The following is a 130022-nucleotide window of genomic DNA, read 5'->3' as shown; positions in this document are numbered from 1 at the left end:
ATAATCTGTACTTTCCATTCTTGCACAGCACCACTAAATTAAACATTAAAATTAAGAATGACTGACAGCACAAGTTCCCTTAGTTTAAATCTCAGTTGCCGACCACAGCCGGGACTGGAATCCAACCCGAACCAAAACCAGAGAAGCAATTATTTTCAGTGCCCGCTTCGGTTGTTTGACCTCATACATCAGCGTATCATGACTAATTCCGTAAACGAAATCGATTACAGGTTACGTGCATACGAGTGTATGAGTTGGCTTTCGGCGGTTGGACCACCCGAAGTTGCCGGGGACCGGACACCGCGAGAATCTGGACCCGAGCGGACGTCTGGTTTTTTTTCTTCTGGTAGAAAATTGGTTCCTATTCAGCTGTAACTAATTAACTATACGAATCACGGCTGACTGACTGATGGTGTGTAGAGCCGGTACGAATCGTCCAATCAACAAATGACCCTGAGGGCCGTTCTTCAGACGACGACGACGACGACGACGTTCTGTTCCGAGTAGTCAGCACTTTGCCAGGAACTGTCGAACGGGGGGAGGGAAATGATGCAATTTAGGAACGATTACTGGCATTGTTGGTCGTTGGATGGAATGAAGAGGCAAAGTTCTACCTTTCATAGACTTCATATTATGTAGGATAGTTCCCGGAATGATACGATGAGCATTAGAAAATAAATATGCTAGATTTAATAACACATTCAGGGCAGTAATGACCAAACAAATTAAAACCTAATCGACGCTGTAATCCTAGTATTAACGTTCATACAACGAATAATGTATCATTCGTATCAACTCTGATTCCTGATATGTACTGCATTATACTAGCGGCATTGATAGCCGACCGGTGCGAATCTAATTACAGCCGTGCACTGCTAAACGGAATCGGACGAACACGAATGTTTATGTTTAATCGAGTTGTTCGATGCTTCGCGCATCAGGGAACCGCCGATGATTCATATAGTAATTAATTTTAACACTAGGCATCGCGTTATTCGACGCTATTCCCAATGCGGGCTCCTCCAGTTATGATTCGGATCGACCAGTCCGAACACGTTACATATCCGCACCGAAGGGGAACCGAGAGGGGCCTCTCCCGTCTTACCACCCTGTACCGCCATGGCTGGGCTGGGACTGACCGCGCTGGCGAACCAGAGGAATAATAATCATCCAAAGCAAAGCTTCGAAGAACAGTTAGTCTACGGATTGATGGATCTGTGGGGCTCTGCCAGGGGGGGGCTCGGGGGTGTTCGGCGAAACATTTCCAGAACACTGTTGATCGTACAGCCAGAACTGCACTATTTCGCGATTTGCATTGCGCAAACAAACGGTAATACCATCACAATTAACCCGCAATCGTCGGTTCGGTGTGTGTTGGTCCAACAGCCGCCCGGTCTTTGTTCACCAAGCGGTCAGCTTGACAAACATTATGCGTGTTTCCCTCCGGGGACATTTGTGCGCAATTGGACGTGATTGAAATGCTTGAATTTTGGTGGTAAGAATGTGGGCGAATTTTCTTGTCAATTGTAGTGACAGTGATTTTAGTTTTGTTAGACATCGAGAATTACTAATTTATAATTGATGTTTCGAGCGCTATGCATTAAATTTTCTTCGCCTGACCAACTGTTTTACTTATTTCTGTTCATTTATTAGTTTGTAACTAAACCTATCGGACAAATGTCTACCAGCCGTGATTCTGGTAACCATAGAATAGTTACCTTCGTAAGCTATGCATTTTTTCCATCCTTCGCACGAATACCACTTGGATAGAACTGTCGGGAAGCCTTTTCCACAATTTTAATAACTAATAAAGTGCTGATAAGTAAGTGCGTAATAAAAACAAATTATATTTTAAAAAATTGTTGAAAATATTATTGTCTTTTAGGTAAGTTTATTTGAATTAGACCAAATTTTGCACGAATATTAAACAAATTTCAAACAAAAATTAATAAAATTCTTTAATGATGGGTTTGACATGAATTAGACAAAAAAAAGATATTACATGATTTTTTCGAAGACCTTAACAAATTTTACTTCAAACTTTTTCGATTTTTACAAGAAATTTTTCCGAATTTAATCTGATTTTTCCGGGAATTTTAACTCGATTGGTTGAACAAAATTTAGCTTCGACAAAAATTTCACGAGCCTTTTTTACACGAATTCATGAAATTTAATGCCAATCAAACTAGAGCTTTCTGAAAATATTTTCCGAGTGAGACTTTTTTGTATTTTTCCATCTATACTTGTTCAAATTCAGTGCTAGTTTTTACGAATTTTAACAAACTTCACACAAAGCTTGCACGGGTTTCAAACAAAATTTTTTTTTGTTTCGATTATAGAGGTTTTAACCTTAAGGTCATTCGCCTCTCCGGATCAGAAAAACTTTCTGACCCTATGTGCGGGGTTGGGAATCGAACCCAGGCGGGCTGCGTGAAAGGCATGGACTTACCCATCACACTATACCCGTCTCCCAAAAAAAACAAATTTAATACACATGATTTTACATGTATTTTTTGCAAATTTTACAAGTTTTACGCGAAACTCATGCGAATTGAATTCTATTTTTTCGTAACTTTAGAATTATATTTTTCAATTGAAACTGAACTTTAAACAAATTATACGCCAATTTTGAAAAGTTTTTCGTTTTAAATATTTTGTATTATTATTTTTAAGTTTTTCGTTTTAAATATTTTGTTCGAGTATTACGTGAAAATTGGTTGTTATTCGATAATTGTTGAAATTCGCACGAATTTAAGAATTTTGTACAATATTTTGACATATTTTATTCAAACTTAGCACAATAAATTTTGCGTGATTTGAAGAAAGATGTACATTTAATTTACAAAACTTCTGTGCGAGGTTTTCGCGAGTTTCACATTAATTCAACTAGAATTTAGTAGAAGAGAAGTAAACACAATTTTTGTTTGATTTTTCGCAAATTTAACTTTTATACCAATTTTGATTGAGTTTTACATGAAATTTACGCGAATTGAATTCGAATTTCTCACAATTTAGATACGAGATGTATAAGAGTTTTAAAAGAATTTTACTCCAATTTATAAAGTTTACCCAATTTATTTAAGCTTTAGCAAGGATATAAAAAAAAATTTATGAGTTTTTATCACAATTTTAAATTAAAATAAAAAAATTTCATTTATGTTTTGCATGAAATTAATGCGAATCAAATCACAATTTTCTACAATTTTTGTTACTAGATTTACAAAAAATTTTGAGTGATGGGAGAATTTCATAAGATTTTACTCGAATTTACGGGTTTCATTATAAATTTTTCTTGTGTTTGGCACGAATTTTGTTCAATTACAAAACATTATTTATTTTAATTTTTTGCAATCAATTTATGCGAATTAAATTACTTTTTTAAATTCCTTTTGAGTGTCAAAAAAATGTTGAGCTTCAGAAAGAGTTTCATTAGAATTTTACATTACTTTGCTTTGAGTTTAAGCTAAACTAAACACGAATTTTCCATGAATGTTGACTTATCTTGATTTTTAGAAAAATGCTTGAGTTTTACAAGAATGTCATAAAAAACATATTCGGATTTACACAATTTTTGTGGTTTGTTATATTCGAATTTTAATCAAATAATTATTTACAAATATTACAAGAATTTTGCCTAATTTTCACATAATTAAGAATTTTACTTTTGTTTAGAATTTCACAACAATTTATCTGTCTTACACAAATGTCATAAGACACGAGATTTCAAAATTTACTCAACTTTTTCTATTAGTTTCGCGTACCGTTTTTGAATTCAGTACATTTTTTCACGAATAATAAACGAAATTTGTGTCAAACTCAAAAAAAAGTTGTGAGAATTCGCGAGCTTTACTAAAATCTTGTGAAATCAATAACTCTTATAAAATTGAAAACAATCGTTAAAAATTCCAACTTAATTTGCATACAATTCAAGCAAACCTGAATCGAAAAATTTGCTCGACAGTTGTGAAACTGAAATGATTTTTTTTCAAACTCGCATAAAATACTAGTCAAATTTGTATCAAACCTAAATTTAGGAGTTTTGTAAATTTAGTAATAAATTTTTGTAAAATTCATATAAAATTCATATAGAAATCAAACAATTTTTTTTGTAAAATCTCTAATATTTAAATAACGAAACGTTCATATAAAATTTGATGCATTAATTTTTCGTTAAATTCTTGTAAAACTTTGCATAAAATTCTTGTAAATTTTGTGTCAATTTTGCATAAAAGTCATGTAAAATACGTGAAAAAAAAATTGAGTAAAATATGAAAAAAAATGTGCGAAACTCGTAAGCTTATGTGAAATCTTTATGAAGTTTTTGTAAAACTAAAAAAAAATCGCAAAATACAAAAAAGATCGTGGAAAATTAAATTTGCATACAATTTATGAGAAACTGAAATAGAAATTTGCCGAAAATTATAAAACTTGTATACTTGTGAAATTTTTATCAAAATTGATTGGAAATTTTGAACGAAATTTGTTTAAAACTCACGCATAATTCGTGAAAAATTTTGTTAAATTTGTAAAATTCAAAGAAATGTGTAAAATTCAAACAAATCTGTGAAATCGGTAAATAAATTTTATAAAAATCTTGTACCACTCAAAAGTTCCAGAAAAACTCGATGATTTAATATTAATTTCTATACATTTCAAGTAAAAATAAAGCGAAATTCTTGTAAAATTAATAATAAACATAAATTTGAAGAAAATTTTTTTAAATTGTGTGTATGAAATGTTTGTTAAATTTGTGTAAAATTCATGCAAACTAGACAATAAATTTTAATAATAGATTTGTAATTCGTTAGAAAATTGTGCTAAATATGGATAAAATTCTTTTACAAGAATTTCAAACAAATTAAGCAATTAATTCGTAGGAGCGAGTAAAACTATTGAAAAATTCAAAAATTGTACTAAATTATTATTAATACGCTTAAAACTCGCGCAAACTTCGTATGGAATTTTCGTAGATACCGTTTGCAGTTTGTTCACAGTTCATGTACAAGTCATAGGAAATTTGAGACTATTTCAAATGAAATTCTTAAAAAACTCAGAAATATTTGAGAATTTTTTAAAATTTGTGAAAAATACGAATAAAATTTTGTGAACCTCATAAATTCCTTTAGAACTCGAAATCAAAACTCTCAAAAAATTGAATTTAATTTGCATAAAATTCGTGTCAAATTGTAGCAAATGTCTTGCGAAATTTGAGTAAAACGAAGATCCAATGCGATTATTCACTATGAAACAGCAGAAATACGATCGATCAATGGAAACTAAAGACTGTCCCAGAAAGTATGGACGCACTTTGATTTCGCTGTAAATAATTCACAAGTGTTTGATATTCAAATTTTATTCGATATACTGATAATATTAGACTACAACAACAGAATATCATTCCCAACATTTGCTACTTAGCCATTGTAGACTAGCTCGCGCACCTTCTAGCGAAAGTTCCTCATTAAATTCCGTACATACTTCTTGGCGACAAGTTTTGACACTTTTTTCCAGTCTTTTTCGAACTGTTGAATGGTTTCGGCTGCCGAGACATGTTTCCTAAGATGTGCCTTCGTTAATGCCCAAAATTCCTCAATTGGTCGAAGCTGTGGGCAATTTGGTGGATTCATGTCTTTTGGGACGAAAGTGAGATTTTTGGTAGTATCCCATTCTACCGTTGATTTCGAGTAGAGGCAAGAAGCAAGATCTGGCCAGAAGACAACAGGGTCCTTGTGGCTTCGAATCATGGGTAGAAGTCGTTTTTGTAAACATTCCTTGATGTATATTTCGGTTTCGAAATCTTACCGCAGCTACAAATTGCTTGCCAGACCATAGCTTTCTTACCAAATTTTTCGACGTCAATCAATGTCTCAGACACGAATTCTGAACTTAAATTAAAGTTCTAAGTTCAGTTCCCAGATCTAGGCAAGAAACTATATTTCTAAAAATTTAGTTCCAGAATCTAGAATTAGCATTCAGTTCCAGAGTCTTAGTTAAATCTGTATTCTAGATCTAAATTCTTTAACTAAATTCCGAAGCTCTGAACTCCAAATCCGAATGGAGATGAGCAATCGTTCGCGAGCGGTTCAAAAGACTTAGTTCTTCAAAAAGAATGAGCGAACTGGAGTTTAAGAATAATAGTTCTCTACTCTTTCCAATAGAAATCGAAGTATTTGAATTCTTTGAAAGATTATACAAATTAACTGCATAAATCAGAACGGTCGTACGACTTAGAAATATGATAGAATTTGCACGCTTTCGCTTATTCTAAAAATCAGTATACAAATAGCTTCAACCAAACATACCATTATGTTAAATTAGATTTGATATGACTCAAAGAGAATTATAAGATTGAGTGGAATGACTCGCTCGGCGGATTGACACTGGCCCTATTTGAATATCAACCATGAAGGAAAAATTTGGACTAGGTAATGTCAGAGACATAAAAGCGAGATTGACATAGGCCCGCTGTCGACAAAGGGGCAGATCACTCTAAAAATGCACATTTATTTTGGTACATTGCTCTACTAATAAATCATCCATTTCAGGTAAAATCTCATTAGTTTATTTTGTAAAATGTTTTGGTTTCTGGAAAGAGCCAACTTTCAACACAGTTGATAATTCCACGAGTAAAATTCCGAAAAAATGGGTTGCTTCACGTATGGCGAACGGCGCACAAAATAAATTGCTTGTATGCCCTTCACCAGAGCTAATAAAAGTCTTTTTCATTGACTCAAAAGACGAAAATGACGAGAAATTACTCTCACTCTCAGTTTCGCTTGCAAACAATAACAACGAAATCCATGTCCAGTCAATGACATAAGCGGGAGAGTAGTTCCAAAATTGTGTTTTTTCTTTCATTTGCCCTTTCAGTCGTTTGCGGCTTTCAGTGAAAATTTATGCAGTATGCAGAACCGATATTCAACCGAAGCTGTGAGAATCGAAAATGACAGAAAAAGGTTTCACAATAACTTTTACCTGTTGGTGCTCGAATTTGTAGTAGTTTTGGTTTCCAAAGAGCTTCCGGGGTGTAATTACTTCGATTTGTCATATTTTAGTCACTATTTATAGCCAAGCGTCACAGATTTTCAATGCATCGATGAAAGAATGAGAATGGAAATTTTGCTGATGCTCCCTGAAGACGTTAGTTTGGTTTCGTCTTGTCATAGAGGAAAGAGTGACATTGGCAATTATTCTCTCTCATTTTTTCAATGAGAAACGAAAATGCTTCGTCACTCTTTGTTTGTTCTGGTGTCAGTCATTTACGAATGAGACAGTAAAATATTGAAAATGAGGCTGTTGGAATGGTTTCTTTCATTGAGAATAGGTGACAATTTTAAGCTCTGCCCTTCACTACAGCGCTAATTCAGATGACACCCATACTGAAGTAGAACGTTGTATGTATTAGTGATGATACTCATACAAAACCAAATGAATAAATATGAGGAAATCGAATTAACTGTTTGCCTGATTTGATGTGGAGACAAAGAGCTAAATGATTTGACCGTGATTGTGGATTATAGCATACTCATTTATGGTGTTTAGGAATGCCGATTTGTATATTCTTTTTGTTGTATTCATACTTTAATTTATTTTCCGCGATTGTTTGATGCAAATCCAACGGTATGAACGATGAACAAAGTAGATCAAAATCGTTCGTTTTTTTTCTGGCGCAGAACTTTTTCCGTCCGTTCTGCAGCAGAAATGCTCACAGTGCGCATTAATTCAATACTGAAGCAAATTTGTAAAGGAATTTATTTTCACGTGGTTTCCTTTGCAGCTTTTTTTCCAAAGGGGCAGTCCTAACGGCTCCAAAAATAGTAACATGCTGAATTTTGAGGTTGATTACTTCATTTAGGGTTTGCATTTATCGGTGAAACAAATTGTCATAATGCTACTCGGGATTCATTTCTGGGCCTTAGAAGTGATAAATTGTAGCATTTTCTTCACCATTGAACCCTGTTCGGTGCATTTTTTCTCGAATGCAAAGCAGCTATATATTGGAATTATTTTCACTTGTTTGGTGCGAAGTTCGCATTGTTAACGGTGTACTAAATTGATAATCATTTTACTTCTGAATTGCATACATATTTCAATGAAAGAATATCTGTTGTAGCTTTTTGGGAAAACTGTTGTGCTCCAGTAAGTTGATTTTTTTTCGTTGTCGTTCACTTTTCGGTGAATTTTATTCGAATACAATCGATCAGCAGCTGAATTGTGGTGTAATTGTCCTGAAGCGTAACTCGCTTCCCGAACACTGCACTAAACGAATTCAACGATACGAGCGATGAACAAAACAGGGGTGGCATTATGTATCTCGATTCGACTAGAATTTTATCGAATCGACCACGTTTCGTATTATGATTCTCGATTCGAAGTCGATCATCGTGCTTCGTTCGACTTCACTCGAAGAAGTATTAGATTATCGAGAAGTTTTGGCATTATGGAACCAAAACAAACGAGCTCGTAAACGACTGAACTTGATAAGAAATGGTCGAAAGCCTTATTACTATCGACTATGAGTTTTCGAATACGTTTCTTTTTTATTTAAAGGTAGATATCGATAACAGTTTAGATTTTCATAAACAAATTATAATTAAAAATATACATATTAGTATTTATTCTAATGCATTGTTTTGTATATCATTATATATTTTGTGTGTTTGGTGTATTATGTACAAATCGAACTGTTTAAAAAGCATATTAATTTAAAGTTGCGTGGTATTTATTTAAATTAACAAAAGTAAGTCGAAACTAACCTATCCCCAGTAACTGTAGTTTGTAATCAAATTTCTAAATCCTGTGGACAGAAAACGTCGTGAAAAAAAGCTTATTTGCTTAATAACAATGAGCGAATAATGTTTTTACCCATATATCTAACTCAAGTAAATTGAAAAAAAATTCCGAACACCTTGAAAATATTTAGAAAATGCCAAAAGCATCACAATCTCGTGCTATTAGCGTATATTTGACTGTTCAATAGTACCTTAATAGATTATGAATACTACAAAGAATGGGTTGCTTCTGGTATATTAAAACTAAAGCAATATCTCCTATATTAAATATGAGAAAATACTACAATGAAAGCTGCAGAACCTAAAAGCCTTTGATTAAAACTACACATATGGATGACGTAAATTGTATTAGACTTGCAACAATACATGAATTTTTTTTTATTGTAATTTTAAAAGTTCATCGATGAACTGTGTACGAGAACACGCTTGAAAAAATTCTTTACGTTTTCAAATGGAGTGGAAACGAATCTGCTTCTTGACTTAAAACCGCAGTATTACAAACATTTTCCTTCTTTTCAGTACTTGAACCGAATAAATGTAATCGAAAATACCCAAACAATAATTCAAAGTTTAATTTTTTTTCATGATTACAATGTATATGGGTTTGTTTACCTATGTTTGTTATGACAGTTCGAGCAGCATCAGTCGAAATCTAGTACCACATTGTTAGGATCTCGATCACGAGGTCGAAAGCGATACGTAATGCCACAGTTCAGTCGAATCGACTTTAAAAATAATCGTTTTGAGTAACTCGATTTGAGATGCATAATGTCAGCCCAGGTTACAAACTTTTTGTTTCATACTAACACAGTGAACGCAGTAGGCCAGGGAAGTGCTTGCAGTTCACTTTTCTCAAGCGCCCGGCAGCAAAACTGCTCACAGTGCGGATTGATTCAATACTGAAGCAATTTTTGTGAAGGGTTTTCTTTTTTCGTTTACAGGACGGTCCCAACGGCTGCAAAAATAGTAACGTACTAAATTTTGATGAACTAATTTTCGAATTTGCATTTTTCAGAATGCTTTAAATGAGCTTCCAAAATGTTCGGTTTGTGGATATCCCTACGATATTGAACACTGTCCGGTGCATTTTTCTGTAGCACAAAGCAGCTGAATGGTGATTTATTCTCGATGCGTAGTTCGCACTGCGAACGATGAACTAAAATGATGATTGTCTTACTTCCTATCAGCAAATTTTAACAGTTGAATAATTCTTATGATTCTTTTGAAAAAAATATTCTTTACAGTATGGTTCTCAACATTCATAGCTCTGACAAGGGCCTATTTGTGCAAATTTCTCCGTTGTTGTGCTCTTTACGATATACATATTTTGCTACAATGCAAACGACCAGCAGCTGAATGATGATTTAAGCGCTCCTGTTTGAAGCGAAACCCTAAATGCGAACGTCCCACAACATAACTGCTCACAAGAGAACCAATTGTTGTTAATGATTTGTTTTAGTCTTGTTAAGAGGTAGAGTCATCTTAAGCTAGTTTTAAATTTGATCAGTATTTAACGAGGAAAACAGTCTAGCGAAATGATATGCGAATGCAGCTATGTAATGAAAACCGCGAAAATGTTACCGCAGAGTCGGGACTCGAACCCGTAGCTAGTTCCTAACCGGTGAAATCGTTTATCCAATTAAACTACCCTGCATAAGAAAACACATGACGAGATAGCCGAATGATGACGCTGACGTATTCCATAGGCAGCAAAAGAAACAAAACCAAAGCTCAAAGCATTGAAGATAGACTTGTGATGCGGTGTGTGTTTGTTTTCTGTTGGACGAGTTTCCATAGAGATAGGACAATAATTGAATGCTGTGGTGGCCAAGTAAAGCGAAGCATGCTTAGTTTTTCTAGTCAATTAGGCTGTCTCTTCATGTGTTTTCATAAGCAGGGTAAGGAGTGTATCGAAAATAAGCTATCTACATACATTTGTGTTGTACGCATGTATTTGCGATGGTTTGTTATGCTCAGATCACAGCATGCTGTGCGTTTGGCTGTCAGCTTTCGTTTGTTTACTTGTTTGTGCGGTTGAAATTCTGCGTTTTCAAAATGTCGCGTATTGAAAAGGAAGTGAAAATTAAGGTTCTGGGCACAGGGCTAAGTTAGAAGGGTATTACAATGCGAAAATTGGCGAAGCGATCATGTCAGTGTTAAAACCATCATAATTAAGTTTGGGGAACACCATTATTTGGATGAGCTACCAGGGTTGGCGGTTCAATGCATAGGACGCTGGTCTTACAAGCCAGTTGTCGTATGTTCGAGCTCCGACCTGGAAGGATTCTTAGTGTCAGTAGGATCCATAGTACTAACCATGCAATGATTCTGTACACTAAGAATCGGCTGCGAAGTCTGTTGAAACAGAAAGGCCAAATTCCACAAAAGGAATGTAATGCCAGGACTTTGCTTTGACTACCAGGAAGAGGCAGAAAACCCAGTTCTTTCAACCCGAAACTGAACCAGAAAGTGGTATCTGTAATCACGAAGAACAAATCAATGTCAATACGTGATTTGGTAAAAAAACAGGAACGAGTTTCGGAATGATCCAGCGTATCAACGGCGAAATCACCTACAAGAATCAGAAAATCTCGAAACAAAGTGTAGAACAGAAGAAGCGAGCTGCAAAAAGGGCCCGGAAATTGTATTCGTGTCTTTTGCAGTGTCCGGATGCATGCGTTTTGATGGACGATGAGATTTGTGTAAAGGAGGACTCAAAAACCCTTCCCGGTGCACCGTACTTTACTGTCGTCGTTGGGGAGGATGTGAGTGATGCTGACAGGTCGATTCAAGTGGAGAAATTCGGTCGAAAAGTACTGGTATGGTAAGCAATATGTTCCTGTGGTTTGTAGTCAACCATTTTTTACACTACCGGAACTCTAAATGCAGAAATCTATCGATCTGAGTATCTCCAGAAGAGATTGCTGCCTCTATATAAGAAGCATAGTACACCTCCACTGTTTTGGCGGGATTTAGCGTCGGCTCACTACGCCAAAAACATTTTCAGTTGGCTTGTGGAAAAGGATATAAATTTCTTTGAGAAAAATTTTAATCCACCAAACTGCTCTCTGCTTCGACCCATCAAACGTTACTGGACAATCGTGAAGAGGGTCCTCAAGAAGACTGGCAAGTTCGAATAAAATATCGTTTTTAAATATAATGTGAAAGAAAATTTTGTAGATAGCTTATTTTCGATACACTCCTTAGTTTAATTGGCAGAACAATTTCCCTGGCTAGAAACTAGCTACGGGTTCGAGTCCCGTCTCTGCGGTAAAATTTTCATGGTTTTCATTACATAGTTGCACTCACATCCAAATCCCAAATGCTCCAAAACCTAATTCTTTTGTCGTTTCGTATTTGATTTGTCATAGATAAAGATGAAAACATTTTTCGTAAGATGTTTCTCGCATTCGACAGTTTAAAACACATTACTTACAGAAAAACTTGTTATTTAAAGTGTAAAAAATTCTATGCACAAAGCTCGAAAGTTATATGCAGAATGAAGAGTAGCTCATGAATCTTGCCGAAGGCTGATAGAAAACGTTAGAGTATTGAGAGCTGGAGATGTAGTGCGAATACCAGTGAAGTGAATATCCAATCTTATTCAGTCGATAACCTTGAAGAGGACGTCGATTACGAGACAGAACTGGCACTCTAGTAATCTACTGATCAGTAAATCAGCAGGTTTCAAAATTAAACATGGACAGTGAATTTTGTGTGGCAAATTATATTTGTTAAAAGAGAAAAGTAGAGAACTAAAGAAATTTTGGAGTAAAGAACTAAATAAATTTTGATGATTCGGATTCAGAACATTCCTTTGAAACAAAGAACAATCCAATTGCAAAAAAAACAATGACTTTCTTAAAACAGACATTTTCTAGACTAGCTGATTAGATTCAAAGTCATTCTTGGAATGGCCAATCTTAAAATAATGCTGAGAGATCTTTTAACCGACTATATCCCACACCAAGTGTAGGAAGAAAGTGGAAAGTTTTTTAACAGCTAAAGCAACCAGAATACGGTTATTTGTTTTTAATCACTTCAGCGGCGGTCTACGAGGACCCTAATTAGTTAACTTGCGTCTTCTCCCAAAATAGAAACATTTTATTCAAGTAAATCTCCGGTATAATGAGCTCTCATCAACTTTAAACTCTCTCCGGAACTTTTATTGGCAATCATGTAAACAAAATCATAAACTCACTAGTTATGCTTACTACCAACTACTTCACTGGAAAACACTTAAAATTTTCAACAATAATCGCAAACAACCGATGGAAAAAGCTTCATTACTGTAATTGATTGTTTTCGAGTGCGAAACAGTGGAAAATCTAGCACAACATCATTCTGCTAGATCTCATCTTATTCGAACCAACAATAACAACAACAACGGCGTATGATGGCGAATATGACAACCGTCGTGTTGGATATCTGGAATCACGGCAATGGCAACGGTACCTTAGTACTTCGTGTCTCTGTTCCAGGCGGGACCATCCTGGCAGCTGCCACGGTCTGTCATTATCCGGTCATTATTGCGCCAGACTGGTCAACGGTTCATTCTTTGTCATCAGCCTTCGGCGAACCCAAATCGACCCTAGGACTGTTTGGTGTCATCGTGATTTTCAAAGATTTATGAACATCATCGTTCCCGCCGACAGGCCACCGAGCTGGTGACGGGGAGGAGAAGGTGCAGAAGGATTTGCAACGTAAAAAAGTCGATTTAGCGATGGGACTGGCCGCTCATACGAGCGAATGTTATAATTATTGTTTCTCGGTATTGTGCTAATCGGAAGCGTGAGGAACTGCAGTGTCTGGCAGTATATTCTTGCTTATATTCGGCGTGGCATAAAAAAGACGACGGAATAAGGATGAAAAGTGAAAAAAAAAGTAAGAAAAGAGATAAACATTTGAACAAAATATTACTAATCCCGCTTCCTAATAATCATTCAAATAACATTTTCAACATTGAGCTTGTTTTTGAAAAACCAATTTTAGATGATCCAAAAATTTCAATCGGTTACGTCACTTAAGCGATTATATTGAGCAAATAATATTTCCGAAACCGAAAGTGTCAATCATTTGATCTTCACAGGGGCTACGATTTAAATTCAATTTTCCAGAAGTTCCATATATCCGCAACCATATGAAATCTATAAAGAAAACCAAAAAGAATGCCTGAAATAAGGAAAAAGAACAAAAGAAGATAAGTGAGTGGGAATATATAGAAAGTTAGAGAAAATTAAAATAATAAAATTGAAAATAAAGAAATTATAAAACAATTTTTGAAACACAAGAATAGTAGACAGAAGAGAAAAGTAAGAAAATAGCAACCGAATTGTGTACTGAACTGAAAGTTTTGAAAGATAATTTTTTTTTATTCAATAATGTAATATAATTTTAGGCACACTACTTAAGCTCTAAGATGCCAAGGGTATTTTCTAATCTTAATTAACGACTAACTTAAAACTAGAATAGTATCATTAGACTATGTCATCTCGGGTTCTCGTAAATCCAGCTTCCAGCAGGCGATCGGCAGTGGTCGATGAATTGAGTGTTGCATGAGTCTTCCAGATGGCGTTGGTCCGTGTGGGTCCTTGGCCCGGCGGGTGGCCCGCATGCTGGTTTTCGACTGGAGCGGTCTTTCCTGGGCTGTGATGATGATATTGCCGAAAAGAATGAAAGAGAAGTAAATATTGTGGAAAACGTGGTAAAAAATGGGATGTGGGAACAAAATGTCTGAAAACGACATAGATATAATTAGTTGCCATCGAGATGGTGAAGAGACAGGGAAGTGGGAACGAAAAGCCTATTTGAAAGATAATTGAAAGACGAGTTCTAGTTTTCATCAAGCTATGGAAAAAGAAAAAGAGTTTCGTGTCCTCATAAAAAATTGTAAAATAGAAATATTTGCGGTACGAATAGGTCCACCATCCCCCTTTTTCTCCAGACCTGGTTCCCAGTGACTATTATCTATTTCCTGAGGTAATTGCTGAAACGAAAGGCCATTTCAAAGGTCTTGACAAATTTTTATTCAAAGGCCATCAAAATATTGGAGGACCGATAGTTCAAGTGTATCGCTCTTAAAGGAGATTATACTGAAGAAAAAAAAGGTTTCTTGTTAAAAAAACTTGCTTTTTCTTTGTTAGGCTCGAGACTTCCCATTCCATATAGTATGTTGAATTTCCTAGTTGTACCAGTCGTTCAGCTTAAACAGTTCATGTACTAATGGCTCGAAAACAAAATGTTATAAAGCACTGGAGTTTGGAGAATGATAAACAGAAAGAAAACAGTAAGTAGAAAGGACACATGAAGTAGAAAGAAAACAGAAAGAATAAGGATTAAAAAATAAGAAAGAGAAAGAAAAGACAAGAAACATAGAATAGACGTAAAAGACTGCAAATACAGAGAGTTTCAAAAGACAGGCGATACAGAAAAACTGGATTACATGAAAACAGAAAAAACAGAATAATATAAAAACAAAAATAAACTGAAAATCAGAAAGAGTAACAGAAAAAAAAACGAAAAGCCAGATAAGCAGTAATACAGAATGGCAGAAAACAGAAAAATACAAACACAGAATGACAGAAAAAATCAAAAACTGAAAACAAAAAGAAAACAGAAAATCCTAAAAAGACAAAAAAAGAGAAGAACAGAAAAGCAGTGAAGCAAAATAACAGAACATAGAAGACAGATATATAGAAAAACAAATAAGTAGTGAAAAGAGACGAACAGAACAACAGAAGAGCATAGAAACAGGATAACAGAAAAACTGTAAAAGAGAACAACAAAAAACTCGATAAAAAAACAGAATAAATGAAAAACAGAAAAAAGAATAACAGAAAGCCAGAAAAATGGAACAGAAAAACAAACAAATTTGAGAACAATTAAAATGCCAGAAGAATAGAGAAACAGAGTGCAATAAACTGGAAAACAGCATAATAGTGAAACAGAAAAACAAGAAAAGAAAAACAAACAGGTACGGATAAAAACAAAGACAGTATAAAAAAACATGAATAGAAAGAAGAAGGGAAAAGCTTTGAAATAGAAAACACTAAAAACCGAAAAAAGAAAAACAGAAAAATAACAAAGAAAGTATAACAAAAAAGAACAGAAAAATAGAACATTGAAACAGATAACGTAACAACAAAAAGTCCTGGAGACAGAGTAGCAGCAACCTGTGAAATACAAAACCAGAAAACAGAAGACCAATAATACAGAAAAATTTAAAAAAGATCTGGAAAACAGAAAAATATTAAATGAGAAAACAAAATAAACAGAAGAAAATAAATGGGAAAAAAGAGAAAACTACAAAAACAAAAAAACAGAAAGAAAGAAAAGCAGCAAAAAATAAAAACAGAAAACAACGAAATTGAAAAACAAAGATAAGAAAAACAGAACGACAGAGAAATAGTGTGACAGAAATTTGGGGAAAAAAGGAACAGCGAAACAGGATAACAGCAAACAGAGAAACAGGATTTCATTACATCAGTAATAAGGATGAGATGAAAATAGAAAAATGAAAATCGAAAAAAACAAAAAAAACGTATAACAAAGATAACAAGAAAATAGAAAACGTAACAAAAACAAAATCAGGGACACGAAGTAACTGAAACCAGTGAAAAAGAAAAACAGAAAACGGAAGAACAAAACAAACAGAAAAATAGAAAAAAGAAGATCAGTTAAACAGAGAAAATGAAAAACAGAAGAACAAAAAAACACAAAAAAGAGAAAACGGATGAACGAAAAAAAACAACAAAAACAAAAATCAGAAAAACAGCAAAAAGCGAAACTAAAAACAAAACAAATTGAAAACAGAACAACAGAGAAACAGTGTCACAGTGTAATAGGTATTTGGAGTGACAGAGGAACATAAAAACAAAAAACATGAAAACAGAAAGCGTATAAACATAAAATGAGAAAAAAATGACAAGCAGAAATCCAGATGAACATAAAAAGGGAAAACAGAAAAACAGAAGACCAGGAGAGGGAAAACGAAAAAAACACCAAAACAAAAAAAGAGAAAACAGAAAAACGGAAAAATTGAATAACAGAAAAGCAGCAAAACAAAAAATAACAGATAAACAAAAAACCCAGGAAATGAGGAAAACAGAATAACAGATAAATATAATATCAGCAAAATCAAAAACAAAAAAAAACAGAAAATAGAAAAGCAGAAAGACAACGAAAGAGATAACAAAATGACTGAAAAGATTGAAAAGACGGAAAAGACGGAAAAGACGGAAAAGACGGAAAAGACGGAAAAGACGGAAAAGACGGAAAAGACGGAAAATACTGAAAAGACTGAAAAGACGGAAAAGACGGAAAAGACGGAAAAGACGGAAAAGACTGAAAAGACTGAAAAGACTGAAAAGACTGAAAAGACGGAAAAGACGGAAAAGACGGAAAAGACTGAAAAGACTGAAAAGACGGAAAAGACGGAAAAGACGGAAAAGACGGAAAAGACGGAAAAGACGGAAAAGACGGAAAAGACGGAAAAGACGGAAAAGACGGAAAAGACGGAAAAGACGGAAAAGACGGAAAAGACGGAAAAGACGGAAAAGACGGAAAAGACGGAAAAGACGGAAAAGACGGAAAAGACGGAAAAGACGGAAAAGACGGAAAAGACGGAAAAGACTGAAAAGACTGAAAAGACTGAAAGGACTAAAAGGACTGAAAAGACGGAAAAAACTGAAAAGACTGAAAAGACTGAAAAGACTAAAAAGACTGCAAAGAATGAAAAAAAAAGACAAGAGACAGAAAAAATCACTGAAAAGACAGAAAAAATAGAGAATATAGAAAAAACAGGAAAGAACAGACAAAAGAGAACAGAATTATGAACGACAGACGAAAGATGAGAGGCAGATGGTGGAGTCGTCAAGTTTTTCAATTAAATTCAATGACTCTGCGGAAAATTATTTACCCTATCTTTCTACAAACTATAATACGTTCAATTTAAGCAAACTTTTCTTTTTGCTGTTGTGAATTTTCTTGGCTGAACATCACCGAAGATAAGTTTCCTTTTCGTGCCAACTGTACCTTCACGAGCCCGTAGAATCAACTTCAGAACAAGTTATAAATAAATAAGAAACATTTCCCAAAGAAGAACTGCGACAACGTCCAGATGGCAATGCTGGCGATGATGGCACGAAACAAAGAAAGTTTGCTCATTTAGTTGACTATCATTCCCCGCGCTGCTGATGGGAAAGTTATTTTGAAAAAGTGTTTAAACTGCCACAGAAAGCTGGAACCGCGATTATGTCCGATAGCCAAACAGAGCGAAGGAAATATCTCGACTTGTATTCAGGCCATTCAGAAGCAGATGTTGTTTGGATTGTTTTCTTTACTCATTTGCAAACCCGCATTCTTAAAAAAAAATCATCTTCTATTCTACGATACTTCGTTGAACTATTCGAAGCTCAAAATATCGTTGGCTCGTGGAGGCTTCTCCGAGGCTTACGTCGTGCCGGTCAGGTTGAGAACCTCGGCTGTTGATTTAGTGCTAGGCTTCAACCAATGTAAATTACCATTTAAAATGAAATAAAAACGCCGCTTATCCGGCGATAGTTCGGCACAACTTGGTTCCAACGGCAACGACGGCACGGAACCGGAGCGAATGAAAATTTAAAAGTTGGTGTACGGTTTAATAACAACAATAAATATTACGTGTGTTCGCAGACGGCGGCGGGCCTATCTTCTGACCGCCCTGAACCACGAAACGCGCCAACGACGCTCTTCTGCGATGGATTTCATCGTGCCTGCAGTTGAGTTCCCAAAGTGGAGAACAGTGGAATTGAGCTGGAGACAGGGAAATTTTCATAACTTGAAAGTGAAACGTTTATAATTTCAAATTCCGAATCATATTCCTTCTTGTATATTCAATTAATTAGATTTACTAAAGTTTGAGGCGAAATTTGCCGCACTCGAGCCCACTGTGATCATCGACGCTTGTTGCCTGAATTGGGGGAGGAGGTGTGGGGGAGCAACAGCGGAATCGCATCGTGTTTTCAAAGTCAAGTTCATGGGAAACTTCAGTCTCCTGCTCTAGTCAGTTTCCCTCGGGGGGTGACGCGGAGTGTTGTTGATTGGGGCGGTCCACCATAAACGGCCAAGGACTGGGAACGAAACTTTTTCCTTTCGTACCATCTCTGTTGTTGTTGGATTCACCGTGGCAAGGGCTCGTGTTTTTTTTTGTTTGTTCGCCATATAGGTACCATCGCCAGTACAAACTCCTCCCGTTTCACCTGTCCTTCCACCACCGGCAACACCACCCTTTTTCATCGCTACATACTATTTTTTCAGCATCACTTTTATGCATGATTAACATGACTGGTTGGTCACGAGATGAAATTCCTGAGGGTATTTTTCTTCCTCCGACTGCTTTTCTTTGCTGTTGCATAAAATATGCTTTCTGTTGCATTACATGTTATTCAAATGGTTTCTGCATGAAATGGATAAGAAAAAGTACCGCCCGGGATTGTGTTTTTGCTGAAATAATAATAAAAAAATACTCCACCAAACAACATTCTTAATTCGATTGGTTGTCGTCGGAGAAAAATGACAGGATAACGCGTACTGATGAAGAGAAGCAGCACCAATTTGAAATTTCCATTGTTTCAGCACTTACCGTTGATTGCTCCGGAGTAATAAAATCTCTTAACAGTCTACTTTCAACATCGCTTGGATTACAACAGAAACGAAAGAGAAACTCTAGGATAACAAAGATGAAGAATGTTTATATGAGCCAGGGGTCTTTTGATGTTGAATATTAGGAATGATCATGATTGCATTTTCTGGGACATGAACATAAAGACACCAAAGCTCCTGCACTCTTCAAAGTCGTCAGGTTTTTCATATGATGCCTTGAACATGTAAAGTCAAGGTACTGCATTCCAAGGCGACCTTTTGACCTTCGGTTTCAAAAGATTCTCTGATGAAACCTTATCGAATGATCAGATCTCCAAAGCTATCATCAAGCATAACTGCAATAACTACATCTCGGAAACACAACACGGTTTCATGGGAAAACGATCAACTACAACAAACTTATTGTCTTATACATCTTTCAGAATTCAATCCCTACAAGCGCGCCTTCAAGTTGACGCTATCTATACGGATTTCTCCGCAGCTTTCGACAAGATAAACCACCAAATTGCAGTTGCTAAACTCGAATAACTTGGATTCAGTGGATCTTTACTCAACTGGCTTCAATCATATCTTATTGGTCGGGAAATGTTAGTGAAAATCGGTGAATGCACTACAACACCGTTCAACGTAGGTTCTGGAGTCCCTCAAGACAGTCGCTTGGGACCATTTTTATTCTTGCTCTACCTCAATGATCTCAACTTTCTATTGAATTGCCACATACTATCTTTCGCAGATGATTTTAAGCTATATCATCTAAAGACTGTCCCAGAAAGTATGGACGCACTTTGATTTCGCTGTAAATAATTTACAAGTATTAGATATTCAAATTTTATTCGATATACTGATAATATTAGACTACAACAACAGAATATTATTCTCAACATTTGCTACTTAGCCATTGTAGACTAGCTGGCGTACCTTCTTGCGAACGTTCCTCATTAAATTCCATATAGGCTTCTTGGCTACAAGTTTTGACACTTTTTTCCAATCTTTTTCGAACTGTTGAATGGTTTCAACTGCCGAGACATGTTTCCTAAGATGTGATTTCGTTAATGCCCAAAATTCCTCAATTGGTCGAAGTGTTGGGCAATTTGGTGGATTCATGTCTTTTGGGACGAAAGTTACATTTTTGGTAGTATACCATTCTACCGTTGATTTCGAGTAGTGGCAAGAAGCAAGATCTCGCCAGAAGACAACAGGATCCTTGTGGCTTCAAATCATGGGTAGAAGTCATTTTTGTAAACATTCCTTGAAGTATATATCGCTGTTCATTGAAGCAGTGGTGATGAAGGGTTTCGAAATCTTACCGCAGCTACAAATTGCTTGCCAGACCATAGCTTTCTTACCAAATTTTTCGACTTCAATCGATGTCTAGGACTAGTTTAACACGTGCCCTTCTCACACCGTATAATATTGTGGTCCCGGCAATGATTTGTAATCGAGTTTCACGTAGGGTTTGTCGTCCATGATTATGCAGCTCAAATTTCCAGCAAGAATCGTATTGTGCAGCTTTCGAACCCTGGGCCTGATCGATGCTTCTTGTTTCGGACAACGTTTTGGTTGTTTTTGCTTCCTATAGGTTCGAAGATTCAAACGTTCTTTAGCACGAAGAACATTTGACTTCGAAGTGCTCACTTTTTTGGCCACATCCCGAGCTGAAACCTTCTTCTTTAGCTCGAACGCCTTCAGTATACGTTTATCCAACTGAGGGTAAGCAGGACCTTTTTTTAACCCGTTTTCGGTTTATCCTCAAAGGTTTTCATTTCGCACGGCTTTTTCTCTTACTCATTCCATTTTTGCTATCTTTCTCAGTGACAGTCCGCGTTCTGTGCACCATTTGTACACAATTTATCGATGTTGTTCTGCTGAAAGTCCACACATTTCGAAACAAACTAATGAAAACGAATAAACAACTGCACAAGTGGTTAGAGAAGAGTCTAAACAACAGGACGCAGCCTTAAAAATTGACAGATTCTGAACCATTGCGAAATGGAAGCGGTTTTTGGTTGCGTCCACACTTTCTGGGACAGTCTTTAGTAAGATCGCCCGGCGACACTATATTTCTACAGTCACAGCTTGAATCATACGTGAACTGGTGTAACGACAATAGAATAATCTTAAATGCCTCGAAATGTTTCGTTACGTCGTTTACTCGCAAACACTCGCTATTTAGCTACGACTATAACATTTCGCAGATTGTACTGAAACGATTCTCTGATACTGAAACTACGCCCTTATAAAGCACGCTATCAACTCTTGCGTGCCGGATAGCCCCTTTTCAATGATGGAATTTTCCATAGCACTCATGTCTTGTAACAATAACGCTCCTGGGTTGGACAGAATTAAATTCAACTTGGCGAAGAATTTGCCCGACCTTGCAAAAAGATGCATGTTGGAATTGTTCAACAAGTTTCTTGAGCAAAATATTGTTCCACCTGACTGGAGGCAAGTGAAAGTTATCGCCATTCAAAAACCGGGGAAATCAGCTTCCAATCACAACTCATATGGACCCATTGCGATGTTGCCCTGCATCAGAAAATTGTTCGAAAAAATTATTCTACGACGTCTCGACACTTGGGTCGAGACGAACGGTTTGTTGTCAGATACTCAGTTTGGCTTCCGTAGAAATAAAGGGACGAATGACTGCCTTGCATTACTTTCGTCTGACATCCAAATTGCCTTCGCTCATAAGCAACAAATGGCATCTGTATTTTTAGACATTAAAGGAGCATTTGATACAGTTTCTATTGATGTTCTTTCAGACAAGCTCCACCAACATGGACTCCCAGCGGTTATAAATAATTATTTGCACAACCTTTTGTCAGAGAAACGCATGCATTTTTCACATGGCGATTTGGCAACATTCAGAATTAGCTACATGGGTCTCCCGCAAGGCTCATGCCTCAGTCCGCTCCTTTATAATTTTTACGTGAATGACATTGACAGCTGTCTTGTAACCCCATGTACACTAAGACAATTGGCAGATGATGGCGTGGTTTCAGTTACTGGATCCAAAGCTATTGATCTGCAAAAACCATTGCAAGATACCTTAGATAACTTGTCCGCTTGGGCTGTTCATCTGGGTATCGAATTCTCTGCGGAGAAAACAGAGCTGGTCGTCTTTTCAAGAAAGCATGATCCTGCGCAGCTTCAGCTCCATATGATGGGAAGAATGATCCAACAGGTTTTAACTTTTAAATACCTTGGGGTGTGGTTTGATTCCAAATGCACGTGCGGAGGACACATTAGGTATCTGATAACGAAATGCCAACAAAGAGTAAATTTTTTTCGAACGATAACAGGATCTTGGTGGGGTGCTCATCCGCAAGATCTAATAAAATTGTATCAGACAACGATACTTTCAGTGATGGAATATGGACGCGTTTGCTTTCGTTCCGCTGCAAACTCTCATATTATCAAACTTGAGCGAGTTCAGTATCGTTGTTTGCGAATTGCTTTAGGCAGCATGCATTCGACGCATACAATGAGTCTTGAAGTTCTGGCGGGAGTTCTTGCATTGAAAGATCGTTTTTGGGGGCTTTCATCGCGACTGCTAATAAGATGTGAGGTACTGAATCCCCTTGTTATTAATAACTTCGAAAGGCTAGTTGAGCTTCAATCACAAACAAGATTCATGACAGTATATTTCATCCACATGTCACAGGAAATCAACCCTTCAAGATATATTCCTATCCGTGTCAGCCTCCTAAATGTCCCTGACTCAACTTTATTTTTCGATACATCCATGCAGCGCGAAGTGCGTGATATCCCGGATCATCTACGCTCGACGGAAATCCCAAAAATATTTTCAAGTAAGTTCAGGCTTATTGACTCTGAGAAAATTTTTTACACGGACGGATCGCGAATTGAAGAAGCGACAGGGTTTGGTATGTTCAACAATAATGTTTCGGCTTCATTTAGGCTTCAAGAACCTGCATCTATTTATATAGCAGAGTTAGCAGCAGTTCATCATAGCTTGAGTGTAATTGTCACATTATCTCCAAACCATTGTTTCCTCTTCACAGATAGTCTGGGCGCAATTGAAGCCATTCGCTCAAACGCTGATGGCAAAAATGAATAGTTTTTCTTGGACAAAATAAAACAGTGTCTGAAGGACATAATGAATAATAATTATCAAATTACAATAGTTTGGGTCCCGGCTCATTGCTCCATTCCAGGCAATGAAAGAGCCGATATTTCAGCTAAACGTGGTGCTATTGAGGGTGAAATTTATGAGAGACCGATAAACGATATATATATATATATATATATATATATATATATGAGAGACCGATTGCTTTCAACGAATTCTATAGCTCGTCTCGCCAAAGAACACTTGCCAGCTGGCAAGCTTCTTGGGATAAAGATGATCTGGGTCTGTGGATGCACTCAATTATTCCTAAAATATCGACAAAGGCATGGTTCAGGGGACTAAATGTGAGTAGGAATTTCATTCGTGTGATGTCCAGATTCATGTCCAATCACTACACGTTAGATGCACATCTCCTTCGAATTGGACTTTCCGAGACTAATCATTGTGCTTGTGGCGAAGGTTGCCGCGATATTGACCATGTCGTTTGGACATGCGTGGAGTATCGTGATGTCAGATCTCAACTAATAAATTCTTTGCGTACCCAAGGTAGACTATCCAATGTCCCAGTTCGCGACATTCTTGCTTGTCGTGACGTTTCTTACATGAAACTTCTTTATTATAAGCTTGAGCGACCACCCCTGGTTGCTACTCCGTTACTGATCGGGATTAGCTGAAATTGTACAGGGAGTTTCTAGATGATCCGACCTGGGACTGGTAAATCATCCTTCAATGTACATCTTCTGGTAATCCCAGAATTCATTGATCAGTACCGTCGCCGGCCAGTCCTGAACGTAGATCGTCTAAGGAATGGAGAGGGATGTGAATCCAACACTTGTTGTTACTAGAGGCCGTATATACTACTGCGCACCATACAAGTGTCATGGGAGAAGGGTATTTGTTAGTAAAAATTTCAGTATTGGTATTAAGATTCAAGATGCTCGGATGCACCACTAAACTCACTGATTTCCCGAATGAACGTTTCAAAAATATCCTATATTGAAGTCCCGGGAAGTCTTGATTCACAGATCTTATTCGAGGAAACTGAAGAAAAATTTGCAATACTATCGCGTAAAGAATAAAAACTTTCCTATTTTTTTTTAAATGAAGATACAAAATAAACGAGTGAATAGGATTTAGACAAAACAGTTGATTCATTGCATCGACATATTCTAAGCAGTTGTTATAAAATCATTTTAAATCCCCAAACAAAAGTCAACAGACCTCACGCGCGTCCTGATCCTTTATTATTTCCACTTTATTATTTTAATTATTGCATAAATTAATAATTGATTATATTGGTTGATCTGGGCATTCCAAATAAAACTTTTCTCCGAAGGTAGACGGAAACTGATAGGTTGAATGAAGAGATAATTTAGTAAAATAGAGTCATCAGAAGTGAAACATTGAAAATATCTAATAACTGAAAGGAAAACGAAACTCCTGCAATTGTCGCCTTTTATGACGTGGAAACAAGAACCCAGTGGATTTATTCTTGGTTCATTTTTTCCGCCGGATTCCACACGGCATCTAGGCTAGTACTGTCCGGAGAGAATTAATAGGTACTATCAATCTCGTAGTGGACCCCGCCCCGTTAATAATAAAAATGTTAATAAAAATGTTACTTGGGTTACAGAAACTAACAGTGATTTTGACAATTGTTGTGTAGTCCTACGTCAACAGCTCAAGCCACCCAAAGCACTATTCCTTGTAGTGTTTCATGTACATTATGGTGCCAATATTTCGTAACGCGGTAGTGCTCAAAAGTTAGAACACTTATAAGTTCCCTTGCAAAATTTGAGCTAAATCGGATATGCCCGACGATTAAAGTTTAAAAATATTCGATCTTGAAAAACCACCATAAGGGGTGGAAGATATCTTTCCGATGCCAGATGTTTTAGAATTGTCGGAAACGTCGAGATCTAGTGTCATCTCGAAAAATTGATTTTTGAAAAAATCGACTAGATCTCGATGTTTCATGCAATTATATTATATTTGACATTCTAGACTTGAGTTAAAAAAAATACATATTTTTAAAATTTTGGATTTAGATTCAGGAAAAAAAATTGAAACTTTAGATCCCGAAGTTTTGAGATTTCCGAAACGAACTTTTTCTAAGACATAATCTTCAAATTTTTCTAGGTTGCAGAGTCGATTTAAAAAAATATTTTTGAATTTTGGATCTCGAAGTTTGAAGCATTTCTAAGACATTTGGCATCAACAATTTTTTTTTCGATTTCGGGAATGTCATGGACCCCCTCCTATGGTTTCATGACAGCTATAATCAATTCCTCTTTTTACAAGTAAATAATAGTTTTTAGGTCGTTTTGAAGTTTTCATGAAACCTTTTGCATGGTCTATAAACTTAGCAAGAACAACGCACCGAAAATAAAATAGCTAAAGCGAGAATTTAACAATTAAACATTGTTAATACAATTCTCTCAAAAACTACTTTCGTGTCAATGTGTGGTTTAAAGTTTTATGATATATTTGTTGTACGCTGTAGGATTTTTGACTTTTAAAGTTAGGTGTAATTTTTCGAATAAAGAAAATGTCATGTCCGCCATTTTGATGTTCTATCGTTGCATTTATTGACATCAAATAAATTTCAAAATACAAAAAAGAGGAAATACGTATACGATTCATTTTTATGTTTCACTTTCAGAACGCTTGCACTGGTTTTGATGCAACGTAGCTGGTTTATATCAAAATGACGTTCCTTACATGAAACTTCTTTATTATTTCATTAAGTCCATTGGAGTTCCAATTTAAATTTTGTTTTATGTTAGACTGTTTTCTCTTCCATGAGTTCAACCAATAGCCACCCATCTTATATTAAATAAAAGTGATGAACTGATACAAACAAACCTGAAATAGTTATAAGATCATGTACAAAATAAATGTATTTCATTTAATGTAATTTATAATAGCAACTCGCTTGATAAAAACAGTGTTTAGATTAACTAATGAATACCAACATACTAATATGATATTCGAAATGTATTAGGTTTAAAGTACTATGTATTGTGGATGCCACAGCGAAGAGAAACTCATGTATATTGCCTATGAAATAAACTTTTTTTGTGGAAAAAAAACCTGTTTTAATCTACCTAGTGGTGTAATGATGCCTTTCTCATGTATAATATTGTGGTATTCTATTCAAAAATTTTTACTTCGATTTTTGAAAGAAACCAAAAGATTGTTTGTGCATTAACTAGTATAACATACAGAATAAAACAGTGCTTTGATTGCGTGGGTCATCCTTAAGAAAACGAAGTGGGTTCACTATTATATGCACTTCCGGCACCGGAACCCGAGAACCGGTATAATCAAAGTCGGTTCGTACGACCACCAACTAACATGACATACAAACTCTACTAGTCCGCACTCTAAATTACGATTTAAATGTTTGTTGCATCCGAAAATTGGTAGGACCATAAAACCTTTCAATTGACCCTAAGATTGGGAATAAAGGTTTAGAGTCCAGTTTATAACATTTTGTACGGTTTTTGTTCCACCAGTTTAAGTGACGGTGTACAATATTGAACACACTTTACCCTATAACTCCGGAACCGGAAGTCGGATCCGGATGAAATTCAGGAATTCCGTATGGGACCACGAGACCTTTCATTTGAAATCCGTTCAGCCATCTCCGAGAAAACCTAGTGAGATTATTTGACACATACACACACACACATACATACACACACAGCCATTGCTCAACTCGATGAACTAAGTCGAATGGTATATGACACTTGGCCCACTGGGCCAATTTTCACTAGTCGGTTTTTCAAGTGATTGCATAACCTTTCTATATGAGAAAGGCAAAAACTCTTACGTACGAAAAATACGGGTTGGCATTTGGGCTGAATGAAAGACATATAGTTTTAATAATAATAAGACCAATGTAGCACAACGAAAATATAGGCTATGCTAGAAATAGTTATTTTTACATCAACGCATTCATTAACTCAAAATAATAAACTTTTGAACTAGAGTTGTTTTACAAATCAGTGAAAACATTATGTGTATAATATAATTCCTTGTGTTTAGAACCTAGAATTGTGACCTCCACCATTAATATGATTTCACTAATGCTTGTATTACTGCATTTTTAGGGTCATCGCAATCGGTCGTGTCTTGTATACAACTTTTTACTGTTTTTTTTTTAAATTTAGTTGTATCCATAACAACCGTGTTGACACCCGTTGATTTGTAACTCATGATACAGTGGAAGAATTATTTATTTTCTATGAAACCAGCAAATCCATCGAAAATTGATGGCACCTACCAACTGTCGGATAGCCGAAACAACTGATATAAATTTTATATTCTACGAGAATATCTTGCAACAATCACATTGATGATGAACTATTACAGCTCACATACGAGAAAGATGGCCCATAGAAAACACCGTCGTCCGTGGAATGGATAAATGTATGGTCCCTGCTGAGCGCACATTTATAAAGCGATTTCCACTTTATAAACTATTCATCGATTCCCGCTCGGGACACTTCTCCCCATCCGAGAATTGCCTCCAGGGCCCGTCAGACTAATCGCACCGCTCGGATCTCGGCTGAACCGGGGCTGCTCGTCTGAACCCCGCGCGGTGCGGTGATCCGATCGTGCGCCACGCAGCGGAACCTGAACGCAACGGAAGATAATGCATAATGTGACAGACCGGACGGGCAGCGGAAAAGAAAAATGCGATTCTCAACTGCGGATGGTTGGTCCTGCCGAGCATTTACCCGATAGCCATAAATTATCTACACATCGAGCCCGACACAGGCAGCGAGAGAGAAAGAGAGAGAGAGAGCCTGATAGGCTGATCGGAAAGGAGTCTACCGCGTCGCCGTTGTTGTCGGTCGTCTTCGGTGATGAGGTGAGCGATGGTTTGACTCGAACCTGGAAGATGATTTCATGCGTTCGGTCCTTCGTTTCGTGGTGCTGGCTTCGAAGGAGGGCGATTCCTTAGCAAGCGCGAATTTTAAAAATCATGTGAGAACCAGTTGAAAAGCCGTGCTTTCTTCACTGTTGTGCTGCTACCAGTGTTGCCACATTTTTTAGACTGGAATGTTGCTACTTTGCTAAACATAATCCGGCACTAGGACATTTTTAAACTTAAACTTTAAAGTTGCTGGTTATTTATTTTTTATATTTAATTTTTGGAATTTGGTTTGGTGTTTTTGGTGGTCAATTTTTAGTTTTTGGATTCTGGTTTTTTGTTTTGAATTTTCGGTTGTTATTTACTTGAATTTTAATTTTTGGTATTGCTATTGGTATTTGCATTGTCCGTTTTCCATTTTGAATTTAGCATTTAGCATTTAGCATTTAGCATTTAGCATTTAGCATTTAGCATTTAGCATTTAGCATTTAGCATTTAGCATTTTTGCAGTTTTGCATTTTGCACTCTTCAGACTCTTTAGACCCCTTAGACTCTTTAGACTCTTTAGACTCTTTAGACTCTTTAGACTCTTTAGACTCTTTAGACTCTTTAGACTCTTTAGACTCTTTAGACTCTTTAGACTCTTTAGACTTTTTAGACTCTTTAGACTCTTTAGACTCTTTAGACTCTTTAGACTCTTTAGACTCTTCAGACTCTTTAGACTCTTTAGACTCTTTAGACTCTTTAGACTCTTTAGACTCTTTAGACTCTTTAGACTCTTTAGACTCTTTAGACTCTTTAGACTCTTTAGACTCTTTAGACTCTTTAGACTCTTTAAACTCTTTAGACTCTTTAGACTCTTTAGACTATTTAGATTCTTTAGACTCTTTAGACTCTTTAGACTCTTTAGACTCTTTAGACTCTTTAGACTCTTTAGATTCTTTAGACTCTTTAGACTCTTTAGACTCTTTAGACTCTTTAGACTCTTTAGACTCTTTAGACTCTTTAGACTCTTCAGACTCTTTAGACTCTTTAGACTCTTTAGACTCTTTAGACTCTTTAAACTCTTTAGACTCTTTAGACTCTTTAGACTCTTTAGACTCTTTAGACTCTTTAGACTCTCTAGACTCTTTAGACTCTTTAGACTCTTTAGACTCTTTAGACTCTTTAGACTCTTTAGACTCTTTAGACTCTTTAGACTCTTTAGACTCTTTAGACTCTTTAGACTCTTTAGACTCTTTAGACTCTTTAGACTCTTTAGACTCTTTAGACTCTTTAGACTCTTTAGACTCTTTAGACTCTTTAGACTCTTTAGACTCGTTAGACTCTTTAGACTCTTTAGACTCTTTAGACTCTTTAGACTCTTTAGACTCTTTAGACTCTTTAGACTCTTTAGACTCTTTAGACTCTTTAGACTCTTTAGACTCTTTAGACTCTTTAGACTCTTTAGACTCTTTAGACTCTCTAGACTCTTTAGACTCTTTAGACTCTTTAGACTCTTTAGACTCTTTAGACTCTTTAGACTCTTTAGACTCTTTAGACTCTTTAGACTCTTTAGACTCTTTAGACTCTTTAGACTCTTTAGACTCTTTAGACTCTTTAGACTCTTTAGACTCTTTAGACTCTTTAGACTCTTTAGACTCGTTAGACTCTTTAGACTCTTTAGACTCTTTAGACTCTTTAGACTCTTTAGACTCTTTAGACTCTTTAGATTCTTTAGACTCTTTAGACTCTTTAGACTCTTTAGACTCTTTAGACTCTTTAGACTCTTTAGACTCTTTAGACTCTTTAGACTCTTTAGACTCTTTAGACTCTTTAGACTCTTTAGACTCTTTAGACTCTTTAGACTCTTTAGACTCTTTAGACTCTTTAGACTCGTTAGACTCTTTAGACTCTTTAGACTCTTTAGACTCTTTAGACTCTTTAGACTCTTTAGACTCTTTAGACTCTTTAGACTCTTTAGATTCTTTAGACTCTTTAGACTCTTTAGACTCTTTAGACTCTTTAGACTCTTTAGACTCTTTAGACTCTTTAGACTCTTTAGACTCTTTAGACTCTTTAGACTCTTTAGACTCTGCAGACTCTTTAGACTCTTTAGACTCTTTAGACTCTTTAGACTCTTTAGACTCTTTAGACTCTTTAGACTCTTTAGACTCTTTAGACTCTTTAGACTCTTTAGACTCTTTAGACTCTTTAGACTCTTTAGACTCTTTAGACTCTTTAGACTCTTTAGACTCTTTAGACTCTTTAGACTCTTTAGACTCTTTAGACTCTTTAGATTCGTTAGATTCGTTAGATTCGTTAGATTCGTTAGACTCGTTAGACTCTTTAGACTCATTAGACTCTTTAGACTCTTTAGACTCTTAAGACTCTTTAGACTCTTAAGACTCTTTAGACTCTTTAGACTCTTTAGACTCTTTAGACTCTTTAGACTCTTTAGACTCTTTAGACTCTTTAGACTCTTTAGACTCTTTAGACTCTTTAGACTCTTTAGACTCTTTAGACTCTTTAGACTCTTTAGACTCTTTAGACTCTTTAGACTCTTTAGACTCTTTAGACTCTTTAGACTCTTTAGACTCTTTAGACTCTTTAGACTCTTTAGACTCTTTAGACTCTGCAGACTCTTTAGACTCTTTAGACTCTTTAGACTCTTTAGACTCTTTAGACTCTTTAGACTCTTTAGACTCTTTAGACTCTTTAGACTCTTTAGACTCTTTAGACTCTTTAGACTCTTTAGACTCTTTAGACTCTTTAGACTCTTTAGACTCTTTAGACTCTTTAGACTCTTTAGACTCTTTAGACTCTTTAGACTCTTTAGACTCTTTAGACTCTGCAGACTCTTTAGACTCTTTAGACTCTTTAGACTCTTTAGACTCTTTAGACTCTTTAGACTCTTTAGACTCTTTAGACTCTTTAGACTCTTTAGACTCTTTAGACTCTTTAGACTCTTTAGACTCTTTAGACTCTTTAGACTCTTTAGACTCTTTAGACTCTTTAGACTCTTTAGACTCTTTAGACTCTTTAGATTCGTTAGATTCGTTAGATTCGTTAGATTCGTTAGACTCGTTAGACTCTTTAGACTCATTAGACTCTTTAGACTCTTTAGACTCTTAAGACTCTTTAGACTCTTAAGACTCTTTAGACTCTTTAGACTCTTTAGACTCTTTAGACTCTTTAGACTCTTTAGACTCTTTAGACTCTTTAGACTCTTTAGACTCTTTAGACTCTTTAGACTCTTTAGACTCTTTAGACTCTTTAGACTCTTTAGACTCTTTAGACTCTTTAGACTCTTTAGACTCTTTAGACTCTTTAGACTCTTTAGACTCTTTAGACTCTTTAGACTCTTTAGACTCTTTAGACTCTGCAGACTCTTTAGACTCTTTAGACTCTTTAGACTCTTTAGACTCTTTAGACTCTTTAGACTCTTTAGACTCTTTAGACTCTTTAGACTCTTTAGACTCTTTAGACTCTTTAGACTCTTTAGACTCTTTAGACTCTTTAGACTCTTTAGACTCTTTAGACTCTTTAGACTCTTTAGACTCTTTAGACTCTTTAGATTCGTTAGATTCGTTAGATTCGTTAGATTCGTTAGACTCGTTAGACTCTTTAGACTCATTAGACTCTTTAGACTCTTTAGACTCTTAAGACTCTTTAGACTCTTAAGACTCTTTAGACTCTTTAGACTCTTTAGACTCTTTAGACTCTTTAGACTCTTTAGACTCTTTAGACTCTTTAGACTCTTTAGACTCTTTAGACTCTTTAGACTCTTTAGACTCTTTAGACTCTTTAGACTCTTTAGATTCGTTAGATTCGTTAGATTCGTTAGATTCGTTAGACTCGTTAGACTCTTTAGACTCATTAGACTCTTTAGACTCTTTAGACTCTTAAGACTCTTTAGACTCTTAAGACTCTTTAGACTCTTTAGACTCTTTAGACTCTTTAGACTCTTTAGACTCTTTAGACTCTTTAGACTCTTTAGACTCTTTAGACTCTTTAGACTCTTTAGACTCTTTAGACTCTTTAGACTCTTTAGACTCTTTAGACTCTTTAGACTCTTTAGACTCTTTAGACTCTTTAGACTCTTTAGACTCTTTAGACTCTTTAGACTCTTTAGACTCTTTAGACTCTTTAGACTCTTTAGACTCTTTAGACTCTTTAGACTCTTTAGACTCTTTAGACTCGTTAGACTCTTTAGACTCTTTAGACTCTTTAGACTCTTTAGACTCTTTAGACTCTTTAGACTCTTTAGACTCTTTAGACTCTTTAGACTCTTTAGACTCTTTAGACTCTTTAGACTCTTTAGACTCTTTAGACTCTTTAGACTCTTTAGACTCTTTAGACTCTTTAGACTCTTTAGACTCTTTAGACTCTTTAGACTCTTTAGACTCTTTAGACTCTTTAGACTCTTTAGACTCTTTAGACTCTTTAGACTCTTTAGACTCTTTAGACTCTTTAGACTCTTTAGACTCGTTAGACTCTTTAGACTCTTTAGACTCTTTAGACTCTTTAGACTCTTTAGACTCTTTAGACTCTTTAGACTCTTTAGACTCTTTAGACTCTTTAGACTCTTTAGACTCTTTAGACTCTTTAGACTCTTTAGACTCTTTAGACTCTTTAGACTCTTTAGACTCTTTAGACTCTTTAGACTCTTTAGACTCTTTAGACTCTTTAGACTCTTTAGACTCTTTAGACTCTTTAGACTCTTTAGACTCTTTAGACTCTTTAGACTCTTTAGATTCGTTAGATTCGTTAGATTCGTTAGATTCGTTAGACTCGTTAGACTCTTTAGACTCATTAGACTCTTTAGACTCTTTAGACTCTTAAGACTCTTTAGACTCTTAAGACTCTTTAGACTCTTTAGACTCTTTAGACTCTTTAGACTCTTTAGACTCTTTAGACTCTTTAGACTCTTTAGACTCTTTAGACTCTTTAGACTCTTTAGACTCTTTAGACTCTTTAGACTCTTTAGACTCTTTAGACTCTTTAGACTCTTTAGACTCTTTAGACTCTTTAGACTCTTTAGACTCTTTAGACTCTTTAGACTCTTTAGACTCTTTAGACTCTTTAGACTCTTTAGACTCGTTAGACTCTTTAGACTCTTTAGACTCTTTAGACTCTTTAGACTCTTTAGACTCTTTAGACTCTTTAGACTCTTTAGACTCTTTAGACTCTTTAGACTCTTTAGACTCTTTAGACTCTTTAGACTCTTTAGACTCTTTAGACTCTTTAGACTCTTTAGACTCTTTAGACTCTTTAGACTCTTTAGACTCGTTAGACTCTATAGACTCTTTAGACTCTTTAGACTCTTTAGACTCTTTAGACTCTTTAGACTCTTTAGACTCTTTAGACTATTATATAATTTTCTTTTTCCTCGACTTACACAACCTTGAAAGAATTGCACGATTTGGTTTAGCAATCCATGATCACATTAGCTGAAAACACAAACAATTTATGAGTCATGCTAATAAAAAAACAAGTTTTGGTAACCTTTTGAAAAGCGCAGTGAATGACGGTTTCCTATTGTTTATTTTCTACTGCAAGTTCAAGTACCAACATGTTTTCATGCTGAGTTTCATGCATTGTAAATAAGGCTAATATAAACAAAAAGAATCTGTTACTTGCTGGAAAGGTGTTTGTCACCGATAATTTTATGAATATACTCACTGTATAGACTTTCTAAGGTATGAGGTAGAAAACCTGCCATTTTGTTCAAAACTTTTTTATTATATGTTTACTCTTAGTACTGCCGCAATTGTCAGGAAATATAAGGATTATTGACAAAACATATGTACAACAGTGACACTTCAAACTGACATGTAATGACATTGATTTATGTCATAAAGTTACACACTTTACTCGTATGCAGATATCAACATGTCTGCACTTAAGATTAAAATGTGATGATATCTGATTGAGCCATACTTTATTTTTATGCGTTTAAATTTTGAAGCACAAATAACGCGTACTTGAAATGTTAGTGAGAATAGAACTTGAAATTTATTTAGAGAAACACATTTTTAAAAGATGTCGATTTTTAGCAGTGTATAGCGTCTGCAAACGAGTTCAGTCAATTTCAATTTTCCTCATTATTTCACACTATGATATTCTACACAGTAGGCCTTGAACTTTTCCGAATGCTTCTAAAACCGGAATTCTGGAACCGGTGGTGCAAAATGTAGATTTTGATTGGCCAGTAAACTAAAGGAGCTCGCTGCCCAAATTTACACTCCTATTTACATCGTCATTCGAAACTCAAAATTTTGGGCACATGTCACCCTGTACTTTCGGAAGTGGAATTCTCGAAGCCAATTTTCCACAAATTTAATTTCAAGCGAAAGGTCCGCTAGTCGTATAGCAAGAGGTTCCGACGTGTGGTTCCGGTATGACTAACGCTCGTAAATTTTTTTACGAAAAACAGTACATTTGGCGTAAAATCAAGGAAATACATACGACTTTGAAAATACAGTACATTTTACAGAACGCTTTTTTCTAAAAATAGTGAATGAAAAACAAAAGCAAATGAATTTGATCAGCATCTTACGAGGAAAACAGATTGAAAAAATGACATGCGAATAGAACTATGTAATGAAAACCGCGAAAAAGCCATCGCAGAGATGGGACTCGAACCCGTAGCTAGCCAAATCCGGGTAGATCGTTTTGCCTATTAAACTATCCTGCATGTGAGACACACGTAGAAACAGCCTAACTGAACAAAAGAACCGAGCATGTTCAGCTGTGCTCGGGCCCTACGGCGTTCTATGGAAGTCATTTCTCAATAGCAATCCCTCCGCAAGGTGTTTCAGCCCTCAGTTAGTCCGTTTTTTTGTATGTTCCACATGCAGGGTAGCTTAATTGGCAAAACGATTGCGGAGGATAGGAGCTATTTTTGGGTTCGAGTACCATCTCTGCCGTAGCGTTTTTCGCGGTTTTCACCACACAGTTGTATTCGCATATCATGTAAAACTTACTTAATACGGTTCTAAGTCTTAACAAGACTAAACAAATCGTTCAAAACAAATTCATAAACTCAATTATTTTTTATTTCCCTTTTAGGGCACTTTGAAATTCGGCATACACTGAAAAATGTGCGAAAGTAATAATAACATTTTTTGAGAAGCGGAAGTTTATGATAATGATTTTAATTTAGAGTATATTTTCTGATTGGTTGAGACATTTTTCTTTTCTTTTTGAATCATCAAAGTTTCCCTTGATTGTTGTGACGCGCTCTGAACAAGAATTATTAATGAAAAAATTTGTGTGTGTGTGTGTTGTTGTGTTCTCATTCACATTCGCTACATGTTGTTACTGTTCTTGTACTGCTACAGATCGAAATTCGATGCGTTGGAGATTTAAAATTCTGTATTAAATTTTAGTGTGAAAAATACAGTATATTTCAGAGTAAAAATACCGTACAAATTAAAATACAGTAGATTTGAGGGTAAAAAACAGTACACAGTATCTGAGTCGACAATACAGTACAATACTGTAAAATACAGTACGGATACGAGCGTTAGGTATGACTGTGTTAAAAATGTAAATTTTGATAATTTCAGGCTTGGATCGAAGGAAGTACAGCATAATACAATAACAATAACATAAACAGTTACCAATTATTAACAACGGAAAGCTGAAAAACGAAAACCAAAAATCAAAAGGCCAAAACTAAGAACCGAAAACTAAAAATGAATAATTGGAAATTAATAACCTATAATCAAAAGTTGGAGAACCAAAAACCAAATATCAAATGCCAGACACCTTAAATCAGAACCAAAAATTAAAAACAAGAAACCAAAATCGAAAACTAATAACCAAAATTAAAAAAAAAACGAAACCAAAAATTAAACACTAGAAACTAAAAACGATAAACCAAGAATCAATAATTAACAACCGGAAAACCAAAATTAAAAATTAACAACCAAAACTCAAAACTTGAAAACCAAAACCCAAAAAACCAGAAATGCTAAAACCTTAAACTAAAAATCAAAGACCACATCAATAAACAAAAAAAAAATAACCATGACACCAGAACCAATAAACGTAAAACCAAAACCATAAATCAAATACCAAAACGCAAATCCAGAAATCTGAAAACAAAAACAAAATGAAAAAAACCCAAACCCTAATAACAGTTTAAAGAGTCTAGAGAGTTTAAAGAGTCTAAAGAGTCTAAAGAGTTTAAAGAGTCTAAAAAGTCTAAAGAGTCTAAAGAGTCTAAAGAGTCTAAAGAGTCTAAAGAGTCTAAAGAGTCTAAAGAGTCTAAAGAGTTTAAAGAGTCTAAAGAGTTAACTCCTATCATAGCTCCTATCCTCCGCAATCGTTTTGCCAATTTAGCTACCCTGCATGTGAAACATACAAAAAAAAACGTGTTTAATCCACCTAGCAGTGAGATGATACCTATTTTTATCAATCCGCATGTGTTTTTTGCATGAATATTCTTCGGTGTTTAAGTTTTCGTGACATTACGAGTATTTTAATGACCGTCGTTTTAAGCGACAATTTGAGATTTTAATCACTCATTACTCTGTAATGTCGAAACTGCAAATCGGATCGAATTTAAATCTAGAAGTGTGATAATCGATTAAACATGCCATGATATGTAAGATCCACTCTAGAGTTTACGGTAATTTAAGGTACTTCCAGAGCCGGTATTCAGGAACCAGCATAACCCAAACCGATTCGTATGGCCATATGACGAATAAATTTGAGTTTTGAGTCCAACTTTGAAGCTTTTCGGGATTGTCATCTTCTAAATCGGTTTGAATTTTAAAAATTCATCATCATGTAATTCGAGAACCGGAAGTCATAATTGGATAAAATTAATAAATTTTTGTATGTATGTATAAAATTAATCAATTTTGTATATAAGTTTGTTTTAATTTGAATTTTTGTTTCTGAAATTTGATTAGGCTTTTTTTGAGAAAACGATTGAACTTTGAGAAACGATTTTATACTGGAACCGGAATTCTAAAAGCGGTATGGCCGAAGCCAGATAAATTTACCTGAGTAGCTGTACAGTTTACATTTGTTTCAAAATATTTGAAAATCAGTTAAGACATCTTTAAGAGATCATAGCACGAATTAAATTTTTAGGTGCCTTCTGATCGACAACTGAATACCACTACAACTGAAAAAAGTTAATTTTTTTATCGACTATCCAAATCTGCTAACCCGATAAACCTGATAGACAGACATTTTTATACTAATCACCCTGTATCCCCGAAACTGGAAGTTGGATCTGACTGAAGAGCAAGATGTTTAAAAGAATCTTGAAACTTTTCATTTGCATCTAAGATGATTCTTAGATTTCATTTGAATCTATGAGAAGAATGAGTTACACAATTTTGATTTCGTTTCATATATCATCCTGTAGTTCCGGAACCAGAGGTCGGAACCAAACATAATTCAGGAACTTTGTTTGGGAGCATACGACTTTTCGTATGAATCTGAATTTGCAGAAAAGAAATTTTCCGAGAAAATTAAGTGAAATTATTTGTCACACACGCATTTGCTGATCTCGACAAACTGATTCGAATGGTATATGGATGTTATGTAGTTCCAGCATTTATTGCTGTAAGTAGTTTAAAACAAAATAATTAAAAAAAATTCTGCCATCATCTGGTTTATATATGTCATATTCGAACGATTATGTTGCCAAAAACGAGCCGTGTCAAAATCGGTCCGAGGCTAAATGTCATGAAAAAGGATGCTGTACACAATCCTTTTGGTACTTAGAAACAATTGTATGTAACAGTATAAAAATTCGTGTTTTTCGTTGCTCCCAAGCATTTCTTTGTCATACAGCGCTCAAAATTCCTACTGCTGGAATAGGGGGAAAAGTCGCTTACAGAAACATTTCGATATCTCCGTTAAAAATGGACGGATTTTAACAATCTATGGCTTGTTGTCTAGGTATTACCGTGCGGAATCTAAGTCTCAAAACATATTCTGTTTTCAAGGTCAATTGTGACAGATACTGTCAAAAAACTGAAAATTTTGACATAAAACTTTGTATAACTCAAAAAGTAAACATCCGATCTCAAAACCATTCAATAGCGTTTTGGGTGACGGGGAGACCTTTCATTTGCGACTAGTTTGATCAAAATCGGTTCAGCCATCTCTGAGATCTCGACCTCTTAGTTGACAACACACATACAGACACACACACATACACACACACACACACAGACATTTGCTCAGTTCGTCGAGCTGAATCGATTGGTATATGACATTCGGCCCTCCGGGCCTCGGAAAATTTTTCGAAAGTTTGAGCGAATTCTATACCTATTTTTTATATATATAAAAATAGGTAAAACGGACTAATTGAGGGCTGAAACACCTTGCGGAGGGATTGCTATTGAGAAATGACTTCCATAGAACGCCGTAGGGCCCGAGCACAGCTGAACATTACGAGTCGGATCTGCACTCTCGGATTCATTTCACGTTACTTCGGGTGTACCGCAAGGGAGCCATCTCGGACCACTTCTTTTCGAGTTATTCGTGAACGATCTTTACAGTGAATTGTCGTCATTTAAAGTAATGTATGCTGACGACCTCAAAATTTATCGCATCATTACAAGCCTTGTGGATTGCTGTGCTCTACAAATGGATATTGACCGAATCCTTGATTGGTGTGACAGAAACGGCATGACAGTAGACGTTAAGAAATGTAATGTGATCACTTTCTCACGAGCACAGTCTCCAATTATTTTCGAATACTCCATGATGATGGCTTCAGTTGAACGTGTTGCGTCTATTAAAGACTTGGGCATTATTCTCGATTGCAAGCTTCGTTTCATCGAACAGTTTTCATTCGTTACTGCGAAGGCCTATGCAGTTTTGGGACTAATCAAACGAAACACTCAAAACTTCAACGACGTATACTCTCAAGACAGTTTACATCGCTCTAGTACGCAGTATTCTGGAGTATGGAGAAGTGCTTCGTCCGATTCGCACTCCGAAGACTACCTTGGATATATCGTCCTCAACTACCTCGTTACGAGAATCTCTGTGCTCTCATCAACCTACCTACTTTACAAAACAGACGAATACTCAACAACTCTTCGTGTTCGACCTACTGAATGACAACATTGATTGCCCCATACTACTGGAAAGAATTAATTTTAACGTTCCGGGAAGATCATTGCGAAGAACGGATTTTCTTCGTCGCTCACTTCATCGCACACAGTATGGCCAAAACAACCCAATGGATGTCTGTTGTCATCGTTCCAATACCGTGTATCATTTATTTGATTTTAATATGAGCAAAGACACATTCAAATCGAAAATAATATTTTTAAGTTTACATAAGTGTGTAGCAATAAAGTAAAAGTCTGTGCGATAGGTCACCTCAAGTCGAAGACAATAAAGAAATAAATCTAAACATGCTCGGTTCTTTTGTTCAGTTAGGCTGTTTCTACGTGTGTCTCACATGCAAGATAGTTTAATAGGCAAAACGATTTACCCGGATTTGGCTAGCTACGGGTTCGAGTCCCATATCTGCGATGGCTTTTTCGCGGTTTTCATTACAAAGTTCTATTCGCATGTCATTTTTTCAATCTGTTATCCTCGTAAGATACTGATCAAATTTATTTGCTTTTGTTTTTCATTCACTATTTTTAGAAAAAAGCGTACTGTAAAATGTACTGTATTTTCAAAGTCGAAGTACTGTATTTCCTTGATTTTTACGCCAAATGTACTGTTTTTCGTAAAAAAAAATATACGAGCGTTAGTCATACCGGAACCACACGTCGGAACCTCTTGCTATACGACTAGCGGACCTTTCGCTTGAAATTAAATTTGTGGAAAATTGGCTTCGAGAATTCCACTTCCGAAAGTACAGGGTGACATGTGCCCAAAATTTTGAGTTTCGAATGACGATGTAAATAGGAGTGTAAATTTGGGCAGCGAGCTCCTTTAGTTTAATGAATTTATTAGTTAATGGCCAATCAAAATCTACATTTTGCACCACCGGTTCCAGAATTCCGGTTTTAGAAGCATTCGGAAAAGTTCAAGGCCTACTGTGTAGAATATCATAGTGTGAAATAATGAGGAAAATTGAAATTGACTGAACTCGTTTTCAGACGCTATACACTGCTAAAAATCGACATCTTTTAAAAATGTGTTTCTCTAAATAAATTTCAAGTTCTATACTCACTAACATTTCAAGTACGCGTTATTTGTGCTTCAAAATTTAAACGCATAAAAATAAAGTATGGCTCAATCAGATATCATCACATTTTAATCTTAAGTGCAGACATGTTGATATCTGCATACGAGTAAAGGGTGTAACTTTATGACATAAATCAATGTCATTACATGTCAGTTTGAAGTGTCACTGTTGTACATATGTTTTGTCAATAATCCTTATATTTCCTGACAATTGCGGCAGTACTAAGAGTAAACATATAATAAAAAAGTTTTGAACAAAATGGCAGGTTTTCTACCTCATACCTTAGAAAGTCTATACAGTGAGTATATTCATAAAATTATCGGTGACAAACACCTTTCCAACAAGTAACAGATTCTTTTTGTTTATATTAGCCTTATTTACAATGCATGAAACTCAGCATGAAAACATGTTGGTACTTGAACTTGCAGTAGAAAATAAACAATAAGAAACCGTCATTCACTGATGCGCTTTTCAAAAGGTTACCAAAACTTGTTTTTTTTATTAGCATGACTCATAAATTGTTTGTGTTTTCAGCTAATGTGATCATGGATTGCTAAACCAAATCGTGCAATTCTTTCAAGGTTGTGTAAGTCGAGGAAAAAGAAAATTATACATTTTTTTTTATTTAAAAGATATTTTTATTCACGCCTTTTTGCGTACAAGCTTTACGTGGCCGAGTTAGCCGATTTTTTAAATAAAGAATTTTTTGAAGTGGATCTCGTTGTCACTCTTTTTCTAGGAGGAAAAGGCACTTTGTTCGTGGCTCGTCTCGTCCTCCATTGCCGCATCGTCGGTTTTGTTGTTGATTTCCGTCTTCTTTTCGTTTTCCTTGTTGTTCGCAGTCTTGAGCTCGTTGCTAGTTGCTGTAGAAGCGCCTTGTTGTACATTGGTTGCTGTTGTTGGTTGGTTTGATGGTGAAACAGGAGTACTACGCTCACTAGTTTTCGTTATTGAACGGTTGACCTTGGTTTTGGTTGAAGATGTTCTTTTCGCAGTTTCAGAGCAAGGTTTACCGTAGTGTGCAGGTTGTTCACAAAACTGACATGTAACCAGCTGATTTTCATAGGTAATCAGCGTTTCACACGGATGTGTCCCACCTTGACCACAAATAATGTAAGATGGAATTGCCTTACGTAGATGCATACGTACCACTCGCACGCCATTCTGGATGCCGGGAAAAAATTCCGCCATACTTCCCTTTCGATGGAAAGGATTTCACCGTACCGCGACATATTCTCCCGAACGTACTGATCGGTGGCCTGCGGGGGAAGGTCATGCACGCGTGCACCTCGTTGTTAACCGAAGCGAATGAAATTGCATCGCTTTCACGTTTAAAAATAATGTACACACAGTTAGACGCCTTGTTGAATTGAATCTCAGTTACATTATTAGCACCTAGATGCATTCGTTCTTTAAGTAAAGTTTCAATTTCATTTGCTGCTGGTCTAACTTTGCAACGCTTGAAATCTATACAAATTGAATTTGGTCTTGTTGGCCAAGTTTCAGGCTTTGTTAAATCGTATTTGACCATTCCGTACACTCTATTGTTCACTGCACTGTATTGTCTTTGTTTCTTTTGCTTCGACCGCAAACGATTTTCGACTGTGTTGGGTGAGATGCGAGCACGAACTGGAAATTATACATTATATAACATATGTAAACATATAAACTTGAGTAAACTATGTTCAGCATATTTTTAAGAAACTTATATTTAAATGATGACATTTCAATTTCAAATTGCTATGCACTTCTTATGAAAACGAGAATTAGGCACAAATATGTTAAAATCTAAGCTTTTTCATCAGTTCATATGCGCTTGTGTGACAATTCGACTGTAAGTGTCCAGTGAAGTGAATACTACAAGTCATACATTTGTGATTTGGTGGATGGAATTTAAGTGAAAAGAATTCAACATAACTTCATTTGAATAAGATTTGAAGAGACTTACACTTGCAATTTAAGTGTAAAAAACTTCGGTCCAAAGTGTCGATTTTTATCAGTGTAGGTTCTGTCATAGGAAAACGAATTATATCTCGGTTGATTTTTCAATAGGGCGTATAAGCAAGTGACAGTTTCTCTTTGTTTACTTTCTCTTCTATTAATTACCAAGCGGTTCCCACGTTTATCCCTTAACTCTTTGCATGAAATGATACCCGAAACTTTCGACTTTCAAACAGAATAGTGATATCAAAGAAAATCTTTTTAATCACATCACAATAATCGAAAGAGAGACTGATTAAAGAGAAACTGTCACTTGCTTATACGCCCTATTGAAAAATCAACCCAGATATATGTTTGGTTTCGCCATTTATTGAAACAAAAGAAAGATTGGGTTTGCCTTCATTGTTATTGTATTGAAGAACGAATGGGCTAGTGTAGTGTATGTTTTAGCAAGTATTTTTATGATAGGATACAAACATGTTTTTTTTTTCAGCACAAAATCAAACCGAGATTATCGGTTCAGCGGTTATATAGGATGGTTTTTAAACAGTTGCCTATCGTTTTGAGTAAAATCTTGTACATTCCAGATAAATCTGGTATAACAGCAACACTGCTGGTTTCGTTGGGCCGCACCTCGCGAAGAGCTGGTAACTTAAGGAAGAAACAAAGACCTCTGAAAAACGGAAAAGCTTCAAGAGATCCTCTCTCCGTGTGTGACGATGGTTGCCACTAGCGATCACCACGGAAGGTGGAAGGAAGAACGGAGAAATGCGCCAAAACTAGAGAATAAAGAAGTGGCGTAGAAGAATGTGCGATTAAAAGTTTGAATCAGATTTGCGTTGAGCTTGCTTAAGGTTGGCTTATCAAAAAAAGGTTGGTCAATCAGGATCAATTTATATTTTACTTTTGACTCGATCTAATCCAGATGCTTCGAAATGTTCAGGAAAATAACTAAAATTTTTAAGCATGTGTGTGTGTTAAATCAGGGTAAGTCATCACCTGAGCCTGCTGCCCCCCTTCACGCTACCCCTTTTCATTTTGAGGAAACCAGTGTCAGGATAAATCTTGTCTGTGTGTTCGATCGACTGGATAATGTCTATACGGCTGCGGATGGGCCGTTTATGCTTACGGGTACGGTTTACGTTGAAGACGGTGACGGTTGAAAAAAAAACTAGAAATAAGAAATGGAAAGAAGTCGGAACCCGCGGAAGAAAGCCAAAGCCAGCTACGATCGACGATGGACGATGCTATGGTGGAAAGAATGGAGTATGAAAGAAGATTTCCACCGCTTGATGATGATGATGATGATGATGATGATGATGATGGCGATGATGGCGATGATGATGATGGTGCAGTTGAATCCAGAAAGGAAAGAACGAACAGAGGTAAACTCACCACCACCACACGTATGTTCACCACCTGAACGGAACGGGTGTGAACGAGACAGCGGCGGCCCGCAAACTCGGGCGGGTTGGTGGTGGGTTTGTTGGCCGGATCGGCTGGAGGTTCCCTTGGGTTCGGGTTTTGCGCAAAGAAGATCCGGACGAGGAAAGTTAATCGTTGCTAGCAGCCCAGGTCGTCGATCAGTTGTGCAGGATCGCTCGAAGAAATATGTTGGATTTGGTCTAGCTGCTGATTTGCGCAGAGTGGGTTCATTAGTTTTTGTTTCTAACAGCGCCTGTCAGGTACTTTGTGAGTTTGGATTTTTGTTTTTTTTTATTATTCGCACGGCACGTGAAAAAAAATCCGGTGGTTTCGGTGAAGTTTCTCGGCAACAACCCAAAAGCTCGAATGAACATAGGTTAGGATTCAGTGATCGATTGGCCGCCTGTGATTCAAAGTAGGAAAAAGAAGAGGGTTTGGTAAACAGAGTTGTGATATTCGAGGCAAGTTGATCCCAAACCGAGGAATAAGTGCTGACACGACAGTGTTAGAGAAATACAATTTACAAAGTTACAAAAAAAAAAGAAGATTCCAAGGAAGCAAATTAGGAGGGAGCGGAACAAAAAGGGCGAAAGAGAGAGAGAGAAAAAAAGCAGCATCAGTTAATAATGAAGTCGATAATATTTTGTGTTTCGTTCGTGTTGGCGTGTGTTGCAGGTATGTTTTTTTTATGTTTGATGGTGTATTTAAAAAAATTGTGAAGAGGAGGGTTTGACTGCGGGTCCTAAGTAAATATTTGATCGATGCACTCGATGCCGATATAATACCTTGAAGATGTATCTTTGTAATGGAGATAGGCTTCGCTGGTGCTCAAAACGGTTTTGTGCACTCGCGCTGTCATGGAGTCACTAAAAATGTGGGAGTTTCAAATGCTTAATCACTTCATTGAATTTACCTGATTTTACTTTGACAATAAACCCAAAACTGTAGGGCGTTGCTGGAAATATCATGAAATTATTTTATTTCGTTAATATGACTCAAAAACCTTTATTTCAACATGTCATGGACAATCATAACATATTGATCAACATTAAACTATGTTAAAGATAAAGACATTTTTAAAATAAGTCTTGTTCAAATATAGTTTTAAAATCTTTACCTAATGGACTAAGTTTCAAGTATATGCTTTGTAAATCATCGTTTCTTTTTTCAAGACAAGCTACTGTCAATAGCTGTAAATTTTGTGTTTTCATTGATAAATTGACAATATGTAGGTTAAAGCCTATAAAATGAACGATATAAAAAAACTCTTCTTAATCCACCTAGCTGTGTAATGATACCTCATATTGCTCAAATTTACCAAAATACAACTAGAAGATTCTGTGAAGAAAAGTGTTGTTTAAAATTTAAACTAAAATTAGAAACATTCTTTAGGTATAAACTAACATAATCTTGTAAATTTGTAAACAATTATGTCAAGTTAATAAGAAATTTCGTCGCACTAAATGACGGTTTTAATTTTTTAAAATACCCTATAATCCCCGATCCAACAGCAATTGAGAAAATTGAGTGAGTTTCGTTTTAGATTTTTAACCACTATTTCCGGTATAGCCGAAGTCGGTTCGTTTAGTAAGTAACTAATATAGCCTACAGATTAAATCAGTTTTGAAACAAATCTACAAGAACCTTACCCTTTTTTGTATCGTCGCTCTAAATGACGGTTGGTGATTTTAAACACACTTTACCCTATGAAAGCATGATGAAATTTAATAGTAACTTCTGGGACTAACATATGTGATTTTTTATTTGAGCCTAAGTTTGTAAAAATCGACCAAACCGTCTCTGAGAAAAAAAACGAGTGATCTGATTGAAACCTTGATCGATGTAGAAATAAATTGGAATTTTTTGATTTTTCAATGTGTTATTTTCAGATTCGATTTTTTTGTTTCGATTATAGAGGTTTTCGGGCCAGGAAAAATTTCTGACCCTCTCTATTCAGGATTAGGAATCGAATTGAGCTAGGCTGCATAAAAGACTAGTCCATCACACTACCACACTACCCATTCATGTACCCAGAGGGGGGCCCGAGGGGCCCTGACCCTTCCCGAAATCAAAAACATATAATTATTTAAAATTTGTCTCAGACATATGTTACAGAAATAACAAGACGGTAAACGTAATGAAATGTAATACAATATCAGCCCCAGTGGAAAAGTTTAAAGTGTATGTTAAAAACAGCAGTAAAAGGCACACCGGCAATCTTCAGTAACATTATTTTTTAATCCTTGGGCCCCTCCCGAAATGAAATCCTGGGTACGAGCCTGACACTACCTCGATTCGATTTAATAGCCTTTTTCATTTCGTTGATCATTTTCATGTACAGATTTTGAATACAGCGTTTTGATCATCTGATACAGATTTACAAATTTTTCTCCTGAAAAATATAGACTTAAATGTGGCAACCCTTCAAGCTATTCGAAATTGAACAAAGCACGCTGGGAACGGAGCAAAGGCGATGGTGTTTTCCTCTTCCGTACCGTACATCACGTACCGGCTTTGTATCGTCATTTTGTATGACGGTTTGAAAGCTTTGACACTCAAAGCCATATAGTTTCGGAAACGGAAGTCGGATCGGAGTTAAAATTTCACAGTATCTTTTAAGACAATGAGAGCTTTAATTTGAATCATGGTTTATGAAAATCGGTTTAACCGTTGCTAAGCAATCGAAGTGAGTTCCATTTGTGGAACTTTTTTGTTTTACTATTATCGTTGATTACGGAATCGCAAACTGGGGAAAAGTAGTCCCAAAGTAGGTTTATATATCCACTAACTAACAAGAACTGCAAACTAGATGAATTTACCAGTAAATTTTATAAAAATTTGCACCTTGTTTCGGCATGACTTGTGAAAAAAATATGCATGAAATTGAACATTTTTCATTTATCACGCTATTATACCGAAACCGGTAATCGGATCTGGATCAAATTTTTTGGGACTTTTTAAAGAAATAATGCACAGGTCAACCAAAAAAAAAAAACAAATGAAGATGCCAAATTGCAAGGATTGTTTGAACGAAGACCGTACTTAAAGTCAAAGACAAGTGGCGAAGATGTTAGACGTAAGTTGTGAAGCCAATTCTGATCGTCTATTCGTTATGGGATATATTCAGAAGGTGGGAAGATGGGTTCCGAATGAGGGGTTTTCAGAAATAGTTTTCAGAAATAGATTTTTTGTGAAATCTAAATTCAGGATTCAAGATCCGAATTCATTCACAGCATACGGAAATCCCCGGGCTGGCGGTGCAATATATAGGGCACTGGTCTTACAAGACCGTTGGCATATGTTCGAGCCCCGACCTGGAAGGATTGCCATGTTTCAGTATGCTAAGAATAGGCTGTGAAGTCTGTTGAAACAGGTAAACAAACACGAAAGAAATGTAATACCAAGGATTTGGTAGGTTCTGAAATCTGATCGGAAATGAAATTCTGAAATTTAATTCTGGAAAATTCTGTTCCAGAAGTCCCAAAACTCAAGTACGGAGTTCAGACCTGAAATTTAGTGCTAGAATCCAGATCTAAAATAGTTAATATCTTGAATTTTGTTACAGAATTCTGAAGTTGAGCTCCTGAAACGAAATTCTGAACTTTAATTCCGAGCATTTAAAAAAATCCAAAATTCAAAATTAGGATTCAGTTTCAGAGCCTAGTTTTAATTTCTGAGGTTGTTATCTGGAACTAGCTTCTGAATCTGAAATTAAACTCAGAATTCAAGGGGACCAGATATCAAGTTCAGAATTCAGTTTTGGAATTCTGTTCCAGAATCCAATCCAAAAATCAGTTCACAAGTTCTGACTCTGTATTAAGAACCTGAATTCGTTTACCGATAATCTTCTTTTGTTCCTGGTGCAAGGTTCTCACTTTGGTCGATTCTCGACAATGGTTTACCTTTTATACTCGTCCAGTTGAATGTCGGGACTGATATGTGCCTGACTCAAAACGGCAAACAAGCATGATGAGTTTTTCTCATTATTTCCAACAAGTTTAATATTCTTGGTTATCTCACACTGTTGTACATTTAATCATAAATTGCTGATCATATTTCTGATTACATGGAGAAATAATTATGTTGTTGCGTTTGTTACAACGCTAGATATTCTCGATTAAGTTCTTCTCATTCTTCCACATGGCGAATTTTAAAAAGGCGCCCGTAGTAAAGTAAGACGCATTAACGTTAAAAATGCATCGACTAGTACAACCTACGAAACGAAACAGTTCCACTATTGATGATATTTCCGGAATCGGTATAATCGACATCGGTATTTTGACATCGTATTTCAAACCACGGTTTGAAATGTTAAACACTTCTCATCGTGTAATTTCGGAGCCGGAGATCGGTTCCGAAGGAAAAATTCAGAAATTTTCTTTGGACCATGAGACCATTAATTTGAACCTAAGATTTTGAAAATCGGTCGCGCCATCTCTGAGGAAAGCGAGTAAGTAATAATAAATTGAATGTTTCGCGCTGATCGCCCTGTAAATCCGAAACCGGAAGTCAAATAAAACCTAGGAATTATGTATCTGAGCACAACACTTTTCATTAAAATTTAAGTTATTGATAATCAGTTCAGCTATCTTCGAGAAAAGTTACATTCACATTTTGCGTACTCGACGAACTGATCCGAATGGTATATGACACTCGGCCCTGCAAGCATCGATTCAAAAGCCGTTTTTCACGGTGATTGCATAATCTTTCTACAATATGAGAAAGGCAAAAACACAAACTAAATTCATGCCAAATTGTGTGTGTGGTTTGAAGTGTTTGATGTTGTGTAAACTACATTTCTACTAAGAGACCATCGAAAAAGAGTCATGCTATTCTTATCACATATATCGCCACATGATTTAGGACAATGCAAATTCTATTAGAATAAACTGGACAAAATGACGATTCAATATGCGGACAATATAAATCAGATCAATTTTTATTTTTGGTCACATTGGGTCCAATTTACTGTTCCGGAAGTCAAAATAATAGTCACCAAACAATTTCAATAGAGTTTGAATTTTTTCTCAGATATTCATTGAATAAATTTTCATAGACTTGGGTTACTTACAATGATTATAAAAAGGCGGATGGGTAATGACAGAGACTAATTTAATGCAGATCTAATGAACAATAAAATATCTTACACCACTTGCATATCCTGAAGTTACCAAAATAACCAAAATCATTACATACAATGCATTTTTCTCGAACGCAAAGCAGCTAAATCTTGGTTTTATTCGCACTTAGTTGGTTAGAGGCTCCACTTCCAATTTGCATATTCTAATTTATATAATTTATATAATTTTCATGGACTTTGTTCACTTTTCGGTTTATTTTACTCCAATGCAAACGACCAGCAGCTAGATGACGCAATCACTCTTGTTTGAAACGAAATTCGCACTATGAACGTCATGCAGTAGAACTGCATACAGTGCGAATTATTTCAATACTGTAGCAATTTTGTTAAGGGAAACAAATGTTTATCCTAACTGGCGATATGCATATTTCAACATATTCAAACATTTATAGTCTTTAAAAGGGTTGATTTGCAATTGAATTTGAAACTATATGCACACTACGAACGGTGCACAAAACAAATCCGTCCCGCAGCAAAACTGAGTGCTTGATTATGCTTCTTGAACTGAGTTCTGTATCTGAAATTAAACTCAGAAACTGTAATCTTGATATCTAAACTGAGCTTTGAAACTGAACAAACCGAAATGATGCACTTACTTTACTTTCTGATCAGTCAACTGCGCAGACTAGAATGAACGGAACATTCCATATGGTAATCTTTCAAAGCAAGAACGAAATGTCGCATACTATCTCAACACCATCGGTTTGGGTACGAGAAAGGCAAACATGCGGCATGAGTTTTTCTTTTTGATACTCGCTGATACCACACATTTTGGAAACTGTTGGTTAAATTGATGTCGATTGATTTACATGTCATGTAAATTTAATTATTTCTCTCTGTGTATGGCTGGAACTGTATTTCTTGACGATATTCCAGTGCGATACTCTTGGGCTTACATTCAATATCATCCAGCTCAGCTCCTGTTTTGAACTATGCCAAGTTTAAACTGCCAATCAACAAAATATTTAAAATTTTACTGATACATCAGCGCAACTGAAAAAATTGTTGACGACAGTACCTCAGGTTACGGCTGTGACGAAACGTTTCTTTTACAGGAAAAAAACACTTGAAGAGGTTTCAACAGCTGCCATAAGTGATCCGATTTAAGTGTGTATGGCTACTGTCATAGTGAGTGCGAGAAGCTGCGCGCCGAACTAGAGACTGTCATGTGAAAAGCGAGGAACCTCCATGTTACAAATTAATGGTCAAAGTAGAAGAGAAAAGTCGACTCATTTCTCTTTGTGACAGGGTTCCTTACACGGAACCGCAATTTTAAGTACCCTCCACTCAATTTGGGGGTTCCGTTCAATAACCTTATTTTAGGTAAAGTGGCTCTAGGTAGTTTCGGTAGGGCACGTGCAATAAAGTACTTAAAGATGAGTTATATTTACTCTACAGTTGAGTCGTATTGACTCAATTTCAGGTTGATACGGTTTACTGAATTTTAACTTATTGAACGAAACTCTCGCTGTTGGGTGGTTATGCTCTTTGTATTTTGACAACAAGTGAAGGAGCGAATGAAAGAAAGTACTCAAAATTATGTAAAAATAAGTCAAATAATAGGTAGTTTTTATTTTCCGTGTAGACTTACTCTAGGACCAGAGATGCCAGATATTTTCATAGAAAATTTGTGTTGCTTTGTATAAAGAATCTGTATTTATCTGTATTCGCTAATGAAATGAAATCTCTGCAATAAAATTATGTTTAAAGATGTTATTCCAATAGTTTATCGTTATAAAATTGCAGATTCAATGAGTATTTTTTATATCGTAAGTCTTTGCCGCACTGACAGGAACATTCAACGAGGAAATTTAATAGTATTTGTTATCAACCACAATTGAATTGTATTTCCATACACTTTTTTCGTTTGAAAATGTTGACTTTGAATTCAAACATGGAATTCAAACGCCCAATACGCAACGTCAAGTCAGATCATACTTCTCAGTCTGACAATAAAGTTTCATGATGCCATGACTTCCTTGAACATCAGTTCAAATTGGTTTAATAATTATTATATAAATGTATTTCAGCGTTCATCATCAAATAGCTGCACGAAAAATTTCTATTTTAATATGGGAAATTAAACACTAATAGATAGTTCAGACGGAAAAGTTTCATTATTCCTTTCTTACTTTTTGTGGTATCGGTATAAATCTGTATTAAGCTTGGGAAATCAGTATAAAATCTGTACTCTGTATTAAATCTGTATGCGCATGTAAAAATCGGTATAATACAGATAAATCTGTATAAATGGCATCTCTGTCTAGGACAGAAGCTGACAACTGGCTTCTTTTTCTCGAAAAATCTTATTCTCGTTTTATTTTAGTTATACATCACTCGCGACCACTGTTGACAGTAAACATATTTTTACATTCCGACAAGCTTCTCCTCTTATAATATGCGATTATTTATCACTAGAAAGCATTTAGACATAATTTATATCAGCTAAAAATACAGCCCTGAATTTATATTGATCAGATGTATGTTGAAAAAGTTTGATAAAATTTTCCAAAAAGGCTTATTTTTGGGCAATTAATTGATGCCGCTTTATCATCTACAGTATTCAACATAGTCAATTTGAAAAAATACTAGCAACGAGAATTATCCAAAGATCTGGTACTAGTCTCAAGTACAACCAACATAATCCATATTCTCGGTTTTAAGTTTTCTTATTTTACAATCCAGTGATTGTTAAATGTACTCACAAATATTTTACATTGAGAGGAGTTAAAAACGAATTGAACTTAAATCCAATTGAAATTAATAATTTTAAAAAGACGTTGAATTGGAAAAGCAAAATATTCAATATCAAACTACGTTATTACCAACGATACTGACAACACTTTTTATACCACCCTGTTGTAATATTAATTTCAATAACTTGTACTTGCTTATGTCATTTTCAACCAATAATGGGCTAGTCCGAAACTGACTCTAAAAATGGATTAATAGTTATGAGGTACTGACCTAGGGCTTACTGAAAAAAAAAACATTTCTCGTTTCTACTATCTACTTTCTCATATACTAATGTCAGTTACCAGCTCGACTCAGCTTTTCGCGCACTCTGACAACTGCCTAAGCGCATTGAAAAGAAACTTCATCAAAAGACCCCGTTTTCCGAGCAAACCGTTTTCAAGCTACTAAAATCTCCGCTAAGAGCACGTTTTTTTTTCTCTTTCGGCCCAAGAATTCATGACTCACTGTGTCTAATAAAAAGAAGGAAAACCCTGCCGCATGACAGCTTTCATAGGAAACTTCCGGTGCCGATTGCCTTTGTTCTGTGCTCCGTACTTCACTGAATAAAAAACGTCACTCAAATCGATCATCACGAGCCGGTTCGGGTTCGGGGCCGGTTGTGCAAACATTTCTTGTCACGTCGTCTCTCCGCCTCCGCACATCAACGATAGCGGCGCGGTGCGGTGCGGTTCCAGAAAGTCTATCCACTCTTCACCACAAGCGGGATTCTGCCGACAACACCGCTAATCTTTTCGTCGACCACAGTAGGCTGCTGGTGGGCCAATAAGCGACCATAAATTTGTCTATAAATATGTATTTTTACTCTTCCACCCAATCTCGGTCTCGGCCTTCCTGAGTTGGAGGGGAAGTTCACTTTGATTCTTTCTCCTTTCTTCCGAATGTCTGTTAGATTTTTTTTTCAATTTTCATTCTATCAATTTTCCCGTTGTGTTGTTCCGTCCGGTTGTGATAGTAATTCGTATTTTTTAATTAACAGTTTGACCGGCACCGGTTTCCGATCCCCCTAGGCGTCGGAATAAAATGGGCGAGGAAAGAGTTTGTTATACATTCAAACAGCGGTTGAGAAGTGTAAGATTATAAATTAAAAATAGAAGCACATCAGCACTTCCGAAGGCGGCTTCGTTGAATTTCTCAGGGACGGATTACGCTTCCTGTCAGTTGATGGGTTTTTGGAGGTTTTATAATTTATATTTCATCAAATTTTAACGGCTGATTTTTTCGAAACAAAGTGACAACAGTGACCAAAAAACCTGATATTGATGTTTGTAGTTATGATCAAACGGTTTCAACATCAAATAATATTGTGAAATTCTCGGGCCCCCCGGAGGCCGACCGCATCGGAGCCGGTCCTGTCAAACCGTTCAGTAGACAGTCGCACACGAAGGATGCATGATCTGAATTTTTTATTCGTTCGCACGTGGAAAGGAAGAGAGAAATTTTTTCACAGTCCAGCATTTCAAAACAGCAAAGAATGAAATTAATTTCCGCCATGACATCCTCTTGGTCCACCGCAGTGACAAGAAATGACGTGCTGGTAGTCTACAAAGTAGTATGGAGAACGAGCTCAACCGACAAAAACTGAAATATAAATAATTAGAAAAAGAATACGGACTCTCGTTAGTAGGCAACACAATGGAGTAGTATAAATTTCATGTTTTTTGTCTCATTATTCTTGGTGCAGTGATATATTTTGTTTTTCAACCATATATTACTGAATATCACATAAAATAACTCATGAATTAATATTTTTTCAAGTATTATATTGGGGTAATTAATTTTTGTAGCTTTATTAACTAAAGTATCCAACATATTCAATTTGAGAAAAATACAATTAAACTGAAGTGTCCAAAAATTTAGTGCTATTCTAAAGTACAACCAAGATTATCAATATTCTCATCCATATCACACTTCGTGATTTCAGACTTTCTCTTTGTATCATCCAGTAATTGTTAAATGTACTTGTATATCCGAAAAACAAAATATGCAATACCAAACTACATTGTTAACAAAGATTCTGACAACACTTCTTCTACCACCCTGCAGTAATATTAATTTAAACATCTTGTACTTGTTTGTGTCAATTCCAACCAATCACGAGCTGGTCCGAAACTGGCTCTTGAAGTGGATTAACGATTGTCAGGTCCTGTTCTAATGTACGATTCAGACGATCCGGCTTCTTCCGTCACCGTCAACGGAACGTCAGCCTCCGTCAAAATTAGTGAAATCTCGGTTGATTTTTCAGAAGGCCGTAAGAGCAAGTGACAGTTTTTCTTTGTTCACTTTCTCTTTAGATTATTGTGATGTGATTTTAAAGATTTTCCTGGGTTTCACAGTTCTGTTTGAAAGTCGAATGTTACGGGTATCATTTTATGCAAAGAGTTGGGTGATAAACGTGGAAACCTCTTGGTAATTGATAGAAGAGAAAGTAAACAAAGAGAAACTGTCACTTGCTCTTGCGGCCTTCTGAAAAATCAACCGAGAAATTTCCCTTTGCGCATTCACACGATCCAGCAGAGATCCGGAGCGTCAACGTCCGTCAACGGCAAGCTCCGTCAACATTTCTCTGAAAGAATATTTGACGGACTGTGATTATCGCACACATGCACGATTCATATGAGTACGGTATTAAGCTGACGCACGACGTAAAATACACTGGTGGCGTGATAAGACAGTTTTGGTTGTGTTGGTAATTTTCTCACGAAATAAAGTATGGCGCGCCGGGATTCAAGCATGTAAACATAAACAAACGACCATTTCAGATCGGGATTTCACTTCTAAGTTACTCCAGTTGTCGCGCAGCTGGCGAATCTTTGGCACTAATTGAAAATCTGGACATTTTTTCTTCAAGGGCTTCCAAGGTAACGTCGAAATATAGAAAATTGTACACACATCCGATTCTGTTCATTTCGTTGGAGGAAGGATTTGGCGGATCGCACTGTGGTATCTATTATGGATAATGGAGTGATTGTGCTGTGGGTGGCATTTCAAATGCAGGTGATGAAAACGATTGAAACATCCCGGAACAAAACACCGCATTTCACTGTCAATATTTTCGCAAACAGATCCAACTCTAAATATTTTCATAAAAGCAACTCCCGGAACGTCATTTGTTTATGTTTTTTCTTCTTCACGTCTCTCTGTTATTCCAAAATAAAGTGACAACCGCACTAACACATAGAAAAACGTGATCACCAGGGTATTTTACATCGTGGAGCTGACGTTTGTTATGTATGTATTGGGTGTTAAGATCCCACTCTTGAACAAAATATACCACATATAAGTATAATTACTTATCAGTAGATTTGAAAAGTACCTTACGTTGATGAGTGGAACTGATTGTTTTGTTTTTTCCTCTTTCTAGTTAATTTTGAAAGTTATTTATTCGATTGAAAGTTAGGAAAACAACAGATCGATTGGCTTCAAAAGTTCCCAGATTTTGTATTAGTGGAATAAAATTGTGCGAAACTAAGTTCTTCAAATTCTGCGTGTAAGAAAATGACATGACGGACACGGATAGGGAACCGAATCGTGTGAATCAGAATGACGGTGACAGAAGAAGCCGGACCATCTGGATCGTACTTAAGGATGATCCACGACTCATACACGGAAAATAAAAACTACCTTATTACTTGATTTCTTTTCACTAACTACACTCAAATAAAAATTCACGTTCGATTCACTTGAAAAATCACGTAGAATGGTTTCAAATGTCAAATTGAATATTTTACGTGACGAAAATTAATGTTATACGAACATCCCCTAAAATGAATAGAGTCATCACATAAGGTTTACGTGAATTGACCAAACGTCAAACAATCTACGTGAATTTCCAGTGTAAAAAACTCGATTTTGAAAATGGCGAGCAGTGACCCTCGAAGTGTAAGTAGTGTAAATATTTGCGAGAAAAGTTATTTAATTACAATTTTTTACTCCATCGACCGGACCATTCCAGTATGAAAGTTTCCATGTGTTCAACTGGACTGAGTGCCTGCGTGAGTCCGGAAGTTCCCCTGCTCCTGCCGAATGCTTCAAACAGGCCGTCGGTATGAAGCTAGAGGCACTGGAACCATGTAATCAAAGACTTCTTATTACCAAGATAGCCAGCTTTCCGATTTTACGTACAAATTATTGGCAACATACTTTTTTGCAACATGACACCCCCTAACGAGTCCGCATCGAAACTTATGCATACACGCACATGAGAAAACTGTCACATTAGCGAGCACGAAAGTAACTCAATAACAAAGAGTGTGAGTGACAATGTTAATGTTTTTAACTACTGCATCAAAATCGTTTGGTTTGTTTTTCAGCATTATCATGTCGATCGTCAAAGGGTTATATTTTGTTTTACAATTAATTTTACAGATTGCATCAGATGCACTTTATGATGAAAAAAGTGCTTGTGAGATAAACGCCGTATGTCCAGCATAAACTTGCTTTTTTATATTCTATCCCAAAAAAATGGATCATTTTGATAGCGGAGCAAGATGTGTGCTGAATCTGTATCATAAAAAGTACTAAAAACAGGTTTCGTTGTAGCTGTGAATGAGTAGGTCAACCAAAATAAAACAATATTTGTAAACCTACTTTTAATAATCGTGTTTGAATTGGACAGAGTGATTAAAAAAAACGCATTATCAAGAATTAATATCGATCTCGTGATGTCTTTTGTTAGTGCTGATGAACGTCTACTAAGCATCTTACAATAAATATCCTTCAAGTTTGTATGGATTGATTTTAGAACAATTAATATGTGTCTGCTATCAGGAAAGAAAAGCGTGTGAGATTCATTGCTTCTATTACCACTAAATGTTTTTCTTTGTCCGGAATTCGACCAAAATCCCAGAACCCTAAAAACTCTAATAAAGAAATTGTCTTTTGTAAACATTGTTAATGAATGTTCTAATACTTAGCATCTACTCTTGATACGTCAATCTAGCTTGAATGAACACTATTTTTAATTGAAAATTTCTAAATATTCTGCTCAAAGTGATTTTTTTTAACCTGGGTTAAATAATAATAACAGAATCTTATCAGAAAAGTAATAACAGATTCTTCAAAAAATATTGACTCCTCTGCTTCATACCTGCATACAAACACTATTAGACTTCGATTGTTTTGTACCGTTTCTGAACGCCATAATTTGATTTAAAAAAAAACTCAAAGTAGACTGTTGTGATGAGAAGTGGCTCCATAAAAGTAAAAATATTGTTGATACTTGTATGGTCATGATCAGAATAAAATAAAAAATCAAAACTCATACTTTTATTTATTTATTGTTTCATATAAAAATTTGTACTAGTATCTACTTCATATGCACTAATATCTACTCATCAATTGTGTCGATTTATAAATATTGAGTTTTTTAGCTTTATTCTGAGTTTTCTTATTATCGTTTTTAATTTTAAATGAACAGTTCATGTTGGCTAACTTACATCCTATAAGCATGTTTATATATTTATCTGTAATTTTTAATGCACATGTAATACACATTACATCCATTATATATTTTTCACATTCAAACAATATGCATTTTTCTTCAGTATTTTCAGTAGATTCTGCTCGTTCTATTTCATGAAATTCAAAGCGGTCTTCTATAATCTCTATTAGATCGGCCTTTACTCCTACCGGACCTAATTTCAATAGATCATCGAAATGGGAATTAAAAATTCGACACACACCTTGGAAAAAATTGAAGATTTTTTCTCCAGGTGTCAATATACGGCTAGTATTGCAGTATCGTTTAAGATCGGACAAAATCGTTGCATTCATCGGAACACTTTCTGTTTGTGTTGTCATTCGAATCAAACATTCTTTATGCTTGACTGTGCTACATGCCCATCCTGTAGTCCAATGAATACTAGAAAGCTGGTTTATGTCACTAGTAAACTCAACTGCTTCATCATCTTCCTTGCAAATATATTTTTCACGGATATGCCGTCTAGTAATAAAACCGATTTTTTGAATTTCATCTCGATTTACAATAAATTTGCTTAAATCAGCTTCGACATTGCCGACTTTTTTGGGTAGAATCAACTGATTGATGACAACTGACTTGTAAGCTGACATGAACTGCAATGCATCTGGATGATTGTTGTTAACATGTTTCCATCGGATTATGGAGAAAAAATGTTCCAAACAGTCTTGTGATAGATTACGTGTCCGAAGAAATGAAAATCCGAAATTTTCATGAAGATTTTCCCATAACATAGTAATTGATGAGATATATAGCAACCAGCCTTCGATGCAATAAGGTTTTCGTGACTGTTTCATTAAATGTTTGAAATCAGCTTCCTACAATGATAAAGAATCTTATTAGTACTAATGTATGTTATACCATAATATACATAAAGAACACTGTATATCGCTCGAAATATTTACCGGAAGTTTTACTGATGAATACCAGGTCAGCAATACTTAACTATTATAAATCAATTTGAAAAAATGTACATAAACACTTCGAGAACGCTTTACTTTGTATTTCTTGGTTGATTTTTCATTAGGGCGTATAAGCAAGTGACAGTTTATCTTTAATCACTCTCTCTTTCGATTATTGTAATATGATTAAAAAGATTTTCTTTGATATCACTATTCTGTTTGAAAGTCGAAAGTTTCGGGTATCATTTCATGTAAAGAGTTGAGTGATAAATGTGGAAACCGCTTGGTAATTAATAGAAGAGAAAGTAAACAAAGAGAAACTTTCACTTGCTTATACGCTCTTTTGAAAAATTAACCGAGAAGTAGCGATATATTGCCAACTCTCGGTTGATTTTTCAGAAGGCCGTATTAGCAAGTGACAGTTTCTCTTTGTTTACTTCCTCTTCTTTTAATTACCAAGTGGTTTCCACGTTTATCACTAAACCCAGGGATGCCAGATCATTTTGTCAAAAATCGGTGATCAAACCAAAAACCTGTCTGCGCAAAATTTCCCGTTTCCCGTTACACAATATCTGATCGGAATCATTCAGCAAAAAGGTCCCTAGCAAATTGAAAACTTTTTGGTGCTCATTTATGATCGCTTTCAGAAATTTGTGAGTAACTGTGACCTGTTTCAGAAATCTGTGATCGATTTCAGAAATCTGTCATTTTTAAAAACTGTGCAGAAAATTGAAAATTTGTTAAACAGAATTATCTGTGAACCTGGCATCCCTGATGATACCCGAATTCTCGACCAGCCTGGTGACAAGGATAAGGCGCTTAAGCAAGTGCTATCATAGCCAAAATCTTGGGCATTTGGTGGGCAATCAGAGCGCTCAGAGCATAGTAAACAAACATTCGAGCATTTTAAATCGAATAAAATCTTGTTTTGCTTATCGTAGTGATAATATTCTGATCGATAATTTGAGGGGAAGTGCGGTAAAGGGTACTGAATAAACAAGTAGTTTGTAATATCCAATTTTTGATAGCCATTCTTCTTCATTGTTTTGGTTTTTGCAGAATGATGCTGGCTACAGTTACATGACGTCATATCAGGGGCTGTTCTCGACTTTCAAATTCTGTGTAAAATATTCATTTCGACTTAAGTCACAATGACAGATTCTCTTTGTTTACTTTCTCTCTATTATTACGGTACTCTTAGCAATCCTTCTCGCCAATTATTTACCAGTAATAATAACTAAAGCTATCATATTTGTATCCGCACGGAAGAAATTACCGACAATGCAGGAATATTTCGCAATAATCGAAAGAGAAAGTAATCAAAGTGAATCTCTCATTGTTACTTAGGACGAAATGAATATTTTAGACAGAATTGTGGAATAATGATACACTGCGGAAATGGCGCTCTGGTGTTACCTGAATATAATTTTTTCATAAAAGTGTGCTGATGAACAATTTTTGTTTATTTATTTATTTTTTTTTGAAGTACATTTACATTAATAAATACATCAATATTGAAATAACCTGAAATGGCTTCATTGAAAATCTATAGTGAAAGCTTCGTGGGTCAGATGGATTAGCCATGGTTTTAGCCCTCAGTATACTAACACACAAATAACATCAAATGATTCGTAAGACTTTTTTCCGAATGTAAACAGATTCTTTTTTTTACAGCTCTATTGTTTACAGGAGTTATTTCACCTAGGTACTTACAAATTGAAGATCTTTGCATCGTTTATCAATAAAATACATGCTGTGTAAAGCTTTTTTCATTCCTTGGAGATATTTAAGGTGAGCACTATTTATCTGAATTGGTCTCTTCAGCTCCTGGAATTAAATTTATAAATTACTTCTGAAAACAAAACATCAAATACTCACCTTGGTTTCATTGAAGGTTGATGAGTTTGCTATATCAAATAATCATAATTTCGATCATAAGAGTCAACGAAGATTTTGCACGAATGTTAATATTGGTATCCAACTGTCCTGGCAACTGAGATGGAAATCCGGCAAAGTAGTCTGGTTTAGAATTCGCGATGTATGTTATCCTTTCTGTGATAGACATTTCGTCGATAAAGATAGACACCAGTCGTTCATTTTTTTCCAAGCATGATGCCTTAATTTTCAGTAGCTTTAAAATATTAGTCGAGAAGCCGTCCTTAATTTCTATCTTTGCCAGCCACTGTTTCAGTATACTAACAGACGGAAGTGCGAAGAATTTCCTCATTTGTCTGTATGCCTTTGGTGAGCAATAATGAAGAACTAAAGCCATATTTTTCATTTCATCAGAATAACGTGCTCCATATTTTTTGCGATTTTTGTTCTTCTGTAATTCTATCAGTAGTGTATCGTGTAGTACAGATGATACGTTGGTATTCACTTTGTCAAGTTTGTGAAGATCCTTTCGCATTAATCGAATAGCTGCCTGTTTCTTACACAAAATTTGATTTTTTATACGTAACTCTTTCTTTAGATGTAAATTTTCTTCTTCAAGCTCGGTAACTTTTAACGCCAAAGTAATGTAGCGTTCACTATCGAATAAATAGTCGTGATCCTGACGTATTGTCTCGATTCCAGTAGTTGTCCTTCGTTTTTTGTTATTCAAAGTTATCTTTTCCGGTAATGTATCGATAACAACTTCGCCAGCGACGTCCTCTTCGTCTAATAGCAGAATCGGCTGATATTCGACTGGAAAGATATAAATGTTATTAAACGTTTATAACTTGTAGAATATTTTTACCTTGATTATCGTAAATATTCATTAGACTGAACTCTGGTACGGGGATGTCATTAGCTGGAGCAGGACCACGCAAAGTTGGAGTAACAAATGGTTTTAAGCTAAAAGTATTGAAAAATACAGTAATGCACTGGTAATGGAACAATCATACCCTCGAGAATAATTTCTGCTATTCAAGAAATCCTCATCTCGAAAGTGATCAGCACAGACGTAACTATTAACGGTGAAATCTGGATTACGTGAAAAATTTTTCCAAGCGCGAAAATTCCTACAAAGTTAAAGTTATGATTTTGAAGTGAAAAGCGATAAAAACTTATCCATACCTTTTGTTTCCAGAAGCTCTAAACATAGATTTCGGCGATGGACCTTTACATCCGTTGAAGCAGCCATCAATAGCACATCTTCGGCTCATTGTAAAACTGGTCAACAATCGTATAATTCCCAACTTTGCACTGTTCCTTGATTAAACCGAGATTTTATTATACATACGACATACACAAAGTGATCGAACTTCTATTGCAAATGTTTTTATTTGCCTGCACAAATGCTGAACAAGCGTCTTCGTTTGTTTACTTTCTACGCTAGAAAAAGATTCGGTTTTCTTTTTCATGCATCGTTCGTGCTCGCAGCACTCTCACTAGTGAGTGATGCATTTGACATAATAAGTTAAATGTGCCGCCGTTCGATGGCGTTGCTGAACTGAAACTTGACATCGCTCTAAGCTGACAGGGTCTGATGTAATGCAACTTCAACCTGCATCGGTAGTGTTGTGGGAGTTCTTGGATCTCGATTTCGGCTTCGGTTGGAAGGCAGTGACAACATAAACGACTTCTGGGGGCTTGTCGATTTGAGATACCACGACGTTATTGGTTACTTTTTAAGCCATTGGAATTATATGACAATTTTCTGAAATAAATGTTTTATATTTCATGGCATTTTTCATTTCATAGATTTATATCAAAATCTGGAATCTCCCTTTTGACTTCAACCACTATATAAAATAGTAACTTTCTGGTATCTAAATTTGATATGAACTGATAGATAAATGTGATATGAACAGTAAATTACATTTTACCTATGAAACACGTAACTTTTACTGGATTATGCATTAAACAGCTTTTAAATGTCAGTCCATCAAAACCTACGTGAAAAGTAGGGTAGAAAATATTCACATAACTTTTCACGTAACTATAATATGATTATTATTTTGAGTGTAGATTCCTGTCCAGTGATGTCAGATCTACGGAAATCTCCGTAAATCTACGGATTCGAACATTACGGACATACGGATCGGAAATTTGGCTTCCAATGCCAATCTACGGAAATGACAGTACTACTATCTGGCTAAACGAATAGGTGATGCATGAGTACATTGTATTCACGAAACTCCTGAAGTACTTGTCCTAACACGAATATGTGAATTGATGTGACACGGGCCCCAGTAAATTCCGTACGTATGGCCCGGTAGACAACTGAAAATGACAAATCTGTTTAATGGATTGATCAACATAACTCCGAAACCCAAATTACGATCAGAATCACGACAACAGAAAAGTTTAATTTTCATGTCCTATTTACGTCGATTCTATCCGGACATGTTCAAAACCAGGTTGTCAATTAAACGATTCAAGTTGTTTCTGTCCATTCTGATGGATGCCCACGCCCATCAGCCCAATGGGTCGATCGATTGAAACCGGTAGGCGGCCAACGGTGCGCATCGGGAATCTCACCAATAGTTTCCAGATTACATTCCTTCCGAATGGTTAGAATTTTTGTGCTTTGTTTAGCCACTACGAGCCAGCGGGTGGTTATCATCAATCTAACACCTTCTTCAGCTGTTTCAGTTTTCTTTTTTCGTTGTACTCTCTGCAGCACGAACACGTGCGGAACGGAATGAGAACCGTTACCACATTGAAAAGAAAAAACCACCGCTATTCTGCATCCAACGAACGGTCGGTGGCAGTGACAGCAAGATAAACAAGTTTCACACTATTACCATCATCATTCGACCGACCGACTTTTCGGGTTTCGTTCCACAATCTGTCCTCGAAGGAATCTGGTTTGGTCTAACTAACGGCTTTTTTTTTGGTCCGTCCGTTACCTGTCGTCGGGATGCAACAAAGCAATGCATTTTTTTGTTCTCCGAATTCCGATAAATATTTCACCCTTCTTACTCTGCCCACCCGTGGGAACTCGGACCAGTTCTGATTTGGGCTACTCTGGTCATGGCTAAAAATATCGACCGCGATGGAGCCAACCAAGAGACGTGTTTGCATAAATAAAAGACACACAGGTGCATGCCACCCTGTTTGAAAGTTTGATCAATAATAAAAAAAAGTAATGACTGGAATAAAACCACAAACATAAATGAACCATACGGAATCGACAAATGAGGGAATGTGTCCGTGTTCCCGACACGACATGGAAAATGTCATTCATTCATGCTCCGAAAAGAGGTTCCATGCCGTGACAGACGGAACCGTAAAAGCTCGAGGCTATTAAATTCTAAAGCGCCAAGCTCATTTCCACACGGCTTTGCAGTGGAATTATGGGATCATAATTTTAAGGAATTTGGTTTGAAAGCTGGAACGTCATACATCTTGTGTTCTACACGAGGAAGATTAAATACCGGAAATTTCTCCATCGTCTGTGCAGAATCGACACCTTCTTTATGAATTGGTTCTAGTTGAATGATGATAAATGGAAGTCTGTGAATGAGACAGTAAAAAATAAAACACGACAACCCATCCATTAGGACGATGCTCTTCGCAAGAAATCTGTTTAATATTCTACCTTCAAAGTTGCTTCATCAATTTCATACCATCTCGTTTTTCTTCCTTTCTTTCCAGGTATGTCCACAGTTGATTGAATCATTCGAGTGCAGGATCAATTTCCCGGTAAAACTTCACACGAAATTTTGTTTCCTGTAGTTTTCTGTTCCCCACCGGGTGTGGTTACTCTCCCGTGGCGATTTCAATTCGAACTTACGAGTTCATGACCCGTAATCAGAACTTCACACAACCACCGGCACCAGCTGCGCAAAACTTTCGGTCCCTAGTTCCTTTATCAAATCAACACCCGATACCCGTGCTGAGTCCGGAAGCAGCTCGCAATTTTCTCGGAAAACGTATCCTCCAGATAGGGCCATCCGTCCGTGCGTTTGTCGTTAATACCTTCGGATGGGAGAGAGCTGATATGCATAATTTGCCCTAAGCTGCTGGGTCCCGAAACTACTGACTGCATCGACGATAAATCACGAACCATGGGAGGGATGCTAATCCCGCACTCGACACGGAGCATATTCCGGAGTGAAAACCAGCCGGATCAACTGCTTACTAATTGTACATCGAACAGTGAAAGTTTTGTACCACCCGAAGCCTTTTAATTGAGTGGCTACGGCTGAAAGGATTTAGTGATTCCGAAATTTGAACTTTAATTCTGAAACTGGCAGTATCTCGTGTGATTTGATGCTTTTCGAGGTGCAGATGCAAATGGTTCGGAAATTTCCCTAGTATTAATAAGCCTCTCTGACAAAACAGGAAAAGTAGTGGGAACAGCAAAGGGTCCCAGAAATCATAGTATGCCGAGAATAAAGGAAAACAAAATCATTCAAACGGCAGTGTTATTCTAGTTGGGGCTTTTGAATAATGATGAGAGTTTACAGCAACACTTAGAAGCACGACAACAAAACGAATATTAAATGATATTTAAGGTCTATTCACACTATGCTGGGCCGGCCAATCGACTAGCTTGCCGTGTGAAAGTATCGGAATTCCATATCCGGCATAAAATCCATTCGGTTGCCACAGTGCTGAGTACGATCCCTTCAAGCGAAATTTTTTTGAAAAAATGTAAAACAATAATTGATTGTTAAGGCAAGCCCATAGAGGTCAAAATTTACTATAGTCATGTACTTTTAAATATACACTTTAAAAGGTTGTCAAACAGCGAAAACTAACTGCATCTGAGAAAAATTCAAATATTACACCCAAACTTCCATTTACGTAATAATCGCGAGACATCAACCGGATAAAAAGTTTACGTAATTTTTAAATTTATTACTTAGAGTTTATTTAGAATTTTCAACGTAAAACGATTTATCTTATGTGAATTCTTGGATATCATACAATGAATATTTTTGGAACAATATCAATGTCCAGGATTGCGACTTCCGGTTCATCGATATTCGTTACAAGTCGGAAATCGACATTTGAAGTTATTTCAAATTCCAAGATGGCGGCTTCCGGCTCATGGATATTCGCTGTGTTGGAAAACGAGGACATTTTAATGTGGAACACATTTTTGTTTTCTATATAGGGTTGCAAATTAGAAACTCAAGGAAAATACGCGTAGAAATGTGATCAGGTTTTGAACAATTACAGCTCAGTCAATTTTGTATCAATTATCAATATTATGTCACCATTTGATTGGAGATATTTCTACGTATTGATTTGAATGTTCATAGCCATGTATTTTTTACTGTATATCATTGAAATGTTGATTAATAGCTAGCAGTGTCCTTTATTATCTGCAAAAAATCTCCGGCATACCGGATTTCCCTGCCATAGTCGACGGTTTTGAAGGAGTAAGCGCTATATCAAAGGGAAAGCATCGCTCTGATTGGTCAATCGATTCAAAAGCGAAGCTGTTGGAAGCACGCGAATCTATAAGTATAAGCAAAATTTTTGCTAACGTTTCAGTCCTACGTGTAGCGTGCTAGAGGTAGGTTGTTTCTAGACAGCCATTAAAAAGTGCCATAAAACGATTTGAAGCTTTAAATGGTATGCTCTGATCTTGTGTCATGCAAGTTCGGATGAAATTCTATGTTATGTCGTTTCACCTGAGAAATTGGCAACTATCCCAGAGTAAATGTTGAGTGCATAAGATTAATTTCTAATTTATATAAGATGAACTCGATTGATGATGAGATAAAGTTTATCGCTTCAACCGAAATCGCAGAAGGATAGTAATGGTAGAGAAACGCTATAAAAATAACTGCTTGCAGACAAAACTTGAACACAAGCTTGACGAAGAGAAGCTTTAATATCGATATCCGTATCGCAAGTATTTACAAACATATAATTGCATAAATTTGGGCAAATACAAATCTCGACAAATAGAGTCTATGTTCTGGGTTCGCGTGTTCGGTGTTAGTAAAATTCTAAAAAGTCTCTAAGAAGTTCCTAAAAAGTCACTAAAAAGACTCGAAGAAGTCTCGAAGAAGTCTCTAGAAAGTCTCTAAAAGGTCTCTAAAAGGTCTCTGAAAAGTCTCTAAAAACTCTCAAAAAATCTCCAAGAAGTCTCTAAAAAGTCTTCAAGAAGTTCCTAAAAAGTCTCTAACAAGTCTCTTGAAAGTCTCTAAAAAGTCTCTTAAAAGTCTCTAAAAAGTCTCTCAAAAATCTCTGAAAAGTCTCTAAAAAGTCTCTAAAAAGTCTCTAAAAGTCTCTAAAAAGTCTCTAAAAAGTCTCTAAAAAGTCTCTAAAAAGTCTCTAAAAAGTCTCTAAAAAGTCTCTAAAAAGTCTCTAAAAGGTCTCTAAAAAGTCTCTAAAAAGTCTCTAAAAAGTCTAAAAAGTCTAAAAAGCCTGAAAAGTCTGAAAAGTTTAAAAAGTCTAAAAGGTCCGGCTTCCAGAAGGGCCAAATTTAGGAATGCTCTACGATATTAAACATTATTCTAACATTTTGCCCGAACGCGAAGAATCCATAATAAGATTCAGATCTCCCATCGTAGTCCACTTTTCGTTTTCTCCAATGCAAGCAACCAGCAGCTGGATGACGCAGTCGCTCTTATTTGAATCAAAACTCACGTTGCGAATGTCCAACAGCAGATATGCTCGCTGAAGAACTAGTTGTTGTTTTTCTCTAATTTGTTTTGAGCGCAGCAAAAAGTACAAGCATCTGTTTGCTAATAGCATAACGTGACATTTGTCAGAATGACGATATATGAGGTGCCGGCAACCAAACACCTTACCCTATTGACAATGCAGAATGTTTTTGAAAAAATTGCATAACATTACATAAAACGTTTTCTTTACAAATAATATTCGATGCAGGATCTCTATCTTGACCGCACTGATGGAGAACCGAATCGTTGGATGCTTTAAAAATTTATAAAACCTGTTTTAATCCACCAAGTGGTGTAATGATGCCTTTCTCATATCAATCACACCATAATTTATAATACTGTGGTATTCTTCAAAATAATTTTCTTCGATTCCCAAAAAGAATAACCGAAATCGGTTTGTTTCACCGTCTACTGATAAAAACTATTAATTGTAGAAGATTTGAGGTCGATTTAGAAAACTTTTTACAGTTTTTCGTCCTTTTCAGTGATGGTATACAATTTTTAACACACTTTACCTTATATTTCCGGATCCAGAAGTCGGATTCAGATGAAAATCAGGAATTACGTATGGGACCACAGGACTTTCCGTTTGAACCTAAGTTTTTGAAAATCGGTCGCGCCATCTATGAGAAAAGCTAGAAAACATATTTTCGTTTTTTGCACACTTTACCCCATAACTCCGGAACCGAAAGTCGGATCCAAACAATACTCAGGAATTTGGTTTGGGATTACAAGACCTTTCATTCGAACCCAAATTCGGTTGTGAAAATCGGTTCAGCCATCTCTGAGAAAAGTTAGTGCACTTATTTTCACATTTTTTTACACATTTTACCCCATAATACCGGAACCGGAAGTTGGATTCAAATAATATTCAGGAATTTTATATGGGACCACAAGACCTTTCATTTGAATCTAAGTTTGTGAAAATCGGTTCAGCTATCTCCGAGAAAAGGCAAAAAAACGTTACATACACACACACACATTTTGCGTACTCGATGAACTGAGTCGAATGGTATATGACATTCGGCCCTGCGGGCCTCGGTTCAAAAGTATGAGAAAGGCAAAAATATTGTTTGTCAAATAATCGACAGGAACGCACAAGTAATTTTTTTTAATAAAATGTCCCACATTATCAAATTTCGCCCGTTTGCTTCCTGTGTGAATGATAAAGATACGCCCCTGCGCATTTTTTCGTGAAATTGGTCTATTTTTGCGACAAAGACAAATCTGCGGGTAATTTTATCGTCTCATTACTATTTCCAGTAGTAAAAAGTTCGGAAACTAAAAATAGTTTTGCCCTTCCTTACTAGTAATTGAAGTATCGCCCTGTTTGTTGGCATGGAACACAGAGGCAGAATGTCGCCTTTAAAGTTCTTTGTATTACTAAGATTGAAATTTTTGTAGAACTTTTAGACAAAATTGTAGGATTTTGAAGCATTTATTGGTAGGAGAGTGAAACTCGATTTGTTTACTTTTGTAAGATTCGTCTTTTTTTGAAAATCAGCTGATGTACTGATTTGTATACGTCCAGGCGGATTTCATGCAGGATACAGATTTAATACATGTTGCCAAAACTCAATAAAGAATTGTGCCTACTTCTCATACTCCAAGGCAGAGATGGCATTTCACCAGAGTTATACACGCTAGAGTCAGATTTTTGCCACACCAAGGATGAAAAAAACGAAGCACCGCACAGAGAGGAAAGCGCACTTCTTCTCAGTGTCGAATAGACAGCATTTGAGTGTGTGCTTGTGGTTAAAGCAGCTGGCGCGAGTGAAACACATTCTCTTCGCATGAATCGCTCACACGCGCTCTCGTCAAAATACACCCAAGTGACCACTGGCGCGTGATTGTGAGCGAACACTTCTGTGAACTTCAATTAATAGAGAGTAGATCTGACCTTGCTATGAAAAATTTGCAAGGAAAACCGAAAATTTTACGATAAATTGTTTTATTTTGCTGATTTTGCGTGTCCACGCTTCATCTACGAAAACCATACAGCAGAGTGCTCACCGGCGTGTACACCTCTGTGAAAGTATCTGCATCCTCCTCAGAGAATTTATTAGCTAATGCTCTAGCACTTTGGTGCGATTCAGTGGAAGAGGTAAAAGGAAATAAACAAACGCACTCATGATGCGTGCACACTTTACACAACAGCGGTGTATAAATGTGAAAGAGAAGAGCTCTCGTTGAAGTTGTCAGTGCGAGGGGAGAAATTTTGCTTGCTCTTCGTCACACAGAGGAGATAGACATCTCTGCTCCAAGGCAATACAAAATCATCATAACCAATGTTTTGTTACGATATTTACTTTACTTTGACCTGCCGCCACTTAATTTCGGGTAATTTCAGTTTCACGTACCTGAGAATTCATTTTTTTTCGAACAACGTTGAGAAAAATAAATTGTTGCTTTCAAACGTCGCTAAAAGTTCAATATATTATCAACGTAATCCCATAATTTATTTGATTTGCACCGCACGAAAAAAAATGCTCTTTCGAGGCAATTCGCGGACAACTATTTTGCACTCGTTTTCTTTTCCGAGCAGCAAGCGTCCCTCTTAGAAAAAAAAACGCTCAACGGTAGTCCTTTGTTGATCCAATACGTTGGACCGTTGGTCCAATGAACACGGGACCTTCGTTTGCCGATTTTGAAACAGACCGCCATTTTTTTCGTTCAACAAACCCGACAGACAGAGGTCAATTGTTGAGACATTTTTAATATTAGGGGTTGTAGACCCGGTTACTGGAGAATTTCCGAAGTTTTTTCCACTTATTTTTTAAACTGTACAATACTTCTACTTCACGTAGAATAACAACAAATTTTTGTTTCTATATGAAGTTAACATCTAATTTTCACACTATTTTTGCAAGAGGAAAATTAACAACAACAAAATATAACCGCTTGCTGAGTAGGGTGCAAACCAAACTTTACAACACCGTTTCATTGATCGGATGTCAGTGCAAAACACTGGCATCGAGCGAGTGGAATCGATGAAAAAACGACATAAGTGTCATACATTTGTTTTATTTATATTTCATAACATTGATATAGTTCCTCCAAAGAACTGTGACAATCTGACGGTGGATATTCTAAGTGTCCGATTACTGATGATATACGATAGCATTGCTACATAATCAACCATTTTTGAATAAAAGCCGGTCAACGAAAAGTGAAGATAGCAATTTACAAAGTTCCTTAATCTACGCCAACGCCAACTTTGCAAACGGTAATCTACCGGTTCCTGTACAAAACAGATTACAGTGGCGCGGAATATCACCGCCGCGCCCCCTCCGCCGACAAAGGTGATGTTAATTATTTGTAAACTCGAGACGTCAGCCAGTCAGTCAGGTTATGTTTCTTATTCCCGTTCCCGCTTAAATAAAACGCCCACCAGAAAACTTTTCGGTGAGGTTGTGCTGTGTTGACAGTGGTGTAAGGTTCTGTTATTTTTTATCCGTCAACTGTGAACGGTTCAAGAATGGGGTTACTTCGATAAATATTATCTTTCCTGAGCAGACGACCACGGATTTGGCGTTGAGTGAAGCCATTTACTTGATAAGTATATGGACTGCTATGGAAGACCTTCGTTTCTATTGTTCCGTTCGTGATTGTCGAAACCAAGCAAAAGCGATATTCAGTTTGAATATTTTAGGAAACGGAATAAATCCTAATGAAAGAAATCAACTTTGACAAGCCTCCGCAAAACAGGCCTGGTATTGTTGTTTTACACACAGAACACGAGATGCGAAAACCTAGATCTCAATTAGATTCTTTATGGCTATGTCAAGAATGAGTATCTCAATTTTCAAACAATTTGTCTTCATCGTTTACATCAAAAGCTCCCAAACTTTTTTAGTCGAACGCCCATTTTGAACCAAGTAGAAAACAATTATTAAAATTCTCCGGCAATCGAATCATCATTTTACCAGTTAACTCAAGATTAAAATATAAAATGATTCAAAACATAATTTACTTCTCAATCCCAACGCGGTGGAATTTAATTATTAATTTAAGATCCTATCGATCAAACATCGGGTAAACAAAATAGAAGTCAGACACAACGAAATCTAACACATTATTGCTCAACCGGCCAATGTTAAAGCGAAATCGCCTGGTAGGGGCAATGTGCAATAAGTGTTTGTGTGTGAAATTCTACCACAGGAGATCGACTAAACTGTGAACCACACACCGGCCGTGAACAGTCAAATTTAATACCAAGTTCTTGTCTACCGGGAAGTCTTCTGAAATGTGTATCATCACATCCACAGTAGTTCAGTTGACAGAACGATTTCGCAGAACGATTCGATTTGTAACTGTCTCTGAGAGCTTGTGGCGTCAGTTTTTGGATTTCGTTTTCTTTTATTTTTATTTTGTCAGTCATAATTTCGTTGGGAAATAGAGAAAATTTCTGTTTTCTTGTGGTGTATGTATGACGGTAAAATTTCATTTTCAATCGAATGTTATATGAAAATGAAATTTATGGCCACTGACCGTTAGTATAACGATACAAATTCATATGACTTTTGCTGCCATTTTCAAGTGATGGGAGCTTCAGAATTCATCGTCAGTTGAATAATCGTAGTTTTGCTTGATCAGTTTCAAGTACCAAGTAGTCTATCTTCTTCATTGTCTTCGCTCTTGGTAGCGAGCAAGTTCGAATGAATAGAATTATAAATGGAGTAAAGTATTAAAAATAAAAAACTAAAGCAGGAAACTATTAATTTATGTGTATTCTGTAATTGATATTTCAGCTACCTGGTTTGTCTTTCATCTATTATCTTGAACCAATTCGAATGTTTACATAAACCTCAGTTGAAGGCCGCTCTCACACTATTGAAAGAGATATTTTGTTACTTCAAGAGATCAACTGACGGTGGTTAAACTGAGTTTTGTATTGAAGAGAATCGATTGAAGAACTGATAGCTGCCCGTTCGGTACATCAGCGAACGTTGTGTGTATCAGAGTGTGAAGTTTACTGCAGTAAAGAGATCGTCAATGTGTTTCACATTCGGTTTCAATTGAATTGAATGAAGTTTTACTGCAATGATGGCAACACTGTAAATATTTTTTTCAGGTGCTTGCCGAAAAGTAATTTTTCGAGCTCTAAGATTATTAGAAAAACTAGCAAGTCCTCTCACTCAATAATAACTAAGCGATATCTAAACCTATATTCTGGTCCCGAACACTGAATCTGGTTATCGAGCAAGGTTTTTGGATCAGTATACTGAATCTGTACCTGGATTCTGGACTGAGATTCTTTATCCGGATAAGGTTGAACTTGAAGCAGAATTCAGTACTTGGATTCGGAACATGGTTCTGGATTCTAGACCTGGACCGAATTTGTGAATCTGAACTCCTGATAGAGGCCTTAACCTAGATTCTGAACCTGAATCTGAATTCGAAACATAGGCTTGGATTCTGGACCTGAATTCTGTTTTTCGAACTTTTGACAGAGTTTCTGAAACTAAACTTTGAACCTAGACTGGGGATGTGAGATCTGTGTTTGGATTCTTGACCAGTATTTTGTCCTTGGACTGTGAATTTGGACTGGATTCTGGGCCTGAGTTCTCTAGGATTCTTCAATTCTAAACTTGAACCAGACTTATTGACAGAGATTCTAAACCTAGAACAGGATTCTGAATCCCAGGGCCCGACAAGTTTTCTGGATCTTAATACTGAATCTGGACATGGATTTTGAACCAGAGTTCTGACAGAAAACTTTCTAAACCTGAAGTAGAATGCTGCACTTGGATCTGAGCATGGATTCGGATTCTAGACCTGAACCTAGTTTCTTGACTTGAACTACTGACGTAGATTTTGAGTCTATACCTATAATCTATACCTGGATTCAGGATTCTAAATAAGATTTTTTACTATGATAATTTAGCATGCACCAGAATCGTGAACCTGAACCTGGATCCAGGAACTGGGCTTGAACTCTTGGTTCAAATTTTGTGGCATGATTAAAGACTTTAATTCTGGAACTGAGTTCTGGACCTGCACTCTGGATAAATATTCTGAAAAATTGGATCTGTATTCTGACCCTGAACAAGTATTCTCTGCTTGGGTTCAGAACCTGGACCTGAATGAAGTAACTCGACCTATCCTCTGAATATGACTTTGAGATCTGAGTGCAGAATCTGAGTTCTGAACCTAAGTTCAGGACTCTGGACCAGAATTTTTAGTCTGGACTTGAGATGCTGGACCTTAACTCTTGACCTATGGATATGAATTCTGTACTTGGACCCAGATTCTGGACCAAAATTCTTGGTAGAGTGTCTAGAGAATAATTCTCAACCTGAACTCGGACTTTGATTCTGGGTCAGAATCCTGATCCCGGATTTGAATTCATCACCGGAACTCCTGACCAAGTTTTGGAACCTGAAACTAGATCCTGAACCTTGACTCTTCGCCTGAATTCTGGACCTAGTTTCAGAACATGGACTTGGATTCCTGAGCGGAAATCGGGATTCGAATATTGGGCTGGGATTTTGGATAGGAATTGTTAGATTTCTAAAACCTGAATTCTAAACATGGACCTGGACTTCAGTTGTGTGGGCATGAATTCTTATCCCTGACTTAGTATCTGGATCTGAATTCCAGAAGAAATTGGGAATCTGAACCTAAATTTCTTTCCGGGAAGCAGGATTCTAGACCCTAATTCTAGATTTGAACAAGATTTTGGACTCGAATTTTGAAAATTCATTAGAGATCCGAGGGATACATCTGAATCATGAATGTTTACCTGAATTCTAATTCTAAATTCTAAACCTGGACCTGAATTTTCTTTCTGCATTTTGTGTGGATTGAATTTGGAAACAAGACATGATTTGAAGTTGTAATAAAACATTTAAACTATTTACTCTCATTCTTATTTGAACAATTCTTGGCCGTAACACCACTTCTCACTTTAATTTTCTTACTCACAAATCTCACATGAATTCAAAGATTTACTAATTCCATCATTCTTACAGCTAATAGAGATTGGCTTGATTCTGGATTGTATTTCGTATTGAATATATTGAAAAAGTTTTCCTCATTTACTCATGGCCTTATCTTAGAATATTTTTTTTACTAACGAAGTCCACTATTTGCGACTCATAGCCCACCTGTTGTCAATTTTGAGTTTACTACCCACTAAGATGGAGCTAGAGCCCACAAGTGGTTGCGAATCACTTTGCAATCATTTTAACTTCTGACAGCTCTGTAGCTAATTTTTCCGTGAGCATTCAGTGCGAGAGAATGGTTGATTTTGGCAGTTTGTTAGTTATTTATGTAACGCTATGGTTTAACAAAAGGAAAGCATATGGAATAATTTCACAGTTTATTAGGGTTGTTAAGACATTTTTGTGTAGTTTATGTTTATGTTCTACCACCAGAAAAAAGTGAAAGTATTTCTTTGATGCAACTACTCATCAGAGAGCAAGTGTCACGCAAAGCGTCAAGACGCGCGAGCGAGTTGGTTACATTTGATCAAAGCAAATCTGTCAGAATGAATGTGATGCGGTAATACCCGCATACGCATGGCTGCCAGATGGCTGACTAAACGCTGCCAGCGGGAAAAATATGGCTGGCAGACATTCTGGTGACCGACTGCCTCACCGCTGCCAGATATACAACTCAAACGATACAACCGTATCCACCAGGTTTTTTTCACATTGAAATCTTTGACATTTTCAGCGAAGGTGAGAAGATGAAAACGCTCGGCTAGCTTAGATACAGGCGACTTTGGTTTTGTCAAATTGGATTTGACAACCGTCACTGAATCAATTTTGGTAACCGTCTGGTGGCCATGGCTGCCCAGGTAGCCAAAACGCTATGCGGGTAGTAGATAGCATTGTATCGCGTTCCGTCCGTGCCTACTTTGATTGCACCATAACAATTGACATATTGTCGCAAACCTGAAATGTAGAGTCGCTGCTTGTTTAGAGATGATACTTTCAGCAAGAGCCGTCAAATCGGTAGGAAATTTTTAATTACTTCACCTTTTCAACGATTTCTTATCAAAACGAGAGAATTCACCTTAAAAAGGCGGGTGGGTAATGTCAGAGACATAACTGGATGTCGTGAATACGAAAACAACTGACATGTTCCTTAACACTTCCGAATATCAATTGTATGAATTATGCACGCATTCCCCTTTTTCACATTTTTCGCAAAAACAAAGAAAGCTTCACTTGATCTCGATTACTGTGAATTTCACACAGCGAAAAGTGCACAAATCTAAGCAAACTGTTCTTGATTTGTAGTAAACTGAGGATATTTCCCTACGATTTGCAAACAACAAATCCTAATAGTTCTTTAGAAAACTTTTAGAGCCATTAGAACGGCTGATATTGTGCAATGCTCTCCACCGTTGTTTTTTTCCCAATGCTATCAATATGCTGAAGGGACTCGTTTCTAGCATTCACAAGGACCAAATTGAGGAACTCACTAGAGATGGGCAATTCGCTCCTGAGCTGTTCCAGTGAATCGAATCATTGAAGTGAGCTGACAGCTCACAGCTCTTTTCAAAAGAACCGCAGCTCACCAGCTCACTCATTTGCTACCCAGTTCACTGCATTATGACGAAGGGAACACGCTACGAGCTGATCGGATCTTCGGCTCTTCAAGAGATTCAATTTAGTCGACATCAATTAAAGATAAATTAATTCGCATTGCATTCATTGCATCATAACAAATTAATGATTCAATTTCGATCATGCATATGAAAGAAAAGCGGCGCACAAATTGAACCTTAAGTTCAAACTAAAAGAGCTGATGAGCTGATACATCGAATCGATTCACTTTGGTGAGCTGATCGGTTCGGAGCTGTTCACCAAAATGAGCTGTTTTGCACGCCTCTAGAACTCACTGCGATATTCACCACTTTTCGGAACATTTTTCCCGGACGATTTGTTGTACAGCAGCAGATATTTTGTTCTCTTCCTTAGAACGCGTTCTGATTCTTATCACTCTCTCAGAGGGTAAATTTTGAAAAGACACCCCATAGTAAAGTAAGTCGTATTCACGACAAAAATGGGTTGTATAGAGGTACAGTAAAGTAAATTCCGCATAATTCTTTAGGAGTATTATTATGGTTTTAAGAACAACCGAATAGAAGTCTGGAATAGAGAACTGGACCCTGAGTTCAAGACCTAAATTTAGATCCAATAACACTCAGAATCCAGTTTCAGTCGCTGCTGGTTCTCGCCTTGGTGGCCAGCAAGCGAATGAGAGATGCGACCTGAGCGTTTGAGGTTTTTATTAACCACGCAGAAGGTGCATTCTCTCTCGCTGCTGGTGGAAAGTTTAACTCCCGCTGCTGCTGCTGGCTGGTCCTCGCGCCTCGATGGCCAGCAAGCGAATGAGAGATGCGACCTGAGCGTTTGAGGTTTTTATTAACCACGCAGAAGGTGCATTCTCTCTTGCTGCTGGTTGATGATTCCACTCCCACGACGTCTGCTTCCATCGAACGCACAAGAAGAAATGATCGATTTTCGACCACGGTTCCCCTTTTATACGCATTCAGTTGAAGATATGTGCCTGACTATCTCAAAATCGTCGTCCTTGCGCGAAAAACCCAAGCGAAAGTAAAAAGTTTTCCGCGTTCTTTTCAAATTTTAAGAAAACTTAATTTTTGAGTTGTTTGTGGTTATCGCACACTGTTCAAAATATTATCCCGAATTCCTGATCATATTTTTGATGAAATGGTGAAAGAATTATGTTGCTACCATTAATACAAGTCGAGATATTCGCGATTAAGTTCTGCCCATTCTTCCATATGGCTAATTTTGAAAAGGCGCCCCATAGTAAAGTAAGTCGTATTCACGACAAAATCATAGTAGAAGTTGAAGAAAAAGTGTTTACTGTGAGGTGGTAAAGTTGATATTAATTTATTGTGCGAAAACTAACGTTTATTTAGAATGGAACATTAAACTTGGTTAAATATCATTTTTCAAATGCCTGGAAAAAACAGATGAAGTATCCCAAATAAATGGTACTCGATTGCTATACATTCTAGTACTCGAGAAATCCACACTACACTGGTTTCTGTTTTAAAAAATCTTGATCCGAATAAACCTAACCTTACCCAATTTCACACATTTCTGAAGATTTTCCATGTTTAATCATAGTTTACACTAAAAAAAACTTTGAAATCGATTTTCTTCTACTCATATTTCATTGGCAGGTATCACTACCGGTAATTCAGTTTCGCGGCAATGTGCCAATCGAAACGTCACATTTTAATTATACACTGAGGAAAAAGCATTTGTGAATTCATGGTGTTCTCCTAATAATTTTGCGGATTTTTCCTATAGATGACATTCTATATTTTGTGATGCTATTGGCAATACATTAGTGTAATTCCGTTTCGGTACATTGATAGTCAAAACTGTGCTGACGGTTTTCAAAAAAAGATCATTCAAGCAGCTTTTATCGCGCATCACAGATGTCGCCGTATGTACAGAATTTTGAGCATTGTTTTTTTAGGATAACCAATTTTTTCCGGTATCAGTTTGAGTGTATTAAAATGTTCCCAATACGAAAACACTTTAAACTGAAGCACTTTTTCACTTTAGTCTGAGTTTCGTAAAAAAGAGTCTGACAGCAGATTGGACCAATGCTTTTTTCCCAAACCATGCCGGTGACGGTCATAGGGACGTGAAACTGACAGATAAGTGCTTTCCGTTATTTTTCCATTGCCGTAAATTTTTATTGGAAGAGTTGTCTCTAACTCTCTCATATTTATTTCCCGTGGGTTTTTCGCCATGTGAATATGCACAGAACAGACATGTGCACTAGGTGGCAGTGGCCTTGAACGGATCAGCTTTTTTTTTCATCGCAATCGATCGATTGTAGGACGAGTACTGAGAAAAATAAAGTGGCAACTCGACTAATCAGATGACTATTAGTACAATTACCCTGTGCTTCTGCAGTCTGTGAGAGGTTTTAGAACCTTACGAGGGGCAAGGTACACAAAAATAAAAATGACAAGAAAACTTACTTTGTGTTTTCCTTCGCTCCTCACTCAAAGATGACCAGCAAAGCGAAATAATAGGTATTTCAATTTAGAAAATTCCATTACTTTGAGGGATTTATTTGGTCATTGTTCACTGGTGACATTTTCACATTTCAACAAAATTCCATTCATTCCGCCTAACAAACTGTGTATTTATCCCACCAGCGAATCGAGGATGATCGCAGTTAGTTACTGTAAGCAATTTCCACGTTTCACAAGGACCAAAGAAAAAACAACCAAAAGTTTGTACCGCACCACTAATCCCATTTATCTTCGCACTTTGTTCCATTTCCATGAATTCATCATGGTCTCATTGAGCGTCGGAGGGGCTGCGAATCGTTTTCAAAAGAATACAATGTACTGACACCAAATACAAATTATAATACGGAATACTTCGACAAATTTTCAAGGACACATTTTGCATCGTGCGGTACACTGTCATGATACACTGTCAGAGTGACAATGTACTTTAACGAGTTTTCTATAAAACTAGCAACACTGAAGGGTAAGAATAAGTTCACCATAGTTACTGTTTATTATAGTGAAAAATATATAAACAAACAATTTTTATCTGATAATCAAGATCACAAGCGAAATGTAAGTTAAACAATAATCTAGAATGGTTAAGTCACCATGAATGTATTGATATTTGTAGATTCGTGAGTGTTTGTGTTCATTTTTCATCTTTTGTGCTAGTGCCGGTGATATTTAGACTGATTGTTGCAGTTTAATACAGCAACGATAAACATAAACAAACAAGTTTGTTTTGCACCGTAGCAACTAGCATAAAGCGTTGCCAGAAACGATCTCCTTCCACATTTTCAAACTATCGCAATGAAAGGGAGTAATTTGCTAGGCTTACTTGTTCAGGCTGTGAACCAAACATTGGCGGTTCATTTGTATGGGACTTAGGGGTATTATTATTTGTATTTGCTGACACTACCTGTGAAGTTCTTAACGAATGAGCACATCGTCACGTGCTGGTAAATTTTTAATTTTCATATGTTCTATGACGAATAGGTGTTGCGACACAGCAGGAATTTCACTAGTTATCCAGTGAAATGAAAGTCCATTGTTTAATACACGAAAAAATAACTGGCAAAAATTTCTGGTGCTATCTACCGCCATGTCGTTAAACGTGAGATGACATCATCAATGCAAAAGAAGAAGATGAAGAGTGATATCGAGAGTGTGTCCGTAGAATTAATTTATTCCAACACAAAAGATGTGTAAGACAAAATCTCGTCTGCATCAGAGATGCCAGGTTCACAAATTAATCTGTGTTTCACAGATTTTCAAAATGCTGCACAGATTTTAAAGCTATCACTGATTTCTGAAATTCCAATGAGCCTCCAAAAGTGTATGAAAGTAGCGAGACTTTTTTTTTGCTAGCAGAAATTTTTGCTCGATAATATAATTCTGATCAGAAATGATGTTATGAGAAGTGTGGAAGATTTTGCACAGACTGATTTTTGGTTCGATCACAGAAAATTGAGAAAAATGACCTGGCATCCTTGGGCTGCATAACCTCATTATACACTTTATCCACTTAATATAATAAAATGCTTCATACACTCTCTCTATCATAATTTTTTAATTTATCTTTTATGATACCGGGAATAGCTCCGGTTTAGTTTCCGTCTGACATAATGTCTGCTGTAGGAATAAAGAGACATTGAAAAAATAACCTAACAGATTGACGGCACTAGACTGTCAGTCTCTCCTGAAGACTGGACTCGATGCAGAATATGCTTCATCAGCAGGATCCTGGTTTGTGAGTGCATTGCATCCTAAGCCCGAAAGATTCATTGCAACTTAAGACAAACTTGGCGTAACACATTCATCAGACATTTGTCAAACAGACTTTTCTTCAGTCTGTTTGTGCGTCAAACTACGTCAGATCCATCAGTACTCAGTAGTAGAAGCAGTAGAAGTTTTCTTGAATGCAAAGTCTCAACATTCTCAACAAAAACGATTGATGAAAACTTTTCCACGAGTAGAATCAATGACACCTGCAAAGTATAAAAGAATGTTGCAGCAGTTTTTATCTGTTTAATTTTTTGGATAAAACGGCATCCTTCCTGGTTTGAAGCGCAAACGGACGCATTTTAAAGGTGGTTATCCTGGAAGTTTCATGGTATAAGGAAGCTCTTTTCGGTTACGACTGCAGGAAAAATCGAATATCTTTAAACAATGGGAAGAACAAGAATCTGCAATCCGCTGTTTCTGGTTGTTCCAGTTTCAAATTTAATGCATCTGCATTGGCGCAAATTCCATAAAACATTGAGAGGGGGCACAACAAAGTTTTTACTACAGATAATTTAATTTTGAAAAAAAAAATGAATTCCTGCGCACGGGCCTGTTCCAAAGTTTTTCACATTGTAGTAAAATATAGTAAATTGTTGCCCTCTAATATTTTGGCAACTTGAATAAATAGTTGAAAATTTGCTAAAAATATTCTATGACATAACACTTTTTCTGCTATTCCTATGATTGGTCTCTGAAGTCGTTCATATTTCTTAACTAATTTACCACTCCAATAATTTTTTAGGAGGAGCGAAAACTATATGATAACCAGCGATATCACATTAGCAGATTTATCTCTGACACGAAAGCTTATAATTGCGTTTCGAACAACATCGACGCTTACATTTTGTATCACTTGTGCGAAAGAGTAAAGAGATAGTGAAAAAAAAGCACGATGATAATTTGGCACGCTATTGGGGTGACGTCGGCCCGATAAAGTCTTGTTTTTGTATCTCTTCGAGATGACTATTGGCACAATTTATATTATTATATTTATTATAAAATTTTTGAAGAATATCGATGGACTCGAATCACCCTTTTGGATCCGGAATCGACGTCGAACAATGTTTTCTGGCATCAATTTGCCTAACCTATCCCGAAAATAGTGTCTTTATCACATGTATTAATTCTAGACACAAACATCCAGGCATGTACCCAAAAGAGAAGGCCCAAGGGACCCTTGCTTCTCAAGAAATCGGACGAATCCATAGTTTTCTTTTTACATACTATTTACACATTTATTTTTAATACTTATTATAAAATTGAAAAAAGATTTTGGCTAAAAAACAGTTTTGAAAGGCAAAATGGCGAAAGAAACCAAACAAAAGGTATGATATATTGTGAATCTAGTTGCCCTTTAAATTATATGAAATTGTGAAATAGTGGTTTCTAGAGTTTCGTGATGATGACACCCGAAGCGGTAGGCCTTTCGATGCACTTACAAAGGAAAATATCTAAACTTTATGAAATGGATGCCACTAGGATTAGTACTTACCATAGTTTCAGTAAGATTCTGCAGATGAGCAAGATATCCGCTAGATGACACGGATGCATACTCAGTACTGAAAAGACTAACGCGAGCGCACTTCGGAAGCGTGTTTGGCTATGCTGATGCGGATTTGATTTGATTTTTGGTGTAGGTTAGTAACTAAAGGCAAAACCTGTAGACGCCGGGGAATAGAGAATTGATTATCCGACAGGAAGGCTCAATGGGTCGGACGGGTCATGACGTCGGTTTTCTGAGATTGTCATACTTTTCATATACTACCCGGAAAACCAAAAATCAAAGCATCGACAATGCTCTGGTACAGAAGAGCATCGCTACCATCAACGATTGAAAGTTCCAATTGCTTCCCCATCCACCTTATCCACCCAATTTGGTTTACTCGAAATATTGCGATCTCCTTGCGCTTATTTGTCCCAAAATATGAAAACATTTTCCGCTACTACTGGAACTTGAAATCGGGAACCACTTAAGTAAGCTTGTATGGCTATCAACTAATATGACTTACAAATTGGAGTACGTCAAGAAGACTCTTTCTGTTTCTCACGATTCGAAATAAGGAAGCTATCTCGGACAATTCATTTTCATACTATTCATGAACGATATTTGCAGTGAATTCCAAATGTATATTGCATCATCGCTAGTCTTGTTGATTGTGGTACTCTACAAATAGGTATTGAGAGGTAAGGTAAGCATTTCTTCAAACCCGAACCCGACCCGATCGAAAATGAAAAACTTTTATGCGTACCCGACCCGAACTCGGGATTAATTTTTCTACCAACCCCGAAGTTCTGAAAACCAATCAAACTTTTTAGTTTTCATTCACTAATACGCTGTATTTTGGAATACAGAGTTACGATTTGGATCTTGTATCACATCGTTTACATCGATCGAATCGGAAGGGCATTAAAGTTTTTTATTATTTGATCTTCGACGACAACCTTGGTTGAATCGTATTTAAAGACCACGTTACGAGAATCTCTGAGCTCTCATCAATCAACACACTCTGTAAAATAGATGAATAATTCTTCAGTGGCTCTTCGTCCTCGTATCACTGAGAGTATGTAAAAACGGTTATGTGCCCTATGCATAAAAATTGGTTAGCTCCTAAAGAAACCATTCATTATCCCGTTTTTTCGCAACCAGAAGTCGAATTTGGCTGCAATTCAAAGCAATAGAAATCAATGAAACCATTCTAGTGAAAATCATCCTACTTCTCTCTGAGAAATACAGAGTAGATTGTTTGAGGATCCGATGACAGTTATATTTCGAATTGAATTTACTCGACAAATTACCAGCAAAATTTGCCTAATTAGAAGAGCTTACTGAACAGTTTCGAAGTATTTTTTTTTTTTTTTATTCAAGAATATAATGTTTAAGGCACACTGCTTAAGCTCTAAGATGCCAAGGGCTTTTACTAATTTAAAATTTACGACTAACTTAAAACTAGGGTTGTATCATTAAGTAATGTCATATTTGGGTCGCAGTGGTTGACTTTGGCAGATCCAGCCTTCATGTGGTGATCGGCCGGTGAATTGAATATTTCATGAGAGTCTTCCATATGGCGTTGGTGAATATTCATGTTGGCCGCATTCTTCGGTCCGTGTGGGTCCGCGGGAAACACCCCCAGGTTACGAATACCCGGCGGGTGGCCCGCATGCTGTTGATAAGTTTCCGTGGGCGATGATGGTGTTGTTACAGAAGAAAATGAAAAAGGCGGGTGGGTAATGTCAGAGACATAACTGGATGTCGTGAATACGAAAACAACTGACATGTTCCTTAACACTTCCGAATATCAATTGTATGAATTATGCACGCATTCCCCTTTTTCACATTTTTCGCAAAAACAAAGAAAGCTTCACTTGATCTCGATTACTGTGAATTTCACACAGCAAAAAGTGCACAAATCTAAGCAAACTATTCTTGATTTGCAGTAAACTGAGGATATTTCCCTACGATTTGCAAACAACAAATCCTAATAGTTCTTTAGAAAACTTTTAGAGCCATTAGAACGGCTGATATTGTGTAATGCTCTCCACAGTTGTTTTTTTCCCAATGCTAATGACTGGCAGCTGTGACGTAATCGCTCTTGTCGAAAGCGTGCAGACGACACAAAACACATCTGCTCGCAGTGGCGATACAATCCAAACTGATTCAAGTTTTGTTGAGAGGCTTGTTTCTACCTGATTTCGTTTGTAGCTTTTTCACTAATGGGCGGTCCTAACGGCTATAAAAATAGCCGCATACAGAATTTTAATGTCGATTATTTCATTTCGGATTTGCATATTTTATTGAAAGAAACTATCAATATGCTGTAGGGATTCGTTTCCAGCATTCAGAAGAGTCAAATTGCGTAATTATCTACGACATTAAACTCTGGAACATTTTTCGCAAAAAAAGGCTTCACTTGATCTCGATTACTGTGAATTTCACACAGCGAAAAGTGAACAAATCTAAGCAAACTGTTCTTGATTTGCAGTAAACTGAGGATATTTCCCTACGATTTGCGAACAACAAATCCTAATAGTTCTTTAGAAAACTTTTAGAGCCATTAGAACGGCTGATATTGTGCAATGCTCTCCACCGTTGTTTTTTTCCCACTGCTAATGACTGGCAGCTGTGACGTAATCGCTCTTGTCGAAAGCGTGCAGACGACACAAAACACATCTGCTCGCAGTGGCGATTGAATCCAAACTGATTGAATTTTTGTTAAGAGATTTCCTTTTATGTGATTTCGTTTGTAGCTTTTTCACTAATGGGCGGTCCTAACGGCTATAAAAATAGCCGCATACAGAATTTTATTGTCGATTATTTCATTTCGGATTTGCATAAATTATTGAAAGAAATTATCAATATGCTGTAGGGATTCGGTTCTAGCATTCACAAGGACCAAATTGAGGAACTCAATTTGCTCCGTCGCTGCTGGTTGATGATTCCACTCCCACGACGTCTGCTTCCATCGAACGCACGAAAAGAAATGATCGATTTTCGACCACGGTTCCCCTTTTATACGCATTCAGTTGAAGATATGTGCCTGACTACCTCAAAATCGTCGTCCTTGCGCGAAAAACCCAAGCGAAAGTAAGGTGTTTTTCGCGTTGTTTTCAAATTTTAAGAAAACTTAATTTTTGAGTTGTTTGTGGTTATCGCACACTGTTCAAAATATTATCCTGAATTCCTGATCATATTTTTGATGAAATGGTGAAATAATTATGTTGCTACCATTAATACAAGTCGAGATATTCACGATTAAGTTCTGCCCATTCTTCCATATGGCTAATTTTGAAAAGGCGCCCCATAGTAAAGTAAGTCGTATTCACGACAAAAAAAAATATAGCGAAGTAAATATTGCGGAAAACGGAGTAAAAAGGGGATATGGGAATGAAATGACTAAAACGACAGAGATCTAATTAGTTGACATCGAGATGGTGAAGAGACGGGGAGGGGGGAAGCGAAGGTTAGTTTTTTTTTTTTTTTCATAAATACGTTTATTTCATAGGCAATATACATAAGTTTTTCTTCGCCGTGGCATCCACAATACATAGTAGTTTAAACCTAATACATTTCGAGTAGTTTAAACCTAATACATTTCGTTAATCTAAACACTGTTTTTATCAAGCGAGTTGCTATTTTAAATTACATTAAATAAAATACATTTATTTTGTACATGATCTTATAACTATTTCAGGATTGTTTGTATCAGTTCACCACTTATATTCAATATCCTATAGTTGGCTATTGGTTGAACTCATGGAAGAGAAAACAGTTTAACATAAAATAAAATTTAAATTGGAACTCCAATGGATTTAATGAAACGATAAAGAAGTTTCATGTATGGAAGGTCACGACAAGCAAGAATGTCGCGAACTGGGACATTGGATAGTCTACCTTGGGTACGCAAGGAATTTATTAGTTGAGATCTGACATCACGAAACTCCACGCATGTCCAAACAACATGGTCAATATCGCGGTAACCTTCGCCGCAAGCACAATGATTAGTCTCGGAAAGTCCAATTCGAAGGAGATGTGCATCTAACGTGTAGTGATTGGACATGAGTCTGGACATCACACGAATGAAATCTCTACTCACATCCAGTCCCCTGAACCATGCCTTTGTCGATATTTTAGGAATAATTGAGTGCATCCACCGACCCAGATCATCTTTATCCCAAGAAGCTTGCCAGCTGGCAAGTGTTCTTTGGCGAGACGCGCTATAGAATTCGTTGAAAGCAATCGGTCTCTCATAAATTTCACCCTCAATAGCACCACGTTTGGCTAAAATATCGGCTCTTTCATTGCCTGGAATGGAGCAATGAGCCGGAACCCAAACTATTGTGATTAGATAATTATTATTCAATATGTCGTTCAGACACTGTTTTATTTTACCCAAGAAAAACGGGTAATTTTTGCCAGCAGCGTTTGAGCGAATGGCTTCAATTGCACTCAGACTATCTGTGAAGAGGAAATAATGGTTTGGAGATAATGTGACGATTACATTCAAGCTATAATGAACTGCTGCTAACTCTGCTATATAAACAGATGCAGGTTCTTGAAGCTTGAATGAGGCCGAAACATTATTGTTGAACATACCAAACCCTGTCGCTTCTTCCATTCGCGATCCGTCCGTGTAAAACATTTTCTCAGAGTTAATATGCCTGAACTTACTTGAAAATATTTTTGGGATTTCCATAGAGCGTAGGTGGTCCGGGATTCCACGCACTTCGCGCTGCATGGATGTGTCGAAAAATAAAGTTGAGTCAGGTACATTTAGGAGGCTGACACGGATAGGAATATATCTTGAAGGGTTGATTTCCTGTGACATATGGTTAAAATATACTGTCATGAATTTTGTTTGAGATCGAAGCTCGACTAGTCGTTCGAAATTATTAATTACCATGGGATTCAGCACATCACATCTTATTAGCAGGCGTGATGAAAGCTCCCAAAATCGATCTTTTAATGGAAGAACTCCCGCCAGAACTTCAAGACTCATTGTATGTGTCGAATGCATGCAGCCTAAAGCAATTCGCAAACAACGGTACTGAATTCGCTCAAGTTTGATAATATGAGAATTTGCAGCGGAACGAAAACAAACGCATCCATATTCCATCACTGAAAGTATCGTTGTCTGATACAATTTTATTAGATCTTGCGGATGAGCACCCCACCAAGACCCTGTTATTGTTCGAAGAAAATTTACTCTTTGTTGGCATTTCGTTATCAGATACCTAATGTGTCCTCCCCACGTGCATTTGGAATCAAACCACACCCCGAGGTATTTGAAAGTCAAAACCTGTTCGATTATTCTTCCCATCATATGAAGCTGAAGTTGCGCGGGATCATGCTTTTTTGAAAAGACGACCAGCTCTGTTTTCTCCGCAGAGAATTCGATACCAAGATGAACAGCCCAAACGGACAATTTATCTAAGGTATCTTGCAATGGTTTTTGCAGATCAATAGCTTTGGATCCAGTAACTGAAACCACGCCATCATCTGCCAATTGTCTTAGTGTACATGGGGTTACTAGACAGCTGTCAATGTCATTCACGTAAAAATTATAGAGGAGCGGACTGAGGCATGAGCCTTGCGGGAGACCCATGTAGCTAATTCTGATTGTTGCCAAATCGCCATGTGAAAAATGCATGCGTTTCTCTGACAAAAGGTTGTGCAAATAATTATTTATAGCCGCTGGGAGTCCATGTTGGTGGAGCTTGTCTGAAAGAACATCAATGGAAACTGAATCAAATGCTCCTTTAATGTCTAAAAATACAGATGCCATTTGTTGCTTTTGAGCGAAGGCAATTTGGATGTCAGACGAAAGTAATGCAAGGCAATCATTCGTCCCTTTATTTCTACGGAAGCCAAACTGAGTATCTGACAACAAACCGTTCGTCTCGACCCAAGTGTCGAGACGTCGTAGAATAATTTTTTCGAACAATTTTCTGATGCAGGACAACATCGCAATGGGTCTATATGAGTTGTGATTGGAAGCTGGTTTCCCCGGCTTTTGAATGGCGATAACTTTCACTTGTCTCCAGTCAGGTGGAACAATATTTTGCTCAAGAAACTTGTTGAACAATTCCAACAAACGTCTTTTTGCGAGGTCGGGCAGATTCTTCACCAAGTTGAATTTAATTCTGTCCAATCCAGGAGCGTTATTGTTACAAGACATGAGTGCTATGGAAAATTCCATCATTGAAAAGGGGCTATCAATGGAATCATCATTTGAAGAAGACTCCCTAACAATGCTATGCGTAGGAACGGAATCTGGACAAACTTTCCTCGCAAAATCAAATATCCATCGATTCGAGTACTCCTCACTCTCATTTCCTACGTTACGATTCCTCATTCGTCTGGCCGTATTCCAAAGAGTGCTCATTGAGGTTTCTCTTGACAAACCTTCCACAAAATGTCTCCAATAGCTGCATTTCTTAACCCGAAGTATGTTCTTGTACTTGGTTTCTAAAACCAAGAATTTTTCAAAATTCTGAGGAGTTCCTCCTCCTCGTTTTAAAAACGTCTTGAAAGCATTTTGTTTCGCGTGTTTAGCATCTGAGCACTCTTTGTCCCACCAAGGATTTGGAGGTCTTCTGTTAGACGATGGACCAAGAAATCGTTTGGTTTGGGCTTGTTCTGCGGCCTCCAGAATCGAACAAACGAGGAAGTCGTATTCTTCAAGTGGGGGAAGCTCTTCCATTGAAGTTAAGACACTTGAAATATTACTTTGGTATTTAATCCAGTCAATATTTTTTGTCAAATCATATGGAATATTAACTGAATTAGCAATGCCTTTGTTACTGCTAATTGAGATGATGATTGGTAAATGATCGCTACCATGTAAATCAGGAAATACTTTCCAGGTGCAATCTAGTCGAATTGAAGTCGAACAAAGAGATAAATCTAATGCACTTGGACGTGCAGGAGGTCTTGGGATCCGTGTCATGCTACCCATATTTAGTACCGTCATGCTAAAATTGTCGCAAATATTATATATTAGAGATGATCTGCTATCATTGTAAACGGAACCCCACATCATTCCGTGCGAATTGAAATCTCCTAAAATCAAACGTGGAGCAGGAAGGGCTTCGACAATTTCATTAAGCTGTCGTTGTCCAACTTGAGCTCTTGGAGGAATATATACCGAAGCAATGCAAATGTCCTTTCCTTTAATGTTTATTTGACAAGCAACAACTTCTATACTAGAAGTCGAAGGAATGTTTAATCTATAAAAGGAATAACATTTCTTAATTCCTAAAAGCACTCCACCATACGGGGAGTCTCTGTCGAGACGTATAATGTTAAAGTCATTAAAATTTAAGGCTATGTTTGATGTAAGCCATGTTTCGCACAAAGCAAATACATCACATTTTTGACTATGCAACAAAACTTTAAATGAATCAAGTTTTGGCATGATGCTTCGACAATTCCACTGCAGGACAGTGATTGAATCATTTGCGGCGGATGATAAATTATCCATCAAATGATACAAAACCTGTAAGAGCTGGCCATTGAGCTGATAACTGTTTCAAAAAAGTTCTAGCTATTGGAAGGAATGCTGTTATGATGGTCTTTAGAGGTTCAGAAATATTGAATGCAGCGAAAATCCATTCTACAATTTCCGAAAATTTCAGTAATCCTGTTGGTGAATGTGAAATGGAGCCCACTGGATTATTGTCTTTTCTTGAGCTAGTTCCTGGATTGGTTTGTGAATTTGACAAACCAGGAGGCACAGTTTTTGGTTTTAAATTTGGCTTTTTAGCTTTAACACGGGGATCTTTTTTTGAAGGTATAATTTTAGGTGTCTTTTTTGGTATTTTGTGGTTTGTTAATCTCCTCTTAACAGACCCTTGAGGAGTGACAAACGAGGTATCTTCACTATTTCCGTCAGAGTCAGATTCCTCTGGCTCCGTAAGATTTGAAAAACCGTTTTCGGTTTCCAAAGGGGAGACATGTATGACCGTTTTGAGCATTTCTGCATATGTGCGCTTAGACCGTGCTTTTAAAGAAAGCTTCATTTTGTCTTTACGCAGCTTAAATGCAGCGCACACTGAAAGATCATCATGAGGGCTTTCCCCACAATAAACACATTTTTCAACATCTTTATCGCAAAGATTATCCTTATGAGGCCCTTGACATTTGATACATTTGGACTTATTACTACAGTAAGTAGCTGTATGTCCGAATTTTTTACAGTTCGTGCAATTCATAACATGCGGTACGAAAAGCCGAACAGGAAGACGAATTTTATCGATATAGACATGGCTAGGCAATGCAGATCCGGCAAATGTTACGCGAAACGAATCTGAGGGACGATAAGACTTTTTTCCATCGACAATAGATGCTGAGTACAATTGTTTGCACTCGAGTATCTTAACTCCCTCAAGCATGGAGTTTTTAAAACGGCCAACTCCATTTTTAAGTAAATCATCTGCTGTCAGACTTGCTTCAGTCACAACACCGTCAATTTCTACCTCCTTCGATGGAATGTAAACTCGATATTCAATAGCAAATAATTTACAGGTTACAATATCGTTTGCCTGTTTCAAGTCGTTAACTACAACTCGAATTTTATCTCTATTAACCTTACAGATTTCTTTAACTTCAGAGAAATGTGATGTCAAATCCTTTGTAATTTGCATCAAGTTTAAAATCTTTTCTTTTTTTCGAAGATAGACTATCCATGGCCCAGTGGTACCCTGTGGATAATGTTTAGCCCTCGGAGTATTTAAACTTTTACTAGTATCCGGAATCGGATTCGGATGATCTTCCATGAGATCATCCATTACATTAAATTTTTTTTGTAAATTAATAATACCAAAATAAAAACTTATGTTTAGTAAAATTTCAGATATAAGAAATAAAAAATAAATTAAATTAAATCTACCTTGTAGCTGATGTCTCTGTTCCTTTATCGTGAAGAACGACGTGAAGCTCTTCCAACGATTTCCAATTGGCAGTCTTTTGCTGTTTCCAATTGGCAGTCTTCTGTCGTTTACTGCTATCTCAGTTGCTCTGCTGTCGTTGTGAACACCACTGCACTTGCTGTACCTGACCCCAGGTACAGTGCTTTTGCTCTTGGTGGCGATCAAATGCGATGCTTGCAGTGTAGCACCTCGCGATATATGCCGTCTCTTTTGATCCTACGCAGCGTACAAATTCTGGTACCTGGTAGATCAGCACTGGGTTGCTTTAGCACCTCTGTGCCTTTGCACCCCTTCGTCTTCGCACCTTTATGCGATGGCACCTCTGTGACTCGTCACTTCTATGCTCTCGCACCTCTGTGTCTCTACACCTCTGTGCGTATGAACGGGATGGCCTTCGTTGCTAGCTTTCCAGTCGGGAAACGCCCCGAATATTGCGTTTGCTATGGGCAGTTTAACTACCTGAAGCTTAGAATTGTCTCGGTAGCAGCCGTTAACTCACGAGCCAGTACAATCGAAACACAACCTCTTCGCTTGAATGGTTTTTACTGAATGAGCGAAGGTTAGTGACAGCAAAAAGATCTTGTTAGTTCCGATGAAGATGGTGGACAGATGAGGAATCGGGATAATCGGCGGAAGTTAGTGTCGAACCTGCAGTTGAGAAATAATTCTTAGCCACAGTTGAAACAACGTCGATAAATAGGAGGAACTTTCTAAGCCAGATGTAACAGATTACACTTGTATATTAATGTGTTTGAGAAACTGGTATATGAGAAGCATATATGAACTATCCCGACTCGCCAACACATCCCGAACCGGAACCTCAGGCGGTCTACCTCGGGCCCTGAGGGATTCCAGTAGCTTCGACCTGGCGTCGCGATACTCTACGCACGACCACACGACATGCTCGATGTCCTGATAACCGTCGCCACAGGTGCAGAGCCCGTTCTCCACGATCCCGATACGCCGGAGATGTGCGTTGAATGTATAGTGATTTGACATGAGTCGTGACATAACGCGAATGAAATCACGACTCACGTTCATCCCCTTGAACCAAGGTTTCGTCGATACCTTAGGGATAATGGAGTGTAGCCATCGTCCCAGTTCGTCATTGCTCCATGAAGTTTGCCAACTTTCGAGAGTTTTCTGACGAGAGATACTGAAAAATTCATTGAAGCAGATTGGTCTTTCATAAATATCACCTTCTAATGCGCCCACTTTAGCCAATGAGTCTGCCTTTTCATTGCCCGGAATGGAACAATGCGAAGGGACCCAGACTAACGATATTAAATAAGACCGTTCAGATAAAGTACTCAAATGTTCCCGTATTTTCCCCAGGAAATAAGGGGGATACTTTCCTGGCTTCATTGCTCGGAGAGCTTCTATTGAGCTTAGACTGTCCGTGACAATGAAGTAATGGTCTTTGGGCAACGTTTCAATGATCTCGAGGGTGTACTGAATAGCAGCTAATTCTGCGACGTAAACTGAAGCCGGATCACTGAGTTTGTAAGAAGCGGTGATGTTTTGATTGAAGATGCCGAAGCCTGTGGACTCGTTGATGTTTGATCCGTCAGTGTAAAACACCTTTTCACAGTTGACTGTTCTAAATTTATTATAAAAAATATTTGGGGCCACTTGAGGGCGCACGTGAGCCGGAATTCCACGAATTTCTTCTCTCATGGATGTGTCGAAAAACACAGTAGAATCAGAAGTATCCAAGAAATGAGCACGGTTGGAAACAAACAAAGAAGGATTAATATTCTGAGCCATGTAATCAAAATACAAGGACATAAAACGGGTTTGAGAATTAAGCTCAACTAACCTTTCGAAATTTTCAATCACCAGAGGATTCAAAATGTCGCATCGAATGAGCAAACGATATGAGAGATCCCAGAACCGGTTTTTCAATGGGAGAACACCCGCCAGCACTTCGAGGCTCATCGTATGAGTCGATTGCATGCAACCCAAGGCAATACGCAAACAACGATACTGAATTCTTTCCAGCATGATGAAATGAGTGTTCGCCGCGGATCGGAAGCCAAAGCATCCGTATTCCATCACGGACAATATCGTTGTTTGGTACAGCCTGATCAGGTCTCCTGGATGGGCACCCCACCACGACCCGGTTATTGTACGAAGAAAGTTGATTCTTTGTTGGCATTTTCTTTTCAGATACCTAATGTGACATCCCCAGGTGCCTTTGGAGTCGAACCAGACCCCGAGATATTTAAATGTGAAGACCTGAGCTATGGTTTCACCCCCTAGTTGAAGCTGTAATTGTGCTGGTTCTCGCTTTCTCGAAAATACAACCAGCTCAGTTTTCTCCGTAGAAAATTCGATACCCATTTGAAGAGCCCATGTGGATAAGTTGACAAGAGTATCTTGTAACGGCCCTTGCAGATCGCCAGCTTTGGGTCCTATAATAGACACAACGCTGTCGTCGGCAAGTTGTCTTAGCGTGCAAGATGTGTTGATACATTTATCGATGTCGTTTACGTAAAAATTGTATAGAAGGGGGCTTAAGCATGAGCCCTGAGGAAGACCCATGTAACTGAATCGTATTGTCGACAAATCACCATGCGCGAAATACATGTGTTTCTCAGACAATAGATTATGTAAAAAGTTGTTCAAAACTGGCGAAAGACCATGCTGATGCAGCTTCTCAGATAGGATATTTATAGAAACTGAGTCAAAAGCCCCCTTAATGTCAAGGAAAACTGACGCCATTTGTTCTTTACGAGCAAATGCCATTTGAATTTCTGTTGAGAGCAACGCAAGACAATCGCTCGTTCCTTTACCCCTGCGGAAACCAAATTGTGTATCTGAAAGTAAGCCATTAGTTTCGACCCAATTGTCTAGACGAAAGAGAATCATTTTTTCGAACAATTTCCGGATACAGGAAAGCATAGCAATCGGCCGATACGAATTGTGATCGGAGGCTGATTTTCCTGGTTTTTGAATGGCGATCACTTTCACTTGTCTCCAGTCATGTGGAACAATGTTGTCCTCAAGGAACTTATTGAATAAACTCAACAAGCGCCTTTTGGCGGGGTCTGGCAGATTTTTCAACAAGTTGAATTTTATTCTGTCTAATCCCGGGGCTTTATTGTTACATGGCAAGAGTGCAAGTGAGAGCTCTACCATCGAAAACGGTGTTTCGTTTGTATTTGGTGTCGCGGCGCGGGTGATCTTCTGTTCCGGAACAGAGTCTGGGCATACTTTTTTAGCGAAATCGAATATCCAGCGGTTGGAATATTCCTCGCTTTCATTCGTGGTGTTATGATTGCGCATTCGTCGGGCTGTGTTCCAAAGAGTACTCATAGATGTTTCTTTCGTTAAGCCGTCTATAAACCGACGCCAGTAACCGCGTTTCTTAGCTCTAATCAAGTTTTTAATTTTAACGTCTAACGCCGCGTAATTCCGGTAATTATCAGGTGTTCCATTTTTTCTGAATATTTTGTACGCGGAGGCTCTCTCCGCGTTTAAATTTGTGCACTCTTTGTCCCACCACGGGTTGGGAGGACGGATGTTAGTTTTCGCGCCGGGTACACGTTTCGTCTGAGCTTGAGTCGCGGTGTCGAGAATCAAGCCAGCCAAAAACGTGTACTCTTCCTCCGGAGGAAGTTGTTGAGTTCTTTCAAGTTTCTCAGATATCGAGGTCGCATAGCTATTCCAATCAATATTTCGTGTGAGGTCATACGAAACATTGATTGTCTTCGATGGTTTTGAGCCGCTGGTGATTGATATTACGATCGGTAGATGATCGCTACCGTGGGGATCAGGAATTACCTCCCACGTGCAATCCAACCGTAGCGATGTCGAGCAAAGGGATAAATCCAGCGCACTTGGTCTTGCTGGTGGTGCAGGAATCCGTGTCATTTCTCCCGTATTCAAGATTGTCATATTGAAGTTGTCGCAGATATCATGGATCATAGTTGATCTGTTATCATCGTGAAGACAGCCCCATCCCGTACCGTGTGAGTTAAAGTCTCCTAAAACCAACGTCGGTGCAGGAAGGAGCTCTACGATATCACTGAGCCACCGATGCCCAACCGAGGCTCTTGGGGGAATGTAGATGGAAGCAATGCAAAGGTCCTTACCTTTGATTGTAACATGACATGCGACAACTTCAATACCTGGTATCGAGGGGAGGTTAATGCGATAGAAAGAATAGCACTTTTTGATCCCCAAAAGTACTCCTCCATAGGGATTATCTCGATCCAGACGAATAATGTTAAAATCGTGAAAGTTTAAGGGTATTTCAGAAGTTAGCCAAGTTTCGCACAATGCAAATGCGTCACATTTCAGATTGTTTACTAGAAATTTAAATGAATCTATTTTTGGGATAATACTTCTGCAATTCCACTGTAAAACAGTGATTAGATCCGTGACCTCGGTGGATGATTTAGCCATCGAAAGATACAATCGCTGAAAGAAGGGGCCAATTTGCAGTCAACTGCTTCAAATATGTTTTTACTGTTGGCATGAAAGCAATTAAAATGCTTCTAAGAGGGTCTGAAATATTGAAAGTTGTAAAAATCCAGTCCACAACATCAGAGAACTTTATAAGTCCAGCACCTAGTTGGTTCTCTGGTGAATTTTCAGGGACGCTTGGGGATTTTTTAGTCCCTGGAAGCGGTGGGAATTCCATCTCGGAATTGAGTTTTCCGAGACCAGGAGCTTTTTGCTTCGGTGATTTTTCCCGATTCCCGTTAGCTGTAACTTTTCGAAGCCCTTCGGAAGACACCTTCGAACCCTTACTAGGTAGCTTATGAGAAGATTTATTCATTCTTTTCCTACAGCTATGAGGGACCGCTGAAGATGGACCTTCCAAAGGGTCGTCAGAATCGCTCTCGTCAGTTGACAAGCAGGCATATGGATTCGTTGCCTGTTTAGGAGGGGTGGCACTCTTAACCATCTCGGCAAAGGAACGCTTGGAGTGTTCCTTCAGGGAACGCTTCATCCGATCTCCTCGCAGTTTGTAAGCGGGACAGTCAGAGAGGTCATGCGGACCCTCCTTACAGTAGAGACACTTTTCAGCATCCTTACCGCAAGAGCCGTCCGCATGAGCTTCCCCACAGTTAGCACAACGTGGCTTATTGCTGCAATGAGTAGCTGTATGCCCCAGTTGTTTGCAATTGGTACAATTCATTATCCGGGGTACAAATAAACGAACAGGCAAACGAACCCGGTCCAAGAGGATGTAGTTGGGCAATGCCGAGCCGGCGAAGGTCACACGATAAGAGTCTGATTGGGGATAAGACTTTGTTCCATCCCCGGCGATTGATACTGAATGCAATCGCTTGCAATCCAGTATCTTGACATTCTTAAGTGAGGGGTCTTTAAAACAACCCGCCCCGTACTTAAGAATATCCTCGCAAGTCAAACTCGAATCGGTGACCACACCGTCGATTTCGACTTCACGAGCTGGCACGTAGACGCGGTACTCCAGCGTAAAAGGATCCTTTTGAACAAGCTCATTAGCCTGTTTTGAGCTGGTAAACAGGACCCTGAGCTTGTCTGGCCGTATTCTATCTATACTTTTTATGGTATTATATCGCGAATTCAGGTCCCGCGATATTTTTAAAATATTCAGTTTTTTTTCCTTTGATTTGGTCCGGAAATAGACCGCGTAAGGCCCGGCCGGTAGTGCGAGCCCATCAGGATAGCTCTTTATGCGGGACTTTTTACTGACAAGGGAAGTCTCCATTTGAACATCGGGAGCGGGGGGGGCAGGATTTAAAATAGGCATAGCGGAACTACTTCCGCGCAAAAACAAATGATTCGGGGGGAAATATAATGGTCAAATAAAGAAATAAAAATAAACGACGTAAAGGTACTTAACTAAGATCCAACGGGGGACACCAAGCTGGACTTCGTCGATCGGCGTATCGCCGCTTTGATGGTGTGCAAAAAACCTCCGAGAGGAAAAGGCACACTTATTTATAATCCTCACACAATGGCCGCTTGTTTATAATCCTCACACTTGGCCTTGATCGGCGAAACAATAATCGGCTAACGGTACCGTTTCGATCGACCGCTCGCAATAAGGCACTGTTCTATTATATAATGCGAAAAAAAAAACCTCTCAGAGGAAAAAGCACTATTGTCTATCACACAATATCGTCCGACCACTTTATCACACACACACAACTGGTTTTCAATGCTTTCGCAGTAAATCCAAATCACGTCCGTTCGCTCGGAAGGTTGAAACGGCAATGTTTCGAAGTATTTGCTCCTTTTCACATTGTCACTTATAAAAACACACATTTGAACGTTTACACACTTAATACACTGTAATTCCGGAACCGGAAGTCGATTCCGTACTGTTTGACTGTATGACAAGAGAAAGTCTACTTTTCCCTTCTGACAAATAGAATAGGGTAACGGCTCCCTATTTCATCTGAGCTCCTATTTTCATCTCATCCCGTCACCTCATTACTTTGAACATGAATAATATTTTACAACCTACCTAAACCAAACTGTGAAATGTTTTAAAATGATTATAAAAGCCATTGTCACACTTTTCCATTGAAAGAAATGGTTTTAAATTCTTCGGTGATCGTTTTTTTCATTTAAAATAAACTCACTTTTCAATTTAGGGCACATTTTCGTTTTCAATTTAGGACACGATTCTCACTTAGTTCACTTGATTGCGCTTTGTTTTCATCTCATTTGGTTTCGCAAAGTTGCCAAGTTGTCTCATAATGTTACAAAACAAAAATTGTTTTTCTTCTTTATCATCAAAAATATGTTTTTGGTATCCGTGACATTAGTTTAATTATATTATTGATATTAATATTTCATTAGAACTGTTTCGGCTTCGAATATTACCAGAAAGATAACCATTGTGGCAAATCTAGTAGCACTGGTTTCATTCCGTTATATGTCAACATAACGCTGTGAAGTGTGTGTGTTTCATCGGTTGTGCACAGAGATGCCAGATATTTTCATAGAAAATATGTATTACTTTGCATAGAAAGTCTATATCTGATCTATCTGTTTTCACTAATAAAATGGTGTTAATCATAATCAATTATCTACATAAAAGATTTCCACTTTAATATGTGATTCGTCCGTTGATTAACAAACTTTTAAAGAATCACTGCAATCAAATACTAATAGATACTCAGAGAGAAAAGTCAAATTTCTTACTTTTCACTTTTTATGAACCCGTACAAATCTGTATTATATTTTGGAAATCTGTATAAAATCTGTACATTGATTTAAATCAGTATGCGAACTAAAATCTATATAATACAGATAAATCTGTATAAATGGCATCTCTGGCTCTGCATTTTGTTTTAAGAAGGTCTAATGCCTAAACAACACCGTTTTTGGTTTTATTTAAAGTTCACCAAATTAACTTTGCAATAAAATTTTAAATTGAAAGCGAAAGCTAACGGAAACGACCGAAAATTTTTTAAACGTTGACATGATTTCAAACTGGTTCTAAAAAGGCGGGTGGGTAATGTCAGAGACATAACTGGATGTCGTGAATACGAAAACAACTGACATGTTCCTTAACACTTCCGAATATCAATTGTATGAATTATGCACGCATTCCCCTTTTTCACATTTTTCGCAAAAACAAAGAAAGCTTCACTTGATCTCGATTACTGTGAATTTCACACAGCGAAAAGTGCACAAATCTAAGCAAACTGTTCTTGATTTGTAGTAAACTGAGGATATTTCCCTACGATTTGCAAACAACAAATCCTAATAGTTCTTTAGAAAACTTTTAGAGCCATTAGAACGGCTGATATTGTGCAATGCTCTTCACCGTTGTTTTTTTCCCAATGCTATCAATATGCTGAAGGGACTCGTTTCTAGCATTCACAAGGACCAAATTGAGGAACTCACTGCGATATTCACCACTTTTCGGAACATTTTTCCCGGACGATTTGTTGTACAGCAGCAGATATTTTGTTCTCTTCCTTAGAACGCGTTCTGATTCTTATCACTCTCTCAGAGGGTAAATTTTGAAAAGACACCCCATAGTAAAGTAAGTCGTATTCACGACAAAAATGGGTTGTATAGAGGTACAGTAAAGTAAATTCCGCATAATTCTTTAGGAGTATTATTATGGTTTTAAGAACAACCGAATAGAAGTCTGGAATAGAGAACTGGACCCTGAGTTCAAGACCTAAATTTAGATCCAATAACACTCAGAATCCAGTTTCAGTCGCTGCTGGTTCTCGCCTTGGTGGCCAGCAAGCGAATGAGAGATGCGACCTGAGCGTATGAGGTTTTTATTAACCACGCAGAAGGTGCATTCTCTCTCGCTGCTGGTTAACTCCCGCTGCTGCTGCTGGCTGGTCCACGCGCCTCGATGGCCAGCAAGCGAATGAGAGATGCGACCTGAGCGTTTGAGGTTTTTATTAACCACGCAGAAGGTGCATTCTCTCTCGCTGCTGGTGGAAAGTTTAACTCCCGCTGCTGCTGCTGGCTGGTCCTCGCGCCTCGATGGCCAGCAAGCGAATGAGAGATGCGACCTGAGCGTTTGAGGTTTTTATTAACCACGCAGAAGGTGCATTCTCTCTCGCTGCTGGTTGATGATTCCACTCCCACGACGTCTGCTTCCATCGAACGCACAAGAAGAAATGATCGATTTTCGACCACGGTTCCCCTTTTATACGCATTCAGTTGAAGATATGTGCCTGACTATCTCAAAATCGTCGTCCTTGCGCGAAAAACCCAAGCGAAAGTAAAAAGTTTTCCGCGTTCTTTTCAAATTTTAAGAAAACTTAATTTTTGAGTTGTTTGTGGTTATCGCACACTGTTCAAAATATTATCCCGAATTCCTGATCATATTTTTGATGAAATGGTGAAAGAATTATGTTGCTACCATTAATACAAGTCAAGATATTCGCGATTAAGTTCTGCCCATTCTTCCATATGGCTAATTTTGAAAAGGCGCCCCATAGTAAAGTAAGTCGTATTCACGACAAAATATCGTATGTTGCCTCATAGTTGGCATTAGGCCGTTTTTAAAAAGATTTTCTGATATTTTGAACCTGAGAGTTTAGTAGTGGATTATTTTGTTTTGATTGCTGTCGCCATTGCTAATTTATAGGATGGATAAAGGACCAACGATAGGATGGATAAAAATCCATTGAGATGAGATTAGGAGCAGAGTAGTGAACACATCATAAGTGTTTTAGCTGTTTCATGAATATTAGTTAAATTTTCAAGTAATGTGAATCAATTCTTAACGTGGAGCAAGCCGAATGAAGCAGTAATATGAAAAAGTTATAGTGATTTGAGTGGCTAAATCGGGGTTTTGAGGCGACGTTCTTACAAATGAGTTGAAATACAGGGTCCGGCACTCGAAGTGTAACCAATTAAAAAGGCCATAAATTCAGTTTGGAAAATTACTTTTACTTAATTCAAAGTACAAAATGTGTAAAAATAATACAAAATTCAGAATCAATTCACTTTTGCTCGATATGACCACCTTTTGCCTTGACTATGGCCTTGAGACGGTCAAAAAACGAATCGCAAGCTGCCCGAATGTGACTTGCAGGTGTATTTTGGCCCACTTGCGGACAATAACTTTTTTCAGCGCCTCGAGACTGGTGTATCTTTTAGTTCGGACTTTGCTCTCCAAAATGGCTCAAAGAGAATAATCCATTGGATTCGCATCTGGTGAATTCGAGAGCCATTGTGTGGACGTGATGAAGTTCGGAACGTTGTTTTTCAGCCATTCTTGGTTCACTCGAGCTTTGTGAGACGGTGCCGAGTCCTGCTGAAACGTCCATGGTCTGCCACCGAAATGTTTGTCTGCCCACGGCTTCAAAGCAACCTCCAGAATACTTTCCCGATAATATGTCGCATTTACCTTGACGCCAGGCTCGAAGGTTTGAAGTTGGTTACACTTCGAGTGCCGGACCCTGTAGGGAGCCCTTACCAAAAAACCAGGAGAACAATGTTTTCTTGAAGTCGGGATAATTTAAAAAGTCGTGCAACAAAATCGTATGGAAACAAACCTACCTTTTGTACACTACTCGCATCAATCTGACCGCATTTGAATCCAGAATCAACCATTTTGGCTGTGATTATCCTAATGGAAAAAGGTGGATTAAGATTGGGGTTTTCAGTGATAAAAAGCAAAGTCTTGGGACTACATTCCTTCTGTGAAACTTGCCCTTTCTGTTTCCGGTCTGGGCCGGTCCTACTGACACTAAGAAGAATCCTTCTAGGTCTGGGCTCGAACATACGACAATTAGCTTGTAAGCCTGCGCCCTTTGCTTTGAACCGCCAACTCGGGACAGTTTTTCAGTGATAACGCCGTTCATTAATCCCGGAGCAAATGCATTGTTGTGCTGAAAATTCATGATAAAAACTGTTTTCTTGTAGTTTGTGATGATTCTCATTATTTATGTCTAGTACGTACTGCCACGTATTCTTAATAATACAGGTCATCAGTACTATAAAGCTCTACAATTGAAATTTATTTACTCCGCAGTTGAAATCAAGTTGAAGGCGGAAAAACCCCCGTATCCGTTAACTTGAGCTCACTTTCGGTCTGGAAAATAAAAACACATTCATCATCATAATTGTGTGGAATTCTCTCGGTCGGTTTCGTTTCCTTAAATCCATCAAGCTGGAGCTCGAGCCAGGAACTCGTCCACCGTAGCACCATTTCGTTTCCCTAGTGACCGACTACAGCCGGCATTCGGGCGCGGTTGTTGAAAAGAAAAAAAAACCCCTGGCGGTTGCTAATGCAACTCACTACCATTTCAAAGATGTTGCTTCTTTTTTTTTTCTTAAATTGGCCCAAATGCCATTTAGAAGTGGTATGTCATCTTTATTTTTCCTTTCCCCGAGTGTTTCCTCCTTGAAGGTACTTTTCTCGTGAGTCACACTCCTGGCAGAAACATATTCGTTTCGATCATTGCTGTCACATTTGTCGACGCTTTCGTGACAAGTTTCGTTCGTTTCCTGTTTTTTTTCCTTCTAAGGATGACTGGCTCTGGTTTCAAAACGAAATTGATCTTCTCATGAATGCTTCCGTTTGCTAGAAAATACGATACACGACTTTACTGATGTGGCTAATTGAATCGTCTGTTTCGGAGTATTGTATCATGCCGTTTTTTTTTGTGGAATCACAAACCCTATGTTCATTTTGATGAACTTTTCCAGTCGAATTAGTGCGAATGAGAATTAGTCATCAAGTTTTTTTTTTCACTATTCGAAGGAGACAACTTTCTGAAAACGAAGAACTTTCGTTCATTTTTTTACGTGGTTCAAGTGGAAATATTCCAAACGTTAGGATCACAGTTGCACAAAAACAAAACATGTAAACTACCTTTTGCACTGGCTAAGACCACCTTAAGCGAAATCTTGCATTTAGAAATATCTTTCAATTTGATATAACAAAGCTTTTCTACTTGAATCAATGTCTTGAATTTAAACTGCGAACACTTTTTCCACAAATGAAGTGGAGTATAATAAGAACTGTAATCGAAAAAAAAAGAAACTCACAAAAATATATTTCAAGTCGGATATTTTTGAAACTCCGACTATATACGCACATATTAGCTATGATTTTGCAAAGCTAATTTATTAGAAAGGGTGATTTTTTGCTGGTATCTTTTTGGCAACACTGTTTTTCAAAGATCACGCATGAATCGTATCTTGTGTCATTGCGAAACCTGTTCAGTTTTTTCTATAATTTAATCAGGAATGAGCGCTGTTGGAGCTGGAGGAAAACTCACGTTCTTAGCAAAAAAATGTGTTCAGCGACGAAGTTTATTTATGGTTGAATGGATACATCAACAAGCAAAATTGCCTCATCTGAAGTGAAGACCAGCCATAAGCATTGCAAGAGTTACTAATCCAAAAAAAAAAAAAAAAATCATGTGTTCTCGAAAAATTGTTAATCTAGAAATTTGAAGTGATTTTCAATTGTGAAGCAGCCCATCGTTCTATAAATTTTCTTTAGTTAAAAAACGCATTATAGGATGCCAATTCGGAAGAAAATCAAAATCAGTTCAGCGAAGCGTGGACATCATGAAAAAATCCAACAAAAAAGGGAACTGTCACTGTTTTCCGAAGTTTCGCAGTATTTTTTTTTCTTTAAGAAATTTCCTCAGAATCGTTGTCTTCTTACCACTCCATCACCGATTTCGCGCAATGGCACGATGTCAGATCCGGCCAAAAAAGAGTGTCACCTTCGTGAGTTATGTATGGCTTGCTTGATTCAACGCACCCACAGATCGACTGTCACTTCTTGGCAAATTATTACCCTTTCTTCTGCCGAAACTTCTCCGGAATATTCAAGCGGGGCATGCCGACAAAAAAGTTCTAGGCCTGGAATCTGCTTGGTGTTCGTTTTATTTTTTCCTTTGCTGTTGTCTTCTCGGGAAGACTGGCTAAGACCATAGTTGATCCATCTTGCCGTGGTGTTCGTCTTAATGTAGGTATCGTTGTCCATTACGATGCATTTCGGCTGCACCCGCCACGTGCGGTACAGCTTCCTGGTTCGGGATTTGACCATTGTACACAGAAAAAAAAAACTAAGTTTTTACGACGTGTAAATCAATAGTAATATGGAATGGACATCAGTTGAATCAAAAATTCTTTTAAAAAGTATCATCAATCTAAAACTCACTTGAAATGCATTAATTTTTCAATAAATAAGACTGTATTTGTAAATTGACGCTTAGTTTTACTTTCAAAGTACAGTGGAAAATAATGTTCGACATGTTGGCAACACTGTCGTGTAGTCTGCCCTTCAAAACGAGACCAATCCGACCAATTTTTTAAAATGGTATAAGTAGTATGAAAGACACAGTGAACAGAATTTCCCCGGATACTGGACTTGGACCCGCAGTCACCTACAATCGTCCAATTGTCGAACACGTCGTTTAAAAGTCCCTGATAAGACAAAAAAAACAACAACGGCTTTTTCCAAATGTCATTTGTTCACACTATGAGTTAAAACAAGTTTTAACTCTGATTTCATGTTTTATTGAAATAACATGTTTTACTTTTGCGTTATTTCATATTCATAAACGTCACATTAAAACATGTTTTCCCGAAATAACATGATATAATTGTCAGTAAAGCACAACCCTGCTAGCATTTTCCTTCACTTTTCGTCTATGTCAATTGACAAGCTGTTCAACAGCAGCAGTTTTCCATCAAAGTAGCCATGTAATCATAATAAAACAAAACTGGAAACTGGTACCAACGTTGCCAGCTCTACCGATTTCTCGGTACTCCCAGAATACCGATAATTAACGGATCATACAGGTATTTTGGTTTTTAGATTAAATAGACATAGAATAGAAATAGAGAAGGTTGTCGTGGGACCTTTTTTTCTGCTCACATCTTGGTAACATTTTCTACTACTTATGTAAAAGATTTTCTGATACCGATATGGTACAGATACATTTTTGCGCCGAATACATATTTTTGGAAAAATTACCTGGCAACGCAGACTGGTACAATCACTTTTGTTTTTGAATTGAAATGAATCAAAAATATTTATTTCTCTTAAATGGCCAACGTTTTGAAGCAATAAACCGACGACACGACCTGCCACTCGTTCATCAAAACTGTATCGTAAATTTAACTACCCCTCAGTAACTGGTAATGTCAAATCGAAATCAGTTAGAAAAATGTTGATACTGGCAGCACAAGTAGATAAATTGTTGATTTTTAATAACAGCTACCATAACCATGGTTTCTGTTTAATGAAGACATGTGAAATGTACACAAAACGAATCGCTAATTAGGTGTTTCATTACAAAAAATTAAGACTGCCTGAAGTGAAAGACTCTTTTTATGATAAGTTACAAGAGCTCCTGCATCATTATGTATTGGAGCAGTCATAGAAAGTGTTGACAAAATTCGGACATTCATCTTATTCGGTGGCTATGGAACTCATTTGAAGCCATTTACTGTGAACACTCCAAATCCCTTGGTAGAGTTTGCAAATAAACCAATGTTGTTCAATCAGATAGAGGCTCTCGTTGATACTGGCGTTAATCAGGTTACTTACAAATGAAAAGTATTATATTGGAAAATATACTAAAGATATAATTTACTATATAGGTAATATGGCGGAATTCAATCGTATGGAATAAATGGAAGTTAAATTGTAAAAATGAAAAAGTGGGGAGTCAAACCGTTAATTTCACATAAAACGGAAACACCGAGTGCAGCTGGTCCTTCGGCAGGTATTAAATTTATTTCGGAGAGTATTGAAACATTTTCTGGTGAATTTTGTATCTTTTCTTTTGAGGAACTGAAAAGATTTATCGTAATCACAGAAAGAAATGCTCCATAGTTATAATCAAATTGAAGAAACCGGTCGGTCGTCGGTCCAAGTATTATGTAGTATTATAAACTGAAGCATATAGAAATATGCAAATAAATAAAGACAAATAGATATAACTAAATAAATGCAAGAAAGGTTAGCGAGGATATACTGTTGAATGAAATGTATTGTGTGAATAATTCAAGAACATCTCCAAATGTTGTTCAAATTCTAGGGTTTCGTTAAATTGAACGGAGAAAGACTTCAAACAATGGAGGAAAGAATGTTCAGAATTTGTGGAACCATCATGAAATCGAAACCAACATATTAAAATACCGCTCCAACTTTCCCTTAAATAGTTTGTTCATTTATTCCGCCGTTCGTTGCTAACTATTTCGTAGGATGACGCCTTTCTGTCGCAACACTACTTCTAGTACCAGATTTGGTTATTGTACTATTGTGGTCGGCGCAAATCTAAAAAGAACGTTGAAACAAAATTTAAATTAATATAAAAGTTTCTCATCTTCCTCAAATGATTTGTTTATTTATTATAGCGCTCCATGGTAACTAGCTCATAGCAACTTAAACAGTGTTGCTTAAGAAGATTTATTTCACGATTATCGAGGGGTCGCTATATTTATGGTAACTGGCGGTAAATCACTCACGAACACTTTTTGTTCAGATTTTTCTTCGGAGTGCCTGGTCGTGTCGTCGAATAAACCTTCGAAACTTTGGCAATAAGTGTGAAACGATAATATTCGAAAAGAGATTCTTCGAAGAACTTATATTTCAATCTTGAACTAGCAGAACTTTTTCAATTTATTAAAAGAATTCTTCGTTTTCTTTTGCATTTTGACTCTACATGATGGAATAAATTTTAAGCACACTTGACCCTGCTGTTCCGGAACAGGAAGTCACATCCGAACAAAGGTCATTTGCAGTCTATGGGAGCATAAAACCTTTCATTTGGATATAAATTCGATAAAACCATCTCTGAAAATGAAGAGGGTTCCGTTTTGAAGTTTTTGACCACTATTTCCGGGACTTGCGAAGCCGAGAACTAGGAACCGGCTTAGCTGAAATTAGTTCATTTAACCAACAAATTGAAACAAGTTTGAGCCAAATCTAGAGTAGTTTTTCCTTATTTGCATGATCGCTATAAATTAGGGATTGCAATTTCATACACACTTGACCCTATCATTTCGGAACCGAAAGGCGGATCCGGACAAAATTCTCCACTTACTTATTCATTTAAATCTAAGTTTGGTCCAGCCGTTTCTGAAAAATTGGAGTGATTTTCGGTATGGAGTACACGATCTCTTGTTTTGGTATTCCGGTACCGGGAACGAAGATCCGGTATATAAAAAATAAATGTATTTGATCATCAACTAACCTGTATTTGGTCATCAAACCTGTTCAGCTGACGGCTAGTTGAAAGTATTTTGCTCGTATTTTAAGTGTCATGCGCCCTTGAAAACGAATGTTCTTGACTTATCAGTCGCGTTGCCAGGTTGCCAGATTTATCGGGCAAATGCCACATTTTTCTCGCTTCACCAGACACTCAAACTAACCATATCTTTTGCCAGATTTTCCCAGATTTTCAAAATTTTCTTATATTTTGTCAGATCTCGCTAGATTTTTACGGTTTTGACCTCTGAGATGAGACTTTTTTTTGCTCTCACTCAAAATGAAGCCCGGTCAAAATTTCTTCGTGTATAGTAGACAAATCCAGATGAACTTTTGAGTTTTGACAGATTTTTGAAAAAATAACCTGCCTGTAATCAGCCTGTATTTCCGGAACCGAAAGTCGTATCTGGATGAAATTTGACAAAATTCTATGGGATTATAAGAACTTTCATTCGAACCTATGCTTGTGAAAGTTAGTTCAGCGGTCTTTTAGAAAATCGTGTTGACACTTTTAGCCCCGTTACTCTGGAACCAGAAGTCGGATCATGATTGAAATTCAATAGCAGGCGGTAGGACTAGTGGGCCTCTCATTTGAATCTGAGTTGAAGAAAATCGGTTTATTGGACTCTTGGAGCGGGTAAAATTCAATTGCAGGCTATGCGACCGAGTGACCTTTCATTTGAATCTAAGTTTGTGAAAATCGGTCCAGGCATATTTGAGAAAATCGAGTGCACCTTTTTGTAGACATATGCATACATACACACAGACATTTTGGCTACTCGACAAACTGAGTCGAATGGTATATGCCACTCGGTCTTCCGGATCTTGGGTCGAAAAAAAAAAGCCTATCTATATGAGTAAAGTAAAACGCTACTGACCACATTATTGGATGCAAATCTTTTTCCAGCAAGCCTCTTTTGTCGTGAATACGACTTACTTTACTATGGGGTGCCTTTTCAAAATTTACCCTCTGAGAGAGTGATAAGCTTTTGATCGTGAATATCTCTTGTTGTAACTAATGAATCAACATAATTCTTGCGACATGCCATCGGAAATATGATCACAATTTTATGATAAAATTTTCAGTTTTGTGACATAGTCTCAAATAATTCAAAATTAAACTTTTCTGAAATGTTTGGTATAAACGAGTATCAAAGAGGATAATTCATAAGGCGCGTTTGCCTTTCTCGTATTTTAAAAGCTCATAGCTCTGTGATCTGTGAAAGGATTTATATAATCTAACTACGAATAGAATCGAAATTTTTCAATTTAAACGTGTATAGCAAAAGCATTGAAGTATTTCAATAGTACACTATTGAAAAACCTGTCTTATTTGATCCATGTCAACACCAGCCAATCAGAACGCGTTCTAAGGAAGAGAACAAAATATCTGCTGCTGTACAACAAATCGTCCGGGAAAAATGTTCCGAAAAGTGGTGAATATCGCAGTGAGTTCCTCAATTTGGTCCTTGTGAATGCTAGAAACGAATCCCTACAACATATTGATAATTTCTTTCAATAAATTATGCAAATCCGAAATGAAATAATCGACATTAAAATTCTGTATGCGGCTATTTTTATAGCCGTTAGGACCGCCCATTAGTGAAAAAGCTACAAACGAAATCACATAAAAGGAAATCTCTTAACAAAAATTCAATCAGTTTGGATTCTATCGCCACTGCGAGCAGATGTGTTTTGTGTCGTCTGCACAGCTAGTTTCGCTTTCGACAAGAGCGATTACGTCACAGCTGCCAGTCATTAGCATTGGGAAAAAACAATGGTGGAGAGCATTGCACAAAATCACCCGTTCTAATGGCTCTAAAAGTTTTCTAAAGAACTATTAGGATTTGTTGTTCGCAAATCGTAGGGAAATATCCTCAGTTTACTGCAAATCTAGAACAGTTTGGTTAGATTTGTGCACATTTCGCTGTGTGAAACTCACAGTAAACGAGATCAAGTGAAGCCTTCTTTGTTTTTGCGAAAAATGTACCAGAGTTTAACGTCGTAGAGAATTACGCAATTTGACCTTTCTGAATGCTTGAAACGAGTCCCTTCAGCATATTGATAGTTTTTTTCAATAAATTATGCAAATCTGAAATGAAATAATCAACATTAAAATTCTGAATGCGGCTATTTTTATAGCCGTTAGGACCGCCCATTAGTGAAAAAGCTACAAACGAAATCAGGTAGAAACAAGCCTCTCAACAAAAAGTGAAGCCTTCTTTGTTTTTGCGAAAAATGTGCAAAGGGGAATGCTTGCATAATTCATACAATTGATCAACTAATTGATATTCGGAAGTGTTAAGGAACATGTCAGTTGTTTTCGTATTCACGACATCCAGTTATGTCTCTGACATTACCCACCCGCCTTTTTAAACTCTGAGACCAGTAAATAGCCACCGGGGGTTACATCTGGCGGCTATGGTGGATGCGGTAGCAATTCTAATTTCGTGGCACGGTGCATTATCCTGATAAAAAGTACTTTTCTATCCCGTACAGATTTACTTGACAATTTAAATATTCTGAATTTCCAACAGTAGCGTTCCTGAAAGCACAATAACTAACCCACTAATGAATCGAAAGTTCTGCAATTTTGGCAGATGTCATCTGAAGGATAAGAGGCTGTACTTGAAAAAATTCAACACGTTCTATTGTGTATAGATTTATATTGGATGGTTCAAATTTGCTAAAATTTAGGGAAAAGCTAGTTCAAAGTGAAACGTTAACATGTGCACAATTTCATTACTGCGAGGCACGTTCAGAAAGTAAGTGTAGGGTTCAAATCAAGACAGAAGGTTAATGCGAGAATCTGCAACTGCATGACGTGAATACGAATAAAACTGACATGCATCCACTGAAATTAAAATATCCACAACAAATCGTTTTTTGCCATCTAAGATTTCTAAATTTAGGTTGAAAATTAATATGACATTAATTTCAATAACTTATTTGTAAAAACCCGTCTCGAAAATACAAATTGTATATCGATTTGAAAGAATATTCTCCATCCGAATTTGAGAATTCGACCGTCCCACGACAAAAGGGCCTAACTGCAAATGACAGTTTCTCTTTGTTTACTTTTTCTTTCACGATTTACCGAACCGATTTTATATTTGACTCTTCACTCTTCGCAAAACTTTCAAGGTAAAACTACAAGCTTTCGATTTATATTGGAAACTTTAGAGAATTTGCCATAATGGCTTCGTAAGAATCTAAAGAGAAAGTAAACAAAGAGAGGCTCTCATTTGCAGTTAGGCCCTTTTATCGTGGAACTATCGAATTCTAAAATATAAATGTTTGATATCCACTCACCAAGCGTGGACAAAAAGTATTTAAAACTTATGAGAAATTGTGAAATATTATTCATTTATATACTGATATGATATGCACTTCAAAAACTTGATATTTTTACAAGTTGTAAATCTATTTAAAAGAGATCTAGTTTGAATATTATTCAGTTCTTCTATAAAATGATACATAGTTGGAATCTGCTAGATGAAGCATTGTCATCATACCAAAGGATTTGGTGTGTAACAAATAATGAATAATTTTGCAACAGGCGAGAAAATCAATTATAAGAGCATTTTGGTTATAAATTGAATACAGTTAGTGTCTGTTTTACTAGCGAACATAACATTCCGTCTTTTTATGTGTCGGTTTAGCACGATACACTTTGTGCGATGATTCGTTCGATTCATGTGTTTAAAATTTTGCGCGCTTTATTTTGGCACAGAATTTCACCATGATGCTAGATCATACCAAACATTTAAGGAAACTTCAATTTTGAGTTAGAGTAAATATTGAAAAGGCACCCCATAGTAAAGTAAGTCACGACAAAATTTATTACAACAAAAACATACTTGGTTACACTTGTACATATGTAAGTTAGTTTTCGTCACACTCACCACCCCTCTCGACGCAAGTGGTGAGCTGCCGTTAAAAAAAAGAGATTGAAATCGGAGGGAGCCAGGTCAGGGGAATACGAGGGGTTGTTCAAAACTCTTTGGAGCTGCTATTTGTTTTTTTTTCTGGGACCCATTGCACAAACAATTTCCGATATCCGAGAGTTTCTGTGATTGTTCTGTGTATCAGAGATCTGGAGATTTGCTTAAACATCACAGAAAATAAATCTAACGTCAATATTCGATCGTCATGATACTTTATCCCGATTCTAAACTCGGAACGCCACTCGTACGTTTCATAGTTCGATTACCGTAAACAGTTCCAACATCATTCAAAATTTCAACCGGAGCTTTTCTCTTCGCAACGAGGTAGCGAAAGATGGCAAAAATTTCGCACTTGGAAGGAGATACGATCGACATTTTTCGCAGGAGATGCTACTGCGTCAAGAGATTTGAACACGATAAGATGCCAAAACAAACCAGAATAGCGAGGGACCGTCATAGTCACGTAGGAATGGTAACAATCGCGTCTTTAGGTATTCTTCACGTTATATTCCCTTGTTTATCGTTCTGGTAGTGATGAGGCTTTGACTTGTTCGACCACAGCTGCATATTGCTTGCCAAACCAATTATTTCTTGAGAAACTTGACCTTTTTCTTCACCCTAAAATGCTAATTTACGCTGTTCCGTTGCATAGCATAGCATTATAACATAGAAAAAATTCGCGATACAACTTGCGAACCCGGGTTCTCACCGTCACATTCTGTTCATCATTACGGTTCTGTACCTTGAACGACTTCATACCTTGCCGACTCCGGGAAGTATGCACAAAAGTTGGAGACATTTCTATTTTTCTATTACTTTACTATGGGGCACCTTTTCATAATTTGCCTTCTGGGAGAGTGATAAGTTTTTGATCATGAATATCTCTTGTTATACTTAACGCAGCAACATAATTTTTTCTCCATTCTATCAGAAATATAATCACAAATTTATGAATAAAAAAATAACCATAAATAACTCAAAAACTATGTTTTCTCAAACATTTGGAAACAACGACGAAAACTCATCACCTTTGATGGCCTTTTTCGCACCAGGACGACGGTTTTGAGGTAGTCAGGCACATATCAGTTCTTACTGGCCGAGTGTAATAGGTAAATCTTGACCGAGAATTGTTTTTTTTAGTACGTTAGACGGAACTGCTGTCAAACAGCAGAGAACTGAATTTTCAGTTAAATTCAAGAACTAATCTCAGAACCTAGATTCTGGTCCACCTAAATTATGAAGTTAATTTTAAGTTCCGAATTTAGTTTCATACTTTTATTTCAAAATTTAGTTCCAGATTACAGGTTCAGAATTTAAAATTATGACTCTATAACTGAATCCTTTTTCTTGATTTTGAAACTGGTTTCAAATTTAGTTCTTTATTCAGGGATTCGAATCAATCCAGAGATATGATTTATAATTTTATCATCAGAATTCATGAACAAAATTCAGGATATGAATTTTAGTTAGTTTAGTATGGTAGAATATGGTTGCCATCAATTAGTCATACTGTAGTATAGATGCATCGTTAAAATTCTGGAAGCGAAGCAATTAAAGTTGCAAAATGTACACAATCTAATACGAATGATTATCTTTATCCGAAAGTGAGAAAGAATTTCGTACTCACGTCCTCCAGTTATGTCTGTGACATTACCCACCCGCCTTTTTTGTTCCACTCGCAGCCTTCCTGGCTGTCAAACGGATTCAACAGACTTCGCAGCCGATTCATAACGTACAGAACCATTGCATGTCTGGCGCTGCGATCCTACATACGACAAGAATGATTCTCCGAATTCTTACTAAAACTTACTGACAAACTCTTTTTTTTTTTTTCATTTTATTCCAGCACAACGCATCACAACCATTCAACTCGACGGAGTCCAGTACTTTGTCAGCCGGATGAATCCCTACTCGCCGGAGTTGAACTACTTCCTGGCCTACCAGTACTGTCGCTCGCTAGGTCTGCAGTTGGCATCTTTCGAAACGAAGGAAAAGGTTGAGTCCATGACGCAGTACCTGTCCAATGCGGGTTAGTTCAATGTTTCATAGCTTTGAATCAAGTTCATTGATCATAAACCAACCTTGCGTTCATTTTAGGATACAGCAAGTATAACTTCTGGACGTCCGGAAACCGACTCGGCACGGGAATGTTCCTCTGGATGAGCACCGGATTGCCGTTTAATGCAACGTTTGACTATTTCGAATCTTCGACCACGGACGCTTCGGCTGGATTGGACCCACTGGATCACAACAGCAACACCTCGCCTCAACGCACCGCTCGCGACAGGTATCTTGCAGCGTGAACCACTCGGACCGACAAGTTCAAAACCGTGGTTTTTCCTTTTTCTATTTGTAGCAGCAGTGGTCTGGAGCGAGCATGCGTCCACCTGAAGGCCCCCACGCTCCGGTGGGAACCGGAGGATTGCTTGGCGGTGAAAGATTTCATCTGCGAACAAACCAGATGCTATTACTACAACTACGGTAGCATCCCGGTTTCGTCGGCGCAGGGGTAAATATAGTTCCAATTATTCATTCCAATCAAACAAAACAACTTCTGAACATGAAAGCTCACATCAGTCTACGAAACAATCAACCACGTCACTCACTACGGTATTGAAAATTTATCCACTCTGATAAAAAAAGAAACAAAAAAACGATAACATAAGAGAATCCTATGAGTAGAAGAACATAGCAAGCTATGAAAAAAAATGACAAATCAGAAAAAGCAGTGTTCACAGATCGTCGAGCCGCGAAAATAGCAAAGCAAAACTATTCAATAGACGCGTGCATCAGGATCCCATTCGGTGGCACAAACGTGAAACGATAATCGAATTACTGCAAGCGTACAGAGCGAAAGCAATCGTTAAAAGCAAATATTTGTACGATTTTTAAATAAACTGTAGAGATATTTTCCGCTAGCAAAAACAAAAAAAAACGAACGATCAACCACCACCAATAGGTGAGCTAACGCCATTTCCACCATCTTAATGTTACTGCCTAGAGCACTGTCGTGTTGTACTTCTACTTCAATGTATATTTTCACCTTTCCGGGAGCTGCACTCCCATTAAATTTTCACCCTCACTGGTACTGGCTGTTTTATTTTATTACCATCTTCGCTTTTTTCTTCACGTACTCCAATTATCGTACTAACGCCATCGTCGTCACTTCACACGGATTAACAACACCTTCTCAGACGCTTAACTCTTCTCCCACAAAAACAAAACGACCTGAACGAAGCCCGATTTCCCACCCTCCCTCAGTGATACGATAAACGAGCTCTCCCTGGTATGACCAGGGAAGCAACAGATGATTTCTAATGGCGGATTGTAACGAGCGGCCATAAAGCCGAGTGGATTTCCCAGTACCGATACCAGGTGCTGTGAAAATTTTAGATCAATGCTAGGAGCGATTGTATTTGGAAAAGATATTTTACCCAAATTGATCATCTTTTTTCTCTAGTCACTCTGTAGCAGAGACGCCAGGTAAAAGTTTCAAACATCTTCAGACAGAGTTGCAAAAGTCAGTAAATCCGAAAAAATGTCTGTATGATGCACTAAACTGACTTGGCAAGCAAAAAAACGTCGTGACAATTACAAAAGTCTGTAAATAATAACTAAATTCTACGAATAACTCGTTTTTCAAAAATCTGCGAAAAAAATCTGCAACAAATATTGATAGACAAATCTGCAGACCTGGCATCTCTGCTCTGTAGGTACAGAAGAATTTTTGAATATAACGTACAGCGTATGCCATGACAAAAAAATGCGATTTCCGTCAGTGGAATGTCATCATTAGTTTCATAATATGTGGGATGCAAACATCCACCAACATCGTCGTTTTGACATTTAGCAATGATGGATGGTGACGTTCCGTTGACATTTACGAAAGAGAGGAATCGTTGTTTTCACCATCCATTCTGGTCTATTAATAGAAATGACTTTATCAATTAGAGTATTTAATAAAAAAAAAGTATCATACAATAAAATACAATACAGCTCTGTTCGAAAACTTCAAAGGTATTAGCGATGACGTATGGGTATTTATTTATATATTGCATTTCATTACTAATACAATGCTGTCAAAAATATGTAAGACACTGATAAACCAGATTCCTATCTGTAATTACGGAACCGTAAATCGTATTCGGATCAAATTCGGTAGGGTTTAATTTGAACCAAAGCTTGTGAAAATCGTATGAGCGGTCTATGAGAAAATTGAGTGCACTTTTAAGTTCATTTTGCACATTTTACCCCGTAACTACGGAACTGGAAGTCGGATCCAGATGAAATTCAATAGAAACCGATGGGGCCATAAGGCTAATAAATTTTAATCTAATTAGAAGAAAATCGGTCAAGCGATCTTTGAACAAAAGCGTGCACTTTTTCTTGATTTTCTTCTTATGCATGACGAAAGCTTCCAGTGAAACAAATTGATTTGCTGAATAATTGATATTTCCCTTTTTTTGGCCGAAAACTCTTGGCAAAGAAATCAAATTTGACGAATATTATTTTTTATGTTTTTCGAAAATTTTCGGTGAAATAAATAGACATTTTTTTCGAATAAATGGTATTTTCTTATGCTCACCGAAAACTTTCAATAAAAAATTACATTTGCCGAATAAGTGGAATTTTCTTGTAATTGCTGAAAACTGTCGGTAAAAGAAATTGAATTCGCCGAATCATTGACATTTTCTGTAAAACAAATTATATTTGCCGAATAACTGACGTTTTATTATGTTAGCAGCAAACTCTTGGTAAAATAAAAATAATTGGTATAATAATAATAATTCACCGAAAGCTTACAGTAAATTAAATATAATTTGCCGAATAATTGATATTTTCTGTAAAAGAATTTAATTCGACGAATAACTAATATTTTTTTACCGAAAACTTTCGGCAAAATAAAAAGAATTTACCGAATAATTGATATTTTCTGTAAAATAAACTGACGCTTAAGATTAATTACTAATTCATATAAGATGAACTCGATTGATAATGAGGAAAAGTTGTTCGGTGTTGATTTCAAATCAAAATCAATCTAAGCAAACTCTCGTGCAATTGCGGATTCAAAAGTGTGACGACTAAACTGTTTGATTGTAGATCATTAGAAATTTTGGTTACCTTGTTCCACATCAATGGCTCGAACAACCCCATGGGGCTGATCCTTATGTTGTTTTTTTATGTTCAAATAGAATTTTCGGTAAAATAAAAAGAATTTTCCGTATGATACCAATCAAAAATCATTTCGGTCAAATAAACTGAATTTGCCAAAGAATATGTTTTCTTTTCTTTATTTAATTATATGTTTAATAAGGCCTTAGCTCTAAGATGCCAAGGGTGAATGTTTTCTTATGCATGCCGAAAGCTTCAGTTGAAATGATTTGATTTTGCCGAATAATTTATATGTTCTTTTGTTTTCCGAAGAACTTCGGAAAAATAAATAGAACTTGCCGAATATTTTTAATTGGTTTTTTCTTGTGTTCACCGAAAACTTTCGGTAAAACAAATAGAATTGGTCGAGTAGTTGGTATTTTCTTTTCTTTACCGAAAATATTCGGTAAAATAATTTAAATTGGCCGAAAACGGTATTTTTTCATGTTTGCCCGAAATATATAGTAAAATCAAATGAATTTGCCAAATAAATGATAAATGATTTTGCCGAATAATTGATATTTCTTTATGTTCAACAAAACATTTCAATAAAAGAAATAACTTTCGGTAAAATAAATTCAATTTTCCGACTAATTGGTATTTTCTTCCGTTCGCCGAAATTTTTTAGTAAAATAAATTATATTTGACGACTAACTACTATTTTCTAGTTTTCGGTAAAATAAATAGAATTTACCGAATAATTCCTTATTTTCTTATGTTTGCCGAATACTTGCGGTAAAACAGGTTGAATTTGCCGAATAATTTAAATTCTCCTATGCTCACCGAAAACGTTCGACGACATAAACAGAATTGGTATTTTCTTATGTTCTTCGAAAACTTTAGGTAAAATAAATTGAATTCGCCGAATAATTGGTAATTTCTTATGTTCACCGAAAACTTTCAGTAAAACAAAAAGAAATTGGTATTTTCTTTTCTTTACCGAGAACATGCGGTAAAATGATTTATATTGGCCGAATAATAGATATTTTTTATGTTTACCCGAAACATCCAGCCAAATCAAATGAATTTGCCAAATAATTTTTCGTTTGCCGAAAATTTTTGGTAAAATAATTTAAGTAATGAAAATTTGTCGAATAATTATAATTTTCTTCTTTGCTGAAAATTTTCGGTAAAGTAAATAGAATTTGCCGTATTTTCTTTTGTTTTCCGAAAACTTTTGGTAAAACTAATAGAATTACTGAATAATTAGTACTTTCTTATGTTCACCGAAAACTTTTGGAAAAATAAATTAAATCGGCCGAACAATTTGTGTTTTCTTCTGTTTGCCGAAAAATTCCGGTAAATATTACATAATACCAATTATTCTGCTAATTGAATTATTTCTAAAAAATCCTTGCGAGATTTTTCTAATGTTGGCACACTCTCTCCAACATATCGGCCGGTGTTTCACGAATAAATGCTTGAATGTTGGCTTCCAGTGGTAAAATCGTTTCTGGTTTATCCTTGTAGCCATGGAAAGTTTTTTCTTACTGGAGACAAACTTTTCATGACTGAGTAAATTTTAAATGTGACGGATGTTTGTTTCAATTTTCTATAAGTTTTCGTAGTTTGATCTCAGGTAGAGATGAAGAGATTTAATAGATCACGAAGTCTGACGACAGAAAACAGACGAAAATTTGAAGGTAGAAACAAATAACAATAGACAGAAAAGAAATAAGAGAAAATACAGTAAATACAGAAAAGACATTGCTCGAAAAGAAAGTAAAAGTCAGAAAGCACAGAAAAGACACGAAAGACAGAAAAGATAGAAAAGACAGAAAAGACGGAAAAGACAATATAGACGAAAAAGGAAAAAAGAAAAAGACAGAATAGACATAAAAAACGCAAAATATGACAAAAAATAAAACACAAAAAAACGAGATAAAAAAGGAAAGAAATACAGAAAATACAGTAAAAAGATAGCAAAGAGACCGAAAAATTATAAAAATTACGGGAGAATGACAGAAAAAAAAAACAAATGAAATGGATAAAAGTCAGAAATAAAGACCGAAAAATATGGGGGAATGAAGATGGGAAAGAAGACAAAAAAGAAAACAGAAAAGAAAACAAAAAAAGTCGTAAAACATAATAGAAAAAAAACATAAAATGCAGTGAAACGACAGAAAAATACAGAAAAGACTCAGAAAAAGGAGAGAAAAAAAAACAAAAACAGACCGATATAGATAAACAAAACTAAGAGAAAAAGACAGAAAATTATAAGAAAGAAAACAATAAAAATATAGAAAAAGACAATTTTAACAGAATAGAGATAGATAAAAAGACAAAAAGGAGAGAAAAATACAGAAACGAGACCAAAAAAAAAACACACGCACACAGAAAATTGCAGAAATTATGACGGAAAAGTCAGAAAATTGACAGAAAGAAGACAGGAAACGAGACAGAAAGTAGGACAGAGAAAAAATTTAAAAAGGCATCAAAAACGACAGGAAAACAGAAAGAAAATTATAGCAAAAAGAGAAAATAACAGTAATAAGAAAGAGAAATTCTATAATTTACAAGCTTTGTTCGTTCTTAAGCCGATTCATGTTAAAAATATAGGCCAAACTGAACAAGTTTGACAATGACACAAGACACGATTCAAGCGTGATCTGTCAAAAACAGTGTTGCCAAGAAAATACCAGCCAAAATATCATCCTTTAATTAAGTCGACAGAACTACTTTGCTTGTATTCGAAAGAAAAGAAAACAAAACAAGTCGAAAAACAAAACAGAAAAAGCAGTGAAACGACAGAAAAATACAGAAAAGACACAAAAAAAGGAGAGAAAAGAAACAAAAACTGTCGACAGAATTACTTTGCTTGTATTCGATTAGCATATCATAACGCACATATATTTTGCTATTCGATACGACAATACTTGCCTCATATCTGAGTTTGCTACTATCACTGAATTCTGTTGTAAATACGCTATAACCTGTCAATTGGGTCTTCTTCGACATTGAAGAAAATTTTTGTGTAATGCGAACCCAGAGACGAAACGGAAACGTAAATTGCCGTACAAAGCCGGAATGTGAAATGTTTTGACGTTTCATCACATCCAGAATATTTCAATAGTTGGAACGATTTCCTTTGGATTGATGGGAAGGTAAACTTTTTTAGTAAACTAATGAGATTGTATTATGAAGCCGCTCACTACTTCAAACCGGTTCTCAGTGTTCCAAAAACGCAAACACGCGTCATGATCATTATTGACAATTCTTATTGTTGATTGTACAATTTTGTTAAGCTCAAATTCATTTAATACTACTTACAGAAAAAAAATTGTGACAACACATTAAACTCCTTCAGTTGAACATATTCTTTTCATTTCAATTCAAGTCAAACTATCGGATTTTCCCGATATTTAAATATTTGTTTTTGAATGTACGGTTTAAATGTTTAATCGCAAATGGATTATTGGTTTCACACAGCTGTTTTAACAACAATCATGAAACCGCCAAATGAAAATGGTCAATTTAACACGTATTTTTGAGCTGCTTATCACCGCAATTTTCAGAGACATATATTTGCTATCCAATCTGGTTGAATTTTCCCGCACCAAACGGTAGCCTAATCCTTCGGTATTGCGGTGAATGCTTGCCGAGAAACAATTCCGCTGTCATACCATTGGGATTAAATTGTAATTAGTGCTTCGTTCCATACACGAATGGAAGCACATATTCGCTGGAAAGCGCGCAAATTACTTCAGTTGCGACGAATAAATTTGCTCAATGTTTCCCGTAGTGTATAGCTGCATTGTATCGAATGTATCCTACCTGAAGATCACTGTCCGGTTATCCTACCGTTGAAAGCAAACATATCAATTTTCATCACACTTCATCCCGTTCATTTCACATCAAACTCTTGCCCGGTCTGAATACGAACCTCGGAGAGCTTCGCTATGATCCACCCACGCATCCAAAAGCATCTACCTCCCACACAAAAGCACACTCACCAAACCCACCCACCGCCCGCTACAGCACCATTCTGACGACAACTGAGAAAATAAAATTTTACTAACCTGCACCGAAGACCACATATTCAATTATGTTTGCTAACATTTGGTTGGTGGGGTTGGAGTTAGTTCATTACACAGTTAAACAAATAAAACCGACAGTATTATACTCTAGCGATACGGCAGGGATCCTAACAGAGCCAACACACAAAACGGTGACCACGCGGGAAGCTGACCGCGGTTTCACGACCATTAGAAGACGGACACTTCCCCCGTGGTCCCCCGAAAAACCCATCGAAAGTCAGTATTGTAGAGCGAACAATGGCCTTGTTCGAATAAAAAAAAACAAAACAAAGGAAATGTAGTTGCTCTATCGGCTTGTAGATGTCGCTTTTCCCTCTATCGTTCCCCTAACTTCTGTCTAGACTGTGACTAGTGGAAACAGGTTTGGCTAGATTTGTCTAATTGATTCTTCTTCTTTCATGTGTGCGTTTGCAGCCGTCCCATCATCACCACATCGACGACCCCGGCAACATTCTATCAGAGCGCATCGACAGTCCGAGTTCAGACCACGCCGATTCCGGTGATTCAATCGTCGACGACGGCGGCTTCACTGCCGCTGGAGCAAACTTCTCCACTGGCAGCACTGTTAAGCGGAAATTCCATCAATGCCGGATCCGAATCTGAGGGCAGTTTGGAGTCTCGCAGCGATGAAGAGGCAATTCTTGACGATGACGAGGAACACGACGACGAAGAGCACGAAGTGGACGAGGAAGACGAATCGGAGGGGCGCTCGCAGCAGGAAGACGAATCGGCCGGTGTTGAAGATCACATCCAGGAAGAGGAAGAAACAGTAGCGGCCCATCACGACATTCCGGTTGAACAGAAACTGAAGCAGATTACTCGAGAGATCGAAGAAATGTCTCACTCCGACCGAGACGTCGATAACGGCCGCCAAAGCTTCCTGTCACTGTCGGATTTGATCAAAAACATTCGTCCGGCCGAAAAGGTTGCCCCCCAGATCGATTCCTCCTACTCGAATACGATGCACGTGCTCGGCGAAACCATTACTCACGGTGAAAGTCGATCGGCTAAAATTTGAATCTCATAAATTCCGTCCACGCAAATCATTCCATTCATCCTCATCATCATCATCATCATCATCATCATCATCTAGTTTCTAGAAGTTTCGTCTCCCTGTTCATCGTCGTCCATCGTCTTCATCGGCTAGTGTTTTCCGTGGGACAATACGTGGTATTTTGATTTCATCCTGCCAATCGCCAAGAGATACAAAAATTGCAGTCATCTTTGTTTCGAAGCTCTTATCACAATCAATCGGACGTTAGCAAAAATAAACCACGTGATCTTCCCGAAAACACCAGGCTCCAACTGCACCTCATTCGATGACGTAGATTTATTAATTCACACTCACACACACTCACACAGAACCAAATGCAACATCCCTGTCGGATCCATTCATCCATTCACTCCGAATCACAAACATTTCGACTAACCCATTCAACTCCATACCATTTGGCTAACGAATCACAATCGCATCATCATTTCAATTGAACAAATACAAATCGATTGGAGAGAGAGAAAGAGAACCTATTCTACCATGACAGACTCTATTACCAAGTAAATCAAGTGAAACGGATTGTCCTCGTTTAAGAAGTAAAAGAAAAAAAATAACAATAAAAACAACGTGTTAGATTATGATTAATTTAAGACATTACAGAGGAGAACAACTCCCGCCCATAAGTAAGCGAATATTGAATTAAATTATAAAAAAGAATCAGTTTGAACTAACACAAAACTTGAGAAAAGGAAAACATCAAAACAACACTAGAGAAAAGTTAGACTGTATGCACGTTTAGTTTGTAATACAAATAATAAAAAAAGAAAGAAACATTAAACGTATCCCATCCGAACAGTGATAAACAAAATCGGCCCAGTACCGTTTTATGAAAACAAGAATAAAAGCTGTACTTTATTTTAACTAATATGGTGTTCGTGTTTTACCAATCTTTGATGACATTTCAAAAAGGGCATCGCACATTACTTCCACGCAGCATGCGTGTGTTAAAATCCCAACTTGCCGTACAAATAGCTTGAGTAGTTTCATCGAGTTTCATACATGGTGGAAAAACAAGGGAGAGGGTCATATCAGAGACATAACTGGATAACTAGCTGAATTACCCGGCGTTGCTCGGAAATGTTTCGTGAAAAAAATTCTCGAAGTTGTTCTCCTTAGTAAAATACTCTGATTGTACAGGGTCCGGCACTCGAAGCGTAACCAATTAAAAAGGCCATAAAATCAGTTTGGAAAATTACTTTTACTTAATTCAAAGTACAAAATGTGTAAAAATAATACAAAATTCAGAATCAATTCACTTTTGCTCGATATGACCACCTTTTGCCTTGACTGTGGCCTTGAGACGGTCAAAAAACGAATCGCAAGCTGCCCGAATGTGACTTGCAGGTGTATTTTAGCCCACTCGCGGACAATAACTTTTTTCAGCGCCTCGAGACTAGTGTATCTTTTAGTTCGGACTTTGCTCTCCAAAATGGCCCAAAGAGAATAATCCATTGGATTCGCTTCTGGTGAATTCGAGAGCCATTGTGTGGACGTGATGAAGTTCGGAACGTTGTATTTCAGCCATTCTTGGTTCACTCGAGCTTTGTGAGACGGTGCCGAGTCCTGCTGAAACGTCCATGGTCTGCCACCGAAATGTTTGTCTGCCCCCGGCTTCAAAGCAACCTCAAGAATACTTTCCCGATAATATGTCGCATTTACCTTGACGCCAGGCTCGAAGGTCTGAAGTTGGTTACACTTCGAGTGCCGGACCCTGTAGTGAAACATAACTTAGACGGAAACCCGATTGAACAATACTCCGTTCATGTTCAGATTGCGAATGATCAGTGTCCCATCTCAGATCTCACAATACTCAAAATTTTCATGGTATTCTCGACAAATTGGGTTAGTTTTATATTTGAAACCTTTTGTTAGAAACGTTTAAAACACCTTTCTCTCTATAAATACCTTATTAGTAACCTCAGAGTTTCATATGTATACCTTATGATCAAAAAAGAACCGGAATTTTCATTTTAAAATTCCCGCGCTTGTCCAATCGGTAAACTTTTATTCTCTCAGCGTTGGCAACACTTTTATACACACTCTGTCAAATTTTGACCCAAATCGTACGATTAGATTTTGTTTGGCGTCTATACAAAGAAGTTGAAAAATTTTCGTGTGGCGATTTTTATAATGGATGAAAATTTAGAACAACGTGCGTGCATCAAATTTCGTGTTGCAAATGTTAGAAAAGGCCTTTGGTGAATCGTGTCTAGGAAAAACACAGGCATACGAGTGGTATAAACGCTTCAAAGGTGGTCGTACAAGTTTGGATCATGATGAGATTCCTGGTCGCCCAACAACATCTGTTACTGAAGAAAACATTGAATCGGCGAAGCAAATCGTGTTACAAAATCGTTCTGCACCGATTAGAGAGATTGCTGTGTTGTTGGGCATCTCTTATGGATCAGCCGAACACATTTTAACTGACGTTTTGGGTTTGAAACGCGTCGTTTCTCGGCTGGTGCCAAAAAAGATGAATTTCATTCAAAAACAGCGTCGTGTTGATGTGGCCAAAGAGATGATTTCCAACGCAGATAGTGACCAATATCATCAACCAAGCACCATACTCTCCAGATATGGCCCCGTGTGAATTTTTCCTCTTCCCCAGACTCAAATTGCCATAGCGGGGAACGCGTTTTGAGACCATAGAGACCATAAAAGGGAATTCGCTGAGTGAACTAAAGGCCATACCTTCGGCGGCCTACAAAACTTGTATGGAAAATTGGATCAAGCATTGGCATGCATGTATTGCCGCAGGAGGAGAGTACTTTGAAATCGATAATAAAGAAATTTATTAAAAATTGAAATTTTGCGTTTTTTAATAAAATTCCGTTTCTTTTTTGATCATAAGGTATGTGCTTGTAACGTACTTCCGTACTTCCTCGTCACATTCGATCTACTATACCTTTGGCTTCCATGGCTATGAACACTTACTACTCTTTCCTCTTTATAAAAATATTAATGACATCAATAATTGCACAAAATTTCCATCTGATAATGTTTATTTTATAACGAAAGGCTGTTTAACATCATAACTACGTTCATACTATAGAATAACGTTTTTATATAATTTATTTTATTTATAATTTATTTTTCCATCACCCTGAGTCGATAGTTTTCTCAAATTACATAAAAAATGCACATTGATTATATGATTTCGTCAATTCAGATGAATGTTGAGAATACTTATTCCCCCTCCCTTTTGTGAATATTTTTGTGAACCTCACTTAGTTGCTAGAAATATACTGTACTCGTAAAGAAGTATCAATTTTTCGTAATACCCCATCAATTTTCCCTTACACTTTTCATGTTCAGGGCACTTACTCCACTCTTTCATCCTCCAAATAACCTTATAATCTATTTTGATTTAACTTCCTCTTTGTCAGTGAACTTACTACAGATCTCCTCCATGATTACCTTGAGTAGTGTAGAAAGTGTCTGAGCTTTTAAAAAAATATCGATTCCCACCTTTGGTACATGTGCCAAACTTGGTGGCAATCCGTTCAGTAGTTTCGAACGTATGCCGTTTTAAACCTTACAACCCTTTTTTTTTAAAGGCACTTGCTACATCCACCCCCCGTTTCTATGGTCTTTAGAACGTATCGATTTTTGTCAAGTTATATGAATTTTTCCATGAGCCCCCCTTGTTTTAGACACTTGCTACGCTCCCTCCCCTATAATAATACTTCTTAAACCATCTTTAAAATGCAAGAAGTACCTGTGCCAAGTTTGGTGGCAATCCGTAACGGTATAAGCAAGGATGGCTTTTATCGTATCAAAGGACGCTCACCAGCAACTCTTCACACGATTGAATGAGTGCCATCAAAGAGAGACCGATATCATCGCAACAACAAAAACCCGGCATGGCTCATTTAACATACACTGAGCCAAAATCTCCCATTAGTTTTACGTGAAAAATCACATACTTATTGAGAAAAGCCCACCACATTATATACATATGCATCATGTAACATTCATATGTTAATTTATAATATTTAACTGAAATCTCGATAACTTTTATGTGTACAGCACTTACGCCTTATGTGTAAAGCACGTAGGTAGATTTCATGCAAATATAAATTACGTGATTGTAAGCTGTGAAAATTATTTGAAATAAAAATGGCGGTAAATAACGAAGAAGAGAGTGCTCGTAGATTTAGGATTGAAAATTGTTTGCTTGAAATTTTACGTAAGTTTATACGAGCTATCAAAAAAAATCTAGAAATAATTATATTTATTTTTTTTTAGAATGTCATATAGTTTCAACTGCGAACAATACGGTCGGACAACAGCGACTTTTTGGTTTCATATAGGCAACGGAATGCTACTTGTATATGGATGCTACAGTGTGCCTGTTATTATAAGCATCAATTTAGCTTACATATTTGTTATTATAAAAATTAGAAAAACTCTCGTTTTAAATATATAAAGGAAACGTAAAACCATTTTCGTCAATAAATAAATCAAAATCAATAGACGAGTATTTGATTACCATTGAAAAAATACATGGAAGTTAAATGAAATACAGATAAATAATATATGGATTTCATATAAGACACATGTGATATACCAATAATGGGTAAGTGAAATTCACATGAAACATACGTATTGCCAACATTGATTTTCATTATGTGGGACACATGGCTGCCATATATGGGAAATGTAACTGTTACGTGCCAAGTATTATGGAAAATAATCATATGTTTTTGCATTTGAATACTAAGTGATGTTTATTTTGAGTGTAGAATAGACACCAGTGCGAGAGCGAATTTCTCTCGATAACATTTCTGAGAATCAAAGGTTAGCACGCTGCTGTGGAGATTCTGTCAGAAGCAACAAACGGTCGCTTATTCTCGTTTCGCGATCCGATTCTATACAGACAGTTGATAATTGCGATAGAATCATTTTACTATTTCCGCTTATTCTAACTGTGTGCATATAACCTTTGTATAAGTTGTATCTATGAAAATGACTGTGAATGCTCCACACAAGGGTTTTGAAATATTGCAACCTAGTATAATAATCATCAAGTCGCATCATCGATTCCATCTTCTGCTATAATTGTCAACTTGCGATTCTCTCTTGGTAAATTCCACACAGCACCGTTCATTATCAGACTGTACATTTTTTTAAGGGCCGTGAAATACTCAGAGTATGAAGTGGAGCGAAGAAATGTAGAAAAATTCTCTTGCGGTTCATGCATTGAGAGACTCGAGTTCTGGTAGCATCTTCTACCGAACTGAAAATGTTGCATACAATATAGATAGCAATATAGCAGCTTCTGTCAAATTTTCGGCAATCACCAACACTGGGTATAAGACGTAACGCCCGACTGCAATAAATTACAGGGTTGTCTAGGGGACAAGACCGATTACGATGACATTAAAAATGCAATGTTCAAGCTCATTCACAAATTTAATGAAGTTCAAAATCAAAATTGATAAAATCCACAGCAAATCTTTAGTGGCAATATAGGATTTCTAATTTTGAGTATCGGCGAATGACCTAAAATAGGTTAAAACCGAAATAAATAAATAATAATAATAATAATAATAATAATTTTGAGTTGAAATCAATATGGTATTAATTTCAGAAACTTTCTTGTCAAACCCACTTCGAATATACAAGTTATATAGTGACTTGAAATAATATCCACAAATCGAGAGCCGCCATACTGTATGTTAAGAATTCTACAACTATAAATTTTTGATGTACACTCACTAAGCGTGGACCAAAAGTATTAAAAATTCCTTAAAAAATGCACAAGAAATAGTAAAACATTATTCACTTATAAACAATTAAATGGGAGCGGGTCATTTCGCCGAATAGGTCATTTCGCCGAAAGTGTCGTGTCTCCTGTATGTTATCTCTCCTGTACAACTGATGTGGCGCAGTTTTCTTGGGAATTCCGTTCTGAGGTTCATGAATCAGTCTTTATTCCAGAGTACAAGAATCAATTTTCATCCAAGAAGTACAATTGTAGGTCAACGAAACGGGCGTTAACGCTATCATCTTTATTTGTCTTTATTTTAAATCAATTCCAATTACGATTTTAAGACGATTTCAGGATTCGGCGAAATGACTCTTTCGGCGAAATAACCCTTTCGACGAAATGGCTTTCGGCGAAATTGCATTTCGGCGAAATGACCCCGATCCCAATGAAATGATCACATAATTATAACTAAATGGAACAGATCAATAATAAAGTCCAGTCCAGTTTTCCGCAACTAAAAATTTAATCTATTCTAATTACTCCCTTTTGGAACATGCGAATATCAGTTGAAACTAAGTAGAACAAGCAGAAAAAGTTCTTGTAAAAATCAATAAATTCTGGGTAATTTTGAGGATTTTTTTTGGTTTTCATAGTGATAACAACAAATCTGGTTTGATTCAGCCAATGTTTTCTTGAAACAACCAACATTTCGGTAGTCCCACGACGAAAGGGCCTAATGCGAATGACAGTTTCTCTATTTTACTGTTTTCTTTCACGATTCACCGGATTGATTTTGTATTTGACGCCTTATTCTTCGCAAAACTTTCAGGGTAAAACCATAAGCTTTCGATTTATATTGAAAACTTCCAAGAAATTTCAGTAGTGGCTCTGTAATAATCAAAAGAGAAAGTAAAGATGAGAGAGACTCTCATTTCCAGTTAGGCCCTTTTCAAGCTCTAGTTTCCAGTGAGTAGTCTCAGGTTTGAATCTATGATTTCTCGGCTGAAGATAACTATTAATTTGGTTTGATAGACAACTGATCGTTATTAATAGCACGATTAATGACATATTATTCAGCTTTTTTATAAAATGATGCATATTTGGAATCAGCTAAGAGAAGTATTCCCATGATGCCAATGGTTTTTATCTGCAACAAAGAATGAACAATTCCGCAACAGGCGAGAAAATCAAAACATAAGAGCATTTTGATTGTAACTTGAATGACTAAGTCGACCGTCTTATGTCGTTTTTCATTGAGAACACTCGTGGAGTGTTTTGCTCGATTCGTGCACTTTTCGTGCAGCCGGGCAATCAAAACAGGTGCACTGTGTTTCATTGATTTGCACCGCACGAAGAAATTGCACTTTCGAGGCAATTCGCGGGCAACTATTTTGCACCCGTTTTCTTTTCCGAGCAGCAAGCGTGCAAACCAAACTTTACAAAACCGTTTCATTGATCAACTGTCAGAGCAAAACACTGGCATCAAGCGAGTGGAATCAATGAAAAACGACATTAAATAACATGCACAAATACTTATGGTTTACAACCATACACAGTTGGATCATTCTTCACTAGCGAACAAACGTGTCACAGAAAATATTTCGTATTCTATGTGTCGATCGGATTCGTTCAGTTCATGCCGTTGCCATATTGCGCGCCTTGTTTAGACACTAAAGACTGTCCCAGAAAGTATGGACGCAACCAAAAACCGCTGCCATTTCGCATTGGTTCAGAATCTGTCAATTTTTATGGCTACGTCCTGTTGTTTGCACCCTTCTCTATCCACTTGTGCAGTTATTTATTCGTTTTCATTGGTTTGTTTCGAAATGCGTGGACTTTCAGCAGAACAACGTCGAAAAATTGTGTACAAATGGTGTACAGAACGCGGACTGTCACTGGAAAAGATAGCAAAAATAGAACGAGTAAGTGAAAAACCGTGCGAAATGCAATCAGGAAGTTCGGTGAGGATAACACCTTTGAGGATAAACCGAAAGTGGGTCGAAAAAAAGGTCCTGCTAACCCTCAGTTGGATAAACGTATACTGAAGGCGTTAGAGCAAAAGAAGGAGGTTTCAGTTTGGGATGTGGCCAAAAAAGTGGGCACTTCGAAGTTAAATGTTCTTCGTGCTAAAGAACGTTTGAATCTTCGAACCTATAAGAAGCAGAAACAACCAAAACGTAGTCCGAAACAAGAAGCATCGATCAGGCCGAGGGATCGAAAGCTGTACAATACGATTCTTGCTGTAAATTAGAACTGCATAATCATGAACGACGAAACCTACGTGGAACTCGATTACAAATCCTTGCCGGGACCACAATATTATGCGATGCGAGAAGGGCAAGTGTTAAACCAGTCCGAGACATCAATTGAAGTCGAAAAATTTGGTAAGAAAGCTATGGTCTGGCAAGCAATTTGTAGCTGCTGTAAGATTTCGAAACCCTTCATCACCACTGCTTCAATGGACAGCGAAATATACATCAAGGAATGTTTACAAAATCGACTTCTACCCATGATTCAAAGTCACAGCTGTTGTTTTCTGGCCAGATCTTGCTTCTTGCCACTACTCGAAATCAACGGTAGGATGGTATACTACCAAAAATGTCACTACCAAAAATTGCCCACAACTTCGACCAATTGAGGAATTTTTAGCATTAACGAAGGCACATCTTAGTAAACATGTCTCGGCAGCCGAAACCATTCAACAGTTCGAAAAAGATTGGAAACAAGTGTCAAAACTTGTCGCCAAGAAGCCTGTACGGAATTTAATGAGGAACGTTCGCCAGAAGGTGCGCCAGCTAGTTTACAATGGCTAAGTAGCAAATGTTGAGAATAATGTTCTGTTGTTGTGGTCTAATATTATCAGTATATCGAATAAAATTTGAATATCTAACACTTGTGAAATATTTACAGCGAAATCAAAAAGCGTCCAGGGGACGGGTTTAGCGTGATGGGTAAGTCGATGCCCTTTCACGCAGCCCACTTGGGTTCGATTCCCATCCCCGCACATAGGGTCAGACAATTTTTCTGGCCCGAAGAGGCGAATGACCTTAAGGTTAAAACCTCTATAATCGAAACAAAAAAAAAAAAAAAAAAGCGTCCATACTTTCTGGGACAGTCTTTATTGACTGAAATGGTGTTACTATTATATTTATATAATAATTTCTTTTAGGTCAAGGATCAAGCTTATGATTGACTTGGAATGACAGGATCCCAAAAATAACGTAAAGAACTTATTTAGAAAACTGTCCTTAATTGCCGCTCTAAATTTTAGAATACAAACGCAATCTTCCAAAACTAAATGGTCCTTTTCAGGACTACAAAATCTTAGAATGTCAAACACGTCTCGAATGCCTCTCTGACATTACCTACTCCAAGTTTTCATTTTTATTTATCACATACATAATACTTCAGCAACTAATGACACTCAACAATTAGACATCATATTATGCTTCACAACAATGATTTTCTTTATTAAAAGGCAATAAAATTGCTGAAGAAACAGACCTTAGATCGGAGGTTCGGAGACCCCTAGTGCTACATATCGACTCAGCTCGACGAAATCGGAAAATGTTTGTGTGTTCTACAAGCTTAAACTGGTTTGAAAGCTACTATTGGGTTGTGAGTCAAGTTTGAAGATCAAGTGGCTGTCACTTCCAGTTTTGGAGATATACTGGTAAGAATGGCGTAACCGACAAAACGCATTTTTTTTCTCCACCAAATTTTCTTGGAAATAGCTGAACCGATTAGATTAAGCAGGCTCGTTTGAAAGCTACTATTAGGTGTACAACTTTGCTTCCGTCGTTTTTTTTCCAAAATTTAAAACTTTATTCCAAAAGAGTGTTTACAGATGTATTATTCAAAGTATTGTCAGTCGCTAGCGACAACTTTCTCCCATCTTTCCGGAAATTTTCGGATCCCGGGTCGAAAAAAGGAGTCCTTTTTTGACGCTATCCATGAAGCAATCCATTTTTCCAACTCTTCGAAGGATTGAAAATGTTGATCTGCCAGGCCGTGTACCATCGAACGGAATAGGTGGAAGTCAGAAGGGGCGACATCTGGGGAATACGGCGTGTGGGTCAAGACTTCCCATTTCAGCGTTTCCAGGTACTTTTTGACCACTTTTGCGACGTGAGGCCGAGCATTGTCGTGTTGGAGGATGACTTTGCCATGTCGCTCTTGATACTGTGGCCGCTTTTCTTTTAACGCGCGACTAAGGCGCATCAGTTGCGTTTGGTAGCCATCTCCTGTGATGGTTTCACCCGGTTTTAAGAGCTCGTAGTAAATTGTTATTCATCTTTGAAGGTTTTTTCTCTTCCACCATCATGTTAGTCTTCGACATCGAAATCACCATTTTTGAAACGTTGAAACCACTCCCGACACGTTCTTTTACTCAGAGCAGCATCGTCGTAAGTTT

At 37.1% G+C, this 130022-nt stretch overlaps 1 protein-coding gene across 4 annotated transcripts; it reads left to right on the top strand.

Annotated features, from left to right (window-relative positions):
* The first annotated feature begins 44087 nt into the window (after nucleotides 1–44087).
* Nucleotides 44088–120756, top strand: LOC131427580 (uncharacterized). 4 transcript variants are annotated; one of them, XM_058590914.1, is made up of 5 exons: nucleotides 44089–44618; nucleotides 111500–111682; nucleotides 111751–111940; nucleotides 112013–112162; nucleotides 119256–120756. In XM_058590914.1, the coding sequence occupies exons 1-5, from the start codon at nucleotides 44570–44572 to the stop codon at nucleotides 119857–119859; spliced, it is 1176 nt and encodes a 391-aa protein (XP_058446897.1). In that variant the 5' UTR covers nucleotides 44089–44569; the 3' UTR covers nucleotides 119860–120756. The 4 variants fall into 4 exon arrangements, with proteins under 4 accessions (XP_058446899.1, XP_058446897.1, XP_058446896.1 ...); XM_058590913.1 differs by having other exon boundaries at nucleotides 112010–112162; XM_058590916.1 differs by lacking the exon at nucleotides 119256–120756 and having other exon boundaries at nucleotides 44088–44618; nucleotides 112013–112278.
* Nucleotides 120757–130022: the final 9266 nt, after the last annotated feature.

The sequence above is a fragment of the Malaya genurostris genome, chromosome 2 (assembly GCF_030247185.1).
Source record: "Malaya genurostris strain Urasoe2022 chromosome 2, Malgen_1.1, whole genome shotgun sequence".
Taxonomy (NCBI): Eukaryota; Metazoa; Arthropoda; class Insecta; order Diptera; family Culicidae; genus Malaya; species Malaya genurostris.
This window is presented reverse-complemented; position numbering and strand designations above follow the sequence as displayed.

Bases quoted from the DNA above. Each gene is read 5' to 3' on its own strand.
- LOC131427580 (XM_058590913.1), top strand. From the start codon at position 44,570: ATGAAGTCGATAATATTTTGTGTTTCGTTCGTGTTGGCGTGTGTTGCA. The intron at 111,683-111,750 runs GTTAGTTCAATG...CGTTCATTTTAG, and splicing joins GCAGTACCTGTCCAATGCGG to GATACAGCAAGTATAACTTC. The intron at 112,163-119,255 runs GTAAATATAGTT...GTGCGTTTGCAG, and splicing joins CCGGTTTCGTCGGCGCAGGG to CCGTCCCATCATCACCACAT.